The following is a 144,179-nucleotide window of genomic DNA, read 5'->3' on the forward strand; positions in this document are numbered from 1 at the left end:
ACTTCAGCTTCTATTTGCCCACAGAATAAGTACAAACACTGTAGGCTTACCCACACTGTCCTGCCAATACCTCCCACCTGAAGGGACAACTCTAAGCTATGCATTCCTTAATTTACTTGAAGAAGAACAGGAGTACTTGTGGCACCTTAGAGACTAACAAATTTATTAGGGCATAAGCTTTCATGGACTACAGCCCACTTCTTCGGATGCATATATGTAGTCCACGAAAGCTTATGCTCTAATAAATTTGTTAGTCTCTAAGGTGCCACAAGTACTCCTGTTCTTCTTTTTGCGGATACAGACTAACACGGCTGCTACTCTGAAACCCTTAATTTACTTGCTGAGACTGCTAACAGGATTGGCCCTGACTCAGCAGTCCATTCCTGTTGAGCAAAGCACTGAAGCACATGCTTGAGAGCTTTACTCAACAGGGATGGACGTAAACATGTGCTGGAGTATAAGCAGGAGATTTTCAAAGGCATAAATGAGGCAAAAGAGACTCCAGAAACCTGGATAAATGTAAATAGGGGAGCAAAGGTCCAATCAGCTCCCATCTCTCCTGGGCTGGCCAATAGAAGGCAGAGAACCTCTAGAGGAAGAGGGCCACTCCTTGCACCCCTGGGCATGTGCTCCCCTCCTATTCTGAGTCTGCCTTCCAATCAAGTTTCCCTGCTGTTGAAATGGACACTTCCCATTAGATGCCCCTTAGTGACTTTCTGTGAGCATCACTGAAGCTCTCCCCACCTGCAGTATTAGGTGCTGACATGGGATAATCTTAGATAGGGCCAGAAGGAACTAGACTGAATCCTCCATTCATTTTCTTTTACAGAAATGCTCTCCATCTAAATTCATTTTTGAGTCCCAGATAACTGATGCACCCAACAATAACTGCATTTGCTTTGAGCCACTTTCAGATTGCAGTCAGATTTATTTATTCCGACATTTTATTTTCTTTGGGAAAAATTGCAGAATACTCCCACTCTCTGTTTGCACTTCAGTAGTCCACAGATGGTCACCACTTTCCTTTTAGAAACGTCCCATGGGGACAAATTCACTCTCCCAAGTGCGAGGATAACCATCCAGCTCTGTAGTCACTGCAGTTTCATTAAGTTTTATATTTAACTTTCTCCAAACACCTGGGACCAGAAGAAGTAGATTAGCGTCACAGAACTGGAACACTACATTGAATTACCTTGTTGGTTTATCTGGTCCTAACAGCAAGAGAAATCCCGGTGCGATAGTTAAGGGTCTGTCAGCTTTTCCATTATAAACCCCTTATTCTCAAGTGCTTATAACTTAGATGTAAAAATTTGTTCCACTGCCCAAAACTCAGTTTATAACATAGCACAGAACTATATTTCATATTTTGATATTGAAAACAGAGAGGATTTGGTCATTTTAAACTATATAAATACAAAAGTTGTTAAAGATTTCCCAGCTGTAGACACTGAACCACCAGTTTTTGGTGTTTTTTAAACTCGTAGCTGGTAAGATCTCATTACTTTTGGCATTTAATAGGTACCATAGTGTGATTTGAAAATCCAACTCTGCCAGCACATATTTTCTAATATACATAAATATGACCGCTTCTAATGCAGCCTTGCAAATTGTTGTGAAAACGTATCAGGCCAGGCACAAAATCTGTTTGCCTGCCTTTTAATATGATTCTTGCTGATAACAAAAACAACTAAGGACATTTTACTCACCCATTCAAAACAAAAACCCCAGCTCTGCCCAGGTGAGTGTACAAGAAGCAATTTGCAAGGCTTTCATAATGGATTCCTCCTGTATGGTCCATTAGTCAAATACTAAAAGATAAATTAGCCTGGTCCCATGGGAGTATTGGAGGATCTGGTCTGTTGTGAATAGAGCAAGAAGGGTGAATGTGATGTGTATGGTAAGGAGGGAATATCACTAGGCAGAGCCACGTATTGAGCAACTCTCCACCTGCTAGTGATTATCAGGCAATGGTTAAAACTCAGTGTACCAGGCGTGTGCCTCTCAGGGACAAAGGGCACCTGAAGTGGAGCACCCATTGGGACACTACTCAAAGAATCACCCTTGTTATTCCAGACCTATACCTCCTGACAGAACTCCATCAGCGCATCTCAGTCCAGACCGGCACCTCTCATAGCAATCCCGCTCGGAGATTCCACACACAGCTTAGCTCTGCCAGGGCAGCACCCGTTGTCATTCCAGCCAAGGTCCAGGGAACCGGCAAAGATGGTCCAAGACATACTCAGGTTGGGGGAAGGAGACGATGACCGGAGCTGCTGACTGTTGACAGAGACCGAAGAAGGCAGGGCTGAGGAACTGGGAGAGAAGATGACAGTAGTCCAAGCAAGGGGGAATTCCTGGGGTTTGGCAAAGGGGACAGAGAGGAAGGGCCCATTTGAGAAATGCTTGGATGGGAGAAGCAACAAGATTTGGCAAGAGGCTGGATGAGGGGAAAGGTGGGAAAGGAACTGACACACCCTGGCACCCCCTTATTCACCACTGTCATATAATTAGGATATGTTTTGCACAAAGTATGCCTTGTGAGGTATCATTCTAAAAGTATTTCGTTGGATTGTATGTGCTATCATCATATGTATGTATTACTCGAACATGTTGTGAGGTTGAAAACACCCACAAGCAGCCTTTCAGGTACAACGGTAAAAAGGCCAATGTTAATGGCTTATTGAGGACAAGGATGACCCCAGAAACTGTGTACAATAGAAACCGCTCAGAGAGAGCACAACACAATGGGAACTGTTTGACCCAGGCCACAGCAAACGAGCTTTCCAGCCAGTGGGAAGAAGATATAAAAGAGGGAAATGACATCGTGATGGTACCTCACTCTCCCTACAACAGGACACCTGGAAACATCTGAGGAAGAAAGACTGAACTGGGGGAAGTGATGATCCCAGGTTAAAAGGATTTCTAGCCTGTGTATGAAAACCTGGGAAACCCAAGCTGCAACACAAAGGCAGCTTGTGCCTTAAGAATCTGTCAACCTGTTTATCACTCAGGGTTAGAATTTGCTAATTCATATCCTACCTATCTCGTATGTTACGCTCAGTTTGTGGTTTTGTTTATTTACTAGGTAATCTGCTTTGATCTGTTTGCTATCACTTATAATCATTTAAAATCTACCCTTTTGTCATTAATAAATTTATTTTAGGTTTTAATCCAAACCAGTGTGCATTTGACTGAGGTGTCTGGGAAAATCTCAGCTTGGTTTCTACAAGTGTGTACGGTCCTCTTCACATAGAGGGTATATTAAACCCATATACTGGCCAGATTTGACCAGGGCAGGACGGTACTGCTCTGGGGTCCCAGACTGGGAGTTAGGGAGCCTGCATATAACTGCAGCTGGGTGTGTCCTTATCTGTGTGAATGCTGATGAAAGTGCAGGCTCGGAGGGCTTTGTAGCTTGTCACAGCAGTACAGTGTGAGAGGGGGTCCAGGCTGGTGGTTCAGGAGGCTCAGTGGTACCCCAGTTCCAAGTGGCACCCCAGGGGGAACCCATCACAGGAACATTCAGAGAGAACCCCTCCCGCATTGAGAGTCTGAGTGGCAGGGAGGGTAGCAGCCATGAGGGAGAGGGGAGAAGTTCAGTGTTTCCTGTGTTTAGTTTATGGAAACAGAAGAAGAACTCATTGGTCAACCAGGCCCCAAGTCAGTTACCTGACAGGAAAGGGAAGGGGGTGAGAAATTATCCTGTTCCTCACAGCTCTTTGCACAAAGGGAAAGGAGCACCAGTTAGAACAAGCCTCCTTCAGAGACAGCATTACTGATTGAACCAGACACTCTCATGACCCTCCTTTTCTTATCAGGCTGCAAGACAGTGTGATGTGGACTTTGAAGAGCAGAAAGAGTGACAGCACCCACTGGAGCTAAATCTTTTAGTCCTTATTGGCACTATGCCTACTATTGGGTTGGTTTTTTTCTCCCACTGAACTCCTCTGTATTTCTTGGCATGAAAACAAAATATTGGGCCCAATCCCCTGCAGCTGCACATCACCATGGCAATGTTGTCTCCAGTGGATTTATAGCAATTTACACCAGCTGAGTGTCTGGCCCAATGACTTTGAGGCACTTAAAAATACAAAAAAGGGAAAAACAACAACAAAAAAGCAGCCTCTAAGCACGAAGCACCTGCAGCTCTTTTACACACAGCCTACGGGTGTGCTCCCTTAGGAAGGATTACTGCAGGACTTCATGAACTCCAAAAGGTATTTTTCTTGCAAACCCAGACTGGATGCAGGAGGTGAGTGCAGCCATGCTGAATGAGAGAGACCTTGTGTGAAGAGGAAGAGGCTGCGGAACTAATTAACCATGACCTTCAATGCCATGAGCTTTCTGAAGCTAAGTGCCGTCTCAAACAAAAAACTTTGTTTCCCTTGAAAACTCTGTTCTCTAAACAAATTGTTCCTTGTACATTCAGGGAAAGGCTTCTTCCAGCACCTGACTTCAAAGAACTTGCCGCCTGTTGGTTCACACTGCCTACTAGTCCCACAGCCCATCACTTCTTTCTTGTGCTGCAATGACATACTAGAGTAATGTTGAGAAATGCAAGTTCGTATTGCACAGGTAAGATACTCAAGGGCCTGCCCAGCTTCTGCAAGTCGGTCCACTGTTTGCTCCTCACCTTCCGGCTACCTTCATTCAGATCAGCCACGCCCTCTGGTTTCTCCCCATTCCTGTCCCGGCAATACTGCTGGACTTGGGCATGTGTTCACAGGAGACTGGATCGCTCTAGCCTTCAGCTGCTTGGCATCTATAGCTGTCTTCGCTTGAAATAGGATCCAATTGGATGTGGGACTTACTTTCTCAGAGGCTGCATAGCTTTTCTTGGGGGATGAGGTCACCTTGGCCAGCCAAACCTTTCGGAGGCATGATTTCATAGGTAACCAACCAATTCCCCCTGGTACTGTCAGACTTGGCTTCCCCTGACCCCGGTACTAATCCATCACCATGGTAGGACTCAATTCTCACTTTCCTTGTAATGATGCTGGCAAGAGAAAAAGCCCAAAGAGGTATGAAAGAGCCCATGGCCCAACTGCTAGAGTTTCATCTGTATTCCATACGCCCTCTTTTGGCAGGCTTCCCACCAACTGCTCAGGCCTACTCAGTGATGGCTGGAAGCAGGTGAGACAGCAACTTAAACATCAGATCTTGTCCAATCAGCTAATGCCTGCAAACCTGCCTGGTGCAGCAGTGATAGCTTGTTACCCACACACATCATAATAGCATTGATGCTTGGGCTCAGGAGAGAGGCCTTCTTAGGTCTGTAGTAGTTTAGCTTTGTTTGTTTTTTAATTCCTATTTTTGTCTTCGATGGTCAGAGTTTAATAGTCTTGCAGGCATTCATTCGATTCCATTCTTTCTATGAATTCACAGACAAGCAGTAACACGGATGCTGCATTTCTCAAATGCGAACATAATTTGCCAGAGTAAGGTGTGTAACAGGGGCTTTAACATGTAAGTTACACAAAAATAGTATGCTCTGAAGAAACCTTTTCAGGTACATGAAAGGATAGAGATAGGTTAAAGAGAATGTGGCTCCTTAAAAAAAGGGGGTGGAGAGTAGACCCTATGATGATGATGGATGCACATACACAATTCCAGCTAGTAATGGCCTTGATGATAATATTACATTCATAGGTTTTGTGATCAGTCACATTACACCTAGGTGTATATAGGTGTTGAATCAGTGCACATCATCAGAATGAAATAGTAACCACTGAGAATGCTGGTACATTTTCCTGAGGCTCCATTTCTATGGTTTTTAACGGCTTTTACATTTCAGTGAAACTTCACTGACGTAGTTACAATTTTCAGAATGCTGCAAACTGCAACTTGTAGGAGAGGCATGCATCTTGTGTGTGCTTATGAGGATCAGATTAGGGGTTCATTTCGTGGGAACTAATGTGCCAAGCACATTATAGGATCAGGTGTGTAGGGTAGTTGTTTTCTGAGAGATTCAAACCTCTCATGTGCACCGAGACATTTTACTGGCATATATCCGAAAGGACAAGAGAACAGCTCTCAGGACAATGAGATATATTGACAAAAATTGAGTCAGGATATGCACCTAAGTTCAAAAGATCAGAATAGGCCCTTCAATACCACATCTAGTTCCTTTACACATGCAATTATGAGCTCAGCTTAAAAAAAAAAATCAGTATCTAGAACAATGAAGCCTCCAGTGTAAAATAAGTAAGAATAAAAAGAGAACTAAGCTGCATTAGTGTCAAAATGGCAAAGATAGTTTTTGTCCACGGATAGAATTCCTAATCAAGGCAACAGTAGCTGCTGTTTATTTTTCACTTCTGTGCAGAACAGTTTTTGTTAATAAAATAATCCCCAAACAATTGCCATATTTGACAAATTCTCAAAATTAGTAAAGTTAACAACAAAAAAGTGTTTCATGTGATTGCACTAAAAACCCCAGAACACCTGGTCCAAAGCACTGGAGCCTTCAAAGTACTAAAATTATTGATTTTGTTCTGTTCAAATGGAAGAAATATTAAACATATCAGACAATCTGCATTGTGAGATGCAAGTGTTATTGCAAATGCACCACAATAAAAAAAACTGCTAAAACTGGCTCACAGATGGACAAAGTTGTTATTGTTTTCATGATCTTTTATAATGTGTTTGCAGGTTTCCACAGCCTTGTTTAAATTCAAGCAAGGACCTTTTTGCACCAAGTTTGCAGGATTTCATTTGTGAGTTGCACATTTAATCCTCCATGGCAGATGGTGATGAGTGGGAGTACCGCTGTATATTTGCAACAGATTCCTTATCATGCAAAATTAATTAAGTGCTTCTTGTGCTGCCTTCAAAATCAGAATTGTATTGTTTGTAAAAAGCTAATTCTTGCATATAGTTTTGTTAGAACCTATGCAATTTAAACAAAATATAAAGATGGTGACATGAGTACTACTTCAATGCAAATAGATAGTAGTAACTAAATTCAGTCCTTTCACACTATAAAGCGAATGATCCTGTACATTTAAAATTCACTTGAAAATTTTACAAAAAGTCATACTTTGGACTTCAGTGTTAGTTTCCCCAGATGCTGCTATGAACAAGGACAGTAAAGCAGTTAATCAGTGTCATTCAGACTTGTCGCTTTTTTCTTTAGCAGATTTCTTTTATCGAGAACTCATTTTTTTTTAAATTCACTTTTGTTTTGGGGTAGGAGAATTTTACCTTTGATTCTTACTAATTCACTCAGTCTTGTGCCCGTGTGAATGCTCCTGGAAATTCTCCCTACACACTAATGACCACTTACAACTGATATTTCTTCCACACACCCTGTACTTGTTTCACTGGAGAAGAACAAACTTGGAACAATTATGTGCACTTCGAACAAGTTGCAAATCTTTAAGCCACCTCCTCTAATTCCCAAGGTGGGGGGAAACATATTCTCTGTAGAAATGTTAACATGAAGGTCTCTTGGCATGACAACAGAACACGTACATTATGTGGTAAAGCGTTTACTGTGACAAATATCAATTGCACAGTATTTTGAAAAAATGACCAAACAAGCAAAATGACTATGTAGCTAGTCTTGTGCGAGCATAATGTTCTGTAAGCCAAATTTAAGTCAGTCAAGCACACTACGTGACCCAGCTGGAGACAGAGCACTTGAACTCTACAGGCAGAGATACGCACAGTGAAGTGGGTTATCCTCAATTTTCAGGAAGACTCATGATGATTTATCTAACCTGGCCCTCAAAAATATGATGACAGGCATCTTTTTAGTGAACTCCACACTATGCTATCTAGGTGCTAAATAGAAGAATTAAAAATCTGTGTTGTCGATCCAGGTACAAGCTATCTTCTGTGCTCCTCCTCCAATGAAGATGGTATTTCACTGGTTTTCATGGGAGTGGGGAGGAAAGGGGAAGGCAGGTGGCTGTTTGTTTACTGCTGCCTTTGTTGGGGAGGAAGCTTTTGCAAAGAGGTGTAACTTGCATTGTGTTCTGAAGGAGGCAAGATATGAAACCCATCCAATGGCAGAGAATTTCGGTTGATGGCCATATGTCAAGAACACCATATTCCCATCTCTGGAGAGATTTATAATAGCTATCATTGTCCTTGTTGACTTTGGTATGATGCACAGGCAGAGATGCCCCCTCAGGTAGTCAGGCCCAATTCACGAAAGGTCTTGAGGATGAGCACTAGCGCTTCACTGGGTATGGTATTGAACAGGATGTCAGGGCAATGCATGGAGAACCAAAAGGGGTATGTTGCATCTGCCTTTTCTGCTCAAGAGAGGGGACGCTGGGCTGATCAGGCAGTGAGTAAAGGGTAATCAGAAATGAAATTTTGGATGTTTGGGCCATCTCTTCCACATAACGCACTCAATACAAAGGGAGCGCTGCACTCAGTCTGCACCCAGTGTGAAGTGCTGAGAGGATTGTCCAGTTGTTAAAGCACAGGACTGGAGTCAAGGGTCCTAAATTCTATCCCTGTTTCTACCACTGATCACTGTGTGATCTTGGAGAAGTCTAACCTTTCTGTGCCTCATTGTTCTCATCTCCAATGTGAGATGAATACCTAGCTAGCTTCACAGAAATGTTAGGAAGCTTAGTCAGTCAGCGGTAAAATGCTTTGAGAGCCTCAGGTTAAAGGTACTACAGAGGGGTGCAAAGCATTATTTTTAAAACAGAAGGGTGGAGCTTTGTCCAATATGGCACATGAATCGAATTTTATTGGGGAGAGATAGTGCTAAGCACGGATTAATTTATTTTAAGCTAGTGCCACCCCTTAACTCTAAACTCAAAGTGCCTTGCTGTACACATTTGGGAAAACAAAAACAAAACACCTTTCGCTGCATTTCTCCGTGGGTAAATAGCAGATCAGTCAAGATGTGTAATAACACGCCAGTATTTTGAGATGAGAATGGGGTTCTTAGAATGAATGGTGAGTTTGGTTTTGCAAGTGATTCCCACCTTCTTTCTTTCCGGACAATATCTACCAGCATTCAATATGAGCAGTATTTCTTTTCTTTTCTTTTTTTTTTTTAAAGAAAGCTTTTAGTTGCTACCAAGAAGGAAGAGCTAATTCACAGTCTATAATATTTAAAGGGGGAAAATAGAGTGAAACTAAGACTAAGAGTGAAATCCTGGCCCCATTGAAGTCGATGGCAAAACTCCCATTGACTTTGACAGAGCTAGGATTTCATCTTAAAGCTGACGGTACAATATAAACACACAAAGCAGAGAGCACATAAGGTTTGGGGGCGGGGGGAGGAGAGGTCACGAAAAGCACTAGTTACGATGCTACAAAAGTACTTTATTACTAACACTATTACCTGTGCATTTTCTTAAACTGAAATTTCAATTTCAGTTCAAATGGAAAAGGTCTGTACCCCTGTAGTATTAAAAATTCTTCCTAACTTTTTAAGAACTTCAGTTTCAAAATAAAATGGCAGTATTACAAAATGCTGTAGGAATGTGTTACCCTGGATTATATATTAGGATACGTGACATCCTAGAGTATTTAAACTTTTTTGATGCTGTGAAACTGTTAGAGGTTTTTTAGCAACTAACCTTTAAACAGAGCAAAAGAATAACGTTTACATTCTACTATATAATGCTCAGGTTAATTTAAGGATGAATCATGCAGGCTGTGTATTTAAAAACAAACTCATTCCATGGCCTGAAATTAATTATTCTAACCAACATAGTAATTCAATCATAAAAACATGAGTTTATTAGTAGTGAAGCAGCTGAAGAACTGCATAGTCCATCCAACCGGTTGATACATTTTTTTCTATACTCGGTTATGAAATGCAGTGTTGCAATTTTACAAGGTACATATTTTCAATTAGCAAGAGAATGTTACAGAACACAAACATGGAGTGAATATTTGTATTTAATGGAATTTAAACCAATAAGTCAACTGAAAGAGAGATCACCTCTGGCTATAAAATGTGGTGAAAAAAAAAACAAATTTTGAATGAATGTGGCAATATATAAATTTTAGAGCCATACAGCAGATATGTATCCTTCATACTGTATGGCATTCATTGCATATTCATGTCAAAAAGAAAAGTCTAACTGATGGCTTAAAATTTGTATAATAATTAAAGCATTTAATATTTTTGCTTAATTTTGATATTGACCGAGTTAATACTTTCATTGTGTAAAAACATTGTGTACATTAAAAAAAAATCACAAACAAATTTAAAAAATATTTAAGTACAATTACTCTGCTGCAGTTAATGTTAGTGAAACCAACTCAATTTGGCTAAGCTAAGGTTTTGGAAGAAAAACATATGAACAATGAATATGCTTCAACTGTTTTGTTTAGTACCTTAGGATCTCCCTTAAAGAACTTTCTACTGCAATTAGACTATAATATCTCCCTGCTTTATTGTGTGGCTGTGGTTACTAAAACATCTGAACACATTTAAAAATCTGGAAAGTCCATAGCCATTCTACACACTTTCATTTATTGTCCGGACAATTAAAGTACAAATAATTCAAACACAACAAGGTTATTAAAAAAACATTTACAATACTTTCCCTCAGAAATGATCTAAACTAGCAAGGTTAACATGAAGTCATTCATTATAACTAAAGTATACAACTGCCTGGTCCTAAGAAAGTTTTTTCTTTAAATTATTATCCAGCTAGTAAAACACATCGTAGAGAAAAGATTCTGACATGCCTTCCCCACTAATGCTTAGCAAATGCATCAAAACTTTCCCAGTGAACTGCGCTCATTCATAGCAGATGATGTATAAAGGTTTCCCTGAACATTGAATGAGTGTTCTTTTGAACTAAAATATTTTAAAAGTAAAAAAACCTGATAAAATTATGATGCTTTAGTTTTATCTGTCTACTACAAAAGTTTGCCTCTTCAGTGTGGAAAAAAAACAATACTTAATCTACGTGCAGTTAGTGGGTATAGCATGGAAAAAAATGCACAAAATAAGCACAAGTTATAAATAACCATAACGTTTTATTACCATTAAGACTAAACTTGTATTGAAAAGATTTTATATAACAAGACAAGAAAAGCAATAGCAAATTTAACTATCAACTAGATTATGCATAGCGAGTAACTGTTTCTAGTACTCAGGGAAGAGCATGACCCTTTTTTGTTTTAAATATATAACCGTACAAAGCACAAACATACTAAAATGATCAGTGCACTGGACATGGGAGAGCACCCCCTCAGTCATTTTGTTCCCTTAGCTCTGTTTTCCCCAATCTGAATTACATTAAAATAAAGACCCAGTTGTTTTCTTTTCTACTGTGCAGTAAGAAAAAATATTCACAACAAACATGACAATATATCAAACAATATTTCTACACAAGTTACCTTGATACCTGTCACTTAAGTATCATAAGAAAACATTTTAAGACATATACAAACAAAACTAGCAAAGTGTTACAACTTATAATAAATTAACAAAAAGAAAAAATAACTTTATATATATATATTTATATTATATATACACATACACACACAACAAAATGACACAATAATATGCTTCTTCCCATAGTTTAAGTAAACAAATAAGTAGACTAGCCAAACTAGCTATATTTGATTTTGGCCATATGCATCACATCGGCAATTAAATAAATAAGTGTTTCAAGCAACATAAACAGTGTTCCAAATGTGCCAACACAGCCCAATTTATATCAGCATGGGCTATAAAGTGAATTTGAAAATTCTTAACAAATTTTAAGCAAATTATTTTTTCTAAACACATTACATTTAACTATGATACTAAGATATGTAAATAATTCTGTAGCACCTACTGCTCAAACCAAGGAAGTTTTTGATCAAAACAATTATTTTTTTTTAAACTTTTGTTCTGCTGATATCCCATACTGATGACTTAAAGAAAAACTGTCTTGCAACTCATCTCCTTGCTTTTGGGTTTTGACTGTGGGTAACTGTGTGCCTGGGAAGAACACTCTCCCGTACTGTATTTAATATTTTTATTACATGCTATGAAAAGATACGAAGATCATCTGTTTGTAGCCCATCCTTCAAAAAACAATCTACTAATCCAGTTTAAAACACACGTCTTGATCTCTAAAAAGTTACCAGTGCAGTATGAACATGACAAAGTTGTCAATTTCCCCTAAATTAGCCAGTCAAAATATTTTTTCTCAAATCCAGATTCTCTTGTAAAAATTCTTTATATTTTATAAAAATAGATTTTTCTTGAAACCCATTTTCAGCAAAGAGACCACCTCTTTGGCAACATTGTTAATGTTATTTAAATTGTTCTGTCATCAGGTATCCCCCTTTTACCCCATTCCCTAACAGAAGACTGTTTAGTTCACATGATATAAAAGAAAAAAGGAAAAATAAAAAAGGTTGCAAAAGTATGTGTTTTTTTGTTGTTGTTGTTTTTTTGCAATTTTTATTGTTCCTCTTTAATTTATATGGGGGGTTTACCAATCTGATTGGATAAACATTTGAAAAAAAAAAAAAAATATTTTTTCTTTCTTTTAATCCCATTAGTTTGTAAAAATTGTTTTTGTTTTTTATTTTTTTCAAATGAGTGAATGGTCATCTTAAAAAGAGCCACCTTCAAGGAAGGTAGTAAAACTAGCTGGCCGGGTAAAAATCCCTGCACATTGTTATCTATGTATATTATATTCAACAACGACAGCTATGAAAGAACATTCAATGCATCAAAGGTTTTTTTTGTTTTTGTTTTTTTTCTAAGCATTATAAAATCCTTTCCTGTTCATCACAGGATATCCAATGTTTTAATACTTAGGCAACACTGGCTTATAAAGTCCATGGTTGAATATAAGCCTTGCAGAGTTTTTGTTTGTTCGTATATATATTTATATATATATATATATATGTTTTAGTAAGTAAGGATATGAAATTCAGGATTTGTGGGTTTTGTTGGTTTTAAAGGAAACTTGCAATACTCTGTCTCCTAAACGGTATCCATTAAGGCTGGCAATTGCCATGGCAGCTTCGTCATAGTTGGTCATAGTGACGAAGCCAAATCCCTTGCACTTGTTGGTGTTGAAATCGCGGATCACCTTGACATTATTCACTGCTCCGAAGGGGCCAAAGAGCTGCCACAGCACACTTTCATCGGAGTCGGGAGACAAATTGTAGACAAAGATACACCATCCAGTCCCAGTGTGGCCAGGAATATTCATTCCAACAAGGCTCGTCATCCCATCAATTGTGATCGGGGAAAACCTACCAAATAAAAAGAGGGGGCTATTCTAGACATAGCGCTTAGCACAAATTACATGGAACTGAGACTTAAAATAAAGCTCATTAAGGTTTCATGATCCAGTCCTGGGGATGTAAACTATATGTCCATCTTTGCTCTCAGTTACACAGGTGCCACTAACACCTACTGAAATGAATGGTAGCTGGGAACAATGTAACAGACGAGAACTGGGCACAATGACATTTCCCTTCCACAATAAGTTCTAGTTTGCTGTGTCTGAGGTCTAAGAAAAGGAATTCTTAAGGAACATCTAAATAAGCATGGGCCAAAACCTGCAGTGCTAATTAGGAATTTCACTGAATGAATAAGAAATGCAGCATTTGGCCTGACATTTCTATCAATAAAACAACTCAGCTAAAGGACTGTGGATACCACTGCAAAGTTACGGACGATTTAACACGTTACATCCCCTACCAGACCCTCATGGAAAAATGGATCTCTTAGGGCTTGGTTTTAACATTGTCAAATTTCAGCAATATCTCTGTATTGAACCTTTTTATATATCCTAAAAGCATTTGAGAGATTTTGAGATGGAAAACAGGAAGTTTTGTCTGTTTCTAGTATACAGACTTTTATTCAAATATATTTTTAAAAATTAATTGTTGGTAACATTATCTTAAAAATGTCAATGAGCATATGTGTAGTAATTGTAAAGTAGGAAAACCAGTGCATGAAGACAACTTGCTTGGTTAGATCACCCCCATTAGCAGTTGATAAAACACCATCATTTTTGAGGCCATTATCAATGGGTTCCATTTAAAGTAACTGTTACATGTAAGAAAAGTCTTGCTAAAAATCGAATTTCCACACTGAATTTTAAAGCAGGCTTCCTCAATGAATTTTAATTCCTATACTGAATAATTCTTACCTTTGTTTTGCAATGCAGATGTGCAGACTGCAAGCTCTCTATTAGAAAACTTGTAATAATATTTATAATATTTTTAGTTACATTTAGTGAATAGAACTCCTTAACATTACTCTACTGCAAGTGGAAGTGAACAGACAATAAAAGGAATTTTAGTGTGTTGATTGCTTATCTTCTATGTGGAATTACACTTAAAGTCTTGACTGCCCTTTGACGTACATCCAGAACACTTCTGGATATTGCACCTAAATTGAGAAATATCACTCCATTTTTTCTACAGCCTGCAAACACTTATGCAAATCAGCAACTTTATTCACACACACAACAGCTTGGAGGACTGGGCCCTCTGACTCATATGCAGGCTTGCAAAAGTGTTCAGGGTTGCAGTAACTCTACTCTTATTGAAGTCACTGCAAACAATTCCTACTGAATTCCACTTTTGAAAAATCCCACCCAGAATATCTGTAATGCTTTTTTCCCCCATTTTTGTATACTTAAACTAATTATCATACTGGCACAGCACCATTTTGCTATTGTAGACTTCTTTGTGCATTTCCTCAGCTGGCGCAGACAGACAGCTAAAGCTGTGCGAATAACTGATTTTTAAGTTTGCTAATAGTTGATTCTGGATTGAACTAAACCTTCAGTTCAAACCAATACAAAATATTTAGTTTCTGATTTTTACATTTTTAATTTTTTTGTCTTCTAAAATTAAAATAAATTTCTAAATGAAAAGTTGTTTTGAATCAAAAAATCAAAATGTTTTGCTTCAAAAATGTCTAAATGAATCATTCTGATTTTTTGGGGAAACCTTTTAGGGCTTTTAAAAAAAAACAAAACGACACCACTGAAGCAATTCAGCAAAATCAATACACCTCTACCCTGATATAACGCTGTCCTCAGGCGCCAAAAAATCTTACCGCGTCATAGGGGAAACCGCGTTATATCGAACTTGCTTTGATCCGCCGGAGTGTGCAGCCCCGCCCCCCCCGGAGCGCTGCTTTACCGCGTTATATCCGAATTCATGTTATATTGGGTTGCGTTATATCGGGGTAGAGGTGTACAAATATGCCAAATGTTTCTGTCAAAACAAATCCACCGTTTTCAATAAAAAAAACATTTTGTCTGAAAAATGTTATCCAGCTCTAGACAAAGCCAGAGCTATGTCTTTTTATACCAGCTGAGAATCTGGCCCATTAGATAGTAAGTTCTCTTCTCTACAAGGAATACATTTAAACAAATTGAGGGTACAGCTAATTACTGAACAAATTCCTTTCAGCCAGCAGAACAGGCTTCTTTGAATACAATTCAGAAAATGGGGTCTTGAAGTTTGCAAACTTTAACAGCCTACATAAAGCAAATACTATTTATGCTTGCGTCTGAAGAAGTGGGCATTCACCCACGAAAGCTTATGCTCCAATACTTTTGTTAGTCTTAAATGTGCCACAGGACCCTCTGTTGCTTTTTACAGATTCAGACTAACACGGCTACCCCTCTGATACTTGACACTATTTATGCTGTTATACTTTATACGGAGTGTGTTTGTGTAAGAATATTTGGCTGTGTACTTCCATACAAATCATGTTAACAGACTGATTATATGGTGCACACCAAGTTGTGCAGTACAATAGTATGCTAGTTTTTTGGATCTAAGGTTGCCAAATGCACAAGAAATATGATTATATAATTCAAGACTTGCGATGCACATGCACCATGAGTCAAAGTTTCATATTCAACCTTAACATTATCATTTTTTCCAGATGTTTGAGAATTCAACTGTGCAAACTTAATCTTCCCTTAATATAATTTTTAATTGAATTTTCTATGTTTATTTTTAAACTAAAATAGAGCTATTTAGCTATACATCACCAGAATGCCTTCAAGCACTTTCAGAGGTTCACAAGAGAGAGCCTCTCTCCTCCAAACCTCAGGAGCTGTGCGGCTTTTACCTGCTCATGAAACCTTAACTACAGCAACTGCTTCATCTCGCACTATAATATAGGCTGATGTGGTATAAAAGTTTACTGACATGAGTTTGGGATGGCGTATTATTCACTAGTGGCAAAGCCGTGAATTATAGAAGTCAACCCCAATGAATCTTTCATTCCATGCCAAATCATCCTGTATTTTGTATAGGATACATATTTTATAGCAAAATTTATCTGGGGATGTTTTAGAGATGGTTTCAGAAGTTTTTATTTATACATCCAAATAACACAGAGTTTTCTAGTAGGGTAAGTACAATTCTTCAGGACTTGCAGGGAGAAGAAAATAACTAACAATTTTAAGAAACTTCAATAAACACTGAAAAAAAGCTGTTGTGATGTTTAATGCCTGATGTCTCATGATCTATCAGTGCCAGAAACAAAAGCCTTAGAACAGCGTAAAGAAGATACCTGGCTCTCTAACGATATTAGTCTGCTTTTCCTTGCCTTGATGAGTCACATGAAATCAGAAATTAAACCTTCCGCAGTCTAGGACAGAACATGGTTTGTCCTGTACCACAGGTCAGTGTAATTCTGGGTAGGAAATTAAACATTTGGGAGAAAAAAAAATTCTCAAACAGTTATTTGTAAGTGGCAGCTGTTTGAAGCTGCTCAGAGTTTTGGAATGTTACTAGCAGGACTGAAAGATGGATTAGTGGGCAGACTGCAGGTGAGGCAGTGAAAGGGGCATAATGAATTGCAAAACCATGCAGCAAATTTTGATTCACGGGCTGATCATGGGACACATGATTTGGGTTTTTTGGATAGATGTAAAACATGTAATTTGAAAATTGCTTTGGCGTACAAGTAATCTTATGGTGTACATGCCATTACGTTGCTCAATTGCCATTGCTATAGTAGTCGAGACTTACTCTACTGTCCACTTCTGAACAGTTTAAAGATATACTTACCGTGCCATGTTTGGGATGAGCTTTATAAAAGAGCACCTAGTTTTCATGAATGTGCAGGGCTGACCATTCCTGTAGACTAAGGTGCTTCCTCAGCTCATAGTGCAGGGCTATAGGGGCACAGCTCTGCATAATGTCAGGAATGAGACTATGCCCCTATAGTTCTGAAAGGTTCCCCTGTGTCGATGTGTGTCGTTAACAAAGAGGAAACACTAACATATATCGACTTCTTTTTTTCAGATTGAACATGGAACACACTCATTATGGAACGTGAATGTTTCAAAATCAACTGAGCTTTAATTCCAATCTGAACACACAAACCTGTGTAAATTAAAACAAACACACAAAGAAACAAACCACAAGCACTAAGAAATATTTGCAACAATTGTTAAACCTGTAACAAAAGAAACTTAGGGCTGATTAAGGTGCATACAGTTACACTTTTAAAGTTAACTTTGTGGTAGGACACAGCTAGAGGAAAGGATAAGACTATTTTCCTCTGACAATTTTCACAGTATCAGATCAGAGATTAGCAAAAACTTCAGTTTAATAGTTTTGATTCAGGAAAATATGCCATTTAGCAGCACTATTGGTGTTCGAATACTTATAGCTGTTGCACCTAAACCATCTGAGAAGCCCACCTGTAAATAAAAGGTGAAAAAAACCCACACACAACTTTTGAGTGTGGCCTTAAAGTAACAAAACCAACTGAAGTCCAAACTTAAAAAAAGAATTTGACATGCTGGTGGAAGAAAAGAAGGAATTAAAAAAAATAAAGTTAGTGATTTAAAAAATAAATTGTAGCACCAATCTGTGCCAACATGGACATCTGGCAATCTGTGGAATTCTAATTACCTCTTTACGCCATAGGCCATATTAAGCAAATTGTCCAGCCTGAAAAGAGAAGGAGGGTCTTTGGGTTAATGTCTCACAGATGGCAAGATCGCTCAATGGAACTATTATTAATAATGTTCCATTTTTAAAGAAGAAATGTTCAACAAGTTTCTCACACATCTAAGGAGTTTAGGAAACAGAAACTCTCTTGAGTTTCAAACTGCATTCAGATTTCAATCACAATATTTAATGACATTTTTAACATGCTTTGAGATTTCAGAAAGGTGATCTCTCACTAAATAGCTATATCTCAAGATTTGACTGGGTGTTAAAAACTCCCCTTTGATTTTTCATTTGTAGATTATATTAGTATGAAATCATAACAAGTACAATACTTCAACAGTTCACCTTTCATTGCAATAAAACTTGTGAATAAAATGTTACAATCCAAAATTAGAGGAATAGAAACATACTGGTTATAAGCAACTCTTGCTTCCCAGTTTCACAAAACTGTTTAGACTTTTTCTTTTGTTTAGAAACATATTTACAAATAACGATCTCCAAAAGCTGCCAATGTAAATTACCATTGAGTTTGGGAAATTAAATTTAATCTACTTTATATTTAATACACAATATGAAAAATCCTTTATCTACATAAGGAGTCAGTGGTAGCCTCAGTGGCTTTTATACCCTTACCAAAGATGTTTTAAATATACACTTGTTTTCATATAAACCAGGCAGGTGACTGACCTTTTCTGTGCTCTTCTTTAATTCATTTCAGATTTTAAAATTTGCAAATTTCATAGTAAAATAAATTTAAAAGCTAATATTTATCTTAACCACGCCAGTAAGTCCAAGCATTCCTATTTAATATTTTTTAAAGAAAGACCTTTTGCTAAAAATGCTAGGTTGCCTAAATATTATAGATCATCAAAATAACAGAGAGAGAACCCAGTACTGCTAATACTGTGTTACATATGAGATACAAGTAAAATGTAAATCATAAAACATCACACAGCATCTCAGCACTCATATCAAAGACTACACAAGGTCTCTTTATACCTTGAGCAGACACCTGAAGCTAATAATGTCATAAAACTACTGCTGAATAGAATAAACACTCAACTTTTTGTCAGCCACCAGCCCTACACTCAATGTTAAATTGAAAGTTGCATGAAAACCACAATAATACTGCAGAAAAAGTTGATAAAAAACAAAAATAAAAAAACAGAAAAAAGTCACTTTCCATTTCAGTATCAATATAACCTTTTATTCTATCATCCTTTACCTAAGGCCTCATAAGATCCGATTGTATAGTTGAGATGTTTTAGTCAATATGGAATGACTATGGCTGTGAGCAGATTTTCCTGTTCACTCACTTGGAAAGAATGTTTTATTTTACAAAGAAATTGAAGTCAATCTACAATTCCAAAATACATTTTTAACACAATCCCTACCCCAAGTCATCATAGCTGGTAGAGCTCCAGTTCTTTTGCAGATCGATAGTTACCTGAATCTCTGAGCCTGGTGGTGTAGTGGTCCAGGGTAGCGTCTGTTGGGAGACTGGTACAGCTGCGAAAGGAGTGCCTGGCTTGTCTTCTGGCTGGGGTTATTGGCAAACTTCACAGTAATTGGTTCTGTAGCACCACTAGGTTTCTGGCCATTTAGTCCCTTTATGGCTTCTTCTGCTTCTATTCTCTTATCGAAACGGATAAATCCCACACCTCGAGAGACACCTGGGAATAAAGAAAAGACTTTGTTAAATAAAGGTTAAAAAAAAGTAAGAACAGCTTCAGGAATCTTTCACGTATCTAAGGAAACAAAACAACATGTTCATTTTGATCTGAGTTCAGAACATATTACTTTGTGATATAAAAATTATTTTCCCCATCAAGGAAAAAAACCTTGCTCTCTTAAGATCATTTACTGAACCTTCCCTCCTACGTTATATATTGTGATAATTGTAGCAGATGACAGACATACAAGTAGTAAATTGCTTGATACATTCCCCTTAAATATGGATTACCAGTAATTTTTAAAAGATTCTGCATTTAAAAAACACCCAGTGCATTTACTTTCCCTTAAAGTTACATATATAAAGAACTGTGTATGTACTGTAACATCTATCTATATATGATTACATTTTACATCCAAAGTCATGGCTTCTTACTGTACATCTGTACAGTTTGCTGCTTCACTATAACCATTCTGTTTCAAAAGCATTTAAGTTTGCCATTTTCTGAAAATACTTAAAGTTTTAAAAAAGTTTTTTTAACCTGTGACTTGATCAACTAGAATTCGTGAAGTGATGATGCGCCCATATTGTGAAAATAACTGTTCTAGTTCTTTCTGGGTCATCGTTTTTGGAAGGCCGCTAACATACAAGTTAGCATCTCTGATTGATGCTGAACTTGGACGGGCGTATGACACCTAGAGGATTAAAAATAAAGAATTAATACACTTTCCATGAACGCATTTACCTCATACATTTAAATCAACAGATTATTTATTGTCTTTACAATCCATAGCATTGGTTTAAATAACCCTGCAATTCAGATTTTAGCTGTTCTTTTACAAGCAACAAGGACTAGGAAAATGTGAGGGAAAACAAAAGGAAAGCAGGAGATAACTTGAACAAATGTAAGGATAAGGCCTCTCTAAGTGAAAGCACAAAATAGCTACTGTACAGTGGTAGATTAACGCACAACTTCCCACGCACAGCTTTGTAAATTTACCCCATGGTCTGTGGGTGTACAGATAATTTACTGTATTCAACACATAATAATCTTTGAATATACCAAGCTTTCTGAGGTTTTGTTTCAAGCACATGTGTGTTTCAAGCACATGAAACAGATCAGGTTAGTTGCAAAGAGATCTTTTATGCTATAACCCTTTGTATTTTCATTCTAAGCTGGCAACATCTTCCCTTGCTGAATTATAATGTATTAGTGAATCAGGCTAAATCAACATCTACTTCAGGAACCATAAATACAGTGTATCCCTCATCTTCCTATCTGTCATTTTATTTCAAAAAGTCCCTTGCAATGTAAGCCTGAAACCAGACTGTGTAAAAATACTATGCCCAAATAAGCAAAAATCCAGTTGATGCATTACGTATGTATTGTGAAAAAATTATTACACCAGATTTCTGTTAAGGGCTTAATGTTTTTCTACCAAAACGCAAACACAACCCAAATAGAATTTCAAATGGTTTTACATCTGTACCACACTCATAAGCAAAACTTAACACTTATTGTATTCAGAATTCTTTTTTTATTAAAAAAAATCATACTCTTAAAAACTATCTACGTCTTAAATTAATAAAAGCACTCCCTGATAAAGGTGTAGCTTGCATGGCTGGTATGAAATAAAGATTGTGAAGAGATTTATTTTACAGCACATTTGAAACACTGTTCGCTCTAACTTTCTGAACAATTTGAATTTTATCTAATGCAATGTATTTAAATCTACACATCTATAAATTCCCACTGTCTACACATATGGTATACGCAGGTAGGCAGGGGAGGGAAGGTCCAGTCACGAATATGATGCATTAAGCAAGCCTGTCTCCCTCTCCCCAACACAATGATAGATGTCTTTATTGGCTCCACACCTAAAAATAGATGTTGACTCAACACAGAAAAGTACGTGAATGACTAATATTTGCTTCCACAGCCTTTTGCATGTAACAGGAGACAAACTCTCTACTGATTTTACATTGTAAAGTTTTCGGTGACTTTTTTTTTTTTAAAATAACTCACGTGTTTGTACGTAACTTTTGTTAAAACTCATGTTAAAGAATAAGATTATAGGGAAATGGATGAAAAGTAAGGAAAATGCTGAAAAAGAGTGTAGCTAAAACATTTACACCCAAGATGGCAGGCACAGACAATGCGATACCAAGGCACAAGTAACCAGTCTCACAGTTTTCAAATATCAATGGATGAGTATCAAAGCAGTAAAGAACATTGTAGGTGGGATTTCAGTAAGTGCCCCCATGACTTCAGAGCTTGAGTCCCATGGACTTTCAATGGGTCAAGTGCTCCTAAGTCACTTACAAGCCTCGCAAAACCCCACCCTCGGTGTTTAGTGTGGCGCTGAGAGTACAGTCCACGTAGCTCAGCGCTCGTTCGTGTAATTCCTACGTGATGCCTGGTGGTTTGGTGGAGAGGTCCTAGGGTTTCATAGACTGGCCTTTCATCTGTGGAGAACACAGTTAAAATCTTGTCTTAGATCATACATGAGTTTGGTGGTTTCTTATTCTCAGTTTATGTATAATCACAAAACCGCCACGTATTTTGGAGCAAGTTATGAGATAACTGGCAGGCACTGCTTAAGGCGGATCCAGAATTAAAATAGCAGGGGGGGGGGTCACATGCTAACTCTGGAGTACACTTGCAGGGCAACATCTGGGAGATATCACAGCACTTGTTCACACTACGCCAGGCTCCAGATGCTATGATTAACCTCTGTTTTCAAGAGAAATAAACTAAGTCTTGGCGTAAAATCCTGGCTCCACTGAAGTCAATGAGAGTTTTGCCACTGACTTCAATGGGGCCAGGATTTCACCTTGAATTTTCAGAAAGAATCTACTACCTCAAAATAATTTTCTATAAACAGCCTATCTTAATAAGGGGGAGCAGTCAAGGTTCACACCTCTAGAATTCAACCTACTTTAGGGGGAAAAAAACCACTTTAAACCTACCCTTTGGAAAAATCTATCTGCTCCTAAAAACTGAGAACTGCAAGACACACAAAATTCTTGGGCAAACTGCCAAATCCAGGTCCTGGTTTTCTTCACATTAGCACATTCAGCAAGCCAGTCCCTTATTGTACCAGAATAAGCAGAAAAGGTATATGGATAGAGGAAAATACCACTTTTTGGGGCACTGAAAGACTGGGATTCTTGTATATTTTAATACTCTGCTCTGTTCTGTTCTTGTGAGCCATGCAGACAGGCAAAGTGGGTGGAAAGAGAGAGAGATTGTGCAAAGTTCACTCTCTCACACAAACACATCCACCCACACTGCATGTAAACCACATCATTAACTGAGATCTAATTTTAGTTCCACCTGCCTTTAAACAGTTAGGTTGCAGGGGATTCTGGGCAAGGAGCTGCCAAAGGTTAGTCAGCTATCCTCAATCTCCAAGACATAGGGTTCAGAGTGTGAGATAGACACAAGGCTAGTGAAGGCTATTTCTTCTCCTCAGTCTTTTCCCGACTTCCCTCCTAGGTCAATCAAGTACAAATCCATTGGTTAGCCAGACCCATCCTCTTAAGTTATTGTTCAATTAGTAGTGTGCACCCACATGTTTTTATAAGGGGTTACAGGAAAAAATCCCAATACTTCACCATGGTGTGAAGGGGTTAGAACAGTTATTATGGAGATGTGCCAAAACAGGCTCCCGTTTTGTTACTGAAAATTGTAGAACACTCCGAAAATGTGTCGCACGAATTCTTTATGTTTACACTTATTTCCCATTAGGAACCTTAGTTTGCTTTTACCAGCATGAGGGATCTGAAATACAAAAGACTAGTTAAAAAAGAAAAAAAAATCCTTACAACTGCAAGTTCATATTAATGATTGCGAACAGGACAACTGCAAGAGAAATTGGCCCTGGCACTTTATAGCTTGGAAGTGGAGGGCTGTTTCACTCCATCAGATCATTTTCAAGCTGCGTGGGTCAAATTGCCAAGGGAGACAATGCGATATTGTTGGGTTTGTTTTATGGTTCACCAGTCTCCAATGTTAATGTGCATACATATACACAAAATAATTATGGAGAAAATATTTTTGCTAGACTACTACCAATCCTACAAGAAATAAAATGAAACTTGTTCAAAGGACTGTCTCTTCATTAGATAACCTTCCGTTCTTAAGAGACTGCCCTAAACACTCTCTAAGAATTATGGGACAGATGCTAGCTCCATCCCCTTTGTGCTGCTCAGTGCTTTGTGACTCTGTTTGTCAAATGACACCACTGTACTCGGTGCTGGATCAATATACTTCTCTACTCAAGCCACTCAGGAATGGAGTAATTTGCTGCAGCCTCCCTTTGGCAAGTGTGCAGTACAAACATCATGCCTCAGAGTTATGTGTGTTCCAGAATTTCATGTCCTCCATGGATGAAATTACATAATATTTTCAGTCCACTGGCACAGAAAAAGCTTCAAGTTCAACAGGAAGACTAATTCCTCCTATTTCCTCATAGCCCTCAAGACCCTTAAGAACATAAACTGATACAATCTAGTCTTCCTATTACACAGACCCTAACAAAAGCAGTAAAGGAGGTGTGAACTTGTCCCATTCCTCTCAACAAGGCCAGAACTCTGACTCTTAAGAGCAACAATTTAAATGCTGACAACCATTTCGCTGCTGATACGCTCAGCTGTGTTTATCCAGTTATTGGACATACTCAAAATATGATGGACTTATTTGTTCATCTGAAATAAGACTAGACAGTTTAAGTTAACAAAATTACAGAATAGCCTCAGACTTCTTTTCCCCATTTGGTCCTTTAGAGGAACTTGTTCCTCTTGCACTGCAATGATGTTCCTTGTCATAACACAGTGGTTTGGAGTACGTCAGCTCATCTCTATCTGGCTGCAAAAGCTGCTTTATGTGACATAAGGTGCTCACTTCTTGTCAAGAAATTGGTGCACTGACTCTTGCACTGCTCCCAGTCAATGTCAGCTTGGAGCTCGTGAGACCAGTGTTGAGCATTTAACCTGTGAATGTTGCATGCACAAATGCCCTAAGACCATGGGAACAGCTCTTATAGCACTGATTATTCAAATAGCTGAGACATAGCTACAACCTTTGTAAGTTAAGGTACAAGCAATGTTTGCTGTGCTGCCAGCTTCTATGACTCCCAGTGCAGCTCTGGGATTTTGTAGATTGTCTGTGAAATGTGGTCGAGTGACAAAGACAGTTCACTCTATAATGATCTTATTAACAATTCTGAAAGAGTCTACTTGTCCCTTAGATGGACCTAGGGAGGAAGGATGGGCTTCTGTTCAAATCATTAGACTGGGATTCCAAAAATCTCGGTTCAATTTTGGCTCTGCCACAGATTTTCTGTGTGGACTTGGGAAAGTCACCTAACTTTTTTTGTCCCTCCGCTCTCCAGCATTTACTTCCCCTTGCCCAACCACTGTCTTATGTATTAGATTGTAAGCATTCTGATCGTAATTGTCCTTTATTAGGCATATGTCCAGCACAACAGGGTCTGATTGAGGTCTCAACCTGCTATTGTAATACTACACCATGCCCACTCTCCCAAAAAATCCCGCTGATTTATATTCATTACTATCCACTTCCCCATATTTCCATTTGTTACAATATTTTTTTATAGCTGCCTTCACTTCTCCTCTAAATCACATTTTTTTTAACCATTATGGCCTTCTTGTTGATTATGGGATTTTGGGCATCTCCTAAGATGTTCTTAAATGATTGCCAATTATCATTCAATATAATTTTTTCATCCCAGCTGATTTGGCTCATAATTCTTTTACACTTTGTGAAATTGGCCCTATTAAAGTACCAACTATAAATATTATTGTTCTGGACTTTATCCCGGTTGAATATTATAAATGTGATGAAGTCAGGATCACTTGAACCTAAGCTAACATTAGTTTTAGTTCTGTGATCAGTTCCTCTTTATCTACCTTTAAAGAATTTCCCCATGTTGGCTGCAACACTTTTTGAGTTAGGAAATTGTCATATATAATGTTTAGAAATTCCAAGAAACAGAACCCTTGCCTCCACATTTCCAATTGCATGCTCTAACTCTTGCAAAAATCCAGATTTGTGAAATTACCCTGCAGAAAAAAACCCTACTGATATGGCCAAATTCCTTGCATATTTGCGTCATTCCTGTCCAAGAGCCAGAGCATCATCATCCCATAAGACTACTCTTTTTTTCCTTGGGGTCGTGAGTTGTTTTACACTTGGCATTTCAATGCAGCTTTATTGAGATTAATTATGATTATAGATAAGAAAGAAGGGTCTGTCCCATTACTTCAGGGAGGCTATCCATAGATAATGACCAGGCAGCACTCTGGGAAACATCAAGAGTAGTGCTAAGAGAAATAATTGCTCATGATGCGTCGAATGGAAAGGACTCCTTGGCAAAAGTGAAGCAGTTAGAAAGTAAAAGATCTCAATTAGAGCAGATGCACAAAACTGAGAGATAAAGACTCTCTGGTGCACGTTGAATGCAGCAAAGCCAAATTAGAATCTTCATGAACGTAAGCACTGAAAAGGTCCCCTTCGTTATAGCGACAGTGCTATTATGGGCAGAAGGGTGAAAGAGAATGTTAATGAGCATCACGAAGTCCAGAAGGTTAGACAGACAGAGCCTCCTCTTAAAGACTAAAAAACCAGTAAGCAAGTTAGTAAGTTTTCTGAGATCCGCGGTACCGTTAAAGCTTTTTGTCTGAGATTTTATCACTTTACAATCACAGCAGAATGTCTCTCTTTTATGACTAATACTCATCTGCTACACAATGGAAAAAAAATACACTTAATTTTAAAAGGAACAGGCGGGGAAAAGCTATCTGCCAAGTCTGCAACCCATAATCTGAATTTTCATAAAGAGAAAGCAACAAATGCCCATTTGTTCCCTTACCCCTCCCAATACTTATAAAGCTTTCCTGGGGCTGGGGAGGAAGAAGTAGGGTGCCTGAGTGCAGCTAAATGTACTTGACAGATTGGTTAAATGCACCTTAGGTGCTGTCACCCTATTTCAGAATGAAACACCATTATTCCAAGAGAGCATCAATTGGTATGTTCAGCCACCACTTTCCAAGGGAGCACCCTGCTGCAATTATTCATGCTTTTGTCACCTGGAGGTTAGATTACCGCCATGTGCTCTACATGGGGATTATATATTGAGACCATGTGGAAACTGGAGCTCGTGCAAAATGGAAGCACCCACTTATTTAGCAAAGCATCATGCAGAAGGCACACATCGTCAGCACTCTGTAATTAGCATCACCAAGCTGCCAATACATTTCTGGCTGGAGTTCGCTATGTTGGTTTTAACCCACCAAGCTCTAAATGGTTTGGGACCTGGTAACATACTGCTGCTGCTATGACCAGAAGCCCACCCTCAATCTGAAGGGGATTGGGTGCTGCTGGCAGAGCATTTGTGGCTTTGGAAATCCTTGGTCTGCCTGAGGCGTCATTTGTTAACATTTGGGCATGCTTCACAGCCAACTTTTTCTTTTCAGCATGACTGGGTGTGAGGGGGACTGGGGACTGCTATTATTTGCTTGCCTTGCAGTAAGGTACAGGCAGGTCTGAGTGTGCAAATGATTTTAAGATCTGGCATGGTGAAAAAAACTAAAACAAATACATTAACATTTTAAAGTAATGCTGCCACATTCTGCTGTAGAGAAACACAACAGTAAAGTAGCTAATCAATCTTTCTGGTCTTAGCCAACATTTTATCCGATGTGTTTTAAATTATCATCATCACCAACACCCCCAGTCCCGGGGACCTACACAAAACAGAGTTTAACAACAGCAAACATTTCTAACTAACACTAGAAAGTATTAAATATCAGCACTTATATATTGCATTATTAACTTCATTTTCAAAAAGCTTGACATTGTAGTAACTTGAGATGCACAGAAAGCCTTTGACCACACTGAATGGTCTTGGGTGAATCTGTCTCTAAGCACAGAAGTTTAAAACACTGCATTATACTAGCAGGAATCAGGAATTTAGGCCAGGTTGGTTCTTTATGCTAGCCCAAATTTTGCCTGATAAGATGGGACCTCCCCCTGCACCTCTTCTGTTTGTTCTCATGAGATAGCACACTGCTTACTTTTGCCAGGGAGGGAGGAAATCTATTTCTCTCAAGGTAGGGCAAGGGAACGTGACTAGGACTGTGCTTTCGGTAGACAATACTATCTTTTGATTTCAAACCTCCCTTCAAAGTTCTATATCCCCTCCTTGTTCTAACGCCCTTAAACACAATGCTCAGATCTTCTGAATCATTTGAGAACATTATGAAACACTTCCTCCATATCCTCTTAAATGTTATCCATTTTATTCAGTGCTCAGGAGCAGAGTTTAAGCAATCTGTAGGTTATGCAGAGTACATCTTGCTTCCTTTCTGATATTTCATTCAACTTCTAGCCAATCTTCAGCATTAGCAGTGACCTTTACAAGAAGGCTGCCATAGCACTTTCTTGGATGGACATAATTAATCTTTTTAAAATGGATACCATCTCCAGCAGATGGATTTGTTTCCAACAGGAGACATATCTTCATTCACCCAAAAGTGTTTTGTGGAACTACATAAAAGTTTTCACTGCAACTATAAATCGTGTCCCCTCCCTCACAAAAAGATGACAATAATATACAATAGCTTTGTTGAAATATGCAATATGACTAGCGGAATATGATTACTGCTCATATTCTCATCTACACCTAAATACATGAATATACACGCACATCCATTATCTGGACTCTTCCCCCGGAACAGATATTCTGCTAAACAAACAATCTCCTCTCAGCTCTGATTATAAAGGACATTGAACAAAACACTTAAATATGAATATTTTAGCTCTTATTGCTAAAAGGGATTACTTATTATAATACCAAGAGATTAAAGACAAAAATCGAATTCTTCAATTAATATATTCTGTACATTTGACAGCAGATTGTGCATAGTCAGTTTTGTTGATTCCCCTGCAGTCAAAAACTTCTCTTGTTTACATGGGTCTCTCATGAGTATCAGGTGAGAGAAGAACATTAAAAATAAACAGCCACAAAATTCTACTGTAAATCCATAAACATGAGAAGACTGGGATGTAGAGACAGGTGTAATACCTGAACTAATTTTAATTCTTTTTTTAAAAGGACTAAATTTCAATTTGTTAGTACTTTATTAAAACACAAGATTTAAAGCCAAAAATTTAAAAAACAAATTAGAAGAAAAACAACACCCTCATTCCCCATCCCAGAGCCTGAGGTCCACCTGGAATTCTGTGCAGATGGCTGAATCTGTAGCTTTTCTTGTGTGCACAATATTTTTGCACATGGACGTCTCCCTTTGCTTTTAAAAACGTGTCCCGGTTCAGGGTCAGACTGCTTCCCAGCCTTACGCAGCTATGCAGGGGCAAGAGAATGGGTGAAAACATTATTCAGCCACATACTCCTAGACAGCCTCCCCAGACCTTGGTTCTGGGTGTAGGAGCACAGGAGGCTGCCCAAGGACAAAATCCGTGTTCGGTAAAGAGGAAGAGAGAATAAAGGAAGCCTCTTCCCTGGGGACGTATCCAGGTACATACCACACCTTACATTGCCACTGACCAAATGACGTAATCCAAGAAAGTAATCCGTGCTTTTGTTTTAAATTTTATGCTACAATTTAATTGAATCAAATTCGTTTTCCAGTCTGCAAAGCAACTGCGTATTAAAAATGTAATTTTTAAGTACCGATTGCATTATTAAAGATCTGCAAATGGCACTGAGAGCATTAGGTAGGTGCGCTTATATTTTTGTGCATTAATCCAATACGTAAATAAAAAGAATGAATATAATAAAACCAAACCAAAGTGATCCTGTCTTAAGCGGTGGCGCAATGTGAGATGGGGAGTGGTTTGGGAGGGACAAAGTACAGTGGTCTAAAACTTTACTGAATAGGATTTGCTGCTGCTTTGCAAGAGTATTTGGAATCTAAGATGGAATTCAGAGGTAGTTTCCTCCAATATATTTAACTGGCATGGGAGTTGGAGAGGATACTAAAAATATATTCTTCACACCTCAACAACTTCAACTTTGTAAAGCCTCCAAACTGCGCTACACTTGGCAGAAAGGGCCTATTTTAAGAGAATTAATAAATACAGTAATAGGATAGGTTTACCGTGGCTTTAAAAGGGTTTGTGGGGATGGGGCAGGAAGTTTAATAAAAGGCCATTTTGCTACTTCAAACACTTTTTGGGTGCATTTTATTTGCAATAGATGCAATTCCAAGCTGTATTCAAACTGCCCAAAAAGTATGCATACCTTATTGTGTGTTATTGTTTATATGATGTTGTTACAGTCAACAAAGCCTGGAGATTCAAAAGTAAGGCTCCTTCAGATTAATTTGGGTGACTTTGTTAATACCTATTTAAAATGTGTATTTTGAAGACTGTGTATGTTCTACTACTCCTTGTAAAATGTATACAATTCCTATGCATATAAAACAGACTTGTTTCCTTGTTTACTATTAAATTTTAAATGCCTTCAAAATTCCAACAGAATTTCACTTGTGAAATCAAAGTAATCAATAATGTGTTTATAAGCATAAAATAAACCAGGGGTCAGCAACCTTTCAGAAGTGGTGTGCCGAGTCTTCATTTATTCACTCTAATTTAAGGTTTCATGTGCCAGTAATACATTTTAACATTTTTAGAAGGTCTCTTTCTATAAGTCTATAATACATAATGAAACTATTGAAGTATGTAAAGTGAATAAGGTTTTTAAAATGTTTAAGAAGCTTGATTTAAAATTAAATTAAAATGCAGAGTCCCTGGACTGTTGGCCAGGACCCGGGTAGTGTGAGTGCCACTGAAAATCAGCTCGCGTGCCGCCTTCGGCACGCGTGCATAGGTTGCCTACCCCTGAAATAAACCAAAAACCAGTAAACTGTTTCCATACAATTTTTAAAAACTTATATTAAAAAAACACTTCCAGAAATGTGCGGTGTACCAAGTTCCTCCCTAAAACAAAACTTTTACTGCAGAAGTTATAACTCCTTTAAAGGACACATGAATAAAATAATTGTGAATTTAAACTATTTAAGAAAAGTTGCAAAAGCATAATAAATTAAGTAGTTTCATGAAACATAGAAAGATTTAAAATGTTCTTTTGCAGTTGACATTCCCCAGCAGCACAGGAAACTCAAATACAATAGCACAGTTCTTCCTCAGGAGAACCAGAAAGTGAAAGCAATTAAAAATAGAAATGTAATTAAAAAAAAAAGAGTTTAGTCAGATTGGACAAAGTGTCTAATATGCAAGTAGTAAATGCACAGCATTAAAGGTAGGAAGTAAACTAGATGTTTATTTGAGTTTTAAATCTAAGGCATTTAGAAAACAGGTAAGAACCTGTTTTTTAAAACTATATTTATCTTGTCAGTGTCCCGTTAAGATAAATGTAGAGGGTAACCTGCAGCTCAACTTTATAAGTGGAATGAATAAATTGTTGAGTCTCAGCATTAAATTTCAATCTGCAGCAGTTGATAAGAATAGTTTATTGTATTGCTTTACTTTACACATTTGGATAAATTAAATAAATACAAACCTTAACTGCATAAAAACCTGTTGTGAGGATTTTGGTACATGGTATAAATACATGCATGTGTGACGGTCTTGCTCCTGCAAGATGAATTTTGGAAAGAATATTTTATATATAATCTCAATGATTAGTCTCTTGTTCTCTTAAAGCTCAACACTTTTGCTACTGATCGATTAACTGAGCAGATCCAGAGGCTATTTGTCTGAAATCAGAGATGCAGTAAGAAATTCTACAGTGCAAAAATTTGCTCGAACCACTGAGGAAACCAGGGAGAAACTAATGGCATGTTTGCATAACAAACTGGGTGGCTTCTACTTGATCTCTAGTCCCTTTGGGGGAAAGTGAATCAAACAAAAAACAGTGAAACTGGAAGAATAACCCTTGAAAGAGAGTACTGTGGTTTTTGAAAATGGCACCTAACTGGGAAGAAGTGTATCTTGATTAGAGGATGCCTTTTATGAACTGAATGTTTGATAATCACATGCCAAATTAATTGTAATTAACACATGTGTTGTGGTCATTTATGAATGATACAACTGTATATTTCACCTTTGTTCTATGGGTAATGTTCTCTCAATGGCTGTTTTATCCTAACTTCAAATCCCATTACAACGCTATAGAATACTCGACGAGGGTTCTCCCCCCCCCCAATAAATAAAAATAGTAGCAGTTTGAAAGAAAAAAAGATTCCATCTGCCATACACCCTTTGTTTTAAGGAACAGCTAGTTAGCTGTGCCCTTTACATTGTCAGATTAAAATACTGATGAGATTTCCAAAAACTGTCTTAACTACTTACTGCTCTTCCTAAATTTAGCAAAAGGCTCTTTGTATTCTCTTACCTTTATGGTTTTGGTCTGGAGTCTGAGTCCATTTAAAGTGTTAATGGCTTTCTCTGCATCCTTTGGATCAATATAGTTAACAAATCCATACCCTAAACTCTGCCCTGTTGAAACATAAGAAACAAAACAAAACAAAAAAGGACTCAGTATCTTTTCAGCACATGAATGACTTCCAAATGTGGAATCAAAATTCTCTTCTACTGTTTGTTTTCACCACACTTCCACCTAGACTCTCTACATACAGCAGGGTGTCAGTTTTTCACCATTCAACTCTGTGGAAGCTAACAGAAAAATTTTAATTAGCCACTATAATGTACATACCTAAAAGAAAAATAAAAAGCTAAAAAAAATGCTTTTCTACAAGTTATCTGAAAAGCATGTAACGTGTTGATATCAATGGAATTAGATAAACACAATTAATAGCTTTGTGTTGAGTTTGTAACAAACTAGAGGATCAGCTGTACAAGCAACATGGTTCCCATTTAAAATGAAATAAAAATAAATGCTCCTCATGCCATTGTTTATAGAGTCTGTCTGGTTTTCATAATGTGAAAGTTCAGAAGCCTCATATTTTACCAGACCCCTCCAAAACACATTGCTCAGTTGGTTGTAAAATCAACTTAAACTTTCTATATTGTCTTATTGACTTGTGAGTGGCAATGCAGAACTGAAAAGAAAGAACAGGCTATCCCATGCCAGGATAAGCTCTTACATTATGTTTTCTTTAGTATGTTGGTGATGCCGGCAAAGACAATACGGTACAACTGCTGCTGCATCCGGATGGCAGGAGCCCATTTTAGCAGCCAAATCATTTCAACAGCTTCTGTTTTACTGGTAATGTCTGTGTTTATCTTTGTAGTAGAAGGAGGAGACCTGGTTTAACAACTCAGTTTAGTAACATGGAGCTAGTGATGTGCTATTATTAACGCTATACATATACACACAAAGCAAGGACAACTAGGTGTCTGCAATGGAGTAGGATAAGGATAACATAACCAAAAGCTACACCAAAAAATATTAGAACTTTCTCCCAATGATTTTACAATATGAATGTTAACAGAACACGAAAGACAATAGCAACACAGGCAGATTTTGCACTCGGGCTTTCAAATTTCCTCTGTCTTATGTGCCATATTTAAATTATTTTGGATATTTGGAAAATGCAATCATTTGTTGTATTTTTTTTTTTTTTAAAACCTCAGACACTTACTGGGCACGCAGAAGTGAGTACAGATAACCAGGCTTAAAAAAAAAAAAAAATTCTCAGGAGGCAGGCACTTTCTTGAATCTCACCCATTGTTACACACTTTTTAAATGAATTTTGAAAATGCTAGGTCCAAATCCTACCTGCACATGGGGTCAATGTGCAGAGGAATCATCCTGATTCTGCTCAAGAGGGGTAAGAGGAATAAAGGTTGTGAAAAGCCCACACAGGGAGAGAGATAACAGGCTGTGAAAACTGTACTCCAAAGAGGCTCTAACTGCAATAATGCAGAAGTGACTACCAAGCTCCTTCTCACACTCCTGCATGGGGGAAGCAGAGGTCACAAAGCATCCTGTACACAAGGAGCTATGCCCTAGTCTGATGGAGGGATTCCATCTCTGCTACATAAAACCTTGTTACTTTGTCTTTGTGCAGAGAGAGAGAGAGAGAGAGAGAGAGAGAGTGTGTGTGTGTGTGTGTGAGTGTGCATTTGGCCTACTGAATTTGGGAAAAAACATCACCTAGAAATGTTGTGTTGCATAATCCATATATAATAGGAGTGTCTCACTCTTCTAAAAATCAGATCAAGGTGCTCAATTTTTAAGGTTTAAACGCATATTGCAGAACTCCTTTAAAAACCCACAGAAATGCTTTATTTCACTGCTACGACCACAGGCAGCGTTACAGACAGGAAATTGCTGTTTCAAATTACATACATCAAGGGAGCACTTCCATTCACTAGGTCTAGAAGTACAACCATAAAACACACCCATTCTTCCTGAATGGCTAAATTCATCTCAACAAATATATTCCAACACCAATTCGCTGGCATTAACAAAAAGTTAAACTGAGCAAAGAACCAGGAGCATAAATTGCGTAACAAATACTTCTGATGGCATCCCTCCCCACTCTTTTCTGTCTACCTAAGGCAGTGGTTCTCCAAAGTGGGTCATGGCCCCATTTTAATGGCTGAAGGGCTGAAGCCCAAGCTCTCCCTCTGCCCACCCCCAGGCCGCAGCTCCCTCTTCCCCCACCCAGGGCGACGGAGCTCAGGCTGCGGCCACTCATGTAGTAACTTTGTTGTCAGAAGAGGGTTGTGGTGCAATGAAGTTTGAGAATCCCTAACCTAAGGTATTTATATGGACCCCATTGCAGCTGTAGGTGGGCCCCTCCCAATCTTGAATATGTTTACCCTCAATACCTCTGGCAAGTGGGGTATGCACTGTGGGGCAGGGACAGTCTTTGCATTGTGTGTTTGTATAGTGCCTAGCACCATAGGGTCCTGTTCCAGCACTGGGGCTCATAAGTGCTATCACAATACAAATAAATACAATAATAATAAATAACTCACTCTTATACAGCACTTTTCATTAGTACAGCTCAATAAAACAATTAGTATTTCACACATGGGGAACTGTCTGATGCAGAGAGAGAATAAGGCCCAGATTTTCAAAGGTATTAAGGTGTTGCTCTGCTCAGCACTGTGAGGCCTAAGTGACTTAGATGGCTAAGTCCCATTCTGAAAAGAGACAAGCTGTTAGACCAAATTCTCAAAGGGTATTTAGGCACCTAAGTCTAATTGAAGTCAATGGGATATAGGCTCCTAGATGCCTAAGTCACTTTTGAAAATGGGACTTAGCTGTCTAAGTCACTTAAGTGTTGCAACATACCTCATATAACATATCTAGATATCTATAAATACCTTTAAGAATCTGGCCCTGACTGACTTGCCCAGAGTCACACAGGGCATAAGAATGGCCAGACCGAATCAGACCAAAGGTCCATCTGGCCCAGAATCTTGTTTTCTGACAGTGGCTAAAGCCAGGTGCTTCAGAGGGAATAAAGAGAACAGATCATCATAAAGTGGACCATCTCATTGCCCATTCCCAGCTTTTGGCAAATAGAGGCTAGGGACATTTCAGAGAATGGTTTTGTATCCCTGCCCATCCTGACTAATAGCCATTGATGGATCTATCCTCCATTAACTTACCTAATTCTTTTTTGAACCCTATTATTGTCTTGGCCTTCACAACATCCTCTGGCAAAGAGTTCCACAGGTTCACTGTGTGCGGTGTGAAAAAATACTTCCTTTTGTTTGTTTTAACTTCATTTGGTGACCCCTAGTTCTTGTATTATGAGAAAGAGCAAATAACTCTTCCTTATTTACTTTCTCCACACCAGTCATGATTTTATAGGTCTCGATCATAGCCCCCCTTAGTCATCTCTTTTCCAAGATGAAAAATCCCAGTCTTATTAATCTCTCCTCATATGGAAGCTGTTCTATACGCCTAATCATTTTTGTTGCCTTTTTCTGTACCTTTTCCAATTCCAAGATATCTTTTTAGAGTTGGGTCGACCAGCTCTGCATGCAGTATTCAAGATGTGGGCGTACCGTGGATTTATATAGAGGCAATATGATATTTTCTGCCTTATTTTCTATCCCTTTCCTGATGATTCCCAACCCGAAGAGTTCTGTGTGGCTCAAAAGCTCGTCTCTCTCACCAACAGAAGTTGGATCAATAAAAACATATTCGCTCACCCACCTTGTCTCTCTCATTTCTCAAGGACATTTGCATAAATACCTTTTTAAGGAAGAGAATATAGATAAAAGTAACCTAAAAGGAACTTTGGGGAGGGGAGAGAGTGACATGAGACAGCTGATACAAGAGGAGAACAACACTGACCTGGAGACAAAGCTTCTCATGTCCCCCCATTCCTTTCTCTGGAGTTCCTTAGTTACATCATTAAGGTTACTTTGCACTGGCCATCTGCCATCCTCCACACAAGAAGATATCTACATGGATGTTTCCTCTAAAGTGGAAGGAGGCAATTCACATGAGCAAAGTTACTCCTTTGCATGTTTGCATAATCTGGTTCAAAGAACAAAATTCCTCAAAAGAAGTGATTGATAATGCATGTATAAAAGCTATTCATAAACTTCTATTCCTAAGCTACTGATTGTGTTTTTATCACATGTATGCTAATTTCTACATCAGCGATGTTATATTGTATAAAATTTCTTGTGGAAAGAAAAATCTAAATTGACCTATTCAACATTCTAAACACTTAATTTCAGGGAGTCCAAAAAAGGAAAAATACTGCTTTACTATGAAATGAACCATTAAAGCTCAACCCACAACAATCTTGATGCAGTTGGTTCAATTACTAAATTTTTGTTGCTGCATTCTGTCATATGATTTAGCAGTCTATACTTTATATCAATGATGCTGAAGGAAAAAAAATTCTACCTCAGTCAACAGACTGCCGGCCAACAGAGCCAAAAGGAAAAATCCACAGAAAAATAATTTTGTGAAAACCTATGTTTGGTTAGCATATGAGATGGCTAGCAGACACTGTAAATTTTTAGTGTACTAAAACATTCACAGCCAAGAAACAAAAAAAATGGAACAAATCATGCTAAATATAAATTCTTTTCAAACTATTCTCAATAGCAATAAATCTCATGACAATAAAAACAGACTCTAGATTCATGTGCACTGCAAATGAATACTGGAGGAGGGGAAGAGGATTTGTTCTAAACCATGCCCAAGATATATAAGCTTTCATTTATTTGATCGTATCTTTTTATTGCATGTTCTGAAAAAGGAAACCATTTCTTAAGCCCTGATCTGGCAACATATAGCATGCAGTTGGGCATCTCAATGGGGTTCTGCATAAGCACAGCAGTCCATTCACACGTCACATCACAGTACCAGGTTAAATTGTGAGTCTCGTTTTCTGTACTTGGGAATCCACTAGTTCATTAGACACCACGATTAGGTGGGGCTAACATGTTATATTTCTAGATCTTCGCACTACTACTATTCCAGCTTGTTGTTCTCTCTCCCCAGCCCTACCTCCCCTCCCAGTTTCTAGGGCAGCCATTCCCCAAAGCAAAACAAAAAAAGACAACATCATCCTCTGAGCCAAGCTGGGCCTTTTCAGGTTGCCGTCCCGCACATTGGATGCTCTTCTGAAACCCACATGTGAAGAAATCAGACTCTCTTTGGTCTTGAGACCCATCAACGTGTGAGCAGCATTAAGCCAAAACCAAAAATTTAGCCCCCCCCCGCCTTTTTTTTTTTTTTTTTTTAAAATAAAGGGAATTTCATCACATTCACAAACAGTGCTAGGTTGTCTGCACTGGACACTGGAACCCTCTAGTTATTCACAAGACCAGGTATAATATAGATACCAGTAATGCCAGGTTCCCTACACCATATCTTCCCTGTACCTCACCCAATCTAGAGGTGAGATACTAACCGAAATCTTTGGCTGCTCTCCCGAAATCGTCAATGTGAATGCCAGCTGGTGTCCATTACTTCGATGCTCTTCTTGCAATGCAGTATCTCCCCTTCAGTAACTGGACCACAACTACTAACCCATTTTACATCAGTCATCAGATGGTAACCACATTCAGTCACATGTCACCTGGGGATTTAAAGAGACCCCTACGGATCAAATGCTGTACATCACACATTGCTCGGTTCCTTAAATCCAATCATTGCCCCCGCATCTGTACTTAATCTTGTGATATTTAGTGAAGGATTTCTTGCCAAACTGAAGTTCAACTTGCTTCCCTATTAGGCCAGCTGAGATGATGCCAATTAACCAGCCTCCACTGGTCACTATTACATTTTCAAACAAACACCTTCGTGCTTTCTCCCGAGCTACCCCTTATGCTTTGGAGGAACTCCCCATAAACATCTGCAAAGCTCATTAGCCTTCTTCAAACTCTCCTATGCCAGGATACCTACAACAAACTTGACAACAGTTAGGTTTCTGGTATTCTGATAAAACTGTGTCATGCTGACCAATGTGGTCTCATGGTTTCATTCTACTACCCTATCTGTCTCCATTTGTTGTCTTTTGCCTTATATTTAAAGTGCAAGCTCTTTGGGGTAAGGACCCATCTTTTTGTTTTGGGTTTGTACAGCACCCACCACAATGGGGTTCTGGTCCATGGCTAAGGCCCTTAGATATTATTGCAATTAGACAATCTGAACAAGAGCAATGGATCTTTCCATTTTACAAGCTTTCCAAACACAGGTGCAAATCATTAATACAGTCCACAGCAGTATCTTTCAAACTCAGGTCTGCTCTCCCAGTGGAAGCAGCAAACTCACCCAGGAAATGCAGAGGCAAGTTTAGGAAAAAGGAAAAAAAAAAAAAAGTATTTCTCTCCTCTGTACCATTTTTTATTAACAGTTTTCACTTACAAATCAGCAAAGGCATCGTCTACAGACTGTCCTGCTTTTTACCATATCCTAATGAAAGCCAGCAAGCAAACAAGAAAAATTATCAAATGGCCTTCTTGACATGCTTAAAAGAAGCTTGCAAAATGCCATATTTCTTTTTCTTAACAAAAATTAAGAGTAGCTGGGGGATTCTCCCCCTTTAAAACACTAGCAATACAAGAGACCTAATTATATTTAGGGTTCCCATCCTGGCTGTCCAGTGCTTGAGAAACCCCAACATATTTCTAGAGGATTTTAAACACATTCCTGTTTTTTCTAATTATTCTTTTAAAAAGATCAGCTTACTTTAGGGGGATGTGGAAAGAAGAGGGAGGCACCGGGAAAAATTAGGAATGGCAAAAAATTATCTTATCTCATTAGAAAACGTATTTTGAGGGAGATGACGCAGCATTCACAGAAGGTTACACGGATACTACAGAGATGGACACATTCAAAATGCACAGAGACAGATGTGCTGCCAAGTTCTTCATTTCAGTTGCCAGGATAGTTCCCCAATAGAGAAACTGACTGCAATCACCTAAAAAGGGGAGGGAAGCCGTGGAGAGGCGATTCAGATCAAGGGAAAGTAAGAACTAAGCATAGGTCTTAATTTAGGCAACCACCAAGAAGAAGCAAATATGAAGAGTAGAGGCCCTCCAAATGTAAGTTTTATGAATGGAACCTCTTTTAAGTTTCAACTAGTCAATAGTGGGGCTTCTAACAAGTTCTGGCCTAGGCCTCATCCCAGATTTTTCACAAGGAAATCCTGCATACCGAACTTTTTCACTCTAAAGTTTCATACATTCCCCCCGCCCCTCCCAAAAAGGCTGGGGGGGACGACAATCTACCCTGAGGAAGATAACAGTGAGTTCTGCAGGATTCTGGTCCTGAAGGTCAATTAAGTAGCATCAGCCTTTACTTTGGTATCAGCTGATGGAAGAACACCTCAGTAGACATTTCATCGCGTGCAAGATCTTACATTAAACCATCCCTCACCAAACTTTCGTACAAGTATTTACTTATGGTTCATTGATTAGATGGCCTCCATGAGTGGTTATACCTACAGAAAGAGGAGGAAGCCTACTGACTCTCTGATAATCTCAAGTGTCCCCTTCTTGCCAGACACAGTCTACAAAGAGCTGACCATATTCTTATTAGGAATAATCTTCGGAAGCAAGAACACTTCCTGTTCAGTCCACTTGTCCTCTATATTCTTGCTCTTAAAACGTGCCAATTTTCACATTAACTTGATACGTCATCTGTCTTTACATCCCTTTCACAGAAGGGCAGAGGAAGCTGCTGTCATCCAAGGAATCTGTACTGAAAGAAGGGTATGGTAACACAATGCTATCAAGATCAGAAAATTAAGGTAAGCCCCTCATTGCCATAAGCCAATATAATCGGAGTGTGAAGGTCACTACTTGTCTTGTACCAGGTGTAGCTTTCTAACACAGTGTCTAATTACCCTGCAGGCTATTTAAAATAGACGTGAACTGCTTCAGAGTAAACAGAACTTTGTTTAGGGAAGCTGCTGCTTGTTCAAGAATGGAGAGAAAGCCTGTTTCTACTACAGTCTAGCTGTCACATCTGCTAGAAATTTAGCAAGCGTTTTCAGGGTCATTCTCAAAAGGGGGAGAGAGATAAACTGTGAATGGTTTGGTCCTTGACAAAGAAACAAAGGTATTTTTGAGGGGCGCAGAATGGTATCTCCTGAAAGAATACAGGTCATAGGAAATAGTCCAGTACTACTGATGCAATAACTATGCTCCACTTTGAAAGTGACTTATAAGTGTTCACGTATCTCAGATGTTACAGAAGGCAGGTTGGGCCCAAGCAGAGTAAATCCCAATCAACCTTCTCTGAAATAGAAAACTCCTATGGTTTATAGAGAGACAATGCCAGAGCCACCTCTTAATATGCAGGTTCTTACAAGATGCAGTAGTGCTCTAAACCACGGGAACAGCAAGTTGTTGCTAAATAAGTTGCAAGGACCCTTCCAGTGTCCAAAGAAATGCTGAACCCTTTGTCCTGCAGGCTGTGGTACAGCTACAATTTGAGAGCGCTGCTTATTGCTGCTTAAAATGGAGATGCCAGTTACAAAAATCTTAAGCTAGAAATGGGGGTGTTATAGGTCAGGGATACCTGGGATTCTCAAGTAAAACAAGGATGCTGTTCCCCACTCTCTCCCCCTCCCCCCCCCAAAAGTCACTAATTGTCTGGGAACATAATAAAATCAGGAAAACCAAACTTAAGAGGAAGCTCATAAGTTTCATGAGCTAAGACTGCATCTAGCTGGAAGCTTCAGTAAGGCACCAATGTTTGAAACACAAACACACGGACATAAAATACAGCTCAGAAAGGATGGTATCCCTCAGAAAATTCTTCCCTAAAGGCATTGAAGTCCTGCAATCAGAATAGCAAAGGTTGCACTCTCCCATAGGAAATCTCACAGAAAGTGAATTTCTAGCACTACCTAAACTCTAGTAATGCCAGAGGGAATCCGATAAAAGCTCATCTGTGCAGGAGAAGCAGCTGGGTGGGGGAGACTGGTTCAAAACTGTGAATCGAACTCTCACAGGAACTAAGGACCATCACAAACCTCAAGACCTCGCCTTCCAAGTGCAAGGTACGCTCCTTCTCTAATATCATGCACAAATTGCTGTGTGTTTAAAAACAAAACCCTACCAAACAAAAGGCACTACACATCCCAACTGTCCCCCCACAGTACATATTTTAGTCCAATTGTTTAATGCACTGCTGAAAAGTGCTCAGATAGTATGATGATGAGGGAGGTACAAGAAGCTGTACAAAAATAGATAGAAAAAGAAAGACAGACCAGATAGTAAAAAGACTTGTTCAAAAACTCAAAAGATATCCTATAATCCTACATGAAACAAATGTTTAAGACTCACCAGGTCAAAACCACCTCATGAGTTTTAGAGCCTCTAGTCTGCAGGGAATAACTAGGCCTAGAATATGGTGGCCCTAGACGAAGAGCTAAAAGAAAAAGACCATCCATTCAGAGCTGCACTAGGCTATAAAACCCGGTTTTCACAAACTACAGCAGGGAGATTACAATAACATTTGCTTTGTCTGCCTTCATATTTTTGACACAATGTTTTAATGTATGATAATAGCTTTTAGCGGCTTGAATGGCAGAAATGTTGGGCCCTGGAAGCACCCAGTGAATTCAAATGGAAGTTGATTATGCTCCGTGCCTCTGAAACTCAGGCCATAGCTTTATACTGCACAAGGCTTTTCATCCTGAAGTATCAAAGAACACCTATGAAATGAAGTAAACTAACATACAAAATGGGCCTGACATTCAAAAACACTCACTGCTGACCAGTTTTGGAAATCTCACCCAGTACGTATAGGTAGAACACAACTGAAACAGGGGCACCGGAATGGGGGTGTGTGGAAAGTAGCAAGGGGAAGGGGCGGGGTCTCAGTGGGAAGACGTTGTGTGGGAGCAGGGCCTCAGGGAGAAGGGGCAGCGCTGGAGGCGGGGTCACAGTTCGGGCACCGGTGGCCCCCCAACTTTTAGGGACCTTCTGCAGCTCCTGAACTGAAATACAAACAACTTCGAGAATGAAGTGCACAGTGACCAAGATACAGCACAACCATGCAAAAGAGGAAATGAAGACCAGGAATGTCCAAATGGAAGTGCAAGCGAAGATTACTCCAGTTGGACTTTGACCAGGACACCAATTACAACATCCCTACTTTTGCAGAAAGCATCCCATGGTCTTTTAATGACCTCAGGTATTTGGGATTTCTATTTTACATCTCATCTGAAATAAGTATGGCGCTGTAAGAACGGAGGTGACTGTGTGTGATCACTGCACCAGTTAAGACTTGGAATATTCTTTTGAATGCAGAGCTCAAAGAAGAGACATGTCGGTTGGAAGCAGTTGCAGCCATGTTGGTTGGAGACTGAATCTATTTCTAGGGTACATATAGGCTCCCACTATCTTAGTGCCGCACAATTTTTGGTGCATTAATCCTTAGAAACACGCCTGTGAGATAGAGAAGTACTATAATCCCCATTTCACAGATGGAGAACTGAGCCCTGGTCTACACTGGGAGGTGGTGGTGGGGAATGGATCTAAGTTACACAACTTCAGATATGTGAATAACGTAGCTGAAGTCGACGTACTTAGATTGGACTTACCATGGTGTCTTCACCACGGTGGGTCGACTGCTGCTGCTCCCCCGTCAACTCTGCTTGCGCCTTTCACGGCGCTGGAGTACAGGAGTCGACAGGAGAGGGCTCGGGGGTTGATTTATCACGTCTAGACTAGACATGATAAATTGAGCCCCGCTGGATCGATCACTGCCCACTGATCCAGCGGGTAGTGTAGACATACCCCAAAGACAAAGAGATTCTGTGACTTGCCCAAAGTCTGGGAACCGAACTCACATCCTTCAAGTGTCAGGCCAACACCCAAACCATTGGGCCAACCCTCCTCTGCTTGAGAATGAAGTTGGGTTAATTCAATTAAGCTATTTTGATTTTCAGTTTTTCACTGACAAGTTGACGTTTTCAATGGGGGAAAAAATACCTTTTTCTGACCAGTTGTAATCTGAGGTCAGTGTGTTTGATTTACACTACTGCCTCCTTACATCTCACTGGCAGGTAAAAGGACTTTAAAAGTGGGTGTAAAATTTCCCTTTTACCCTGCCACAGCAGTATAAATGAGCATCTAGCCCAGTGTAGTTAAATTAAAAGACACAACTGACAGACTGAATTTTGGAAGTCTTAACCTTTAAATTCCTTCTCATAACAATGTCCCCAAATCTGGAGACAGAACTACTGTACTGTGAAAGAAATTAACACAAACAAAAACAGGATACACCCAATTTAAGATCTGTGCTCCCCACAGTGATTTAAAAAGTTTTATTTTGGTGATTTTTTTTCTTCTCTCTCTCTCTCCCCCCCTCCCCCACACACAGTGTGTTCCAATGATCTGAGTCAATAATTAAAATCTACGATACATTAGAAAACCCTCGTATGAGGTTTATGGGCTACATAAGGACTCTACTTATGAGAGAATTTGGAGTCCATTTCTTGAGCAAATAGATGGATCCCCCCCTCCCCGTCACTTTGTATTTAGTTCTCTTTACCTCCCCTCTCTTTCTTTTCCTCCCTATCTCCCTGTAAGAAGTATGGAGTCCTGTGGACTGGTGGATTTTGTGTTCTGGAAAGAACAGTTTTTCCAAGAACAGAATTGAGCTACAGCTGTCCACAAAAATCCAATGACCTGGAGTAATGCACAATTGGGACAGAAATCCCCATGAGTTATTACTTCTGTCCACAGCAGTGAATCCGACACAGAAGAAAAGCCAAAGAGTCACAAATTAGTAATGTAGGTAGAAATAAAATAAGATTCAGCACGGAAAGAGGAAAACTAATACATTGGGGAAAAATACTCATTCTCTCTCTCTCTCTCTCTCTCTCTCTCACACACACACACACACACACACACACACACACACACACAGAGATAAAATGGGAAGCAATGATGCTAAGAGACCTATAATGTGGGCAAAGCACAAATCAAATTACACGTGTTTGCAACATGAAGTAGCTGCCCTCCTACTCTCCACCTCAAAGAGGGCTGCATAAACAAATGCATCACATCCTAGAGGAAGGAGGTGACAGCTCCCTCTCTCTACAGCTTTGGCCCAGCTAGACTTAGAATAGTGCACTAATTTTGGGACATGAGAAAAATACTGACAAACTGGAGGCAGATTTCAGAAAACAGCAATGGATCTGACCGGGGACTTGAGAATGACTTATGAGGCAAGACAAAAAGCTAAATATTTAAGTATTAAAATACACTGTAGATGTGTTAAGCGATGACTAAAAGGAGGCATAACAGCCTGCAAATATTTGAAGTGTGTAAAACCAAGGAGGGAGAGGAATCATTAGTGAGATATCTGTAGCTGTAACTTCAGGAAACGGGATGAAATTAAGAAAGGCGAAAAAAATAATAGGCTAAATTTCAAGAGAGAAACTTCCAGACAGCAATAACTGTTAGGCTATGGAACAGTCTCCCAAGGGAAGTGGTGCAAGCTTCATCACGGGGGACACTGCTTCCTCCAGATACCTAAAACTCAACACTGAATGTGGAATTCATCAAACAACTTTAGCTTGTTAAGGTGAAACGCAACTGAATCCTCAGTTGTGAGCACATCACTGTACCAATCAAGATGGAATGAAAACTGGAGGCAGCACACAGAAGCAGATTTGATTCTGAACTTTCATCGGCCATATCTTGCTCAAGTAACTAATAAGATTAGTGTATATAATTTACAGATGCGTGGACTGCACTGTACATAGGGTAAATTTTTCCAAGTCTTCTACAACAAGAAGTGACTTGCAGCACTTGGGAGCCCAAATCCCATTTGCTAATGGGACTTAGGGCTTGTCTACATGGTGGGGTAATGCTTACTATGGGGGTGTGATTTCAAAAGAGCACTAACAGGTTCCTCATAAATTGGTCTGCATGGACTCTGCAGGTGCACACTGCATATTCCCTACTGCGCTTTTAATACAGTGCTATTGAAACAGTACTACATTAAAGCGCACTAGGGAACCTTTAGTGTGCATCAGCAGGGTCTACATGAGCCGATCAATGCACAACGTGTTTATGCTCTTCAGAAATCACTCCCCCCACAATGATAAGCATTACCACCATGTTAATAAGACTTTAGACTCCTACGTCACGTCAGGCTTTCTTGACAATTTTATCCAGAGTCAACGTTTACAAAAACCCAACTACTCTAGTGATTAAATTATGTGTGCACTATTTTATTCAAGAGAAAAGGCAGCATAGGGGTAACTAAACCAAGTGAGTGATACAAGTTCAGTCATTACAGATGTCCCTAATGACTGATCAAGGAATTGTATTGGCAGGGCTCAGCAGAAACACTGTCTTGATAAAACATTCTGCCTGGTCTACAGAAGAGGTATTTTTGCTGGAAGGCCAGGAATGCATTCTGTCACGCAAGGAGAACAGGTAAGTAGAAGAATCACCAGAAGAGAGGTAGCCACCTCAAAGCAGGAGGTATTTTATGTTGTTGTGGTGGCAGTGACACTTGCGTTCAGAAGCACATAAAAGTTTTGGAAAAAGAAGAAAATACTCTTTTACAAAGACAGGATTGCCACACAGTATACAACAAAATATTCTAGTAACCATGTCTAAAATCTGCTTGGCTGCTAATTAAAAAACCTAGTGCTTCTGTCATTAAATTATTGCATTCAGCTATATTTATGCAATGCTCCCTGTACCCAAACATCCTGCGTCAAACAACAACGGAAACAAGAAAAAGAAAAACAATCCAACACTGAGAAATTTCAGAGTAATTCTGAGCAATGACTCAGAATACCTATTCTGTTTCACAAACAGCCCACTAATTAAACTCTCTTATGAGCTCTATTAACGAGTTTTTCCAATGCACAGAGGAAAAATAATTTATTATAGACCGGAATACAAAATTTAATATTAACAACATGATCTGTATCTGCAGTATTTTAATCTGATCAACCTAAACATAAATACAAGCTGTAAACTGACATCTAAGAAGGTTCATCTGTAGTAGCTAGATTTATGTAGATTACTTTACACAGCATCTGGCAAGACACTGAAAGGTGATGCTGACTTTATCATATGTTCATATTCCAAAATAAGTTTATCTATAAAATCTCACCATCCATAAAAGGGTAGACTACAATGAGCCTTAATTTACAAATACAGTGTCCTGTCTAAGCTTTAAAAACAGCAGTACTTTTACAATCTTCATGAACTGTGAAAGAAAAGGGACTACTGTGGTGCTTCAGGTATTTACAATACTCTTTAATACACGGGTTCTCAGGACAAATTTTTTGGTGGCCTCAGAGTGTGGCCACCAACTCTTGCTGGTGGCTCCTCTCACACTTTTTCCTAAAAAACTTAATTCGCTTTAGGAAAAACAAATAAATACGCACATATGCCTGTTTAAATCATTGTAATTTATTTATCAGTAGCTGGTAAGTCTGTTGTGAAAAGTAATATTAATAAGCATACAAATATGCTTTTCACAGCAGACTTACTCAGCCCTGTCAAGCATGGGGACATATTAAGCTGTGGATGGGGGGAGGGGAGGGAAAGAGAGAGTCAGGGGAGGCAGTGGGGGCTAGGGGCAATGGAGTAGGAGAGGGGCTGGAGCCCAAAGCCCTGTGGCCAGAGCCTGCCGCCCTGCTGTCCTGTCACCTCAGGGCTGCTGAAGCCCAAAGCCTGAACTCCACCATCCCCGGGAAGATGGGGAACTCACCAGCTGCCTGGTCCTCCAACATTGTACCCGCCCCAGGTGTCTCCAAAGGGGGAGCAGGCTCAAACCACTGCTGGTGGCCCCAGCAACCAACACCAAGGCGGTGCATCCAGGAGTAACAGGAAGGGGCCGCTACTTTGCCAGCCCCCTCCCCCCGCCAATAACAGCCCGGGAGGCCGTGGCCGCAAGCAAAGCCCCTGGTGGCTCCATGTGGCCATGGTGGCCGCGTTTGAGAAACATTGCAACATACTGTGTAATGGAAGAAAAAGGAAACATGCTAAAGCAGGGAAACGTTGCCAGCTCATTGTCCACGTGTACTAAAACTAACTAGGGTCTATCACTGAAATTTATGGATAATTTCAGTGGAAAGTCAACCACTTCTCATTAATTCTACCTCTGTCTAACATGCAGGATTCAAAGTGATACTTTCAGCAAGTTTATTAAAAACCTCTTCAAAGAAGAAACTCTACTTAAGAACAGCAGCAACAACAAAATTCCCATCTCATTCTCCTTAGACTCGGAATGACAGATTTGTTACCTTCAACTGTGCTCATTTGCTACAGGTACCACATTTGGGTATTCAATTGAAGACATACCCGATGGCCAGCACTGTTCCCTTTCACAAGGTTAACTTAAAAAAGTTATCCTGTTTAATTTGTGTTTTATTTTCCTACTTTGGGCCCCAATTCAGCAAGGTACCTTCACAGCATTATGATTCCAATCGACCAGGAAGCAAAAAGGCAAACGATCTGTGAGTCAAGCCCTATATAGAAAGGTTCCAGTCTGCCCAATTCTTTTTAGAAAGAGAGGATGCAGGGATAGAAAGAAGTTTAAAAAGGTAGAAATATGGGGAAAAGTGACACAAGGATAAACAGAAGTGAGGAGGCAGGTGCATGCAGAATTGGAGAAGAAAGGGCTACGAATAAAAGAATTACCAGGGAATAATTTTCCCTTGGCGTATATCCCTCTTCTTCCATTGTGCCAATAGGGACAGTGAGGATAGCCAAAAGATGTAAAAAATAGTACCCTGAGGAGGAGGGCTTGCCTTGCTTACAACCCCAGGATATCGTCAGCTCCAGCTGATGGCACTTTATACATGTGTGGAGACAACACAGACACTTTCTATGCCTGGGAAGTAGGTGCATCAGCCCTCTCAACCTAGGAAACTGTGACCCCTCCAGTAGAGTGACAACTGACCAGCTGGGGTTCTGGCGCTTGGTTTGCTTGTAGGAGAGTAGAATGTAGCCCTTCAGCCATCCGTTTTCGTGGCAACCTCAAAACAGACAAACTGGCAAACTTTTCCAAACTCTTGTGACCACACACGTTTGAATGCCTGTAATAATGAGAGCACTCAATTCTATCCCCCCATCTGGTGGATGTTTCATGGCTGAAACCACCACCTGAGGAGACAGTAGTTTGAAAGGGACTTCCAGGGGGTCAAATGGGAGACCCAGGAGCATTAACAAAAAATAAATAAATCAGTGACTGATCCCAGTAAAGGTGAAGTCTTTTTCAGTACTTGTTCAAACCAGGATGCACTTGTGAAGGAGCAGGGATACCCATGTCTGACTAAGATGGTCTGAAACGTGAGTACGATAATGCGCTCTCTCTCTGATCCTGTGACGATAAAATCTCCTGGGCTGAAATGGATCCCAAGAGACTGGCATCTGTGGCTAGAGAAACCGGGAAATGGTGGGGAAGTAAAGAGACACCCACTGTGATGGGGCTAAGTGGGAGCCCTAGGTAATGGGGGGACAGGCTGTTGGTGAGAGAGAAAGATCCACACAGGTAACATATGCGGTGGTATCTGGGCAAAAGGGAGGCACATCGGGGCTTAAGGTTGAGAGAGGTTCAGAGAATCAGATCCACAATGGCTGCAAAGTAGCCTAAAAGATCAATCACCTCTGTCTGGCGCGAAGGAGGGAGTCAGGACTTGAGACAGAATCCAGTAGAGACTGAAGCCTGTTCTGAGAGGAGGGCCGTGGCCATTCGGGAATCCAAGCTTATTTAAAGGTGCAGAAGGGTCTAAGAGAGAAGCGGATTGGACTTGTCCTGAATGATTATGAAACCATGGGTGCCAGGTATCGCAGTACCCTGTTCCATGATCTTTCTATCACGGGAGCACAGAGCACCTGAATCAGGATGTCACTGAGATAGGGATGCTTGTGCTTCCATCAGAGCAACCAAGATCTTCTGGTGGTGATCAGAGAGGGTGAAGCAGAGAAAGTGCCAGTGGACTGGGTGGTTGGAATCATAGAAGGTAGGCATGACAAAATTCAAATGAGCAAAGGAAGTCACACTTCAAGAGAGTGAAGAAAATGGACCCAGGTGGTTAGAGATGTGCAGGTTTAGGAGATGGAGGTAAGAGACGGGGCAGAAGTTCCTCCTCTTCACAGGCTCGTACACAAGGAAATAACAGGATTAAAATCTAACCCTTCTTTATCTAGACAGAGAAAGAGGGCAAATACTTCCCTTGTCCAGAAAGTCCAGAGTTTCACAGCACGGGGCTTAGGTTTCTGACATTTCCCAGCACCAAAGGGTTGGAAGAAAGCATTTAGACCTGGGAAGATGTCAATGCAGTGACAGTGGAACTGTCTCTTGCATAGGCATCCTGAGAGGAACCTTGTCGAAGTGCTGAAGCCAGTCTCTCTTTGTAGGAGAAGATGGAAATTGGGCTGGCTTGATCTGGTCAGGCTCAAATAGAGTAATGCTGTCATTCTTGAAGAGAAGAAAATTTGAGGGATGGGGGCATCAGGGGGCCCATTCTGAAGAGACAGGCTATTTGCAGGCGCTTGGGCTGCCAAAAAATCTGTGGGACACAGAGAGGAGAACTGGGGATATATATACTACCACAGGCAACAGATCCCAGCTCCCTGATGGTCTCTCAAGCTGGTAACTCCCAGAGGCCCAGACAGAAGAAAGTCGGGTAGTGCTTCCCATGACTATAGAGAAAGCGTGTCAGCGCTTCAGGGAGATGTGTGGAGGAGAGACGGCTGTGGTGTTGGCAGGAAGGAAAATTGCGTGGGAAGTGGGAGCATTTCAGTATCAGCCATGCTGATTTTGCACCGCTGGTTGTGCAAGCTGCTTGAGATAAGCACCACGGACAGAGGCAGGGGTGCAGTTAAGCTGAGCCAGTTGCTGGGATGGATAGAGGATAGGAGGTCTCTAGCATGGCAGACAGTGCCCCCACTGCAGCAAGGGGAGGATGAATGCTGGGCAGTGTAGCCTTGGAGGCTCCAAAGGTGCCAGATTTCTTGGTGCGCTGTCTATTGCTGCCCCTCCCGCATGAACCCAAGTCTCATTTGGAAGCAGGGGACTCAAAAGAGAGACTGGAGCTCCACTGCTTTCCTGGGAATCTTTTCTGTCCCTTTCCCTCTCTCTGTCCTTATCTTTCTATCCTCAGCTCTGGGCCTAGAAGGGAAGAAAAGAAGAAGGGTTAGGGAGAGGAAAAAATTAGGCATGGAAGGCCATGCAAAGGAAAAAAAACCACAGGAAAGAAGATGGCAGACTGGGGTCATGATAGATTCTTTGCCTTCTTGTTTCCTGATAGGTGGCGCCACATAATTCCGCATGTCCTATTTGTAGGATGAAAAAGCGGGCCATAAGACGCAGATTTATTTCATTCAGTAGAAACACCGGAAAACCCCTTAAAAGTAACATTAGACCTGGGAAGCATGATTTCAGAGGCACAGGTCTGTACTTAAGTTGTTGACCTACACTATTATTGCCAATCTTTACTAATTAGAGATGATGGGCAGGTGGGGTTATTTACTCAAAACAAACAGTTATTACATAAAGAATAAGGTACACAAGCATTATAGGTATTTAACACACTTCAAAACAATCTCAGTTTGAACCTGGCAAAATTAATTAGGACGGTCTTTCACAGCACAAGTGTCAGGTTTTCCTATTTCCCCCCCACACTTGCCCCACATCTCTTTTCAAATTTAAAGCCATGGCTTTTTTCCTACAGTCAACAAATCAAAATTCTTTTGTTCGCCTGTGTAGAATATGCATAAGACTACTGCAGTGAGGCGATAAAGAAAATGATGGATGCAAATGTGACCGTTTTTCCTCTGCATTCAGAAGAGACATCAAGCCATACCAAATACGTTTTAGAAATTCAGCACTATGATGCTGATTACTATTTTCCCCCCTCAAAGCTAATGAATACACTTCAGATACTTAACACAAATGTTTATTTAGATAATCAATATTTGGAGATTTTCTTGGATATGCAGCAGTGAGACTAGGTTTATCTATGCTCAAGGACAGAATGCACTTGGGGAAATACAGATATAAAAGGGAAATAAATAGGGCACCAAATTAAGAACAACATATCTGAAAAATAAGGTTGCTAGTATCATTCAGTATCACATATTTAGAGGTTTAAAAAATAATGCTGTTTTTAGATATAATGGATAATCCAAATTGTATCTCCACTATTAATATGTTAAATATTTTTTGTAACATTTTAATATTTTGACATACTACTACAGCATTTCTGACTCAGGCATTACTCCCAGAACCAAGATGTTTTAGAACAAAAATCAGAGCATGTTCTGTACTCCATTTGATCCACTGTAATAATTTTCCTTGTTCAGTCCGAACAGATAATGTTTTATACTTCAAACCTAGCCTTTTGTCCATCTGGGCACATCTGAGTTTTAGCTGAAGTGTGCCTGCACTCTTTTTCATCATCATTTCATTCACTGCATTTCAACTGCTGACACAAAAACATAAAACTAACATTTAGAGAAATAGCCATAGCAACAAGACTAACCTACCAGTCACCTCATCAAAATTGAGCTAATTCACTTAATTCAGGATTTGTTTCCGGATAAACGGACTCTGGCAGAGAAGTCACTCTGCTGTCTGCAATAATGAAGTTCTTCTATTTCAAAAAATATTAATCAACCCAGAGTCCTGTGTTTTCAACAAAGCCACATACAGAAAAATTAAATGTTACATTTTTCAACAGAATTGTAATCTGGTCTATTTGGGAGGAACTAAATCTGACCTTTAAAAAACAAAAACAAAAAACCCAACCAAACCATCATTCTAGCATTGTTAGCTAATTATGTAATCTCTTCCCTGGTGGTGGCACAAAGTTTCTTCTCTTTTGAAAGACCACTAGGTTTTAGCGATACTGTAATCTATACAGAGGCGCACTGGAACATAGCCATTGCCATATTGAATCAGATTAGTGGTCTGTCCAATCCAGTATCCTGTCTCTAAATAGGGGCCAGAATTGGGCGGCTCCAGGCACCAGCGCAGCAAGCGCGTGCCTGGGGCAGCAAGCTGCAGGGGGCGGCAGTCAGGCAGCCTTTGGCAGCGTTTCTGCGGGAAGTCCGCCGGTCCCGCGGCTTCGGCGACAATTTGTCAGCGGGTATGCCGAAGGCGTGGGACCAGCGGACCTCCAGCAGGCATGCCACCGAATCCACATTACCGGTGGACCTCCTGCGGTGCGCTACCGAAAGCCGCCTGACTGCCGTGCTTGGGGCGGCAAAATACATAGAGCTGCCCCTAGCCAGAATCAGATGCTTCCGAAAAAGGTGGGGAAAAAACCAAACCCAAACCCATAGTGGATGAAGATGGAATAACCTTAATGGAGTTTCCTTCGTAAATCCTGTCAGTAGCTGGCTTATGCCATGAAGCACGAGAGTTTATATCCTTTCTAAACAATTTTTAAAATCTCATCTAATGTAATCCCTATGTAATATAATCCCGTTTACCTAATGTACTTAAAATAGGTCATATACTGCTGGAACTGGTAATCTCAAAAGGGAAGACTTTTTTTTAAATGTAACCACTGTTTTAGTAATACAAAGTCTGGAAAAAGAGTTTATATGCAAATTAGGGTTTCAGCTGTTTCAGATCAGATAAATATAACTGATTGTGAAGCACAGTACTGAATTATCTGCATTTAGCTCATGTATCTTTTTTTTTTCCAGGATTAAACATTTGAGACAGTCTTTTTTCCAAGTGTTCTAGAGAAAATTTAAATAAAGGGCCCAAGACTACAAGCTCTGTGCTTGCATAACTTTTAGTCAATGTTACTCCTGGGAGAATTCTGTGCCAAAAAATTAAAAATTCTGCATATTTTGTCAAAGTAACACAAAACATGCTGGTTTCAATTATTTTGGCAAGTTTTTTCAAAATACCTCTCAGCAAGTATGTCTAACAATGCAGGCAACAAAAGAGATTCCCCCAGGAGTAAAATTAAAGAAACCCTTATGATAACCCAGTTCCTTTTCTGTTATGCTTTTGTCAAGCACCTCAGTCTGGGTGTGTCACAAATGCCAGCTGGGCACATCTTTGGGGGAAAAGTCTGCCTCTCCGGTCTTTTAGTAAATTCTTGTGTTTTCACACCGCACCCCATAGGGTTACCATATTTCAAGTTCCCAAATAGAGGACACTGCTGGGGGAAGGGAAAGTATAAGTTTTTTTTTTGGGGGGGGGAAGGGGGTGTACTAGAGGGGTATGTTTGCACTGGAAAGAGGTATTTGGGGGATCTTGAGGGGGCTGCATGGGGCTTCCACGGCTCAAACACCTGCAACCCCTGCCCTGCAGAGCCCCGACGCAGGCTTTGCGCTGCGAAGCTTTGTTACTGTAACACCGGGCAGAGACCACCAGTATCTGCTGATAGTGTGTGTGTTGGGGGGGGAGGGGAGGAAAAGGGGTTTGGTGGTCACAATTTAAAGGTTCATCTGCCCCCAGAAAAGTTCATGTCATGTCCTCCACTGCCCCAAGTCTTCCCTCCCGGAAAGCAATGGCCCCTCCCTGCAGCTCACAGCTGTTGCTCCTGCCTCACCCCACAGGGCATAGCTCACCAGCTCCAGTAGCTGCTGCACACAGAGGAGATCTGGCCACACCATGTAACCGAGCAGGGCTGGCAAACCCGGGAACTGCAGGCGCACTTCGAGCTGGGGAGCCAGGCTCTGCAGCACCAATTTTGCAGGAAAAAAATGTAATTCTGCGCAGAACATTAATTCTACGTAAATTCTGTATTGTGCAGTAGCGCAGAATTCTTCCAGGAGTAAAGTATTCCACCTGCAGCTCCTGGAATCAGACCCCAAATAAACAGGGGCAGGAGGAAACACACCAGATTCAGATAATTGTACAATCTCTTTCCCCATGAATAAAGAGAAATATCTTTCTCCACGATAAAGAAGCATATTTTTACCATTCTATATAAATATGTCTAAATAACTTAACTGAGTGCTTTTGCCACAAAAAATCAAGGCTTCAGTATAAAAATACTAAATTTTCCAATAATAAAACAAAAAGTTCCCATTACCTCTTTCTAGCAATATTATTCTAAGTACAGGATTCACCATGGTATTGTTTTCTATCTGCATGCTCTCTATTACCTAAAAGATCTTTCCTGTCATAACTTTAAATACCATTTTTGGTACTGCTTTATAGGCTTTACATTTTGGGGTGTGATGTTTTGTTACCTTCTTCAGAAAGTTCCCTGTTCTCCAGATGCATATTGTGACCACTTGCCGACCTACTCTACCATTCAACAAACCCTCCAAGTAAGTTTGAACATCCCCAGCTGCAGGTGGGCAGGGTGAAACTGGAAGAAGAATGTTTACTAGGAAATGTCCTAGTGGAGTCTCCTTATTATCACCTGCTTATTATAGCTCAAACTTCTCCCCTGCAGAAGAATCACCATTATGTTACACTTCTATATCTAGTTTTCTTCCTTTCTACTTCCCAGACTCTCTGTTGCAATTTAACGCCAGCTAAAGGCTTCTGCTCGTGTGGCATCAGGACTCCTGATGAAGACCCCAGCTAGAGCTTTCAGAAGTGTTTAGTGATTCTGGGTGCTCAAACTGAAAAACTCTGAAGGGGCCCAAATTTCGGAAAGTGTCAAACAGCCCATCTATTAAAAAACAGGCTTTATTAAGACATCACCAGTTGAACACCAAAAAATTGAAGCATTCAAAACTACTAGTCAATAAATAAACCACACTTTAAATAAATAAACCGCCACTTCAACCACACACTACATTCCTCTTATGTTTGCTGGTGAGTCACTAGCAAAACAGATGGCCAGGAAAAAGAAATAGTCACACCTGCTTGTCTATGGAGGGATCACCTCAATAGCGCCAGCCTCCTCTTCCCCTTGCCTTAAAAGCTTTTTAATGCATGCTTATTTTCAGGTTACTCACTGTTTTGGTGTAGGGGTTCTCAAACTGGGGACCGGGACCCTTTAGGGGATTGCGAGGTTATTACATGGGGGGGTCATGAGCTGTCAGCCTCCACCCCAAACCCCACTTTGCATCCAGCATTTATAATGGTATTAAATATATTAAAACGTGTTTTTAATTTATAAGGGGGGGTCGCACTCAGAGGCTTGCACTGTGAAAGGGGTCACCAGTACAAAAAAAGTGTGAGAACTACCGTTTTAGCGCCTATGGGAAAAGACCTGGAAGGCAGCACCATTGCTTGCAACAAAGCTTAATCCTGCACCCTACAATGGTACAGTACACACAATGCACAATTGGAAATTGCTTACACACAATGCACAATGAAATTGCTTACACACAATGCACAATTGGAAATTGCTTCCAATTTCCTCATGTAGATAAACTTTGGGGCAATTTGATCAGAGCCTTTTGCTTCTTTCCTCCCCTCCGTGTCATGGAAGGAGAGACAAGGAGAGGGGAGATTTTAAGGCCCATAATTTCTAGCTAGGATAGTAGAAGATACACCCAATAAACAGACTAACCATATGCAGATTAGAGCCTACTTCAGTGCTTTCACTCAATGGCTGGCACATTCTTTCTTTTCACTTGAACCATCAAGAGGTTAGTGGTTGAGACTCTTCCTGAACTGAAATCTTACAGCAACACTAGACAGATCCTAGTCTCTACCTCTGGTGCATATTAATAATCTAACATCAAATGACATGGGGCAACCTTTATGCTTCATTCACAGAGTTGGGTACAAATTTAAAAAATTGGCAGTGGGGTGGGGTGGGGATGAACTTCCTGCACTGGAATATTCCTGATTGGACATCTGATTTCAAGATATAAACCAGGACTATTAACACTCTGTCATATGCTGCATCTTTTACACACAGCAATCCTGTGACACACGTTTACTCCGTAATATGTCTGGATCATTATGAGATTTTACCAAAACAAAACCTACACCTTGAAAATCACTTTTGATATTTCATTACAGATTAACAACAAATAAATCTATAAACACCAGAAATATAGTTTATCAAAAAAAGAAAAGAAAAAAAAACTGCCTTGGCCCAAAATTTAGCTTCAGATTTGGCATTGCAGGGGGAAGCCTATTGTACATGTATAGAAGATTCTAAACAGGTGTTTGGGTTTTTTCCCCCTCAAATAACAAGCATTATGTGAGTCACCAGTAATAATCAATTTGGGTTGCCTCAGATTTTTCTTAGGGATGCTACATGGTTTGAAGAAAGGTCCAATCTATGTTAGTATCTGGACCTAGACTGGTTAACACTGACCCTTCAAAATCCCCTTTCAAATTCAAGGCCTGCTCCTGTTCCATTTAAGTCAATGAGAGCTTTGCCACTGACTTCATTTGGAGACAGATCAAATAAAAATATGAACCTACAATTTGATGCAATTTAGCCTAATTTTTAAGCACTGAGTTCCAAAGTCATTTAAAGCAGTACCTTTCCCCTGAAAGGCCATCTCCTTTCATATACTTGTCTCTCTTTTTTCCCTTCTTTCTTTATCCTCCCACACCCTAAGGTGCATGCATATAGTATCCACGAGTTTCCACAGTTTATTTTGGTCTGATGCTCATTTGGTACAGGCTTCTGAGTGTCATGTTGATAGATTTAGCTTCTTTATCTATTGTGCTACATAACGTTTCTGTAGGTCACCCTCATTTTCTCTTTCCAGTTGGTGTTCATTTTCTCTTTCATGGAAGTCACATTGATGGCATCCTTCTACTGTGTCCTAAATATGTTTATCATTGTCTTTTTTCTGTGTTTGATGGTTTAAACTGGTGTGCTCCACTTAGTTTTTCTGATGTTGCAATAAACTGTTTCCAATAGACTAAAAATCTTCTGCTGACATTCACTGTGGAATGAGTTGATTTTATCAATTGCTGTTGTGTATTTCCATGAGTCTGCTCTACAAAGCAGGACAGTCACGATGCCTGCGTTAAATGTTCGTACTTTTGAATCAGTGCAGATCATGCTATTTTTTCAAGTTTATGAAAGTTGTTTGCTGCTTTTGATATTTGTTGCTTACCATCTAGTATGGTGTCACTATCATAGCACATCTTGGTCCCTAGATGAGTACAATGACTTACTTCTTCCAGTGTTTCTCCATTTACCCCGATGGTTGCTTTTGGAACGTTGATAGCCATATAGTTCGTCCTTCCCCTCTTGATGAACAAACTAATTTGTTTTGCTATGTCTATCAAAAGCTGGGTCTTTTCTTCCATTAAGCAATGTGTTGAACTGAGCAGAACAATGTCATCAGCAAAAACCAAGTAATCCAATTTCCCGTTATCATATGTCCATAAAATTCCTTTGTTGCCTTCAGTGGTTATTTTCCTCATGATGCAGTCAATGGCCAGTGCAAACAACAGTGGAGACATAATACACCCTTGCTTTACCCCAGTTGTCACTGCAAATCATTGGCTGATGTTATCTCTGACCGCACATTCAGCATCACAGAAGTCTTTGAGGATTCTAGTTATTTTTGTTGGTATTCCATAATATACCCTTATTTTCCATAGACTGTCACTAGCCTTCTGGAAAGCTATACAATTTATTAAAAGAGTTGTTTGCCACTCTGCACACTGTTCTATTTATAACAGCAACAGTATTGGCTACACAATCTGAATGGTCTAAAATCTGCTTGTGTTCCCCTCTAAGTTGGCAATCTATTTCATATATTGCTGTTCCAAAACGTTTGTGCTATTTAGTTTCCTCACTTAAGTCCCTTCTTTTTCATTTTTGGAGAGCAGCTGATTAAACCTGAACAACTGGATTGTTGGACGAAATATGCTGTAGCTATGAAATGGTTCAGCAGGGACCAGTTTCACTGTTAATTTAAAATGCTAGAATTAATTAGGTAGTGCAAATGAAGAATTTAATAAGCACACTTTATAACCACAAGTTCTGCTTTTATTAAAACTCCCTGCCAAATGATGGCAAATATCTTTGGTCTTTCTGTTTTTCCTTGTCTCGTTTCCTTACATTCTCTGCAACTAAAATACATTTTTCAGCTGAACTTCTCCCCCATAATTAAAATGTATGCCTGAGTTTTATCTCCACTTTCAAATCATTAGCATCTTTTTAAAAAGCTACTGTATATCCTGCCTGTTCAGAAAAGCTACCAAACAAAACTGAAGTTCACAATTTTGGTTTTGAATACCAAATTAAAGGCTGTCTTGGAACCTGTCATTCCTGTTCAATTGAGTTCAGCATACTACCAAATTAGCATTTTTTTCAGTAATAAAGGCGTATGCTTGTTTAAACATGTGTCTTTCCTAAGCAAGTGGTAACATCATGAATTAGTTTTCTTAAAAATCTTACGACTGATCCAGAAGACCTTTATGAAGACTGAACAGATTATGATTATTATTGTTGTTCATATACAGTAACTTTAATCCCTATTAAAATAATGGCGTAACAGTCTTGAATATAAATTCTCAAGGGGATCTTGTATGTTTAACAGACATTGTTTAGCTCTGAACTCCTTGTAAAAATATTTTGGGAGTCTAAATATTATCTTATTAAAGTCTGTGCATTTCCTTAACAAGGTGGGGGATCACTAGATCTTTTGTCCAATTAAATGGTCAGCCTCCTATTTGAGATTTTTCTAATATGATTTTGCCAGTCTAACAATTTTAGATCACATTTGAAATATGCCCTTTTATTTTTCTGAATGCACTTGTTTAAAAATCCCTTAACCGCAACTTTAATTCAAATTTTGCTTTTATTTTATAATCGACGTTTTATTTTACCAGCAAGGAGAAAGAGATTTATTGTACGGTATATGAAAGAGGTCCATATTCTTCACAGAAATTGTGCCAGTTTTTGTTAAAATGACTCACTTATCAGTCCCTACTTTCTATAGTACACCTTGTATATATTTTTATGTTATTCATTCGCTGACAAAACAAAGAACTATTTACCACAAAAGATGGATTTTCTGAACAAAAATATGCAAAAATCCACAAGCAGATTGAACATAAACTGTTTCAGAGCTTTGGTTAAGTCCACAAGCATGTCAAGAGAATTTACTGTGCACTGTAGTTAATTTTATTCTGCAGTACATCTTCAAAAATTATGCTGCCTGATGTTAATAATAAAATAAAACAGATAATCATTGAAAAGGCAGACATTCTGACAAGCTCTCACTCCTACAAAGAACACTCACAGAACAAACTTGAAAGATATTTCAGCCTTGATTTTTATTCACTAGCATTTCACTACTCAATACATGGGCCAAGGGTTGATCAAACTTGTTAACTGGGTCTGTAGTATGAGTCTGATCTTGTCTTTTTATTTGTTTATGCTCATCTTGATGAAAATGACAACAGTGTGTGTTGGTGAGCCTCTTGGGGGGGGAGGGGGGAGCACACTTCTTATCTAGCACTGTGTACCATGACCAGAGGCCAACACCCGTAGTTTAAACATAGTTTGAGGAGTCTTATTTTTGAATTTATTTAACATTCTAATCCCTGGTACTCCCCAGGCTTCAAGGTTAAGGGGCCTGGAAAAAATGTGACTGAAGTAGGTGGAGGGAAAGAGTGGACTGGTCTTTCAGTCTTCTCGCTGGACACAGGGAGAGAAAACCAGTAGCTAAAACTGCATGTCAGGTCCCCCACCATTCTATTTGCTCCGAGGACTTTCTGATGTAGGGGAACCAGGTTTAGATGTGGTGGCAGTTGTTTCCATTGCATGGTGAATTCAAGATGAAGGGAAAATAAAAACTCAGAAGAAACCATCATGGCTTTCTATCAGCATAATCAAAGTGAACAAGGTAATTCTGAAAATAATTGAGTCTCAAAGAACCAAGTCCATTCCCCAAACTTCAAATCACTGGGACTCTGGAATGGAGAGAAATTATCTGGTATAAAGATTTGAAAGGTGCCTAAGTTATCTGAGATCCTAAGTTCCATTTTCACATTTAGAAGCCAACTGAATTCCATGAGGCTTTGGCACCTAAGTGCATAAATCAGTCTGGAGAATGGGACGGAGGCAGTAAATCACTTAGGCGCTTTTGAAAATTTTACTCCAATCTAATTTTTGGAAAACTGGTTGTCCACAAATCCTTTCACAAAGAATGATCCAATTTATATTGAAAGAAAATTTCTAGGGGGACAACTACCCAGAAACATATCCAAAGCTAGTACACGCACGCTCTTACAGCATCTACTATTGAGACAGAATCCTTGAGGCAGCATGAAACCAAGAGGAAACAGTACACACAGGAAAGAAAGTAAAGACTAAGACAACATCCAGGGTTCTCATCCCACCAAAGAAATAACAGATGGCATTTTTCTATCCATCTAAACTCAGGATTACATTTAGGGAAAAACATCACTAATTTTGAGATGTGTAGAAAGCTAAAAATATGCTGGTAGCTACTGAAAAATAGGATTTTTCATGATCAAAATCCAGACTGGAAGCACGAGTCTCTAGTGGCACTTGATTTAAAAGTTGCACTTGTTTGTCTACTCACATCTAACACACTTTAAGTTACTTGTAATTTTAGTTCCTTAGATTAGAAAGAAAAAACACAACAGTTCTGTAACTAATTGACAGCTGTGCTAGCAAATATCCAGGGAAATATATTCTAGTAGTGTTAGGTTGCTGTACCTTGCACGCAGCTCTGCTCTTAAGAAAAACACTTGGAATATTCCACAATCTAAATAAAGCCCAAGCAAAGGCAACTCACTGCCCTTTTTTTAATCCTCTTCCTCGCACTCATGAAGCTGTCTCCCAATCAGGACGTACTGAGGTAGATACATAACGACCAATGTGCAAGAGAGAGCTCTGATTAACTATATTTTTGAGAATGCGATTTGCTCCAGGGCTACTGCCATTTATTATGTGCCTCAGTGTTAAATTTGAGCTTTGTTATACAGCAAAAAGGAAATAAAAGGAATCATTTCACATTTAAAAGCACTAAGGATCGTACTAACACTGTCGGGGCAAAGGCTATGTGAGTGCTAGAGCAAAACTATTTGTCTATATCCTCATTCTCAAGATAATTCTCTCGTCTCAAAATGAATACTCTGGTTTTACATCCCACTTTCTACCCACAGACCTCTATGTGTATGTTCTATGGGGGGAAAACCCATCTCTTTTGGGAACCCTTCCTTTTCCAAGACTGTCAAACCCTTTGCTATAGTTAAGGAAATGTGGTAAGAGCATCTGTAGTTTCTTAGGGGCAGATCCTGCGCTGGTTTACTTAGAACATGTATAGGTGTGGAGCTAGCTCATGCCTGGCTGCAGTACGCAACACAGCAGAAACGGAGTTCAGAAACTTGCAAATGGCTGAATATCACTCACAGATCCTTGCATAACCAATACCCTGCTATGAGTAGGGCATGAGGGAACACGATGTTCCATATAGTACAGAGTCTGGCAGTGACTGCAATTTTCACATATGTATGCTACATCATGAACTATGATACTGGTGATGCACCAAACAGCAGCAGAAACATCAGCCACTCCCCCTTTAGAGTGGGAGTAATAAGTCCACATAGCCTTCACAAGCAGCCATAAAAGCTGATGGTTCATCCCACTGCTTTTTTTAATATAGGATGTGTTCCAGTGTATGACTATGGCTGCAATTCTGCAGCAAAGATGGAGAGCAGAGCAGGTATTTCCTTACCTGTTCATGCCTCCCCTATGGGTGGACATGCGCATTTCTTTTCTCTTTGATACAGATCTAGACTATAATGAGGGGTTTATTTCTGAAACTTCTGCAGATAATCCTATCAACAGATTTTACTCCATGAGAAAAAGGGCTATGACAGGGGAAGAGTATCGGAGAACAAAGCTATAAACAAGGCCCAATAATCCAAAAACACAGCACAAGATTTGGACTACCCTTTTTAAAATTAGGGAAAAATAAATAAAGATGAAGGAGGACTGGGGAAGTAAATGGCATCAAATGAGCTGTGAACCTGTACAAAAGGCGCCTACCAATTATGTTTTATAAATACATTATGAATTTTTCAGAAATCCTAGTTATTCTTTTTCTAGCTCTTTATGTGGCTTGGAACACAATTGGCTTCTCCTGCAATTTGTATATATACAGTAGACACCACTGAAGATTGAAGGTTTACCACCTGCAGGAAGTTTACTGGGGTATTGGCAATATTTCCCATTCTGGGAATATGCAGTAAAGGTAATTATTGTGGCGTCCACTGTATGCACTTAGGCACAACTCAACAGATCTATGACTGTTTTAAAGACACCAAAGTTGTGTTGCCCAAAGGATTACGTAAAGTAGAAGAGTGTATCTAAGCCAACATCAAAAATATTTAAGAGCATACCTGTAATTTTGTCTCTCACAAGTTTGCAGGATTCTATTTCACCAATGCTCCCAAAGAGACTCCTGAATTCCTCCTGTGTCATATTCTGGGGTAAATAGTTGACTATGAGGTTCGTTTTGCTGTCATCTGTGGCAGCCCCTGTCTGCATGGGGGAAGGACAGTTTCTACTGTTGCTGGAGGGTCCATTGGTCGTATTCGATGTAGGGCCATTCGACACCTGAGGCTCCATGGTGCTAATTATCTAAATAAAAATAAATAAAAAAAAAACTGCCTGAAGTTTCACATACAATTGCTATTTTTAAAGATACTTACACATCAATGAGTAGGCAGCTTTCATGGCCAATTCAGACACTTTAACAAAAACAACAACAACAACAACAACAAGACATGGGCTTGATTCCTCTGTTATTGTTGTAAAGTAGGTCATGCTAGTCTTTGGCTGTGAGCATATACTAAGAAGCAGTGGAAAAAACCTCCCTTTTTTGGTTAATGCAAAGCTAATTTCTGTTTTCATCACACAACCATTTTCATAAATGTATATTTAAGCATGAATTTAATTATAATTTAAGGTAATAATCATGATTAAAATTACAGTTCAATTAAAGCAGAAGAGGTAAATATAGAGGTCTATATTGAAAAAGTAAAATATATTGCCTATTTAATAACTGTATCACAAAGTGCAATGACACCAAATTAAGTGGGAGCATTTAATCTGCAAATAGTTGTTGTTTGGATCACCTTCGAGTAATAACCCTGTGATCACATAAAACACACTTTTTATTGGCTCCAATGATTACTTGTATTCTCCGGTAATATTTTTCCCTAGTGGACTAACTCCTCTTTACAGCATCAGGCCCTGAACCTGCAAACTTCATGGATGTGACTACTCTAGTGTTTGCTGTAATGGCAAAGGGCCTTTTGGATTCTACCACAGCCATTACTTTCAAATGGCTCACAGGGTAGGAATACAGATAAAAATCAAAACACCTCTCCATCTTGAAATTTAAGGCCACAAAAACAGATTCAAATGGTCTTTTTTTAGTTACAAAGTAAGGAGTCCAGTCTTGCAAACACTGATGCATCTGAGCTGCCAGCGGGACTAAACACACAACTGAAGTGTATGTATGCATTTGCAGGATCAAGGTCTAATAATGCAAGAGCTTTTCATCTGGAAGCTCCATTAACATCAGTATAATTGTACCAGTGCAATCCCGGGTATTGATGAGGAAAGCCAGGATTTGCACTGGTGGACACTACCTTAATCGGGATAAAATCTACCAGTGTAAACTGTGCCTTTCTCTGTGTACTCAAGGGGTTGCACTGGTGCAGCTAAACAGATGGCTGTAATCGTGGAAAATCTCCAGTGTAGACAAGGTCTCTGTTTCTGAAAGACAGCGTCAGATATTCAGTGATATAAAGTACTATCAAGCAGGAGAGACTCCCACTAACACAGGGCAAGGAAATGTAAAGATAAAGGAAAAATCCAAGAGAGACTTAGAGTAATGAGATATCATACAGTTTGAACCCTGTGTCGATCTGATCCTATAATTACAATAATTACCCAAGACTTAATTTTGGTTTCTTTCTTTAAAGTCAGTAAAGTACATATTGTGACAAGATAGATTTAATAATTCCCTACAAAACTTTGGAGGGGGAAAAAAAAGTATTCTAAACTAGACTGATACCAGGCGAATTAATGTTTTCTACTTGATTTAAATTAAGGAAGCACTAGAAATAGCCAAACCAAAATGATTGTGAATTTATGTGTTTCAGTATTGCTTCTGATATCTCACCTATGAAATATCCCCTTTGTTTATAATTGGACATAAACAGTTTTGAATGGCTATTTTTAAAGTATCTGGCACAACAAGTAACAGCAACTTTGTTTAACAGTTTTCAACGAATGAAGACCTTTCACTATGGCTAACAAAAAAGCATGGCAAATATATGAAATAGAACTATTTGGAAAGTAAAATCAGAGCACATAGGTAGGTGATGGCTTCATAACAATGGCAACTTCTTAAAAACATCAACAGATTCCAGTCAGAACAGCCACTGCCAAATCAAGTGACCGGAAACTGCCTAAATCTTTAGCTAACCACACTGAACATTCCCCCATCCCTTGTTCTGGACATTTACAAACAATCAAGTATGTTCCCTTCTTTAATCTAGATGATATCTATTTCAGATGCATATTCACCTATACATGCCATTAAAGGATTTAGAGTAAAGAGAATATGTGGTACTCCGTTCCATTTCTGTACCTCTCTAACCTTAAATCCAATACTTATTCCAGTCCCAGTAAGCTTTGCTGGTAGTCTACTGTAGAGGTGGTTATCTCTCGCTCTGGTGAACAAATGTATTCTGGGAGTTACAGCTCAATTGAGCATAATTCTTTCATCTATGTTGTATGAACATAACTGCATCAAATTGATTTAAAAAACACAATCTCGGTTCATACTTTCTACTGAGGTCCTGAGCTCTGCAGCATCAGGTCCAATGTTAGCATTTTAACTCAGTTTTAAACATCCACAAATATTAGTGAAGTAGTCATCCTCTTCTGATAAAATATGTCTATTTTACATACCCGTTTTAGTGAACGTCTATCATTTCTGCATTTTCACTGGTTAATTTCTACACTGTGCATTCTAATAGGGGTTATAATAGATCTGTGCTGTTACAAAAGTTTATACCAACCACAAAATTCAAAACCCAATATTTTACCCAATGAATAATTGAAAATTAATAAGATAAATTTAGAGACTGGAAATTCTGAGTAGGTATGGTTAACGAAAGCACTTTATGGATATATAAACCACTGTAATAGATTTAATTTAAAAAAATAGGCTGAAATGTCAGATAAATTGTTTTAAGGCTTGATCCTGCACTACTGAAGTTAAAGGGAATCCTACCATTGATCTGAATGAGAACAGGATCATGCTCTCAGAGCAATGCATTGAGAAGTAAAGGCTGACATTCTTTTATTAGTAACAGAAGCAGGAGGCATGCTAGTTACCCTTGTTAAACATGTACCCCTTGATCTTTGATTTTAAAATCCATAAAGGATGATAAAATTCAATACTAGCTATTCTAGTGGTTACAAGTGATGCAAAAAGTGTTATAGTCTTTAAAATTTTATCTTCAACACCAAGCAAAATGTATGGCTCACCTTTAAGATTTTTAAAATTACAATATACGATGTTTTCCTCACTGCTAGTATCTCAGCATTCATTACTGTGGCATCTTAGGGCCAGATTCTCTTCTCACTTACTCTGGTTCAACTCCATTAACCTTCAAAGAAATGTCTCCTCATTTTCACCAATGTAAAGGAAAATCAGGCCCAAGATTTGCTTTCTACTGAATTACTGTGTGAGTTTCTAAAAGTAACTTTGTCTTCTTATTCTCTACATGAGAGAACAAGAAGGAAAAAAAAAAACCTGATGGGAACTCAAAATATATTACCAGAAACATTCATAACAAACATCTGAGGCACTGATTTTTCATTAAATAATTTAAGACTTTCCTTCGTGTAGAAGAGATTTCTGAGGATTTATGTATAAAAGCAGTTATGTATCAGAGAAAGCACTCCAAGTTCTTATCAGCATGAAGGGATAATGTTTACTTAGGCTATATTCTCTGACAATCCACTTTTAAAAATTTAAATTATTTATGACAACAAAAATAACAGTCCTAATACTCCTTTTCAGACATACCCCCACTTAGCACTTCTAAACTCAGACGTTCTGTAGGTTAGTTCTGTGTGTCACAAGCTAGCTGTAGTAGAGCTTACTATCTCTTCAATATCAAAATGTTGTTGGAACCTATTGTATATTACTTAATAAATACATTATTTAAAAAAATGCTCAACATCAACCCACTTATTTCCTCTCCCTACACTAACTTATTATTCACCACATCATCAACATTCTAGAGAAGGATCTCCTGTTATTTCCTGGTCACACACTTTGCTTTCTCAGTGTTTGAATTACTATAAAGGTCCTTGCATTGCATTATTATTATTTTTACCAAAGTCATCTCTTATTAGAGAAGAATCACTATGGAGATGTAGCTCATTTCCACAGATGTCTTGCAGAGAGAAGAACCATACGTTTATCTTCTCATATCTAAAGGTCTATTCAAATATTGACAAAATTGATGCAAAAATACAACAGAGAGTCACTTAGTCTCAAAGTCCCCCCTCCCCACACACACTTTCCCTGAAACAATGTTTTACATAGTTATGTTTAAAACTTAAGCCACTGATGTCTAATTCAACATTTCCGTTGTTTTTGTAGAATAATTTATTTAATGCAATTTAGGCAGATATTGCTGGTCTTGCAGTGTAACATTTTAAGAGCAATTTCCCATATGTACATGCACACAAATACAGGTATTATAAAAAGTTTTTTTTGTTTTTTTTTTGGTAAGGAATTGGCAGTCTGGGCCATCTCTAACAATATTATTCTCCATACACAGCTTAACAAATATGTTCCCCTCCCTCCCCTTCCCCCCCAAAAAATAACTGTCTCTACAAAGGTGCCTTTTAAAAAAAGCTGTGGTTACAGTCCAAGATGAAGTGCCCTTCAAAGTAGATGAATCCTGGTTGGGTTTTTGTTTTGTTTTTTTTCAACTGTGAAATGACCCTATATCCTTTGTCTCTAAATTATTCAACAAGGACACTTTGTGTTGTAGTCTTCTGGTATAGAAACAATACTAGAGATATAAAATTATAATAATTCAATATGTGCATAATATCCTAGAAAAAAAGGAGTTATATTATAGATACTGTATACATTTATAATTTAGAAACCAACATTAATTTGATTATCTATGTAAGCACAAGCAAAAGTTAATTTGATTTATACTAATCTTCCATGGGACCAAAACAGAATTTCAAGTTTGATTATTATTTTATGCCTATCAATCTATTTCAAATAAAGGCAAGTCTTGTCCTCAATTCAGGAGGTGTTTCATCAGACCCCCAGTTTCTAAAATTATTTCTTGGTGTACTACTTTTCTCAGTATGGTGATATATCAGCAAACTACAGGGTATTTTAATTTGACAGCTTGCACAAAGAAATACTTTGTTGCTTGGGAAGACTGCATAAGCTTTGCCAGTGTTTTGCAAAGCACAGCTAATCACAAAGCGCGGTATAAAAATCCCAAAGAACGTCAACAACAAAAATATCCACTAGAGAAGCTCCTACATTCTAAATAATATTTAAGAAATATTCTTATGAATCTTCATATAAATATTTCTAATGAATACAGTGGATTTAATCTTCCTGCTAAAATATTAGTTTCACCAATAATGCAAAGAATACCTGCATGTAGAATGTAAATAAAACTATTATAATGCTTAAACAAGCTACTGGTAACTGACATTAATCTTTAGTTGTTAGTACAGTAAATATGTTACATCCATCTACCATTACAAAGAACAGTTAATGAATCATTTAGAAAACTACCCACAAACCAATTAAGACAGCCTTATCTTCCTATTGCATGCATAAACAATAGCCAATGGCTCAATAAATGTAAATATACATTTTACATTTACAAAATTTGTTCTCTGTAGTCTCAAGAAGAGTCCATGTGTTGAACTGAGAAGAGTGTTGAAAACACTGAAAACTCTTTATAATAACAAATCATTTCCTTAAAAAAATCACTCTTATCTGAATTATGTGTGTGTACACACTTTTTATAGGTAATAACCTGGGAATCTGCTATACACAGAAAATGATACAATAATAATTAGAGTTTCCAAAATTAATATTGGTTTATAAAAGCCAAAGGGTAGTGTTTTGCAAAGATTCCACAAACAGACTTTTCCTAAGAAAGCAAAATCTGAGAAAAATTCTAAGAACTATGGAAATTATAGAGTTCATATGGACAGATTATTTCTAGCACTCAGAAGTCAAAAATATTATAAATTGTTCACAGCACCTAAATGCCAGGAAAAATGATCATGGTAAATTATACCTCATGAAGAATTCATGAGGTCTAATTTTATATTATTTCTAAGTGTTCATTAATGAACAAACTCAGAACACTCACCCATAAAAGAGAATTTAGATAAATAATGCAAAACTCTTAGATAAAATAAGAGAGCGCTTTAATTAGCATTGCAAGTTGTTTGCTTTACATGTGAAAACAAATGGTGCTATGGTGGAGGTCCCATAGCCATATTTAAATAAAATGTTAGTAGACGTTTACAAGGAAAACAGTTTGACACGGGATTACATCAATGTGAGCTAAGCACCTTTTTGTTCACTCCAGTGGGTCTATATGGGGCAATTAGAGTGCAACACTCTACAGCACTCTGCAATTCACAACCCCATAGTCCAGACTGCGGTGCCATGTACACAAGTCCTTAGTGAAAAACAATTTTTTTAAATAATTCTCAGTATACCAACAGTGTTGACAGCAAGGATTTTTGCACTGTACAAACCATGATCTTTCAAGAAGCTTGGTGAAAGGGACCCAACGGGGTTTGGCTGATTTCAGGACTGGAATCTTATGCCCCAAACCAACAAAAACATACATGCTTAACTTTACACATGAGTATTCCCACTGAAGCCAAACGGACTACTCACAAGTGTAAAGTTAAGCATACATAATAAGTATGTGCAGGATCGGGGCCAAAGGCACTTACACACATGCTTAACTACACTGCTGTAAGTAGCTCCATGGATTTCAATGGGACTATTCATGGTAGTAAAAGCAAGCAGGTATATTAAGTGTTTGCAGGAATGAGTCCTTAGATTATAAACTCTTCTGGGCCAGGACTGTGTCTGCCGATATCTTTATACAGCACATGGCACAAAATCCTTTGGGCACAACCACGATAATAAACAGTAATTAAAACTATTTGTTTTTTCTAAAGAACAGACTGGCAAAAGTCAGAATTAAGGGCCAAATGCTACCCCTTGGATGTACATGCACACTTCCCTCACAGCGAATGTTAAAAGAAGCAAGGAAAACGTCTTTGTGGATCTTGAACACACACATTTTCCTCTCCGTAACACAACTGTCAGATTTCACCGTCAATTACCTTTTTACTAAAGCTTATATACTACACAGCTAGACTTGTTATTATTTACTTAATAAATACATCATGAACATGAAATAAAAGAGGAAAACTAAGCTATAGAGCAATTCTGCCTCAAGGGATCTCCAGTATCCCAGAAATGAATAATTATCTAATCTTCTGTATTTTGCCATACCCCACCCCCCACACACAATTTTTACATGCTTTATCTTCCCCCTCTTCCTGTAAAAGATATATTTAATATTTACACACTCATGTATAGGAAAGGATTAGCCAGGAAAATAAAATGCATTAAATTGGAAGTTCTTGTTACCGCCATTTTATTTCACATGACAAAACTTTAGTTTCATTATAAAATTTTGTTTTCACAGTACAGTGCAGTAGTTTTAAAACAGTGTTTGAATATTTTCAGCGAGTTCACAATTACTGGGTGCCATAATTTTACTGCGCACGAAAAGCACGCTAACTGACAAAAAGTCAAATTCATTAATTTTAAAAGGAAAAGCTTCATTTTAATAAAATAGTTTTCTTCTTTCTAGATGGCTAAACTTGTTTAGGACAAAAATGTTTGTAACACTAAAATGATACACAGAGGTGTCGAGGGGTTTTTTGTTTATTTTTACATTCCCATCATCTGTGATGCACCTACCAGTGCAAAGAACATAAAAATTATTAGTAATACTATTTATATTACAGTAGTACCTGAGGATCTGAGATCAGAGTGTTCTCATACCAGGCACTGTACAAACAGAGAGACACTATCCTGCCCTAAACATACTATTAGTAGTGTGGGAGTGAAATAAAAAGTATACTGTCTCCCCCACCCCCCATTTTGCAGAAGGGGAAACCAAAGCAGAAAGGAATTATTAAATGACCTGTCCAAGGTCATAGAGAGGGTCTGTGTCAGAGGTAGGATTTGAATCCAGATCTCCCTAGTTCCAGTCCAGCGTCTTAATCACAAGAGCATCTTTCCTCCAAGCTCTTTTCCAACACTGGAACCAATGGGCCAAAAAAAAAAAAAAAAACCACAATGGGCCAAATCTGGCTCTTTATCTTCAACATTTGTTCCTACTATACATTTCATTGTGTCTCGTTCCCAAAGGATACTGGCCTCTACAGATACTCTGTCTGTTTGAATAGGATGGAAAATCTAAGACTCTCATAACTACCTTGTCATTAGTCAACATATTGCACAACAGATTAACTAGTCAAAGAAGCCATTCTCAAAGGATAGGATACATGTCCTTCCACTATGTAGAGGAGACTAAATAGGTACATCACACATTCCATATGGCTTCTACCTCTCTCCACAGAGATTTTGGGGATGGCCAAGAAGTACAAGACCCTGCACCTGCTATACAATTCCACACAAGTCAGAACCCCAAGTGCTATCAGCAGCCCAACTGCCAGAGATGGGGTAAAACCACTAGCCTAGCTTTCCAACCACGTGCTACATGTGCTCTGTCATGTCTGCAGCGATTTCTGAAGACATGCAGGAACCTACTGTTAAATTACAGCCTTGCCTAGGTCTGAGAATAAAGCCTTTGTTTTCTTCCAAAGCAGGATGTGACTTCTGCTGTTGTGTGCCATTTAAACCTCGCAGAATCTCTTTTCTTGTCCTTACGCGCCTCCATTATGCAGGATATTAATACCCATTTGCAACTTCTTCACTTCTTGATGAGGCCACAAAGAGTGTCTCCATTTTTCTAAAGTCCCAATTCTATGTGGTTCTATTTTTAGTACTTTGCAAATGTCAAGTTTGGACTCAAGCATGAAACAACTTTCTGAGATTTTGTACATTATGCAGGAAGGAATGGCTGAGAAGTTATAATGGGTGACCTACCTGCATCTGAACCAAAGTTAGTCACTCTTTTCACCGAGGCAATCTACTTCGTTGGTGGAAAGCAGAGTCTGAATTACCTTTTCTATTTGGACTGGTTTCACTGAAATTTGCCTTCCATCTTTTATGCCACTAAAGTCAGAGATGGAGAATACAGCCCTGAATTTACTGGAATTGAGGTTTAGAAGAGATGCCACAGCTAAGTACACAGCACGGCAAAAAAAGGAGCCACCCAGACTGCGGTAACGGTGACACAATAACTGAGGTTAAAATCCTCTACTCTGATCATAACAAAATGCCACAGACCATAACAAAGCTGACCTGGTTCTGTATCAGGACACTTATAACATTGGCTACTCTGCCCTAGAATCTAACCACTTAGTTCTCCCAGAAGGTCATGGGGCTACACACACGAAAAGTTCCCTACATTCTATCAATTAGAACAAAGGAATCCAAGGTCGGGCTCCACTGCCCCTAAAACAAACCTCATTCTTCTTCAATTACCCTTTCTTTCATTTTGCTAAGCTTGCATGCTGAAGTCAGGTTATGCTCTACCTAAGAGTTTTATCAGCTTTTTGATCATACCATATTGCACCTCATTTCCGTCCGTTTTTTTTTTGTGTTTAATATACTACTTGTTCTTTCAAGTTGCATCTGAAGGACAAGAGAGCTCTGAAGAAAAAAAAAAAAAAAGTCTCATAACCAGCAAGCCAATTTTTCTTTGATCAGGTGCTCCAAGCCACACTGTAACCTGGGATTTTCCCCCCTCTTCCCCAAAAGATTATACCTATGTTAGGCAGTGAATGCTACAAAGGGAAAAGAGGTCTCCTATTGACTATACTATTCCTTTTGATCTATACATGAACTCTTAAAAGGCTACATTAACCAGCAGTGTATTTCCACTCTGTGCTTGTTAGCAAGATGGTAACCTCAGCCCTCGCAGCTCCCATTGGCCGGCGACTGCAGCCAAGGGGAGTGCAGGGACAGCGCCTGCGGACAGGGCAGCGTGCAGAGCTGGAGGAGGGACATGCTGCTGCTCCCGGGAGCTCCTTGAGGTAAGCGCCCCCGGAGCCTGCACCCCGACCCCCTCCCACATTCCTGCCCCATCCGGCATCCTGAATTCCTTATTTCTGGCCCCACTCCACAGCCCTCACCCCTAGACGGAGCCTTCACCCACTCCCACACCCCAACCCCCAATTTCATGAGCATTCACGGCCCAACATACAGTTTCCATACCCAGATGTGGCCCTTGGGCCAAAAAGTTTGCCCATCCCTGTGCTAGAGACAGAGACATAAGACAGGTCTCTACCCTGAAATGCTTACAAATTAAATATATACAAAAGCACAGGCAAAGAAACAGGACTATTTCATCCTTTTTTGTTTTCTTTTAATTTTTTGATACTAAGCAGTTATGCATTTGATTCTTAATCTCTACCCATTAGTTCAGTTTCCTGTTAGTTTTTAATTAAGTTACCAACTTTTCATGTTTGTTTTGTGTGTGCGTGCATGTTGCACAAGTATAATAGGCCAAGTCCCCAGCTGGAAAAGACTGACATAGCACCACTGTGGCCCCAAGTTTTTAATATCTTTTTTCCTTTTAAGAATCGTCTACTCTAAACTCTTTCCCAACCCACAGGTTTAAACAGAGAACCCCATATTATATAGCTATATAGTTTGGGTTTTAAAAGTTTGGAGAGAGACATAGTAGCTGAAGGCCAATAAAGAACACAGGGCTCAGAAGAGAATCGTAGGACTGGAAGGAACCTCGAGAGGTCATCTACTTCAGTCCCCTGCACTCACAGCAGGACTAAGTATTAAAAAGGCCAGGCAGAAACTGCTACCTAAGCACCAGTGAGATTTGAATGTGATTTTGAGCTGTGGAAACAGGTCCCAGGAACCTGCTAGGTCCATGAACATCATCTTATTAAGAACCCCTGCTGCTGGAATTAATACCAAGGTGTACAAACAAAAGGTGAAATTTTCAATGGCTCTTTTGTGATTTAGGAGCCTAATTCTATTTCAGTGGGACATGGGCTTCTAAGTCACATAGGCATTTTTGAAAATGTTACCTTTATGTATTTCGTTTACACGAAGGCCTACGTTATGCAGAAATTGATGGCGTATCCACACATGCACTGCACCAGTTCTGTCCAACATAGTCTAAACTTTACTTTCAACAGAGCCTTAATGAAAACACAGCAGTAACTACATCTAGAGAACCTTAGTAGATGTGTGAAGTTTTTTCCCTCTTGCAACAACAACTACTGCTTTCAGGTCTAAGAGGTGCAGACCGGGGCAAAATAAGACATGATCTGATGCAATGCAAGTCACATCTCTTCCATCAAGAAAGTTAGCATGTTCTGAATTGGCAGTACTCTTATTTGTTCAATATTAAGGAATCTAAACCTATTGGATTAGTTCTAGAGTAGGAATATACTTGCTTTTAACTTCCATTTATAACTCATCCATATTGCAAGGATCTCGTGTCATGCTGATGTTGCTTGTGAAACTGATGATATTTTTATGGAGAATGATTCCTGCTTCTGTAGCGCACACAGGGTGCCCAAATTTTTAAATTTTGAATACTGTAAATAAATAAATATTGAAGCTACTGCAAAGCAAAGGGTCACATACTGATAATCAAAAGCTGAATATCTGAAGACTATCTGGTGGCAAAAAAAGCTAGAAATACCCTACCATTACATATATCCCCTACATCTAAGTTCATTCTCACAATCAATATTATAGAATAAATATTTATAGTATACACTAAATGAGAAGAATTTCAAGCCACCGGACTGTGAAACACTTCAAGGAGAAGAATATTTTATTTATTTATATTTAAAAATCATACACACAAAAGAAATCCTATGCTGGGCTGTAAGCAACCTTAGCATCAGTTAAAGATATATTACACTATCATTAAGAGACAACACAATGGCATATACCTCCCTACCCCCTACAGTTCAGGCTAAATAATCATAATGATTCCTTCTGGCCTTAAAAATCTATGATTCTACATACAGCCACCAGACAGCGAAACATGACACAAGCCATATCAAAACCTCCCCTCCCCCAAATTTCCAAAGAAAATTCCACCCCCATCACCCTCTGCTTTCTCCAAATATCTCCTCAAAAAGGTGGGCTTGCAGTACACCGTGAAGTCAAAAAAGTCAAACTATTTCAAACTATGGGGAAGAGTAAAATTTCAAAGTTGAGCAAGCCTCAGGGAAACAAAAAAACAAAACCCCAAAACCTGCAGGGGGAGGCGTCTTTTCTTCTACACTAAAAGGCCTCCCCCAACACTTCTGTTGATTTCAACTGTGAGAAAGAGGCATAGCCTTAGAGAGACTGGGGTCCCAAGGCATTTAGTGATTCATAGGTCAAAGGCAACATGCAAGATCTTATGTGAAAACCAACAGGCAACCAGTGCAGTTCATAGGACACCAGCCTCGTGTTCATGGTGGGATACTCTTTTGCAACATGTTGCTGTCCCCGAGCTAACTGCAGCTTCCAAATGGATTTATGGTTTAGCTGTATGTGAAGCACAAGTCAGAAGTCCAATCTAGAGGTGACAAAAGCATTAATCAAAGTGGCAAAGTCCACATCCAAGAGAAAGGGTGCAGCCAGATGCATATTGAAAAGAGCAGACTTTCACTGCTGCCACCTGATCATCTAGAAGCAATGGGGAATCTAATCAAATACATCCTATGTTCTGCCCACCTGCCTATCCACTCCCAACCAAAAGAAACCTTTGTGCCCCATAAATGCCTATAAATAAATTAATATTTTGTTGCCATTAGGTGGTATCATAACAGCCTAGGATATCACATCAGGAAGCAACCTACTGAACATCACAATGCCATTTATCTCCAGCAGATGGAGATGGAAAATATTTTTTTTAACAGCGACATATTTTTAACTTGATGTCATAGAAGGCTCCAAACCACAAAGCCAGGTTCCTTTCCTTTGGTTAACCATGTCAGTAACAGTCAGCAAGACTCAAATGACCCTTTGGTCTCAGCCAGATGGACTATTTGAAGTTGTTTACAAAGCTTGGGCAATCAGGGTGTTTCACCCATGTGGGAAAAGGAAAACAAGTTAGGGCCATGTAGGTGGCATGGCATCACTTAAAAATATTTTCCATCTCTGCCTGCTGAGGGTAAACAGCATCATGCCAGCATCTAAGCTGGTGCAAAAACATTGTAGAAAAATGTTGGTTCCTGCATGACTAAAATGGTTGTGCATTAATGCTCCAAATGATGTTTCAAATGTTGATAATCAAACAAATAAACCATTATAAATTTGAATACAGCAAAGATGGGTTGATGGCAATTAACCCAAGTTTTTCCCCCTTTTCTTTTTTTAAGTAAATGTCTTAACATATATATGAATATTTCCTTCAGTAGCTAGGTCATAACAAGTACTGACAATAAAAGATTCTAAAAATATACTTTTTTCTTGGATTAGTGTGTTTACAGTTAAATATAAACTGTGCTCTATAAATTATCAAACACAATGTCAAATTCTGAAGTGCACTCAGGAAATCTCTCACTGAGTATAAGAAACTGCAGAAAATATTAAGTTTGTCCTGCCCCAGTTATTCTAAAAAAGAATAAGTTACTCTGCAGATTAAAGAGTTAGTTTCCATCACTGGTCATATTAAGAACTGCTGCAACCACTACAGTAACTCTGTATTGAATTTTCCAGGACTTTCCATATCAAGCAAAGAGATCATTTCCTGGAACAGCTGTTCTTACAGTAAGGAAATTAACAGCAATATTGCCACAGCATAGCTGGCACACGCACATTAGGAAGAGTTTCTAGCATTCATGAATTCTGCTAAAATGTATCTTCCCTACACACGTACTGCCAGGATCTTCATTTGGAACAAAGATCTCTAAGAACAGTATTAAAACTGCATTTATTTATGAAGTCTTTGTGTCTATACATTATTATTTCTACAGTGCCATAAGCGTGCATGATGCTTTACAAGACAGTTGCCCAAAGGTGCTTGCAGTCTATGTTGGACAAAGAAGAGCAAGGAAGTTACTGATTAGCAGTAGAAAGTCAAGGATTATCAATAGCAAAAGATGAATACAAAGACAGTAATAAAAAATTTCCCACTTACGAACAATTAATTCGGGTATCTGAAAACTGGAAATGATTTCCTATTCTGAGTGCATAATACTGTGTTAGCAATTCAGCACAATATAGGAACTTGGTAAACATGGACTTCTTAAACTGTGACCATTGTGAACGTTTTAGGACCTGATCCTGAATCGCAGATGTCAATGGGAGTTTTGACATTAACGTAACAGAAACAGGAGTAGGCCGCTAGTTAGTATACAACTAAGTACTGCATTTCATTAGTATTTTGACTGTGCAATTTTTTGTTTTAAATCAGAATGACTAATCAGGTTGATTTCCAGCCTTATGAACATAAATTAGATATGAAGGTTTAAAAATCAAACTGCCCACTGAACAAAAATGCCCATAAACAAGAATGGCTAAAGTTTAGTGATTCTTACATGAACCTAATGTACATATACTAAATAGAAGAAGAGTCACTTTTCACACACGAAAAAAAAATACAAGGGAAATCAACTGTTGAAAAAGATTACTATAAAGACAATAATTCTGACAGTCACAAATTTCACTTTTGTTTTGGCATTACTGGAAAAATGGGGCCTTCTGGGATTTGTACTGTCTGTATTATAATGCGGCGACACAGATAATTAATATTAAAGGCTACAATTCCCAGAACTTTATATTCTGGTTGGGTGCATTACAACATGATATTACAGAATGAGTCAGTTATAGTTAAAATTATAAATTGTGGGAATTGTAGTCTTTTGCTGCTTAAAAGTACTGTAATAAAGAAAGATTCGATAGGAAAAAAAGAACAAACTTCCTTCATCCACCATCCAGCTTCAGAAGCTTTTAAATATCACTTGTTGCTGTAATTTACCATTATAGCTCTATTTCCTACTGCTGTCTTCAGAAAAAGACATCTTAAAAAGTTCAAGTCAGTCTGTTGTTTTTCATGTGCATCCTAGAAAAACACTTAGGGTCTTTGATTGGCTGCTTAGAAAAACAGACTGTTCTAAATGAGTATCAACATACTATAGGCCAACATGCAAAGCCCATGGCTGTTAAACAGTATGATTCAATTACCTGCTCTGCTAGCAAATTTCTAGGTCTCTACACAATGGGTGAGACAGGTCAACATTCTGATCAGCTGTTTCTGAGAGAGCTAACACTAGGGGAAGGTGTTTGAGTCTCCTTCCATCATTCTACAAACTCACCCACGATGCTGTGAAACGACTGGAATTATAGGACTTTTGCTATTGGAACGCCTCCAGAAGCATCACTGCCCACGTTCGGTATCACTTAGGTGAACAGGAAAGCTTTTTGCATAGAACTTTCTTGCACAGAACTTCAACATTCATTTGCAGCTGTTCCAAAGCAAACATATGACATAGCACTTCCTTTATTATCAAGATTTATAGGTGCTGAAATGCCACTACACTGCTACCAAGTCTTTCATGATACAGTACCAGTACATGTCCCCAGACAGTGAAAAGTGCCAGCAGCATCCTATGAAATTTTTACTAGCAATATAAACCACTTAAAATAAAATTTAAAAAACTAAAAAAAAAAAAAAAAGTATTTCTCAGGCCAAGGACATATTTTTTTCCCCAATCACAGCAGAATGTCTGACACAACTGTGTGCGCCTTAGCAACAAAAGAGTACTACAGCATTTGATACATCACCACTCCAAATATTGTCAAAGCCAGCCTTGCATTTTACTGTGTAGCTGCACAGAGTTTCCAGAAAGCGCACACCCCCATTTAGCTGACCTTATTTCTTCAACATTCTCACTCTCTTTTCATCCAATTTAATTAAGGATTCCTTACTGGTTCTCAGCATTTCCTGGCTCTTATAGATTACCTTCTTCATTGGGGAGAAAGTCTTCGTGCAAGACACAATCAAGGGCAGAACAATGGGTAAGAATGCCTCTCCGCTTCTTCCTTGTTTTATGGGGCCCCAAAGAAAAGATATGCATAAAAGCTCTAAAATGACTAGGGCAAACACAGATTGTCATTACAAAAAAATAAAAATAAACCTAACAGCAGTACCACAGAGCTAATTCTTAATGAACATATGCAAATATTGTAAATGTTACAGTGAGACAGTATCAAGTGGTTATGAAAATTAAAAAGCGTATTCTTATTATAATCCCAATTGAAACTACTTGATTTCTAACACTGATGTTCCAAAGCTATTGTGAACACTGTCTGAATACTTAATTACGTAAACAACAAACAAAAGGTCTCATCTCTGGTGCTCTAAGCTATCATCCAAAACTGGTTATAATTAAAGGTGTGAACAACAAAGTAAGTAACAAACCTGCAAAGTCAAGGTTCTGAGAAATTAATGGGCATCACCGCACTGCACTAGTTCAGATTCATCACTCATGATGTCTCAGACTAGCACTGTGCAGTTTCACATGTTTGTGCCTCATTCTCTTTCCTTCAAGCCTTTCCTTCCTTTTCTAGATGGCTAATTTTAGACAATTACTGTCTGTGACACACAGACTCTTCCTCCCCCCTTTTTCCCCCTCCTTCTTCTAGTTGTAAAGCTAGTGACCTATAAAAGCCCCGTGTACCTAAAATACTCCAGAATTTTAGAAAGTAAAGATGGATCATTTGAAAGAAGGGAACAAAAGAAAGCAAGAAGTATCTGAATACCCCTTTTCCCCACCACCTTCCCGTTGCATCATTTCAACGGTTAAAAACACTCAGATACAAAGGCTGGGTACACATACACAGTAAATACTATTTGTACTAGGACTATACATACTGTACTTGTTGAATAGAAACAATGTTCTGATTTTGGGTTAATATTTTAGCAAGATAAAATATGCACCTCAGTAAAGCCTTTCAGGTAGTTTAGAAGTCAGAGGCTTATGTTAACTATGGACCTTTGCACCATAGGAACGAAATGAACGACATTTGGAGAATGCCCTTTCCGTTCTCATAAAAACCCTGGTATTTTTTTTACACTATGTTGTAAAAACGAGGTGTGACAATATACACACGCAAACACGCATGTATAAATACATGCACACTCATCTCTCTTTCCATCTATCTTGGAAAGAGAGGGAGTAATAGGGGAGGGGTGACTTTCCTTTCTTACATGGATTAGCAAATTTCATGAAGTATGGCCTATCACCATCAAAGGTGCCAGGCTTTTTAATGTTGACCTGCTTACAGTAAGATTCCTTGCGCCCCTTCTCCCCAAAAACCCCAATGACATTGAAAAAAATACTGCATTGCAGTATTTGCCAGTGCATCGGAGTGTATCCAGTCAGCTGTCCCACAGACAAACAAATGTACATTTTAACACGTCCAGGCATGTAAATTAGTTGTCTGGTGGCCACAGATTGCTGAAACAGACAAGTGGATTTGTCAAGATCTGTGCACCTCCACATACATATATATAATATTCTCTTATCACTGTCCATTTCTTGCCTGGGGTGTTTGCTGAAATTTTCTGAAAGTGCAAATTACCAAGGAACACGACAAACCCCCCTATCAGAATATGGGAAGTACTAATAACTTATTTCATACACAATCTGGAACTACTGTCCACCACAAGATAATGTTCAAGTGGTAGGACTATTATGTGCAGAAAATAATGTTCATTTCCAGCAGCGTACTAACTAAGGAAGACTTGAGAATGTAATGTAACCTAGAGGACATTCCTTTAAAAAAATCCTAAGTAAAGACAAAAAATATGCAAGATTTCTGCAACAACTAGATTTTCTCCAATAGGAATCAAATATTTAACAGGACCAAGTCTAGATGGTCAAGACTATTTCATACCCATTCAAATGGGATTTTCAAACGAACACTTTGCAGTTCATTTTTAACCTTCCTTTGTCAATAACAACTGGGGTTTTCTTCATCTGAGAAAGCTCAGAACGGTAAAATTAATAAAGATAAGGAAAGCAAAGGAGGTTATCAAGCCAGTCAACTGTGGAGGAGCATATCTGTATCTAACATGGAAACCTGATTAGTAAGGTGCATAGTAATAGAAAGAATTGTAAACTGGTAGCTGGTGTTTCTCTTCCATCAATATCTGAATGTAAAATCCCCTTTTTTTAGCAAGACTACAATTTCACAAAAATGCCCATGTTTAAAAGATAGCTATATATTCTCCAATTTTTGTTTAAAAATAAAAGGTTTTATGTTCTATGGTTTTACTATTATATATCTGGCAATCTTGCATGAAATTTCACTATTTAATAGCTATTTTCCTACTTCAGGGTCTACTATGTGATCTTTCATGTGAAAGAAGAGAAGACTGACACTATCTACATGCAGGCTGCGTTCATCAATATAATCTTAAGACAAAGAAAAGAGAAAGAACAGTGGCAGAAACACGTGCCAGGAAACGTACATAAAAATACCAAATTGAACAAAAATGTAACTGTATTAACTGTTGCTGACACTCAAAAAAATGCAGCTATGTATGATCAAAGCCATTCTAATTTATTCTCATAACCAAATTCAGCAGCTTTAGAATGTATCATCAATGTTTTGGGTACAGAATTAAAATTTTAATCTCTCTCATACATATATTCTTGTATATACTATATTTATATGCATGCATTCACACACACAACACACACTTTATATATGTTACACACACTTATGATTTTTCTTCCCCTACAGCGAAAAGCTGTGCAGTTTTCAGAGGGTCATTCAATTACTTCTCTACAGAACAGACTGCAGCAGAAGCATTACTGAAGAGAGCAAATTAAAAGGGTGATTTAATTTCTCATATATTCTTTTTAAACTTCCTAATATGAATATTCTCATTTGAATCAAATATTCTAAGTAATCACGCATGGAAGAAAGGACTAAACTAAAAATCTGAAATTTTTAAAGACAGAAGGGTGTGTTCTTTGCCCGTGGTACGCATCTCTTGTGCCTCCTGATGTGTGACAGACGAACGCTTTCTGGGCAACCACATTTTTTTATACCTTTTACGCTACCTTCTATCACTTAGAAGTCTACTATGCTTTTTAAACACTTCCGGCACCCACAACCTTGTTTAAAGATGTACTTCTGCTATTCCACATTACTGTGTGCCCTATATCATGAGAGAACATAACTAGCAAAATATATAGGTTTTCTTTAAAACCTAAAGCCAACACACACAGCTTGAAATTGAAAGTGGATATTGTTATAGCAGGCAGAGGTGAGGCTAGTGAAGAAGAGGAGTACAGCTTCATTATTTCAGGAAATTTCTGCTTAGCGCATAAACTGCAGGATATGATGAACTCCCTTGAACTGATTATTCTGCCATAGAACCATCTGACTACGTAAAAATACCAATATCACTTAACACAAAATCACTGCTTAAGGTAAATTCATTCTACCTACTGTTCTCATAGGGACATTTGCTGGAAAATTCTAAGAAATGATTTGCAGAAGCAATCAGCTGTGGGAGTTCACTATTATACCTCTGTCAACTTCATTCAATATAATTTACATTTTTCTAAAATACTGCCTCACAGGATTCCTCACTATTTTTTGCACGTACAATTTCACAGCAGGAAGAAAAAAAAAAGATAACCCTCTTTTAGAAAGAAGAAAGAACAGATGCTTAAAAATAGATTTCTAGAAATCACTGTAAGCCGGAGCCAGAAATGTAATTAACGCCTATTTATAAAGAATAATTAAAGTTGTGACTGCCACAAAGAACAGCAAAGATAATCGAGGTAGCCCCTGCCTTTTTTTTTCATTTTTTTTTTTTTTTTAAAAACACTGTTTGCAGTATTCCCACATGATTGCCACCTGCTCCCCCACTCAGCTTCCCCTATGCTCGTTTCCCCGGCAACCTTTCATTGGCTTTTCCTCCCAGCTATCGCTTTCAGTTCGGCTGCTCAGTCTAATCTTATTTGTTTTACACCCATCAAAACAAGCAGCTAGACAAAAGACAATCCTATAAGAATGTGAAAAGACCGTAGCTTTGTATCCCAGTTATAATAAATATCCAAAGTGAAAGTCTGCAGAATGTTTAATTGAAACAAAACTAGCAAGAGTGATTTGAATTTTGAAGATTTTTCTCCCAATGAATAGCAGTGCTCTGTAAAATTCAAAGTCTGTAATAGTTGTATTTGATCATGCCATTTTGCACAATCTGTAAGGAAAACATAAAGGAGGAATGAGTCGACTATTTCTGATTCCTGCCAAAAGAATACTCTAAAAATAGAAATACTATTTTTACATAAATGGATTGCTTTGACTTCCTTCAATATTTAAAAAAAAAACCCTCCAAAACACCATTCTGTTTCACAATAGTATTAGCTTGTAACAAACAAAATACCTAATTTTTACATGCAGTTATTAGATCTGGATTTAATTTAACACTCATGTAACCCAAATGACGATGAAAAGGCATGAGCTGCTGCCTGATCTGATGGTCATACAGTACAATGACACCGTGACTGTCAGCCGAGACCATCCTTGCTTGACTGAAATATAATATTCAATGGAATCAGCGTGCAGTGCCATCACACTTCGATACATTAAAGATAGATAGATCCTAAAAAATAAACAACGACCTGTAATTTTATTTATGACTCACAATCTGCTATCCTGAACAAAAGAAATTCATGAGGCACATATAAGCAGTATGAAACCTATAAACAGTCTCTCAGCATTCACTTACCATTTTCAAGCCATTCCACTCCATCTGTGATCACAAAGATGGACCCTTGCAGCCCCTCACAGTGTCAAAAGCAAAAAGAACGTTATGTAAAAGCTGACATTCCTTCTTACAGTACTGCTGCCCAACGATGCAACAAAATCGACATATACTAGGCGCTGCAACACATACAAGCCTCCTCCTCTTTTTATGAGGTCATGACAGGAAACTCTTTGAAATACAATATGCAGCATTTACTGAAGCTCATATAAATCACTCTAAAAAATTACCATACCTGCTGCGCAGTCCACCAAAACAAAATTACCAGTCTTGAGGCTTTTTTCCAAGGATTCTGCTCTGCATTTGTATTTCCAACATGTGAATGTGGAAATTAATTACCTCCCCACCCAAAACAACCCCCTCTTTTTCAGCATTTCAGTTAGCCACACACAGCCTCACGTTAGAAATCAGCTCTTTCTTTATTCTGAGAGAAATCACAATGACCTTAAAAATGACAACGTACATCCTTTATTAAAGGATATGCAGGCATTAAATAGGAGAGAGAGAAAGAAAAGGGGAGAGAGAGACGGAGATACATAATGTAGAAACAAACCAGTCATAGCAACTAAACTCATGTGAAAACAGACTGATAAAGATGCAGATTTGGGAAAATCTGTTATATATCTATCTATTTATATATAACTACTATAAACAGATTTTAAATCTACTAATACCTACCATAACCATTCTTAATGGCAAATATTGGGTCTTGAAAAGCTTCAACTCTTCTAAAGATTTGCTATGGTTTCAGGGACTTAATTTTTTTTTGGTTAAAAAAAAAAAAATCCACAAAGCACAGTGCAGACGTTTTGTGCAGCAAAAGAATAATAAAAAAAAAAAAAGCACAGTGTGTTGAAGCCCCCGATTCTAGGATGTAGATAAGAACAACTGAACAGAGCCTTACTGAAATTGGCTTGCAGCTTCTCCTTTTTACATCCATTTATGGGACCATCTGTCAGCTGAAGCCAGGATCTGATTGGCTAGGGAAACTAAAGGAGGCGTTGCAACATCAGGTGCTATTGAAATTAGCTACTGCCAGATTGACAATGTTAATGATTTCGTGACCTCTACAACAACAGAGACCAGATTTCTGAACTGCTGCTTGTGTCTAGTAATTAAGGCCCAGTTGAAAAAGCAACACATATACGTGTATTTTATCTCTCCCTACCCCAGAAGTATAGTAACAGTTACAGGCCATATCTACAGTTTATATACCTCCATCATGGAGGTGCCATACCTCAGCCATGCTTCAATGACTGCAACCTCTTACCTCTTGCATGCGTGGCTTTGAGGTCTGGAGTATTTTAACCACCTTATCTTTCTCGACAGTTGCTTTCCGGAAAAATGCATATTTAATGATGTGCCTCTAGGCTTAAAGATATGACAAAAGCACTTTAATGTGCATTTTAACTGCATTTATTCTCAGGTACTATTGATTTTCATAATAAAGCATTTTTTTCCCTTTTGCAGTAAGAGACTTTCAAATGTATATATAGTTTTAAAGGCAGGTTTGATATTACTTGCACTTGAATATATGTCTAAAACAAAATATTTACTTACCAGCACATTTTACCAGAATAAAAGTAGTATTTTATAATTATCCAGGTATCTCACTTCATTACTTGCTTGCTTTACAAGGAAGTGCTAAATAAACCTGGGCATGGAAATGAAATTATTTTTCAACTGTAATAAGCAACATGGTTTAACTTTGTAAGAAACACACTCACTTATCCTTTGCTGGCTTCCACAGACAAAGCACCAAACCACCAATTATAAACAGCAATATTTCACAAACTCTCCACTATGGCAACTTTTTTGAAAATTCTCTTAATTAGGAAACATTTATATTCCCCCTCTTCTTCAAAAGGGAAATATTTTAGGGGTTTGTTGATTTTATACATGTTAGCCAAGATAACAAGGCATGGCATCCTGTTTTTACATCTAACCTGAGATTAACGTTTATCTAATCTAAAACTACCAATTTTGAATCTATGTAATATTGATATTTAAAATCAGTTAGTTTTATCTTTGATGTGTACAGTAAAAATAAAATATTTTTTAAAAATGTCCAATATAATTATTAATATTTCTATTTCGGAACAGATAGAAAGGTAAAAGCTGCGGAGAACGCTACTATGGGCCATGATATATGCTCATTTAGCTCTTCACTGCAGAAAATAAGAAATGGTTTTATGAAACACCACAAACCTACCCCACGCCAATATATAATTAACATTTTGGGGAAAGTTTTTTTAAAGTACAAATATTAACTCAGAACTGTTAATCTCGTAAAGGGTACTCAATACGTTTTAAAATTTCTTTAAAACATCCACATGCACAAAAAAACCCAGTCAAGCCTAAACAAATAGTATAATGTAGGAAATATATTAATCTTTTAAATAATGTAGATACAAATGGATCATAGAAGCAGAAAACACACATTAGAAAAAACATTTAAAATAAATGAACCCTTCCTACCCACGGAGTGAACACCGAATTCAATTAACATCTATTATGGATAGTTTAAATGGCTGCAGAGGATTTCTCTTATCACACAATAGTTTTAAAAACATTTGTAGCTTAGCAAAAACTAGCAAAGATTACACTGGGTTATAGGATAGGTTTCCTAAATCAATCTATGCAACTCAAACTAAAATGCTAGAGTGAATTCACTAGCATCAAAATACTGTATAACTAGTACATCATCATATGTTCTGGTCCCAAAATACACTGAATAAGAAAGTTTCATTTGTAATGAAGATTTTTACTTAAGGTCTCTTCAGGGGTTAACAAAATTGAACAAGGGATGGAGAAATCTTTTTTTCAGCCTTTTCAACCTCAGCACACTTTGTTAGCTATAAATTAATGTTATGCATATCAAAAGATTCAGCCATTTTTCTGAAACAACAATCTCACATTGCAGTCCTAAACAATTAGCTGTTTTGCAAAACTAAAATTTCATGTACTTTGTACACTGATCACTTTTCAAAAAAACAAAAACCAAAACAAAAAACCAAAACAAACCCACACACCAAATCTTTCAGAGGAATACTAAAACAAACGCACAAATGTCCTCAGAGGCCTCTCTCTAAAGACAAAGGCAGAATCCTATTGTTGAAAAAGTCAACCTTATTATCGTGTTTCCAATAGTACCATTCATCTTTCAGGGTAAGTGGCTGACCACTGCATCAGAGTTGTGACACATTTGTAAAGCATCAAATTCTCAATATAGTCTCTCAGAATCAGCCAGTAAACCTCTGAGAAAAGCCTTATTTTTATGCCAGCCTCCATCCCCACAAAAAGAAACTTGTCTTAAACACCTAATCCAATATCAAAATGAAATCACAGGGCTGTTTGTCCTCCCCCCCCCGTCTCCTTACCATAAATGAGCAGTTTCTTGACTCATTAATGACAGTTTCCCTTAAAAGAAGTGATCTCATATCACTGAGCCCCTCTACACCATGCATACATCCCAAAGGTTGCGGGTATCTTAGCATCAGTAGCCGCCAGCAAGCTCTCTCATACAGAGCCCAGATGGACTATACCAGAAGCCAATTCAGCGTTAATAACTACCTACTCTGTGCAGTTTAGAAGCCTTACGTGGCATAATGTCCTAGGCAACAGCAGCCGACTGAAACCGCAAATAAAGACAACCCAATTGTCCAAAAGCATTGAAAGGAAAAAAAAAAATAAGTGAAGAATGATTTTTTAATCTCTTACTTTCATAAGAATAAACTGAATCCTTCATAAACATATTCAAAAAGGTGGAAAAAAAACCAGATGCTGCCCAGAAAAGTGACAAAATATTACCTCATTATTTAACAAAGCAGCATTAAGCGTCCTGCTGATTTCAAACATCTTGCCACAGATTTTGGTTTAAGAGAAACAGAAAGAATCCTTTGCAAGCCCTCTGTCTGCAAAGGGTTCTTCAATTTTCTTGCGCACAACAGTATAGTCAATATGTTATTTCCCTAGAGTTCGCACGTTAAAACATCTAGTCAGTGAGCTGAATTTTCCCCTTATCTCACACACAGCACACTCCTGTTATATGCACTGCTCTCTTTGCAAGATTAGCCTGCCCCAAACATGGCTGTTGTTTAAACTATTCTGTGAAGTAACAGTTCACTCTACAACCACCAGGTGGGCAGTGTGCACAGATTCAAATAACCATCTTAAAGATTTTTCTTGGAACAGTCTTTAGCTGTGGTATAGAACCCAAAAAGTGCCCATATTTTGCATTCTTTTGTCAATCATCTGTTCCCCATAAGACAAAGAACAAGTCAATGAACTGTCATTAGCAAATCATTTAAAAGAAAAAATCTTAAAAAGGAACCTAAACACAATTACACACAAACCTTTCATTTGGCAAAAATGAACTTAATGAAAAATCAGCAGGGGAACACCACCAGTGGAAATGGTCTCTTGACAGAAGACAGCAAAAACATTGAGCATAGGATGACAAACTGGTTCAAGTAAACACGAACACAACATTCATTTATAGTAAACATGGGGCATGAGGGAAGTTGGAGAATAGACAGACTACAACTTCCCCAGGTAAAATACCAGATTACTTAACATAATATTGTGATAGTAAACAAAACTAAACCAAAAGTCAGAAAACGCATGATAAACTATCAGAGCACAAGTCCAGACAAAAATACTAGACTGATCATCGTTTTCAACAGCAATTTAAGAAGACTTAGAAATGCTTACTAAATTTTCCTCATCGCTATATTTCTATAAACATAAGAATTTTCTTTTGTTTTACTTTAGATCTGTTACAACAAGGAATGCTTCTACTATCATACAAAGTTATGAATTCACTCAATACTCTACAGCAGTGCCCAAAGACCTCAATCAGATGTGGGGCCCACTGTGTTAGATACTGCATAAACACGTAATAGAATCATTGGACTAGAAGGGAATTCAAAGAGGTCTTCTAGTCCAGTTCCCTGTATTGAAGGGAGAACTAAGTATGTCCAGACCATCCCTGACAGGCGTTTGTCTAACCTGCTCTTAAAAATCTGCAATGACAGAGATTCCACAATGCCCCTAGGTAATTTATTCCAGTGCTTTAACAACACTGACATTTAGGAAGTTTTTCCTAAATGTCCAACCTAAACCGCCCTTGCTGCTACTAAAGCCCATTGCTCTCCTCCTGAGAAGTTAAAAAGAACAATTTACCTTCCTCCCCCTTGTAACAAAATGTTATGTACTTGAAAACTGTTATGTCCCATCTCCCCCCGTCTTCTCTTCTCCAGACTAAACAAATCCAATTTTTCGATCTTCCCTCATAGGTCATGTTTTCTAGACCTTCAATCATTTTTGTTGATCTTCTCTGGACTTTCTACAAATTCTCCACATCTTCCCCAAAATGTGGCACCTAGAAATGGACACAATACTCCAGTTGAGGCCTAATTGGTGCTTAGTACAGTGGAAGTATTACTTTGTGTGTCTTGCTTACAATACTCCTGATAATACATCCCAGAATGAGGTTCGCTTTTTTGAAACAGTGTCACACTGTTGACTCATATTTAGCTTGTGATCCACTATGACCCCCAGATCCCTTTCCGCAGTACTCCTTCCTACGCAGTCATTTCCCATTTTGAATGTGTACAACTGACTGTTCCTTCCTAAGTGGAATACTTCACAGTTGTCCTTACTGAATGTCATCCTATTTACTTCAGACCATTTCTCTAGTTTGACCAGATCATTTTGAATTTTAATCCTATCCTCCAAAGCACTTGCAACCCCTCCCAGCTTTGTATTGTCCGCATACTCTGTATGCCATTATCTAAATCATTGATGAAGATATTAAAGAGAACTGGGCCTAGAACTGATCCCTGAGGGACCCCACTCGATATGCCCTTCCAGCTTGAGTGTGAACCACTAATAACTACTCCCTGGGAATGGTTTTCCAACCAGTTATGAACCTACCTTATCGTAGCAAAGACAGCCCCTGTCCTGAAGAGCTTACAATTCACATTTTTAAAGTTTAAAGCACAAATTGGTGGTGTGGGGGAAGAATGAAAAACAAAAAGAAATCACACAAGAGTGTTATTTATTATGGGCCAGAACTGAATCCCACTGAAATCCCATTGCAACTGGCTTCAGTGGGAGCAGAACCTAATAAGGTTATTTACTGAAAGTAAAGGTCATGTTATTTTCCAAACGTTCTATTTTATTAAAATGTGACAAACCATATGAATATGTGATTTTGACTTGTCAAATACATAGTATTACCTACACTACTATATTCTTTCATACACGGATGTCTCTATGAATACTTTGCACTGGGTTAAGATATATATATATATATATATATATATATATATACACACACACACATACACACACACAACTGATATTCTGTTTTGTCTGTTAAATAATATTAAGTGATGCAGTTACGATTTAACCTTCTTGAATATATTAATTTTCCACACACTTTCTATATGGGGAAGAAAGGTTATTTCCATCCATTTCTGGATGTATGAAATGAGCTTATTTTCTCACTCACCGTATGTCTTGAATATTAATTAAAAATGTCACTTCTTTTCTAACACTGAAACGTAATTATTTAGTAAATAAAATATTCTTGGCTTGCTGATCTTGGAGATAAATATATTTAAGGGTTTCAGGACTGTTATTTTACTTGCAGATAACTTCAGTATTTTGATTACCAGCCATTCCTCTGATTTAAACAGAAATATTTTATAAATGTATTAAAAAAAAAAAAGAAAAGAAAAAAAAACAAACAAAAAAAGGGACCTGAAGCACATTTTTAAGGACCTTTCCTCCTACTACCCTGAGGCAATTTCAACCAATCAATAAGAAACCATTGACATGCCACCATCTGCCAAGCTGCAGAGAAATGTGGCTAGAACAGACCTCTTATAGAGCAGCAGTAGTCTCATTTTCACTCTATTAGGAAAGCACCAGAGCTTTCATGTGCAAGGACACAAAACTCCAACCCAGACTCTTTTCACACCAGTTTCCGAGTACATTGCTGCAGAACTCTAGCATTTATGCTGGGTGAGTTTTGAAGCTATCATCAAAGCAAGAAGGGGGAGGGGGGAAAACAGTAACAGTCTATTCTAGTGCAGTGTAAAAATAAAGAATTCGGTGAATTCTATCCTAATATGATTATAGCAAGCCACTTAAATACTGCTATCTGTGAACTACAACCTGGCATTTTCAATGGACTCTTCCTTTTCCACTCTTCTACAGAGGACTAGGTAGGCAAGCTTAGAAGTATATGAATTGTTTTCTAGGATATTTCTATAATAACCATATAAAATCCAAGATTTATTTGAGATCTAAGGATATTAATTTGTTTCTTGGGGGTGGAGTAGAGAGAGAAGGTTGAACCACAATGTGATTCAACACCAAACAATGGACTTGGAAAAGGAGATACACAATGCAAGCACTAAGGTTTGCCCTATGTTGTCATTGGAGAATCTGTGTGGAAATGCAGTATCTATGGGAAAGATCTCATGTGTCAGCACTACTTCCCCCCCAGCCCACTCCAAGAATTTAACTTGAAGAAAAAAGTGTTCAAGGGCCTGATCCTGGAAAGATTCTGAGCATTCGCAACTCTGAAGATTGTGAGGTACTCAGCAGTGCTCAGTGTCAGGCCCAAGATGAGCCAGAGACAACTCAAATGGATACATGCACTGACTCATGAAGAACACATCATCACAGATGACAAAATTTTAACAAAATCTGCACTACAGGATCAGAACAGGTACCCCATTCTCTTCCAAATATAAAAATACAAAATAAATATGTTCAAAGGGGATGGAAACTTCTTATATATACACATGCCTGCCTATTTTAAAAGTCATCTGCAAAGTTTTAAGAAAGCTTGAAAAAAACTGAGCATGCAAACGACAAACGGTGAAAGCCATCACATTGAGTATAAAACCAAGAGCCTAAATGTCAATGGTATCTAACCCAAAATTTGATTCCAAAAAAAGTCAGTCTACATTAAGAACACAACACTGGAGAGCTTGTGGGGAAGGGGGAAATGTCTAAAAAAAATCCATGTCTAAAAAGGACACTTACATATGTAACAGAACCATGAATAGCTAGAGGTTTAGCGCAACATCCAAAAGCTTTCAAAAAATTGTGAATTTGGTGAGAGAAATGAATAGTCAGGGAACAATTATAAAAATAACAAATAGGCTGAGTGAGATTTTTAAAAATTATGGTTAATTAAACCATTAATGTACAGTATAGAACTATAATAAGATAGGATAATTTAACTACTTTGAATGATTTAAATAAATAACTGATTGCCCTCTGGAAACTAAGTAGAGACCTAGGTGATCATAGACAATGCACTAGACTAGGCAATGCTAAAATGGTTTTCAAGTAAATTGTTTTATAAGGTTAGGGAATTCACATGTATTTAAGGTAAACTGAGGAATTCACATGTATTTAAGGAGGCTGAGAAATTTAGGACTGGTCTATGTATAACTACACCATGTATTAAAAAGAGGAGGTTTTGGAATCATCTAAAATAGGGTACATTGTAGGATTCTTGGCTTAAAGCAGAAGAAGCAGTAAGCAAAAGAGTAAGATTGTATTGGGAGTTTTGTTTATCCGCACACTCTGCTATGTAAGAAGCCATTATTGGCTCTCATTCTACCCCTAACTGTGGACCCTACAAAACAGCTGTGCAAGCTCTTATAGTGATGGAACGTTACATCAGGTGCACTGTGATTTCTCTTAGCGAGAGAGAGCGCGCGCGTGAGAAAAATATCCTAGGACTCCCGCTGGAAATCCAGTTGCTTTTTAGCTGTGGATACAGAGCTACCTGATTCAGAAAGTTCTGAATGTAAGGATATTCAACCAAAAAAACCACCCCAATCCTATATAAATACAACACTAAGTTAAGCATTTAGACACACAAAACCGAAGAGATTCACTTACAGTTCCCAGAGAAAACACAACTCAGCTTCTTTGCACATATGTAGCATTTAGTGTTACTGTACTGGGTGTTCATTTTATTCAAGAGATGTGTGTAATTCGAACCCTTTACAGTTTGCTTCAGGTATGAGGATGCAGGTATTTGAATATCTGAGTATGTGCAAGTCCCCCAGTGGGTAGTTATGTTTTAGTGCTAGTGGAAGATTGGAGCACATGAGATTTTCAGAGGAGACTGATGGGCACATCCAGACCATGTTCATGACAAAATGGAGATAATGCAAACAGGTGGGACGGGGGAGTGGTCTCAGGGATAAGTGTCAAAAGTCAACTTTCAGAAATGCAAGATGAGCATCCAGACTTAGATGCACACATGCTTGTAGTGACTCAGGCATGCATCATCGAGAGACACCGGTAGAATTACCGGTAGAAGACACAGAAGACACCGGTAAAAGTACTACCCAAATCACCCCTTCTTTGGATGCTGTGTATGCTGCTTGATTGCAAGAAGCAGCAGCACAACCCTGCCCACCCCTCAGCTCCCTAAACACATACATCTGAACAAGAGACAGTGAGAGAAGGAAATATTCAGGAGGAATGATGTTGCAGGAAAGAGACAGGCATGGATTTAGGGGCCAGAGAAGGGAACAAGCCAGAGGAGATGCTGGGGAGGATGCAGCAAACAGGAATCAGGGAGAGGAAGGTGAGGAATAAGCAATGATGCTGAGCTCATATATTAGGAGAAGACTAAGGAAGTGCAAGTGGCAGAAGAGGACACCCCCTTACCCTTCACATAAGGTCTATCAGCCATACAAGAGCTTCCTGCAAATATCAGAGGTGCAAGCATTGCAGAGGTACAGGCTGAACAAGGTGATGGTCCACCAACTCTGCACTGAACTATAAGATGGTTGGAGAGCATGACCAAGCCCTGCTATTTCCTCCCAGTGCCAATTAAGATCAGCATGGTCCTTGGTACCCCATCTATAGGCTCATACACCTCTACCTCGATAGAACGCTGTCCTCGGGAGCCAAAAAAAAAAATCTTACCGCGTTATAGGTGAAACCGCATTATATCGAACTTGCCCCCCCCAGAGCACTGCTTTACCACGTTATATCCGAATTTGTGTTATATCAGGTCGCATTATATCAGGATAGAGGTGTATAAGCAAACTATTTGGGACACCACTGGTATCAGCTATTCTGCAGCAAACTTACATCTGCAGTATTTCCTTGCAATACTGCTCAGCAAGATCAGTAACCAATCAGCGTCCCCACGGACAAGCAAATACGGAAACAGGCCATGAAGAGCTATGCTGTTGTGGCCCCAGCGGATAGCATCGACATTCATGAGGCTGCCCAGTTGGCATCGTGCCACCTACAGAAAAAAAAAGGAAAATCAACATACTCCAAGACCATTGTCACCAAGGTCCATTTCACTACTCTCCCAGACCCGGTCAACTCTCATATTCCTTGGTACAAATGACTGTCTCAGTACTTTGAGGGATCAGATCCAGTGAGGCTGGCTACTTGGCAAACCTCTCCCTCTCACACAACCTATTCAATGTCCTAATAAAGCACTAGGTTTAAACCCTTAACAGGGGCTTCCCCTCTGCTCCCATTACTTTTATAGTCCAACCCTAGATGAGAACTACCATGCTGTCTTAAAAAAAGCCACTCTAACTTTCATAGATGGAACTTTGCCCATGCCGTATTCTCAGCTAATTTTCAACCAATCTAGAAACTCAAACAATATTTTGAAATCTCTGTTTTCCTGCGGGTGCACAGAAAACTAAGGACATCTTCTGCCAATTTAGATGCCTACATTTATCCATCTAAATATGTTGTCTTATTTTTAGAGGTGAAGATAACGGAAGCTGTACATATTCAACAAGGGCTGCATGTGATAAACATCTCTGGGGGAAAAAAAAAAATCACACCGCTTATTTGGGTATCTAACCCAAGGCTTTTGAAAGTGCTGATCCAAACAGGAAAGATTTATGGATATTCTAAACTTCCTCTGTGACTTTTGGCACACCACTTAATCTACCCTGTGCTCAGTTCACCATCTGTAAAAAGTGGGTGCATTCATTTAATGTATTAATGATTGCAATGGGCTCAGATACTATGGTGATGTGGGCAAAGTGCCTATCTGTACAGACTGCCTATATGCAGCAGAGTATGTCAGAAAAGGGGTCTTTGAAAACATGGGTCCATACCCATAATCCTGATCAGTGTTTACTAAATAACAATGCTAACTCAGGCCATGTCTACACTATGTTGACCTAAGTTACTTCAGCACACAGCCACTGCAGTTTTTAAATTGTGTATCTGTGCACACTTGGCTCCCGGTATCGGCAGTGCGCATCCTTACCAGGAGCGCTTGTATCAATGCAGAATGCAGTGCACTGTGAGTACGTATCCAACTGTGCACTCGCCACCTTCCAGTGCAGGGTCTTCTGGGAAGTTCTCGAAATGCCTGATGGGGTTGAAATGAGTTATGCAGGAGTGACTGGGAGCATGAGGTCAACTTCCCCTAATACCGTGTTCTCCATCACATAATTTAATCCGGAGCCCATAATATTTCATGCCTTCTTTTTGAAGTCCCACAAACCCGTGCATCCCTCCGCGCTATCTGCCAGATGACAGAAGCATGGAGCCTGCACAGCTCTTCACTATTGTCATGAGTGCTGCGAGAAACAGGTGCCTGATCCTGCAGTATTTGTAGAGCTGCAAGAGGAGCAGTGGGGAACATGATGATTTTTTGGAGGCTGAACTGCTGTGGGACACAGAAAGAAACAATTCAAGGTTGTTGGCAGAGTCCACAGAACACCTGGAAATGTGGCGCACCAGTTCTGGGCCCAAGAAACAAGCACTGACTTGTAGGAGTGCATTGCAGTGCAGGTTTGGGATGACTAGCAGTGACTGCAGAACTTATTGATGCACAAGGCTCACCACAGTCCCTGTCCGCGTAGGGACACCAAATTGAGAGCTCCACTGACAGCTGAGAAGCGAATGGTGATTACACTGAGGAAACTTGCACTGCAAGATTGCTACTGATCTGTCAGGAATCATTATGGAGTCAGGAAATCCACCTCAAGGGACGTTGTTTACAAGCACTGGTGGATCACCAGGGATGCTTTACCAACATCAGTGTGGGCTGGTCAGGGAAGGTGCATGACACATGCATCTTTAAGAACGTAAGATTGCTCAAGAACATGCAAGGAAGGACTTTCTTTCCTGACCAGCAGATTACCATTGGGAATATTGAACTGCCAACAGTGATCCTAGAAAACTCAGCCTACGCCCTCCCATGGCTCATGAAGCCATACACCGGTCAACTTGACAGCACAAAGGAGCACTTCAACTATAGACTCAGCAGGTGCAGAATGTGCCTTTGGTCATTTGATCACTGAACATAAGAATGGCCATACTGGGTCAGACCAAGATCCATCTTGCTCAGTAACCTGTCTTCTGACAGTGGGCAATGCCAGGTGCCCCAAAGGGAATGAACAGAACAGGGAATCATCAAGTGATCCATCTCATCGCCCATTCCCAGCTTCTGGCAAACAGAGGCTAGGGACACAATCCTTGCGCATCCTTGGTAATAGACATTGATGGACCTATCCTCCATGAACTTATCTATTTCTTCCTTGAACTCTGTAATAGTCTTGGCCTTCACAACATCCTCTGGCAAAGAATTCTACAGGTTGAATGTGCACTGTGTGAACAAAAAAAACTTTCTTGTGTTTGTTTTAGATCTGCTATTAATTTCATTTGGTGACCCCTGGTTCTTGTGTTATGAGAAGGAGTAAATAACACTGGCATTGTTTATTTACAAGATTGGATCACAGTGAGCAAAATAGCTCAAAGGTTATAGCTGCCTGCTATGTCCTGCATGGTATCTGTGAAGCAAAGGGGGAAAAGTTTCCCCCAGCTGCAGAGGTAGAGCAACTGTCTGCTGAATTTGAACATCCAGATAGAAGGGCTATTGGAAGAGCTCAACATAGAACTGTATGGCTCAGGGAGGCTTTGAAAGGAGGGATAGCTCAGTGGTTTGAGCATTGGCCTGCTAAACCCAGGGTTGTGAGTTCAATCCTTGAGGGGGCCATTTAGGGATCTGGGGCAAAAAATTGGTCCTGCTACTGAAGGCAGGGGACTGGACTTGATGACCTTTCAAGGTTTCTTCCAGTTCTAGGAGATGGGATATCACCATTTTAAAAATATATATACATTGAGCCAGAGCAGTGTGTGTTGCTGTAATAGGCTCTACATGGCCTCTCTCTCTTTTGTGGCCTGGAATGAATCTTGTAGTGATTGCTGTGTATGTAGGAATCCAACATCATCAATGCACCTATTAATATTGTTTGCGAATGGTGTTATGGGTTCTGTGACACAGTGCAGTAACAGGAAATTGATTGCTGTCAGACCAGTTCATCACCAGCCAGCATAAGTTGTGAACTAATAAAGATAAATTATGTTCCAAAAAATAGAATTTTATTCCATAACATGAAGCAGGCAAATAAAAAAATTTAGAACTTGATAAAACTTAATAAATTAACCGAACAGAACTTATGAAGGGGAAAGAACAGTCATTTCCATTTCAGGTACACATACACCAACCGTGTCTTTCACAGATCAGAGTATGTGAAGCTGTTATTTTCAGTAATGTCCCCTCGGAGGAGCGATAAGGGTAGTGCACTGACCGTGATGCCATGTTGAATGTTGTCGGGGGGCTGGTGGGGCGGGGAATGTATAGGGAGATCCTGTTATCGAGCTTTCTATATTCTGCAGAGGGAGGCGAGCACAGGAGTGTTGAACCTACAGGTCCACCAGAGTCTGCAGCATCTGTTTGCTGTCTGAGAAGCACAAGCATCTCCTGATGCAAGCCCCTCTCCTTTTCTTTTCTCCTCTCTGCTCTAACCTTGTCCATGTTGTCTGTTAGAGTGATTCTCCAAGCTCCAATGGCTTGCAGGATCTCCTGGGACATGTCATCCCAAGCTGCCTTCTTTCTTCTCCTTATCTGGCTCAGGCATTCCATGGGGTATGGAGGGGGAAGATTCTGAAGGCTGCAATGTAGCAGCTGCAGCTACAGCACACAGAGCTACCACTGCCAGTGTATTCACGATGGAAATCAAAACTTAAGAGACTGAACTCACTCCCCGTGCTCTCCAGAAGTTGTAAGCACTACAGTCTCTCTTTAGCACTGTGCATTATCAGTCCCAAGCAGGTCATAGCACCAGCCATGGTGAGTATAGCCCTCGGGGGCAGGGTGGTAGGGCGGGTTGGGGAAATGAGAGAACAGCTCACGGGCATCATTGTAGGTGTATATGCCAATGGAACAGATTAGGACACCATTTTCCACATAGGCAGTAGTGATTTTAGCTGCTCTCTCACTCCTGAGGGTAACAGTGGCAGAGAACACACAGCTGCTGCTGGCATCCCGACATCACCCAGACCCGTATGCTGCTAGCCAGTGTGCTGCAGTGGTGCCTGCTGAAGTAATCGCTAAGTGGCATGGGAAAGGTCCTACTGTGGCAGAAGAAATAAGGCAACCCTCCCCAGAAACCTTCGGCAGAGGATTGCAGACTACCTCCATGGAAGTTTCATCAAGATCTCTACGGAAGATTCATGGGACATCTTGGTGCACATAAACAAACTGCTCCATGTAGACTCCACTACCTAACACTAGGGGGTGAATGAAAAGCAGATAGCAACTCTACCTCTCGTTTGTTTCACTATCTCTTCTAGCATAATTAAAAATGAGCAAATCAAAAGATGTGTCCTGCTACTTTGGGTGTACATTCCCTGTAATTTCAAAGTAAACAACACACTTACCAGAAGTTCTTTTTCCATGCATATGGCTCACCCGTGATCAATTGTCAGGACTGGCTGAACTGCAGCAGAGTCAAAAACAGGTCCTGGCTTGCTGCACAGCTGGATTCCCCCAGTTGCCTGTCCCCCATTCTCCTCCTCCTCCTCATCTACCTCTTCCTCCCCATTGTTCATGGCAGAGGCCTGTGACTCAGGCTCCTCAGAAGTATCCATAGTGCTCTCTCAGAGGAGAGGGTGAGGTCTCCGCCCAAGATGGCACGTAGCTCTTTGTAAAAGTGGCAGGCCTGCGGCTCTGCATCACATCAATTGTTGGCCTCCCTGGCCTTCTAGTATGCCTGACGCAGTTCCTTGGCTTTCACGTGACACTGCGGCTAGTCCCTGCTGTAGCCCTTCTCCTGTATCCCCTGAGCAATCTGCTCATAGATGTCCGGCCATAGAAACGTGGGATCAGAGACGTACCTCACAGCCTCTTTTCCCCACAAACCCAGGAGAGCCAATATCTCCTGTCTACTCCAGGCAGGAGCGTGTCTGGAGTGCATAGCTGGCATGGTCAGCTGGGAAGCTACATTTAACAATGGAGAGCTATCATATGCGCTCGTCAAGCCAGGCAACCAGGAAAAGGAATTTCAAAAATTGGCAGGGCTTTAAAGCAGAGGGGCAGCTTCCTGGCTACCTGACCCACCTTGCGTCGACCTGTGTCGTGTAACCAGGCCTCAGTCATATTGCTTGTCCTATATGTCTGGTATGCATTTAATACATTGTATTAAAGCATGCATTCAAAAGGAAACAGGAAAACAAGATGTAACTGATATACCTAGTCAAGTTTAATATTGCAATGAGACCTATAAATTCTTCCACTTCCTAACCTTTTAACCTTAGTATTACAAGTAATATACATTTTTATACATTCATTTGCATGTTTTTTTTTTAAATCTAGAGCTATTGAAGCTTGGATTCACCAGCAGACACTGTAAATGCCACAGTTTGCCCTTCCTGGATTTATAAGCAGAATGAACTTTGCCAGTAGAGAAAGCCAAAAACTTTCTATATAGATGTTAATATACTGTAGCAAGCACTGCTGCTTCTACTGTTGGCAAAGTACCTACAGTGCACAAAATGAAAAAGTGTTCACAGGTTTATCACTGAATTGGTTTAATGTATCTGCTTGTAAATAACTAAATGAACTAGTTATCAAAGAAATCTACACTACCAGAAAGATTCACATGCAAAGTTCAGTCCTTTTTAATCTGTTCATGTCTGAGCAAAAATCATTTTCTTGAACTGTGAAAAGTCCCTCCGCCCCAAACTTACCAAACTCAAGAACAGCTTAAGAGATTTGGCCTACACTTTCCCAAAAAATTCATCTTTGGGCTCAGAACAAGAATGGAAATGTCAGGTGACCTAAAGTGATAAATTAGTACTATATAATACCTAAACCAAGAAATCTTAGTAATGAGGACAGAGCTGAAGACTGAAAATGGGGACTAATGTCCTGTTGTTTACAAGATGTAACACAGTGATAAAGAAAAGATTCCAATGGAAAATACTGGAGGGAAAGAAACAGGATGTCCAGCAGCAGGATACCAGAATACATCAGAAAAGAGGGACACAATAGAAATCAGAAGAGATTGTCATGCAGTGTGCAAATGGCTAGCAAGGCCACATCTTCAGTACAGGAAGGATACTAGAAAAGATACAGAACAGAATAATAAGGATGATAATATGCCTCGGGAACTATGTGCCTACGAGTATCCTGGAAAATTAATAATACTTAGTACTTACATAGCATGTTTTATTTATATTCATATATATTATATCTACTGTCATGAAATCCTACAATTATATATTAAAAAACAGCTCAGAATCACATCTGGGTCAGCCTCATCATTGACCCAATAAAAATCACTGTGTACCCTAAAAACTAATGCAAGTCATTTTACAGTAGTAAAAAAATAAAGTTTTTAAATGGCCTAATTGAACAAGCAAGCCTTACACTATGTCTCAATGTGCACCAATCTTATTGGCAAAGCACTCTTCAAGCATCAATTAAATAATCTGCCCAACACCTTTATTATGTACAATTTACAGATGGGCAAATAATGGTAGAGATTAAGAGAGTTGTCCCAGGGTGCAGAAGATCAGTGTCACAGGCTAGATTAGAACTCAGGAGTCCAATACTCCCACTCCTGTGAACTCACCATGCCCCCCCACCCCTCAGTTTTTCACAGATCAGATTATGAGAAATGAGGCAGCATGACTGAGATTTTCACAGGAAACAAAACAGAGATGGAAAACTATGGCAAATCCCAGGTACTTCTGAACTTTCACGATCCATACGTGAAGGGTATGAGTCTTCCAGGTCTACCAACGTAAGACATTCCACCAGCTCTATGACTACTCAGGTCGATTGGAGGGCCTCCATCTTGAACTGGATGAGCTGATTTAAGCACTTGAAGTTAAGCCCTGATATTGTGCTTTCCCCCCACTTTTGTGATCTTTTTGGAAACCTTGAAACAGAGATGGTAAATTCCTCTTTCCTCCTTAAGTGGGTAAGCAAGTGCTCCAAGTTGAGAGAAGGTATTGCCTTTTCAGAGGACAGGAAGGACCAGATTATGTACAGTAGTCTTGGCTTATGATAGACAGCATAATAGAAGATTAGGGTTGGAAGAGACCTCAGGAGGTCATCTAGTGCAACCCCCTGCTCAAACCAGGACCAACACCAACTAAATCATCCCAGCCAGAGTTTTGTCAAGCCTGGCCTTAAAAACCTCTAAGGATGGAGAGATTCCACCACCTCCCTAGGTAATCCATTCCAGTGCTTCACCACCCTCTAGTAAAATAGTGTTTCCTAATATCCAACCTAGACCTTTCCCACTGCAACTTGAGACCATTGCTCCTTGTTCTGTCATCTGCCACCACTGAGAACAGCTGAGCTCCATCCTCTTCGGAACCGCCCCTTCAGGTAGTTGAAGGCTGCTATCAACCCCCCCTCACCCCTCTTCTGCAAACTAAACAAGTCCAGTTCCCTCAGCCTCTCCTCATAAATCATGTGCCCCAGCCCCCTGATCATTTTCGTTGCCCTCAGCTGGACTCTCTCCAATTTGTCCACATCCCTTCTGTAGTGGGGGGCCCAAAACTGGACCCAATACTCCAGATGTGGCCTCACCAGTGCCGAATAGAGGGGAATAATCACTTCACTCGATCTGCTGGCAATACTCCTACTAATGCACCCAATATGTCGTTAGCCTTCTTGTCAACAAAGGCACATTGCTGACTCATATCCAGCTTCTCATTCACTGTAATCCCTAGGTCTTTTTCTGCAGAACTGGTGCTTAGCCAGTCGGTCCCTAGACTGTAGCGGTGCATGGGATTCTTCCATCCTAAGTGCAGGACTCTGCACTTGTCCTTGTTGAATCTCATCAGATTTCTTTTGGCCCAATCCTCCAATTTGTCTAGACCCTATCCCTGCCCTCCAGCGTATATACCTCTGCCCACATCTTAGTGTCATCTGTGAATTTGCTGAGGGTGCAGTCCATCCCATCATCCAGATCATTAGTAAAGATGTTGAACAAAACTGGCCCCAGGACCAACCCCCGGGGCACTCCGCTTGATACCAGCTGCCAACTAGACATCAAGCCATTGGATCACTACCTATTGAGACCGACAATCTACCCAGCTTTCTATTCAACTTATAGTTCATTCATCTAATCCATACTTTTTTAACTTGCTGGCAAGAATACTGCGGGATACCATATCAAAAGCTTTACTAAAGTCAAGATATATCACGTCCACTGCTTTCTCCATATCCAGAGCCAGTTATCTCATCATAGAAGGCAATCAGGTTGGTCAGGCATGACTTGCCCTTGGTGAATCCAAGTTGACTGTTCCTGATCACCTTCCTCTCCTCCAAGTGCATCAAAATGGTTTCCTTGAGGACCTGCTCCATGATTTTTCCAGGGGTGAGGCTGACTGGTCTGTAGTTCCCCAGGTTCTCCTTCTTCCCTTTTTTAAAGATGGGCACTATATTTGCCTTTTTCCAATCGTCCGGGATTCCCCCGATCACCACAAGTTTTCAAAGATAACGGCCAATGGCTCTGCAATCACATCAACTTCCCATTCTCCTTACTGGCACCCCTCTTCATCTATTAAATCTGCAACAGGGATCACGTGAGGCATGAGCCCCCACATTAGCTCTGCAGCACTGGAGGATGACCCTTATGCTGGGCTGGTTTTTGTGGGCAGATTAGTGGGCAAAGTAGATATGCTCGGGAAGGAGGCTTCTTATCTTGAACAGTCCCAACCTTTCCATAAAAGCAATCTCTTCTTTCGTTGTATTTGAGGATGCAAAGGGGTTCTGAGGTTTTGTCAAGGGCTTTAACAGCTAAATATATTAAGAGCTGATGGTGTTTTTAAAGATTATTCTGTCAGGGTAATGTGAACTTCTCGGGCAGAAGGAAGAGGCACCCACTTTGGAAACTTTCACACTTGCACTTTCAGTACATAGGTCCATATTTAAAAAAAAAAAAAAAAAGCTTGAATTTAGGATCCTAAATAAGTGGCCTGATTTTCAAAGTGTTGAATCGTCTGTAGTCCCCAGCAAGGTCAGTGAAAATTATTGGTTAATATTTTCATTGCATTTTACATGTATATGATGCCTTTAATCCAAAAGGTCCCAAACCACTTCACAAATTGAAATTGCCATGTTAGCTACTAAAGCAGACTGTTGAATAGTGCACAATCATACTGCTTGACACTATAGGACAGAAGGTAAAAGATAACCTATGCAGTTTCAATTTCAGGGAAGAACTGAGGGGCAAGAGAATAAGTACGTTCATTGGAATTTTGCTGGGGCACCAACATTGAAAGTTTTTCTCTGTGAAAAGTGCTGTAGGATAATTACAGATTTCTCTCGTTAAGCCAGCCCTATGCTTATGGAAATTTTAAAAACAGACTAACATCTCCTCTTAATATTAAAGGTTTTTTAAAATATAAATTTTCTTTACTTGGTAGGCCAACAGCTGTTATTGGCTCTCCCATGAAACACATTTTAAAAAGCGTATTTTCACCTGATGCACTGTAATATTTTTAGGCTCCATTGCACATCTTTGGAACAATGTTAAAAATAGAGCCCTTCTAGTTTGTTAGGTGAGTTTTAAAGATCCCTTATTAGCAATGTCAGAAGAACAATTAAGTTTTATCTGAACAGATCAGAGTACGTCTAGGCACAAGTTACAACGCATTCAGTGATACTATTAAAAGAAAGATTGCTTGTTGTTGCATTGGGGAATCCCTATAAAACTTCAGGAAAACTGCCAGAAAGAATATAAATGCATTCCAGCAATGGAATGAGATATGTTTAACCTAACCAGCCACAAGCCACTGCCTTCCAGTTTTTCAGTGTAGCTATTTTGATATGATTGTTGCTTTGGACAGTCATAAGTTACAGTGGAACTCATTTATATTTGGGGCTCCTGCTGTTTTGCAGCTGTAGAATTTGCTGAGAATTGTGTTCCAGAATCCAAGCTGCTCATTTTAAAACAAAATTATGTTTCTAACCATCATGATTGTGAAGGAAGCTTTGCTAACAAGCCACTCAGCCTTGTCTTTGAAAAGGTGGGAAAGCAGCTTGCATCCTTCAGGACTAACCAAGCTATTACAAGAGCTACTCCATCGAGATCAACCTAAACTACTTAGATTTTACTTTGAGGATGCAATACAAGGCCGCACTGAAGGGCCTTAGCTTTGCCTTCAATTATTTCTTCCTTCTACTAGGTGTCACTTCTATGGATCCAAGATCTTGAAAGGAAAGTAAACTAATAGCTGAGAGAGATGAGGAAAATATTAGACCTTGTTCTCTTGGTAATCCACTTTCTTTTTGTTGCTGTTATGGAGGCTGTTGATGTATAGAATATCATTAAGACAGGCAAGGCTTGCCATTTCCTGCTGCTTGCCTCCCTGGTCTGGAGATTTTTGGCTCCGAACTTCATTTAAAGATTCACTTTCTTCAAGGAGATGCCCCTCAATGTGACCTAGATCACACACTTCACGTGGTAAATACCAGGGCGTCAGTCCCATTTGAGGGCCAGAGAAGCTTGGAATATTCATGAGCAAGAGCTCCTAGTGCATGCTTTCCTTGGTAGGTCGCCAGGCAAATTCCATCCTAAACTCTTCAGATTTAATAAATTTTAATAAATTTGTTAGTCTCTAAGGTGCCACAAGTACTCCTGTTCTTCTTCAGATTTTGTTACCTCAAGATATGTTTACATTCCATCAAATACTGTAAGTGCTCCACCAGATCTAGGACAGCTTCAGAAAGAGAGGCCTTTTTCTCTCTGGAGAAAAGGCCCCTTACTCCTGAATGAGTAAGAGGAGGTCTCCTCTGCTTGGTGGATGTGATTATTCCCCTCTATTAGGCACTGGAGAGGCCACATCTGGAGTATTGGGTCCAGTTTTGGGCCCCCCACTACAGAAAGGATGTGGACAAATTGGGAGAGTCTCCAGCGAAGGTCAACGAAAATGATCGGGGGTTGGGGCACATGGCTTATGAGGAGAGGCTGAGGGAACTGGGTATATTTAGTCTGCAGAAGAGAAGAGTGAGGGAGGATTTGAAAGCAGCCTTCAACTATCTGAAAGGGGGGTTCCAAAGAGGATGGAGCTCCGCTGTTCTCAGTAGTAGCAGATGACAGAACAAGAAGCAATGGTCTCAAGTTGCAGTGGGGGAGGTCTAGGTCGGATATTAGGAAACACTATTTCACTAGGAGGGTGGTGAAGCACTGGAATGGGTTACCTAGGGAGATGGTGGAATCTTCATCCTTAGAGGTTTTTAAGGCCCAGCTTGACAAAGCCCTGACTGGGATGATTTAGTTGGTGTTGGTCCTGGTTTGAGCAGGGGGTTTGACTAGATGATCTCCTGAGGTCTCCTCTAACCCTAATCTTCTATGACATCCCAAATGGCACACTCATCCTAAACTGCATTTTTGGCTCTCTGTCCATTTCAACCCAGCATAAGAGAGAGCAGGCTTCAGTGGGAAGAGGCTGCAGAAGAAACAACCTGCACACAGCAGCATGAGAATCAGGGGAGTGTAAATTAGTGTGAAAGCCACCTTTGCACATCACCTGGACTTTCACTATGAAATTCTGACTGAGGATTGGGCCCAATATTTCAAGTTCCTTCCTAACATCTAGCTTGTACCTCAATTTATCCTCATCAGAAGAACAGATTCTAACACACATTGAGGAAAAAACATTTCCTCTCTTAAATGAGCATCTGAAATTTCAACAGGAAAGAAACCAGAGTCTGCAGGCAGGATTACTCTGTCCCTGTGAAAAGCTTTACAGGAAAGGGTTTCAAACTTCCCTTCATCTTGCTGGATGATGGGCTTGTAAATAAGGATATATCAACAGAATGGATAGGGAGGAGGGAATCAAATAAAACCATCAAGAGAAGCTTAATAAGTCAAAGGCATAACTGTGCAGACAGGAAAAAGAGCCTTTCACCGTGGACAGGAGGTGAAGAAACTTGATTTTAGAGAACATGGATGGTAGGACGACAATAATCTGTACACCCTTAATCTCTGAAAGCACTTAGTGGATGATTAAAATTCATTTTTTTAATCTATCCTATCTTGAAACACCCCCCAGCCCCAACACTTGGGGGAAAGGGGGACACCATATAAAAGTCTCGATAGAAAACATTTTTTTTTAAAAAAAAGACCCGTAAATCATCCTACATCCAGCTCCTGCATTTACTTTTTGATCTGATTTTTAAAATATAGCTGTGGATGTTATGTTAATCACCCTGATTCACATCTCTACTTCCTTCAGAAATTTACTCATTAACTAGACCATCTGTGTAAGGGGAGTGGAGGGCGTGTTCTATACTGTCACAGCATACAGGGTCAGAGCATAAGGGGGGGGGCGGGGGGGAGGCTAGAGGGGAGAAGCCTGGCTATTAGCTTCCTCCCCTTCTGCTACCAGAGAAAGATATCTGGGCCAGGCAGTGAGTTTCTCACTCCTACAGTCACCCTGCCAGCTGTGGGAAATGTGGACAGACAGCAAGTTCTCACCCTTTAAGGTCCTGCTGATGAAGTGGGAAACCTGGCTGGCCTGAAAGTTAAGGTGCATCTACACCGTATGCTTCTTTCGGCAGTATGTAGCGTACATACTTGTGTAGCCCACCAGCAGTGCAGACAGTGAGGCACAGCTTAGGAGTGTAAAGGTTGTGGGCTACACAGCTCTCTTTTTGCCTCTCAATCAACACTGCTATTTTTAGCAGCGTAGCGTCCTGCTGCAGGAGCCTTTCTCGGTCGCAGGAAGACTCCAGCAGAGAAAGGTGCTGGCAGGTGGGAGGCAATGGGGAAAGGCTCTGCCAGCTCCCTGCTGCTGGAGCTCTCTCTCTGCTGCAGAGAAACTCTGGCAGAATAGAAAGGCTCCAACTGGTGAGAGGCTGAAGCCTTTCCCTGCTGTCTCCCCTCTGCCAGAGCCTTTCACTGACACACACAGCTACACACCACAATGTAGACACAGTGGGCGTTTCACTGTGGCGTGTAACGACACATAGCCTTACTGTTGAGTCAGCATACGATGGTGCAAAATTGGACAGATCGGAGAGAGAAGAGATGTCGAGTCATTTAAAAGACTAAAAGCAGACTTCACAGGCAATGGAAATTATCTGATGGACTGCAGCTCCCTAGCACGGCATGAAGTCTCACTCTACATTGGCAGGATTTATTGCTGCTGAACATCTCACTCACCCTTTGGCAGTGTTATACAAGACACTGACAGAAATACTATTTCACCTCTACATAAACCCATGTTTTAAAGGTTACCTGCATATAATATTGCAAAATCCAGCAGCTTTAGAATAATGCTCCAAACCCAGATGACCTGTGTAAGAGGAGCATTCAGAACATTACTAACCTGAAAAATACTCTTTTTTTTTTAAAATCTCTGAAGCTGCAAGGTCATTCGCTGATCTCATATGAATAAAGAGGCACCACCAATCAAATTACTCCCAAGGTTTTGGCACTCTCTCTTCCAAATTCAGTAGCCTTGAGCTTCCTCACTACAGAGCAAATTGGAAAAGTATGGCATTGACTCTCCTTGTACCAAGATTTAGGCCTCTCCTGACCAACCAGCAAAGGACACTAAGGCCTGGTCTACACTAGGCGTTTATGTCGAAGTTAGCGCCGTTACATCGAATTAACCCTGCACCCGTCCACACCGCGAAGGTATTTAGTTCGACATAGAGGTCTCTTTAATTCGACTTCTGTACTCCTCCCCGACGAGGGGAGTAGCGCTAAATTCGACATGGCCATGTCGAATTAGGCTAGGGGTGGATGGAAATCGACGTTAATAGCTCCGGGAGCTATCCCACAGTGCACCACTCTGTTGACGCTCTGGACAGCAGTACGAGCTCGGATGCTCTGACCAGCCACACAGGAAAAGCCCCGGGAAAATTTGAATTTGAATTCCTTTTCCTGTCTGGCCAGTTTGAATCTCATTTCCTGTCTGGACATCGTGGCGAGCTCAGCAGCACTGGCAACGATGCAGAGCTCTCCAGCACTGATGGCAGTGCAAGCTCAGAATAGAAAGAGGGCCCCAGCATGGACTGATCGGGAAGTCTTGGATCTCATCGCTGTGTGGGGCGATGAGTCCGTGCTTTCCGAGCTGCGATCCAAAAGACGGAATGCAAAGATCTATGAGAAGATCTCTAAAGACATGGCAGAGAGAGGATACAGCCGGGATGTAACGCAGTGCCGCGTGAAAATCAAGGAGCTGAGGCAAGGCTACCAGAAGACCAAAGAGGCAAACGGACGCTCCGGATCCCATCCCCAGACATCCCGTTTCTACGAGGCACTGCATTCCATCCTCGGTGCGGCCGCCACCACTACCCCACCACTGACTGTGGACTCTGAGGATGGGATAGTGTCCACGGCCGGATCCTCGGACATGTTAGCGGACGGGGAAGATGAGGAAGGAGATGAGGAGGACGAGGCAGTCGACAGCGCTCACAACGCTGATTTCCCCGACAGCCAGGATCTCTTCATCACCCTTACAGAGATCCCCTACCAACCCTCCCCAGCCGTTACCCCGGACACAGAATCTGGTGAAGGATCATCCAGTAAGTGTTGTAAACATCTAAACATTTATTTGTAACAGAACATGATTATTAACAATGTAAAAAATGGGTTTCTCATGATTACTTTGAATAACTTAACGGTTCAGTCATGGGCAGTGCAAGTATTTCAAAAAAATCTAGCAATGTCCGGTTTTGCATGATTGTCCTGCCCAAGCCGCTCTACTGTGTAGTCCCTGCTACTGCAGCTACAGTAAGATGCGGTCTATATGTCCGGGGATGGAGCAGAAATCCTCCTGGGACATCTCAAGGAAGCTCTCCTGCAGGTAATTTGAAATCCGCTGCATTAGGTTCTTGGGGAGAGCGGCCTTATTGGGTCCTCCGTAGTAGGACACGTTGCCGCGCCACGAGACTAGCAAGTACTCCGGAATCATTGCTTGGCACAGCATGGCGGCATACGGCCCTGGTCTTTGGAGGCTTTCCCGGAGCATTCTCTGTCTGTCGCTCTCAGAGATCCTCATGAGGGTGATGTCGCTCATGAAGACCTGCTTTGAATGAGGTAGGGGAATGTTATTAGTGTTGGCTGGTTTGCAGCCACGCGGTGGAGGCGGGAAAGGGTCAGCCGAAAGGGATCGTTCCCGGGGACAGCCGCGAGGGTGTGGGACAGGAGCAAACTTCCTGCTTGCCGGATTGCTGGCAGCAGGGACCGACATTGATTTCAATGTGAAATGAGGCCATTGCTAATATTAAAGTTTTAAGCTGCCACGAATCTACGGCTTACCATGTCTGCCTGCAACAGAAATTCCGTTGTCCTGACAGGGTTCTCAAAAGTGCTCTGCAAAACCACAGACAGTGAATGCGAAGGCCGAGAATTCGACCTTGTGCTGAGTGCGCATGTGATAGGTGCTGTGCATGGTCCTGTTCACAGAGAAAGACTATGTTCTTTGTTCACAACTACATTTATCTTTCTGAGGAATTCACTCCCTTTTTCCCATTCCCACAGCCCCATCTGCGACTGTCTCACAACCTAGCCTGTCATCACACTCCCAGAGGCTAGGGAGGATTAGGCATAAGAAGAAGAGGACACGGGAGGACATGTTCTCCGAGCTTATAGCCTGCTCCAGAGCACAGACAGCACAGCAGACCCAGTGGCGGGAGAACTTGTCCCAAATGCACCAAGCCAACATGGATCGGGAGGAGAGGTGGCGTCAGGAAGACCAGCAGGCGACTCAAACCCTGCTTGGACTACTGAGGGAGCAAACGGACACGCTCCGGCGCCTTGTGGATGTTCTGCAGGAACGGAGGCAGGAGGACAGAGCCCCGCTGCAGTCCATCTCTAACCGCCCTCCCCCGCCACCAAGTCCCATACTCCCTTCACCCAAAGTGCACAGAAGGAGAGGCGGCAGAGTCCCTGCTAACTCTCACTGCACCCCTGCAGAGAGCTCGAGCAGCAGAAGGCTCTCAGTCCCCAAAGTTTGACAAGTTCTTTCCTTCCCGCCTGACACAAGCCCCCGTCCAAGTTTCACTTCCCAGTCCCCTGTGTAGTTGTTAATAAAAAATATGTTTCTGTTAACTACTGTTTCCATCATGTTCTTTTGGAGGAGGGGGGGAAAGGGGGTTGGTAATTGGACAGGACAGTCACCTTTGGCAGGGTACATAGTCGGGGGCAGGCACAGCAGCAGGGCACATACATAGTGCAGTGATGCAGTGACTACTTACCCTGGTTAGTCTGGGAGGTTCTTTTCATGTTATGTGGTGGGAGGTGGGTTGCTCTGTGACTTTGTGGCACGGGAGGGCAGTTAGAGATCTGAAGCGGCGGTCCTTAGGCAGGATCACAGAGCCACACAGCAGGGGATCTGTAAGCGTCCCCCCCCGCCACAAAGTCACATAGTACCCCCATACACACAGTCCCTATCAGGAGGGGTGACAGGCTCCGTTGAAAGAACCATCCCACCGCACCGGAGCCTGTCAGTCCTTCAGTTTAGAAGCTGCATTCGCGCGACTACACTACACCCGCTCCGCACCACAGTCTGCGTCCCAGTTTTAAAAAATTCCCGCGAAAACAGTATTACAGAAAACGGTGTGCTTTAACAAAGTAGAACTATTTTTATTTTGAAACGTGTGTTGGAAGTGGGGTGAAGGCTTCTCTGTACACAAAATTAGAAAGTCACAGGTTACCCTGCTCACTCAGGAACTTTGCTTTCAAAGCCTCCCGGATGCACAGCGCTTCCCGCTGGTCTCTTCTAATCGCCCGGCTGTCTGGCTGTGAGTAATCAGCAGCCAGGCTAATTTCCTCAACCTCCCACCCCGCCATAAAGGTCTCCCCCTTGCTCTCACAGAGATTGTGGAGCACACAGCAAGCTGCTATAACAATGGGGATATTGGTTTCGCTGAGATCACAGCGAGTCATCAAGCTTCTCCATCTCCCCTTGAGACGTCCAAAAGCACACTCCACCACCATTCTGCACTTGCTCAGCCGGTAGTTGAAGAGTTCTTTTTCAGTGTCCAGGGCACCTGTATAGGGCTTCATGAGCCAGGGCATTAGCGGGTAGGCTGGGTCCCCGAGGATGACTATAGGCATCTGCACATCCCCAACAGTTATTTTGTGGTCCGGGAAGTAAATACCTTGCTGCAGCCGTCTAAACAGACCAGAGTTCCTGAAAACACGAGCGTCATGAACCTTGCCCGGCCATCCCACGTAGATGTTGGTAAAACGTCCCCTGTGGTCCACCAGTGCTTGCAGCACCATGGAAAAGTAGCCCTTTCTGTTAATGTACTGGCTGGCCTGGTGGTCCGGTGCCAGGATAGGGATGTGAGTTCCATCTATGGCCCCACCGCAGTTTGGGAATCCCATCGCTGCGAAGCCATCTATGATCGCCTCCACGTTTCCCAGGGTCACTACCTTTGGCAGCAGTACATCAACGATTGCCTTGGCTACTTGCATCACAACAACCCCCACGGTAGATTTGCCCACCCCAAACTGGCTCGCGACTGACCGGTAGCTGTCAGGCGTTGCAAGCTTCCAGAGGGCTATGGCCACTCGCTTATGGACAGTCAGGGCTGGTCGCATCCGGGTGTCATTGCGCTTCAGGGCAGGGGACAGCAACTCACAAAGTTCAAGGAAAGTTCCCTTCCGCATGCGGAAGTTTCGCAGCCACTGTGATTCATCCCAGACCTGCAGCACTATGCGGTCCCACCACTCAGTGCTTGTTTCCCGTGCCCAGAATCGCCGTTCCACGGCATCAACATGACCCATTGCCACCGTGATGTCCTCGGCGCTGGGTCCCCTGCTTTCTGAGAGGTCTGTGCTACTCTCACACTTCAGGCCATCACCGCGTTGACGTAGCCTCCTCGCCTGACTTTTCTGCATCTGCCTCAGGGCAACCTGTATGATAAGCTGCGAGGCGTTGAGAGCGGCCACAACTGCAGCGATGGTTGCAGCAGGCTCCATGCTCACAGTGCTGTGGCGTCCGCGCTGTCAATGACTTGAAAAGTGCGCGAAATGATTTCCCGCCGGCGCTTTCAGGGAGGGAGGGAGGGCGGGAGTGAGTGATGGATGGATGACGACAGTTACCCAAAAGCACCCTCGACACATTTTTTTACCCAGAAGGCATTGGTGGCTCGACCCAGAATTCCAATGGGCAGCGGGGACTGCGGGAACTGTGGGATAGCTGCCCACAGTGCACCGCTTCCAATGTCGACGCTTTCCCCGTTAGTGTGGACTCACAAAGTCGAATTACTGTCCTTAGTGTGGACACACACGTTCGACTTTGCAATATCGATTCCAAATATTCGATTTAAGTAAAATCGAACTACTCTCGTAGTGTAGACAAGGCCTTACTCTCAACAAGGTCTTTGAGAACCTGTGAAGGGCCACAAACTTGAATTTATTTCTGTCTGTGTATATCCAGAGGGTGCTTTTTGCTACCATTAGGATAACTGTATTATGGAAAAAATGAAGAGGGGTCTTGGAGCATGTCATAATATCATCACTTTTCAGTTACCTAGGCCCTTTCAGCCAATGTTCTCAAACACTCCACAAACAAGAGTTCTACATCTTATAAACAACTCAACTGGGACGCAGAGGGACAGAAAATCACACAAGCCTAAAGGCTAGTCTACTCTGGCAATGACAAAGCCATGGCAGTGCTTTAACGTGGCTTGTGTAGTCACAGCGCTGGGAGAGCGCTCTAAAAGAACCCCACCTCAACGTGTGTGTGTGTGTGTGTGTCCGTTCACACCCCTGAGTGGGAAAGTTGCCGCGCTGTAAATGGCCAGTGTAGACAAGCCCTAAGTACCTGATGGAACCCTCAAATCAGATACATAAGTACTAAGAGATGTTCAGTGGAGCATAAGAGGGTTAATGGGAATTGGTGGTCTAATCCCCTTAGGCTCCTTTGAAAATCCCACCCTAAAATCCCATCCGTTGAATCAAGCTTTACAAACATCAGGCCCCTTTAAGGCTTTATCAGCACAGAGTGTTTTCCTGGTTTAGTCGTCAGTTTAGCTATAACAACAAACCCCTTGTGTGGATGCAGTTAAAAGCACTCATACCAATAGAGTTTATACCAGTATAACTGCAAGCTTGTCTACACTTCTATTTTATAGCGCTCTAATTTGCTGGCTCAGGGGGGTGAAAAATCACCCCCCCTGAGCACAGCAAGTCTGAGCGCTTTAAAGCGCTAATGTGGACAGGCTCCAAGCACTGAGAGCTGTGCTCCCAGCACTCGGAGCTAATCCCCTTGTGGAGGTGGATTACCAGGAGCGCTGGGAGAGCTCTCTCCCAGTGCTCACGCGTGACGACACTCGCACTTCAAAGTGCTGCTGCGGGAGCGTTCCCGCGGCAGCGCTTTGAAGTTTCCAGTGTAGACATACCCTAAATCGACACATGGGCTTCCATCGGCATAGCTATGTTGGTTAAAAAAAGAAAAAAAATATATCATTCCCCTAATTTACATAGTGATGCCGGTAAAACTTAAGAGTAGAACAGGCTTAAGTGACTTGTTCAAGCTCCCAAAGAGAGTCTGGGAAAAAGCCAGGAATAGAACCCAAGAATCCTGTTAGTCCTATGGTCTAATCTCTATTTTCTCCCTTTTAACTTGGCAAATATCAATTTTTTTCACCCTTTTAACTGAACCCACAATTTATATGGCTTTTTTGCTCCTTTCTAGTATACTGGCAATAATGTCAGCAAAGCTCTGAGAATAATACTGTTAATTAACTACTGTTGCTACATAATCAGCAGAGAGAAAACAAGAGTGCAAAATATAGTTTTTGTTTATTTTGCCTTTTCCCCCCAGTGTCAAAGTAGTGTACTAAAACAAAACATCTGAAAATGAACTTTCACAACCCCCAAATCACCAGCTTATACCAAATTTAAAATCACATCAGGGTACTGAATTGCTCACATCATTATTTTTTCTAATTCTAAAGAAGTACTTATGTGTTCTTTTAAAAATAAATTTATTCTTTCAACAAGACTACAGATGCTTTTGGACAGTTTTGGACTTTCACAAACCTGCATCAATTATGTGAATAAGCAATTGTAATACTTTGTAACTGTCACCTTTTGATAATGGGGCACCAAACCTGACTCAAAGTCATGCTGTTTATACTACATAATATACACTGACTTTCAGCACGATATTCCTTCTTTCAAGAGATTAAAAAATGTTCTATTTGATTTCATGTTACATCAGCAACAAACAGGTATTGGGGAAAAAATACAGACAAAAAATAGGTTACAAACAACAAATATATCCGTTTAGATCCTCCACTGTAGCCCTCTTTCCCCATCAAAGAAAAATAAAACCCAAAACCAAACCATTGAGGAAACCCGAGAAACTCACTAGCATTTTGGTCTGGTTTTAAGCACTCAACATTTTAAAGTCAATCTATGACTAGCTGTAGTAGGTCACTGTAGAACATTAAACGTCTGTTTGTTGAGCTATCATTTCCAAAGAGTCTCTTTTACTGGCACCTGGAAACAGAACAAGTATAAGGCTGATCATCATTTCCTTTAAACCCTAAGGAAAACTACCATGCAAGACCTCGGAGAAAGATCAGTGCTGTATTAAGGCAGCATTTATAAACAGAGCAAAGCCTAAACAGGTAGACCATAATTATCAAATACATTCTCTAATTAAAAGTTGAGATGTAAGAGAAATTAGCTAAAGCTATTTTTAAAAATCCATCAGCGTACATACAGTACTTTCTAAGAAAAATAATTCTGGATCAGTTCTATAAAGCACACCGGCTAATTGTAAACAATCAGGAAGTTCTTTGGTCACTATTAATTTTTAATCATCATTTTCTAGCTTGCTGGTTAAATCCTCAGGTTTGTTTGTTTTGCGTTAAACATGGTTTCTTCCATTGCAAAATCATTTAAAGATATGGCAGAACCAAAGAGAATTGCATGCAAGTTTAACTTTATGTGATAACATGACAAATGATGCCTTCTTGTGACTAGTTCTCCTTTTATACAGCCATCCTTCTGTGCTGAACAGGAAAACTCTATTATAATGTATATAATTATACCCTTAACACATACTGAATGGGTCCATATTTACTACTGATAGATGCTGATATCTTTACATCTCATCAATGATACTGAATTCTGCAATATGTTTTATCATTATCCAGGTAGCTAGGACAGCTTAGAAAGCAGACAAAGTTTCACACGGGTTTACTGTTGGGAATGTACTTCCCCTAAGATTGAAAGGCAGGCACAACTAACAGGACTTCAACTGGGAACATTAGAGTTTTACTTCTCCACCCACATCTCCACATGGATACATTCACATTCGAAATATCTTTGCTGCTCTTCAAAACTGTTGTCATGCCAATTGTTTGTACAGTATAACAATTAATACTGATGGAAACGCAAACAGAAAAAAATAAATAGCAGAAACAATCTACAATTATTTAGAAAAATACGCTATGGACTTTATTCTACGTGGGGGGACATGAAGAGCTATTTCCTCTCCTTTGACTGCCAGATGTAATAGCCCCAGAAGTCAGAGTTGGAGACAAGGGAAAGCTCCACACACAATATCTGGATGCTACTGCCAAAATGATCAGCAGTGAAATAGTTAACTTAAATGTCAACATTTTATCTTCAGATTTCAGCATCAGCACCCCATTGAGCAAAATGAGGAAAGCTGATATGTCTCTCACATCTATTGTTTCTTTCTAGATGAAGATTTAGTACTAGTCTTCATTTGGAAAGTCATCTCTGCAACCACAAGGGCCAGACACTTAACTTTAAAAACTACAATAGTAAATTAGTAGACGCTGATGGATTCCCCAGAAAAGTTTTGGTTCAGTATGCTGCCACATACCAGCACAACCTGACCCCTGAGCTAGCAAGAGCAACAGTGACTATGTCACAGGTTTCACGAGGTTGCAGAGTTCACGCTCAGGCCCTTCCTGCGAAGAGTGGGAGAATCAGGCTTTGAAGCCGGTTACCCTTCACAAAGGTCATACAAAATAGGAGTGGAGCTGCCATTTTGTTGTTTTGGAATTATTTCACCTCCACAGTCCTTTTGCATTTATTTCTCATGAGGGATACACAAGTGAGTTATCTCCCCCAAAACAAAGAAATGACACACACAGATCAAGAGTGCTATCAACTCCATCTGATCAGGTCTCCCAGAACAGACGGGAGACAATCAGCCATAGCTTTTCCATCTCCAAGCTTGAATTCCTTATCAGCCCCAAACAATGGTTGTTCTCTGTGTACTTCCTCCCCCGCCCCAAAGTAAAAGAGGTCCGAAGGCCAGTAGCAGCATTTTTGGTTCCTTTGCAAAGACATCAAATTGGTGACACCCCTCCGCCCCCCAGGTTTACAAACCAGTTAGGCAGATTGTTTGGAACAGACATACCTTACCTTCTTCCTCCCCACCCAGGCTCCCATGAAGCTCATACTGTTTAAACCAGCCCTGTAGCCATAGGTTTTACTTGAAATTCTACTTACTTGGGTTCTAGCGTCTAAATCTGAGATATTGCTCTTCCAGCACTTAGGAAATGTTATATGTTTATTACTTTCTAGCATTTGGTTAAAAAAATGTTAACTGAACCCCAAAGAACTCTTGAAATGTAAATAAAAATGTATGTACGTAAGCTCAGTCCCTTGCTACCAACACCAAATCTGGGGCTGGTGACTAGTGTAAAACACCCACACCACCACCATCCAGAGAAGCATTCATACCCCCCTCATGAATGGAAAGATCTCCCCACCACCAAAGCCAGATATTCATTTTGCATTTAGGCAATCTTTTTCTGCACAGCACATGGAGTAAATGCTTGTTTCTGTGCAAAGGGCTTTTCCTCTGCACAGCAAATAAGCTTCACAATATAACGGATTTTTTTTTAAGTGTCACAAATTATTTTGGTATGATTTATCTTTCCTTATCTGTTCCTAAAACACCTCAGAGTATTATCAATGAAATAAATGTGATAACTTTCTAACATCATCAAGCATTACTTAATTTAAAAATCTAATTTACTTTTCACCATTTAGGCTTACTTCATTGTTCTGCATTTCACTCAGCGTGTACAGTAAAAGCAGACTGTCGATTGAAAAAAAAAAAACCTCATTTTTGCTTTGAGTCTGTTGCACGTTCTGCTTCTCATTTACTAGCACAGTGCTCTTGTACTTAAGATTCTAACAATGCAAGGAAACCAACCATAAATATTAAAAAATGGAAGGAAACAGTTTTTAATTTTAAAAAATAACATCTTAATCTGCTCTCCCTGGCCTCCTTTCAAACAAAAAGGCTACATTTTGGCCCAAAATTGAATAGCCAGTATGGAATAAATCAGTGGTTCTCAAATTTCATTGCGCCATGACCCCTTCTGAGGGACGGCAAAGCTGAAGCCCAAGTGCTTCTGCCCTGGGTGGGGGACATGTAACCTTCGCCCTGGGCAGTGGGGCTCAGGCTTCAGCCCCTGGCCCCAGCAAGACTAACACTAGCCTTGGCAGCCCCATTAAAATGGGGTTGCGACCCACTGGGGGTCCTGACCCACAGTTTGAGAACCCCTCTCTGAAATATTATGTGGTCTTCCATATAATATAGAAAAATAAAGCAGAAACCTCAATAAAACCTCAGAGTGAAACATATAAAAGAACTGAACTCCCAATGAAATCTGTAGGAGCTGTGCTTAAGGACTAACCAACTTAATGAACAAACACTGGAATAAGGAACGTGTGCTCCCTGGTAAGATATCAGACATGAATTCTGCTATCATGTGCAGCTCTACTCAAAGTTTCCATAGTCAGTAAGTAACTAGTGGTGTGCCCAGATCCTGGCTGGGGTGGAACCCAAACCTGGAGAAAACCTCTGTGAAACTCAAAAGTTTGTCTCGTTCATCAACAGAAGTTGGTCCAATAAAAAGTATTACCTTATTCACCTTGTCCCTCTTAAACTTAAACCCAAAGTTAAAAGAAAAATCTTCTAATTGAAAATGATCTTTAAGACTTAACAACAAAAGAGAGGACTGGAGACAAGTCCAAATCCTCCAAACAAGCATGAATAGGCTTAACTTGAAGAACTTGAGCACACAGGAATTATTCCTGTGTAAGAGTTTATAAGATCGGAGTCTAAATTAACAAACAGGTTGAACTGATATTCCGGAGTGATGAAAAAAGGGTAATGGATGGGTCTGGTGGCTGAGATCACCATCCTGTCTGCAAAATTCTCTTCCACATACATTCTTGGAAAAAAGTGGGCTACTACAAAACATGGTGGGGCAAGAAAAAAGAAGTAACATGGAGGCCCCATCAATTAAATTAAATGTTCCCTTAACTTTTTTTTAAGCTCATCTGTGATCTGGCAACCAAGCCTTTGCAGGCATGAGAGGAGAGCACCTGTTGTAGCCGTTCTCCTCCCTGCTGCACCCCTCCCTCTGTGCTGCCTCTTCCAGAAAGGGGCACGAACGCCAGGAGAGCTGGGGAGAAAGTTTTATGAAGAAACTATTTTTTAAAGTCACAAAAGGGATTCCTGCAGAGGTGGGAGGCCAGCTGTAAGGTGGGGGGTGGAGAAGGGGGACTGGGGGCAGGGGAGATTCAATCTGCACAGGCTTTCAAACCACATACTCTCTCCCCAAATACATTTTTTTTAAATCCTCCCACCCCAGTATCTGCGTGGGAGGGCGTTAGTCGATCAATACAGATGCCCCCTTTCTCCCCACCCAGAGGGGACTGGGTTGGGGGTACTCGCGGCACGGGCCGCCCGTAGAGCCAGTTGGGGGGCGGGGGAGGAGCGTTACCTGGGTTTTAAGACGCATTTTGGGGAGGTGGCCGTGAGCAGGAGGGAGGATCGGGGATTGCTCTCGAAGGCGACAGAGCGGCCCAAGGGCGCACGTGGCTCGGCGGCCGACAGCGACGCGAGGTTCCAAAGCAGCCGGGCGTCACGGGGGGAGGCGCGAGGGAGGGAACGTGGAACGCCACAGAACGTTCGCAGAGAGCACGTGGGCCCGGGGAGGGCGGGGGGCGAATGAGCGCGCCCAAACGCAGCGCGAGGGTCCAGCGCTTGCCGGCCTGGGGAGGGGCAGAGCGAGTCCAGTCTCTGGGTGTCACCGGGGGGCGAGGGGGTGTATCCCGGGAAATCCCCCCTCTCCGCACCCCCATCATCTCTGTTAACAGGGCGTCCCTCCCAAGGGCAACGGAGTCCCCTTCCCCATCCCACCTCTCCCGCATGGGGTTTGAATGATGCAGCCAGTTTCCTAGCCGCTCCTGGCGGTTTGCATGAGTGTGTGTGTGCGTGAGGGAATCGCCTCCAACCCAGCAGTCAGTTGAGGGAAGAAGAGAAAACAAAACCCTGGAGTCAGGGGTGGGCCCTCCTGAAAGGGGGGGGGGGAATGCTGAGAAAATGTTTACAAGGAAGACTCCCTGGGGATGATTTCTCAGAGTTGTGGCAGTGATGATAAAACCATCATGATTTTTTTTTTTATTTCATATGAACAAGGTGGCCAGTTAACAGGGAAGGCGGCGTCAGTGGGCAGAACAGAGGCTGAAGAGAATTTCCCCCCATGGACATCAATGTTGAGTAACTGCCCTTGATTCAGGAGAGTCATGAGCACTGAAAACTGGTAGATGTACACATGCAGACATTGCTCAGGGCCCACTGAGTTTGTAGCATGTGCACAAGCGCCTGGCTGGCCTCCTCTCCCTAGCACAGGAAGAGCTGACACCACACTTGAAAGTCCATTCAAAACTTGTCTTCAGGGCACAATTTTATTCTTCTAACACAATGCTATTTTACTAACCTAACCAAAGCAGGCTGCAGGGGACCCAGAGGCCTTTCCCCTGGCTCTAGGGTTTGCCACAGGAGGCTGCTTCCCACCATCCCCTCCAGCTGAGTTCGCTCAGCCTTTTATAGGAATCACCTGATCCTATTCCCAACTAAATCTGGTAATCAAACAGGACTGGCTAGTCCCAGGCCCATTGGCTCTTGAGAGGGCAGATCACCGTGTTACAATTCTCCACAGAGTATGTCTATTTGTATTTTTATTCTGTGCTAAGTGCCTTAAAATTTCTAAACAGAAACCAACAAAACCATACCTTGCATAGGATCATATTTTCTCTCTCTGACCTATATTTGAAGAGACTTCCCTTATTTAGTGCCTAATGTGCTGTAAGGATCTACTAAGAAGCATTTGAGTAGGTTAAAAAGCCGGTTTTCAAGCAATGCTCAAGGAAAGGATGAGACACTGTGACACAAATGTATGATCTTATGCCACAAATAGTACATTGTGGGAAGCTTTCCCTTAAATGTAAGGTTTGCCTTATATTTTTCATGCAGTCATTTTTATCCTTACCATCTGAGTCAATTCAGCACATATTTAAGAGGATACACCGCCACTGAAAACAGTTCTTATAACAAGGCTGAATTTGGCTTGCAAGGCAGAAATGACATTATACATGGCATACACAGAACACAAATGAAGTAAGTGCAGTAAGATGTACATGTTTAGCAACTTGTTCATAAGGAGCCTGATTACAGAACAACAAAACCCCTTCCAGTCTTCATATTAAAACAGAATGTCTCCATAAATTTAAAATTTTATGATGTGGCGTACATAGTATGCTTTCCACCACAAAGTGTGGAGCGTTTAATGCCCTAGCTTCTCAACCTTTTTGAAGATCTACACATGTAACCTGCAAATAGTAGTTTGATCTCTTCATGTGATAAGGGTGGTGGAATATACACTTGATTACACTCTTTGATTTTCACAGTTCTTTGTGTATTAAAGTAGTTGTGGGAGGGGTTATCAGAGCCAGATTGTTCCCTATATACTATGCATACATGCAGGCTCAAACACATGCACGATTCCATATCACGTTGGCACTGAATTACACTCACTACTGAAGATTGGATCAAGATCCATCTATTTCAGATATTAGCATAGAAACAGTTTTTGTTTGGCTAAATCTGTCTATTAGTTCGGTCAAAATCCTCCCTGTTTTAGAGATTTGACATCACAAACATAGAGAAATTGTGATACACTTTATGTAGAAAATGGAAGAATAGTTCAGGGTGGCATCCCCTGTAATGCATAAATTATTCTAACCTGTGGATATATGAAGTGTGATTATCAGGGCAGAATTTAGCCCAAGTTAAGGCATATTTTTGTTTTGTGGCAGTGAGTCTGACCTTTTCAATATACTTTAATATTTTATTATATTATAACTACCTTATACAACTATACACAGAATAAATACTAAAATATTTCTTTCTGATCTGAAGTTGTTTGGCCATACTTGTGGATGCATTGATTTTTTTTTCTGTGCATTTTGGCAGCCAGAATTATGGAAATCCTTCCCAACCTTTAGCCTCTATAACTTTCTTTTGAAGGGGGATTGATATTTTTAAAAATTGAGAAATCTAACCTCAAATAACAGCCACAAGAAGGACATCAATCTATTACATGATTAGGCATCACCCCATTAGACAACAGCTTTTCTAAAACCAGTTTACATTCAAGTCCTCTCACGTTTAGCGTTTTTATTGATAGTATATTGAGTTTGCATTGTTCAACATTTCATTGTTTTCCCTGGATTTGTAAGGTCTCTTGAAAATCATTAAAAAACTCCACATAATACCCCAAAACTATGTTTAGTCCTTTACAATTCTTACTGATTCTGTTTGCAGCAAACTATTTCTGTCAATAATTTACAAAAGGTCGAGAGTGTCATACAACCAAGGAGCATTCTACAGAGAAATGCATTCAGTTGATCATATCATTTTAAATCTGTATGGTATTACATACTAAATTTATTACATATCATACTGAAAATCTTAGAAGATTATTCTTTACTATCTAAAACAAGTACTTCTCAAAATTATGTTAACATTATAGAAAAGAAAATACTAATGTAAATGCTGTTCAATTACAGAAATGCAAATTTTAACTAATATATTTCTTCTGACAAATACTATTAGTGACAGTTTGGAAATTCACTATTTAAGATTTATTTACTCTCATAATCTTATAATGTGACTTAGTATCTTATTTATATAACAAAAAACAGCAACAACAATGAGAAACAGAGTGAAAACTTACATTCCTCCTTCAGAAAACAAGTCCTCTATTGAATGGTAATGAAAATCCTATGAAGTCCAAATTCAGTAGCAAAGGATTTGGGTGATCATTGTGCACCTGAATTCGAAAGGCACCTGTGTTTCTTTGTCTATATACGTTCGTCTCTACCTGAGCATTTAATTTGCGTTACTCCTCCCACAGTCCGCCCCATTTCTTTGTCTAAGCTGAGCAATCGAACAATAACATCTATATGATATCAGAAATCTGGACTGAATGAAAACGGTGTGATTTACTACCAATAACTGGCTTACCTGTCTCACAGTTGAAACCTTATAGTAAAGTATGAAATTTTGCTGATACCATCATCTGATACAGCAGGAAGACTAGATAGTGAGTTTGAAATTTCATGGTGCTATTAGAGCACAATGAACAAATTATATATTAAAAATATACCCCAAATCATTATGTCATTTATGCATACCACACAATTTTAGAGTGAATAGGAAATGCAATCTAAAAAAACTATTTGGGTGTGTTTTAAGCAAAAAAGAGAGAATACTCTACAAGTTTAAGGCAAGCTTGGAAGCTCATTACAATTCTTGTCTTTGCAACTGTGAGCTATAAACTATACACACATCAAATATTTTGAGGACTTCAGTAGTGAACTTTAATTCTTAGTACAGTCAAAACTCCCACAGAAGGCAATGGACAAAGAGAGGAACTATGAGTGTGAAACTCAAGTGGTCTATTATACTAGTGGAACTCAGAATTATGTGTAGTTTCACTCACAGAGGTTTTCTTTTATTGCATTTTACCTATTTGTTGGGTCATGCAAGATTTGAAAAAAAGCATGAAATCTAAAGGAACCCATTTCATTTTAAGGTAAGATTGGTTTTAGACTTGTTGTTACTGAAGAAAAATCTTCTAAATGTTATCTACATGTAACATTTGATTTCATGACAGCAGCTCATTTTTTAGTTGGTGGACTTGTATCATGATTAGGGCTGGTCCAAATTTTTCAATGTGCCATGAACATTTTTGTCTAAAATTCTAATTTCAAATTTCAACAAAAAAGGGGGCAAAATGTCACAATTTTCCTTCCCACATTTTTTGTCCAACTCTGACCCTGAGAATGGTTGACTATCATATGTGTTTTTATTTTTGTAAAGCACCATGCAAATATTTAATAATAATTTAGCTAACTATCAGATGTCAGCAAGAGCAAGGAAATGTAAACTGAGTGGATTCCATTGAGTGATTTGTTCCTAAGGGGTCCTGCTGGTTTACTCGGGTTCAGAATAGTAGGAGTGATAAGGAGGTAAATAAAACACTTACTTCACAAAGTAGATAGTTTTCTCATAGTTTTGTCTTAAATCTAGAGGACCCAGCATTTAGCAGTCCTTCGGCATTCCGAAGCAAATATTCAATATTTATATCATATACAAGAAAAGTAGCATTTAGAAATTCGTCCAATTAGGAACAGCACATCCAAGACCCATTGAACATTGGGAAAGTCTGGATCAAGCTCCTGGGTGCTGACTGGCCTGATTTTTAGTAGTAATATTGTATCTGTTTTTCATATAACTATTTTCCCCTATATTTTTAAAATGCTGCACAGATATTTTACTGAGTCAGTAGGAGTCATTCAGTTGTTTTTTCACACAGTTTATTGGATATTTAAGGTAAAATCCTAATCTCATTTTTGGATTTATTAATGTTTATCTTGGATTAGGCATTTATCTGCTAAGGATTTTGACCTATATTCTACACTTCTGGTGAGCTATAGATGTGCATGAGCCTATACTGGCATATTAGAATGGGTTGGCCATGTTCATATTTACACATAGACTTCATATATGGTCTCTTTTCAATCAATATTCATATATATAAGTTAAATAAGTACTTAATGTGCAGTATGTACGGAGGACAAGCTGAAAATTCTCTTAGCATACTGCTGAAACCAAACAGTACTTAATTAGGGACAGTTTAAAAGATCAGACCTCACAGCCACACAAAAAAATTGAAATGATTTTGAGCCAGTCTGTCCCCAGTTACATTGTTACACTACTTGAGTTCTATTCATTCCCTTTGGAGCACCTGGCACTGGCCACTGTTGGAAGACAGGATACTGGGCTAGATGGACTTTTGGTCTGACCCAGTGTGGCCATTGTTATGTTCTTATGAAACTCAGTGCTTGATTATTTTCCCCATTCTGGGTACTCTGGGGATCTGTTCTTGCTTGCACTTTTCAAACCATAACATTGGTCCCTGAATGTAATGGCGATCCTTCCGTTTTTCACAGGAATTTTATAGTGCCCTTCTATATAAAGAGGATCATCTTTGGTGTCCAGATTGAAAGTCACCACCACTCATAGCCAAGTTGGTTGCTTCAATCTTTTATGAGTTCCTCTAAAATTTTTTTGCAAGTTCTGTTCAGTGTATCTTGTGCTTATTCCAGACACATTCACTCCATCCATGCATCCATATTATCTATCCTCTCGTCAGGGCCATCCTTAGGATTTATGGGGCCCTACGCAGTATTATTAAACTGGTGCCCCTATACTCCACTGAAGGCGGTCCCCAGCCAGCGCTGCTGACCCTAGTGCGTCAAGGGGGCACAGCCACCACCCCCACCTGCGGATTCCCAGAATCCCCCTCATTGCTGACACACACCGAGCTTTGTACGCAGCAGATACTGCGGCAGTGGCTCAAGGCAGGCTTTGCGCTGTCACATGGGGGCTGCATCTTGCCAGAGCCCACAGCTCTCCTGCAGCCCCTCGCTACTCCTGGCTCACCACGAGCATTTTGACAGGAAGTACCAAGCAGTAATAACAACAATAATAATACAAGTGTGTATGTGTGTGCACGATTGAGTGTGTGTGTGTGTATGTGTGTGTGAGAGAGCCAGTGCATGTGAAAGAGCCAGTGTGTGTGTGTGTGTGTGTGTGTGTGACTGTGTGTTGGGGGACTGTGACTCATGAGAAGTAGAGTCTCTAAGGTGCCACAAGTACTCCTGTTCTTTTTGAGAAGTAGAGTGTATGTGGCTGTGAGAGCCAGTCTATGAGTGAGAGAGACAGTGGGTGAGAGAGACAGTGTGTGTGTGTGTGTGTTAGGGAAGTGTGAGAGACAGTGAGTGCATTGGCACTTTAAGTCCTCCCTCCCTCTCTCGTTCGGCCTGCCCCTGCCCCCCGCTGACTCACATGGAAGTTTTGCTTCTCCTGTACTGGCCCCAGCCCAGCCCCTGCCAGAAACCGAGTGGTGCGGGCAGGCAAGGTCCAGGGAGGGACTCTGCTCTGGGCAGCAGTGGGACAGGCCGCCGCACTGCCAGTGACCAGCCGCGCCACTCTGGACTCTCCGGGACTGGGGCAACAGAGCCAGAGGGTGGAGCCCTCAGCCTGCCGGCTAAGGAGCGAGTGAGGGAGGGGACAGGGAAGAGAGGATTCCAGCCGCAGCCAGCGAGTGGAATGGTGCCCCAAATTTTCCGGTGTCCTACGCAGCCGCATATGCTGCGTATGCCTAAGGATGGCCCTGTCTCTAGTTCAATGCTCCCCGTTTTTATTTCACCCTAGTCAAGGTGGTCTTTGTAATTCACCATACAATGTGGTGTTCTATCCCGCACTGGTTATGGCTGGGCCACTGGTAGAGGCTGATGAGCCTCCTACAGCTTTGGCGAACAGGAACAGATCTTTTAGCGAAGGCAATTGGTGCTCATATTTTAAGCCCAGAAGTCGCAGGTTCAATCCCCACCCAGGAGCACAAAGTTACCTCTTCCTTTAAGCAATTCTGACATTAAGAGATCCTAGTAAGTCTCTTAAACGCAGCTTATTCTCTTTGGTACATGCAGTGGGTTTATGTTGCAATTAGAGGTTACAGCAGAGGGGAGCTCCCCAATCCCTCCCTCATCTGGATGAACAGCATTTTTTCACAGCTCCCACTCTTCCTGGGCTGGTGCAATGAGAGCTCCTCCTTCCTCCTGGTTTAATCTACTTTAACCATTAGTTGCAACCAACATGGCAGGTGCTTCTGAGCATGAGATGCTGAGAGAGGTGGATCGTGACAGGTCACTATATTTTTTTCTTCAGGTTCAAGTGTATTCAGGTAGTTTGTTTGCAGCAATTCTTCTGAAACAGTCTACTGATGCTATTTCTCAAACTGGAGCTCATGTGTGACCATCTCCCCCCGTGATACAGGTTTTTCCTTCATTATGCATCATACCTTGGTTAGTATTATTTAGCTAGATTATTTAGATTAGTGCATTAATGAAAAATTATTTCAACTTTGTTTACAGCTTGTTTCTGATTGGCAGTTAATGATGTAATATCTATATCTCTAGTGAGCAGAAAATGCACAGATTCAAATTGTTTTCCCTATTGACACACCAGGTTATGTTAGTGCACTTCGGGAAGATCATTGCATTTCTCAGGTGCTCAAAGTCACTTGGCCTTTGGCCTTACCTTGTTAACACCACCAAGACATACTATAGTTGCCCAGAAATGCACTCCTAGTTATGGTTAGATACTTAATTATGTTATATATTTTGAATAGTTACAAAATCCTATTTTGACATAACATTAAGGTGGAAATTTTAATTGCATAAAAGTTAGAGAATTTAAAGTCAGGTTTCCCACTACAATCTTAATTTTGTCTGTGTGTGTGCATTACAACAGGGTCTTCTATCATATGATCAAATCACTTGAATAATGCTAAATTCTACATGCCAGCATTTCAATATTACTGAAAAAGAGTAATAAACATAAAACAGTGCACAGTCCAACATATTTACACAGTATTACTGAAGGAATAATGCTGAGAAAGTGTGGTTCCATTCCAACATATTCATAGGGGAGCAGAGTTAAGGTTGCAATGGAAACCAGCTTCAAAATTCCTAATTTTTGTCCCATTAAAATCCTGTTTTTACTGAGGTGGCTGCAAAGACTTCTAAATTCATATTTCTTCACAATGTTCTATGACAGAACATACTACTGTTTCTGATTTTTCATCACAGCAAATTATCCAGGAAATATGCTGGAACTGGTGGGCTACAATTGACAAAGGAGCATGTATGAACTTGTAGGCCAGATTTCAATTATGGAGGAAAAGAGAGATGCAGTTGATGAATAACTAGATGAAACAAAGAACTGACAAATGGCTGAGTGCAGAAGACAATTGATCTACCACAGCTAAAACACTGATGATTTAACTACAACATGAAAGAAAAAAGATAGAATTCCTCTTTGATAAGGTGCCTGATCTGGAAAATTTCTAAGGGGAAAATGTCTAGAATCTCAGAAGAGAAAGGTGGCAGAATATAATGAAGATCTTGTAAACTTTGATACTGTAGACTTTTGGTTAAGAGTTAACAGGACCTGTGTTTGAGATTAAATTAGCACTTTTGATACCTCTGTGACAGTTTCGGCATTAGTGATTGGCATCTAGGCTGGTGTAGCCCATCATAATTAGGGCCCTGTGTATTCTGCAGCTGCAGAATGTGTTGCAGAATTCACCCTTTGCCACTCCAGAATCTCAGGTTTAATTTTTTTTAATTTAAATTTTTTTTCTCTCTCGTGACTGTGGAGAGAATTTTAAAAATGCAAATTGAGCAGAGATGCTTGTCTGAGTCTGCAGAGAGCCTGAAACAATAGTCTTCAAAGGCGTTCACTGCCCCATTCATTGCATTCAAGGCCCCATAGACTCCATGATTCTGCAGCTGTGGAACTCCACATTTTTTGAAGAAGCTACGGAATTCAGCTTTTTTTCCTGACCTCAGGCACCTGACATTTGCTTTCTGTCTCCTGGCCCTACCAGGAGCTGCCTGCATCTTCTTTTTTAGCTTTCCCCACAAAGGATAGTTAATTGGAATACAGTGCAAGTTCCCTATGTTGTTCCATGAAGCCAGGCAGCGGGTGGTCAGGAAGCCAGAACTGGAGTTTAGTCTGCAACCAGGCAGTGGGAGTGGGAGGAATCCAGAAACATAGACTAGCAAGATGGGATGCATAGAAACTAGCGCAGCAGCCAAGGCCTGGGTTGCTGGAGAGATGAGCTTCTGAAGCTTGATACAAGCTTCCCCATCTCCTTCTTGGAATGCGTGGGGAGAAGGAGGTTCTGAGCTGGGCTGCTTAGACAGCATTGCAGGAGCCAAGAGCCAGAGAGTGGGCCCAGTTATCTGAAGACCATAGTGGGAAAACAAAAATCCTTGAATATAATCATTGATGAAAAATTCATCAATGAGTATTTTCAACTATGAACCATAAATGTGTGTTTTTGTGTGAGGGTGGCAAAGCTGGGAATTAAGGGTGTTTCATGGCAATAGAGTACTTTTAAAGTAGCTGAGGAATGTAGGGATTGCCATGAAATATAGGGTGTTTTGCTGCAGAATACAATCCCAATGTGCTGTGGAGTGTGCAGGGCATTGATCATAATGTTGCTTCTGAGATACAAGGGTTTGGTAGTCATGTTATTTTATTTTTCTCAGCATCAGTCCACACCTTCCGATGCATTATGACACGTAGAGGGATAGGCTGGCAAAGTCTACAATATAAAAGGTTGTCTGTACTTTTCTTCAGCACTCTAGATTGTGAGTAGAGTCCAAGAGGAAGACACTCAACTTTTTTTTTTTTTTTTTGTGGTTAGTGATTTGACCCTGTCACTACTGGAATCGTCTCCTTATAGATTTTTCAATCCTGGTTCATAAAGGATGCTATTGCTCTCTGCCTGGAACTGGGGAAGTTCACTAACACCAGAGACTACTTGAGGACCACTGGCCTTTTACAATTACAGATCACAGTTTTACCTTTGTGGCATTTATAGTACTGAACTATTGTGATGAGCACTATGGAAATGTCTATAAATAAGCAAAATGTGTTTAACATCTTTTGTTTTTGCAATGATGAGGATGGAAGTTTCTAGTACAATACAGTATAATGGTTCCGTTTAATAAAAATATATATCCGTTAACGTGCAGTTAGGATAATAAACGTGCTTATTTATGTGGAAATGGCACCTACTTTCTTAATTGTATCTTTCTAGGTGTCTTTGATTCATATCTGATTACATTAATGACTAAATTTTTTGCTCCATGGAACAGCACATGCTGCTATAGAAGAGTAAAGTGGATTTTAGTTCCCCAATGCCCCATCAACACAGTCAGTTAAGTTCTGACTTTAGAATCATTATTTACAGAGGAGGATGTAAGAATTTTGGTTTTAACTAACAGTCCTGTGGAGGGAGTTTCAAAGGAGCCAACTGGGATCCAATTTCCATTGAATTTCAATAGGAGTACGGTGCCTAACACCAAAGGACAAGTCTATGCTAGGGAAAAAGGTATGTTTTTAGGGGTGTGCAAGGGATATTTGGAATAGATATGGCTTGAATGATTAATAACTAATAGTTCCTTCTGGTCCACAAAACAAACAAACAAAAATAGAAAAGCTATCCACCTCTCTTTATCCCAAAATAGGCTCCACCTATAAAGACAATAAGAAAATGGTTCACATCATGTGAGACACTTTGTCTATGGACCCACAAATCAGCCAAGGTTGGGCATTCCCCTCCCCATGAACAGAAACTAAAATGTTAATCACCTAGGCAAGAATCTCTCATTGTTTACATATGTATAAATCTCTCCCTCCAAACCCAGCTAAAAAGAACTCTAAGAAATCTGAGCCACATAGTTTTACCCCAAATTATAAACTATATATTGTTTGCTTGTAAATCATATACACTGGAATAAACTCTTTCACCCCAAATTAGAATCTGCACATTTGTTTGTCTTATGAGTCAGATCTACAACCTTATGTACCCTAAAAATGACTCTGGTTTTAGTAGAGAGATGAGATGGATGAGGTAACTTCCAGTGAAAGGTATTACCTCACCCACCTTGTCTCTCTCATGTGCTGGGACCAACGCAGCTACAAGAACATTGCAAACAACAATGGGTGGGAGTGGTGACATAGATGACTGGGAAAAAATGAGTTTATGAACAGAAAATAAAATTATAAAGAAAATTAACAAATTATCGAAAGATATGCAGTCTGATTTATTGGGCAGATGTTTGTATATGAAAAAACATAGGCAATGTAAAAAGATATTAGGATTTACTTGTAAGATTAGTTAGCTAATACAAAAGCTATAGAGTACAAAACACTGTTAAAGCTAGACCAGGAAAGAAATATTAAGGTTAGGGAACAATGGGCTGATTCATACCAAGAACTCTAGACACCAACTCCTATTGTTCAGTATACTACGCGGGATTTATTTTACTCCTCCCGAAACAGCTTCACATCATCTGTAAGCCACTATTCTAGGTATGAGGAACATCAGGGCATCTTTATAATAAGTGCTTTCAGCTAGCCCCACTTAGTTTTATTCTAGGGAAAAGTTGTTGATTAATTATCTAGAATTAACAATCCTGAGACTAGTCTAAAGGTTTAATTTAATTTTTTTAAAAACACATATGTGATATTTCAATGAATTTCTTGCCGGTGGCCAAGAACTGTGTTGCAATATGCCGGAAATCCAAACATCCTCCCACACCTAAAGTCTTGCTGACAGATTTACAATGACTTCTTATAAAATCAGAGGGAAAACCAGAGAATTCTGCTTAATCTGGGAATCTCATTTAATTTGCAACACACTAGAAATTTACATTCCTGTCTGAAAATTACGTAATTACAGGTAAGATTTAAGCTTGCTATAAATGAAAGACTAGAGAGAAAATAAACTATTTTTGTAAACGTACACTTGTCTGCCCTTCGTGTATAGTCAGTTTCACTGTTCTCCTATACATTTATGCCTGGCTCCACAAAGGCACTTAGGAACTCTTAGGTGCCTAGAAAATCACTGGAACAACAATGGGATCACAAAGTCTGAGTTAGGTGCCTAGACTGCCTATACACTGAATGGGGAGAGATAGACACCAAAGAATAGGAACCACAAAAGCCAGCGTAGTAGGCAAGACGCTACCTCATCATGCAAAGGGGGGAATTAAACAGGGGTCTCCTATATCTCAATTGAATACACCTCTATCCTGATATAACGCGGCCCGATATAACACGAATTCGGATATAACGCGGTAAAGCAGCGCTTCGGCGGATCAAAGCAAGTTCGATGTAACGCGGTTTCACCTATAACGCGGTAAGATTTTTTGGCTCCCGAGGACAGCGTTATATCGGGGTAGAGGTGTATCTTAGCCACTGGGCCAAAGATTATAAGGGAGAGCATTCTCCTTTGAGCATTCATACTAGATTAGGCCCTATGGGGAAGACTGGCATCAATCCCTCTGCCTTTCTTCTCCTGGTTTGAAGATCAGGCTGGGGCATAGGGATGAGATAGGTGTCCAGATGCTTAGAGTGAGGGAGCAGTATGTACTCTCAGAGGCAGAAATATAGGCTTTCAGAGAACTTTTACAGTGAAAATTTAGGTGCCAAGTGAGTTTAGGTGCTTTCAGGATTAGGCAGCAACCAAATGGGCATTTTGTGGATCACTGTGGGTACATCTACACAAGGATAAAAGCCCTGCGGCATGGCCACAGCTGGCCCGGGTCAGCTGACTCAAGCTTCGGGGGGGGTGGGGGAGGAATAAAAATTGCTGTGTAGATGTTCAGGCTTGGGCTGCAGCCTAGCTCTGGGATCCTCCATCCTTGCAGGGTCCCACAGCTCAGCTCCAGCCTGAGCCCGAACCTCTACACAGCAATTTTTCAGCCCTGGAGCTGAAGCCCTATGAGCCTGAGTCAGCTGACTCGGGACAGTTGTGTTTTTTTAATCTCCATGTAGGCATACACAGTGGTACCTAAAACTGGGACTCGGGCACCTATGTCCCTTTGTGGATCTGGCTCTTAGGCCCAGAAAATTATTGACACTCTGCAAAGGTGTAGGGGTCTGCACTACTGGAACCTGATGCAGGTTTTTTAAAAAACTCAGATCAGGCTTTGTAAGAGGTGATCTATTAGAAACTAGATTTTTTTTAAAAAAACATCAGATTGACAGGGTCCTTTAGTTAGTAGACATTGATTTATTTCATCTCTTTTATGTCACAGTGAATCATATTAAGATCAATAATGTTTCTCTCTAAAGATGTGAAAAAAATTCTACTATAATTTGTTTGCCTAACAGATTGCCCATCACCAATAGTGCTTCTGTTGAATATGCTGTATTTTATTCACATGTTTAATTAGCTAATAGCTGATCTCACTGTAAGGTCTTGATCCTCCGTGCATTTGTTCTTTCATCCTGTATAGTCTTTTGGTTGTATCATGCTTTTGACGTTGTCTTTTTCTTTGAAATTGTTCTTGTAACTTTTGAATCTAAAATCAATAAATGAAATTATTAAAAAGTTAAAAATTATTGCAAAATGTTTAAGATTTGAGTACATTTATATACCTAGTGCTCGGTATGACATTTTGTTAAAGGATGCAGCTTTAAAAAAATTCTTTTGAAGCTAGATTTTCCACCTGGATTGTTGCAGACATTTGTTCTTTGAGAAAATTGTGTGTACTTTTAAAAAATTAGAATTTGAGTATATTTATATACCATTGCTCAGTATACACCCAACTCACAGAGCGGAAGTCGCTTGAGGGCCTGTGATGGGGTGTCCATGGCACACTTGCCCTGAAGGGGTTAATGGAGGCCTGATGGGTCAATTAACCTATTATGCTACAAGCTGGGAGAAATAATGCTGAGAGGAAAGCCCTAATTAGGGGAAGCTCACCTGTGCAGGAACAGACAGGGCTTCTATAAAGCCAGGGAGCTGAAAGTAAAAAGGGGCTGTAGGGAAGTTGTCTGTAGCTAGGAAAAGGGAGGTATGTTTGGAGCTATAGTAGCAGTTAGTCTACAGTTACTCCCAGGGAGGAGAGAGTTGTGAGGCTGACAAACCCAGAGAAGGGGAGAGACCCAGAAGGTATGGAAGAGGCTCAGGGAGAGGCAGCAAAGTCTAAGAGGGAACAGACCTTGGCTGTTGAGTAGAGGGTCTGTGAGCTGAAGCCCAGAGTAGAGTGGGGGCCCAGGTTCCCCTACCAGCCACTAGGGGGAAGTCAAGCCATGAAGAGGGAACACCCTGAGTTGCAGCGACTGTGGGAGAGAGAGCAGCAGGATCAGCAGTGAGCAGTACAAGGGGTGTTGTCCCTCGAAAGAGCTGATTCCCAAGAGCAGCCAGAAGGAAGAGGCCCTAGCAGTGAATGAACCCTGTGATAGGGCCAATGTTGGGGATTACAGCAAATGTACTTTAGGTTCTGCACTAAAACCATTTTACAAAACAAATGTAGGTCTCAGTATGGTTCACATTAAAATCAGAAGAGCGTTCATGGGCTTCAGCTGGAGTAGGACACTTCAAGAGAGAAATTTGTGTATCCTAAAGATCAGGCTGGAGGGTCCTTCATGGACAGAGATCTTCCTCTCCAAACAGAAAGGTGGGAGTATCAGCCACCTCTGTAAGCCTATTTTTCTGGTCCCCTATATCCCACAGAAAAAATATTAATGTGCTCAGGAATCCATGGGGTGTGTGTGTGTGTATTGTGAGCAGGTAGGTGTGGATTGGAGTGAAGGAATAGGCAGGGCTATGGTGGAGATGGCACCCATTACCCCATCACTCAAGGGACAAGCAAGAGAAAAGTTAAAATAGCAGAGGCTCCTTTGCTCTGGGGAGTTGCCAACTGGAATGACCCTGGCAACATGGTTCCAGTGCAAATGTGCTGCCAGGGACTGAGGGTAGAGTCACAGTGTCCCATAGCTGATGCAGAGGCTCAGGGTCTCTACAGAGATGGCTCTTTACCCCTGTGATCTCTGGGGGTTTTGTGATGGACCCCCTCAGCTCTATTCTGTTGGAATAATTCTGAGGAAACTTGACAAGGTGAACTTGTCAGGGTTTCTGGATGCCTGTATGGATATTTCTGCATAGAGGTTTGATTTGTCCTCTAATTTGTTTGTTTCATAAACCACATCAAAATATACTATATATTTCTTTTAAATCAGGTTTACTTGTCTTAAAGGGATCTTGTCAACTAATTCAAGGTAAAACAAAATATGACCTCCCAGGCTCAGATTTCTCAAGATTCTGTGCTCACAGAAGTCAATGGGTGTGAGGGTGCTGAGAACTTCAGAAGAATGGACTCATAATTTAATAAGAAATGAGCTCCAGTCTGGTGCTGTATGCTGGGGTGTAATCTTCTCTTTTCTGGCTGGTTCTGCTGCTGTCAGTTGCTTAATCAACACTGAATGGCTGTCAAGCTTCACGCTCTAAAGAAAAGTGGTTAGATTGTTTTAAACAATGCCACTTTGACCTCTGGAACATGTTATTACTTAAAGAATGGCATAATTGACTTTTTTGAATTGACAAAATATTTGTTCTTGTGGCTTTTGTCCTATAATGGAATGGATTATAAACCTTATATCCCAGTCATGCAGGCAAAACTCTATATTGCCTTAGACCTGCTGTTTAATTAGCTTGTAGAATTGGACACTGTTTATACCCCCCAATAAATGTTGCTGGAGTAAAGATTTCCCCTCAACAAAATCACCAGAGTACAGTAAATGTTTTTTGTGAAGGCCTTAATTAATGGGCATATGTTCTTGTTTTAAATCCTACCCACTTTGTAAAACTGAAGTGCACTCCTTCACTCACTAGGTCACTGGTTGGCTGTGTGCGCTTATTTTAAAAGGCTGTAAATATGGAAAGAAAAGATGGTACAGATGTTAGGAACTAGACTGTGACATTGATACTCTGGGTTCAATTCCTGGCTCTGCCACGGGCTGCCTGTGTGATCCTGGGCAAGTTACTTAAATGAGTCTCTGTACCTCAGGTTTTCCATTTGTAAAACAGGGAGGGATGCTAATACTACTTTGCCTCACAAAGATATTGTGAGGATAAACCCATGAAAGATGGAGAGGTGCTTAAATACTACAGTAATACCAATACTGTATTTATAAGTACCTAAAATATATACTATAGAATGTTATTTTCAAGTGAGACCACTGATGTTCTCAGGAAGGGTTGTTCAGAGTATGATATTGTAACTTACAGAAAGGGATATGATACTAGACAGTACTGGTATTATGGGGCAAGTCCCAGTTGTGACTCTATAGATAAAGTTTCAGGAGTTTTTACTTCTAAGATCCTTATTCTGGATCTGCTGCTTTTGTGGAACCATCTACAGGGACGCTTTTAAAGCCCTATTTTGGACCCCCTTCAAATAGATTAGATCCAAGTCAGCTTCCTTTGTCTGGTATAGTGACGTTCATTGTGCACCCGCCGCACAAGCTAAGTTAATTAATCATCTCAAAAGTGATAGTGCAACATTTTGCAAAAAATGCGAGGAAAGGGATGTGAAACGACAAACAGAAATATTCCCTCATGCCAATCATAGTGGGTTTGTTGATTAAGCCAAAACATTAGTCCATCTGTTTTACACCATATATCTTCATTTAGAAGTCATGCTTAATTAGTAAATACATTTTTACTGTGTTGTTTTACTATCCAATCTGTAGGGGAGAGTACTTTTACTTCTATAGAGGTGTCCTTATTTTAAAGTTATTCTTGATTTCAAGCTGTATCGGGAAGTAATTAAATTTAATATATCATATGGCTTCTAATCAAATATATATGGTAGTTGCCTTAAGGGCCAAATTTAAGGATTTTCCACAGCTATTAACCTATTGCAAGGGAAGGGGTGGGGGTGGGGAGTGTTTGTGTAATGCTTGCTGGTTGTGAAGCTCTAGAATGTAAAAAGATGTATTGGATGCAAACTTTTAATAAGATACATGATCAGTCACTTTTACCAGAGACTCTGCCCTCAGGAGGAGGGGAGTTAGGGTGGGAGTATGCCATACTGAATACACATTTGTCAGCAATGCCAGTTGAAAAAGGGAGAATAACTTCGGTAATCACAATGATTTAAATTTAAAATATAAATTATAAGTATGACATTAGCTAGACAAAATATTGATATTAAAGAGGCATGAAATGCACTTTATGTAGTGAAACATTCAAACTGATTTAAAAAATAAATGTCAAGTATCAGGGGGTGGCTGTGTTAGTCTGTATCTACAAAAACAACAAGGAGACTGGTGGCACCTTGAAGACTAACAGATTTATTTGGGCATAAGCTTTCGTGAGTAAAAAATAAATGTGAACTTTGCTCTTGATACAATGACTTTCTAATCATATTAGAAGTACCAAGTACCCCAGTGATTTTTAAAAATTGGATCACATTCAGTACATGTAGTTTACATTGATGTAAAGTTATTTCATTCAACAATATGCACTCTTTCCCCACTTGTCTTCAGTGGGGAAAAAAGAGTTTACCATGTGCAAGCGAACATGTGGCAACTAAAACAAGGTACAATACTAGAGAAGATAGGCCCTTGTAATTTTAACATGTTAGCAATTCAAGGTAAACCCTAGGTTCCCCTCTAGTATTTTTTACAAGTTAGCAGGTCGAAAAAACTACAAACTGTTTTGTCTTCACTAGGATTTTTGCATGTGTTAGTTAACACCTGCTAAGAAGACATCTTTCTGCTGAGTGTGGATGCACCCTTAGAGTCCATTGCTGTTTTAAAGTAAACTCCTGCTATAATTTTAGTGAGTGTCTAATGGTGATTTACTCCACCTTTTATGGTACCACTGGAATGCAAAGAAACTGTAATTACAAATAAAAACATAATTTTGTTTGTATTAGAAATTATACATAGGCCTTAAACCTATTATGAGTTGCTTTTTTCCCTGAACAACTCCTTTTCAGTTATAGGGCCAGTAATCAGTTTTTCAGGACAACAATCAATGGTTAAAGCAGCACTAGGTCCTGGTCACCTTCTTAAAATGTTCACTGAGCTGCATCTTTAAGGACTTTTACTCAATAGATGAAAGGCTAGAAAGGAGTTAGGGGGAAAATTTAGGCTTCGTGCAATCTGAAAATACAGTGCATGAAAACAAATACATAAGACACAGTCTTGAAACTTATAGTAACAATATATAAAGATTCTAGGATGCTGAAAAGATAACGTAAAGGAAATCAATGTAAAGAGCACACAAGATATATTTTTACTTCATTTTCTTATTAAGAATGGTCATGGTAGTCACTGCTTCCATGAGAGGCTTGAGATCATATGGGGCTCTTGAAACATCTGAACAATGACTTTTTTTCCCCCAAAGTTGCACAATTAGTAATTACCTGTAGGCCCTTTTACCAGCAAGGGGCCCTGGGTACTGGGGATTCCCTGAAGTCTCAGAATCTACTGGTACCCAGGCTGGCCCTGAATGGTATAAAACATTTTTTCTAGGTTAGCGTACATTTCATGTTTGAAATTCCTAAACTGTCTTGACCCACATGTTCAAATCCCAGCAGAGCTGACTCAGCCCTTCATCTTTCCCAGATAGATAAAGTGCAGTTTTATTGTGCGAAGGGATAGTTCTCCGAGAATTTAAAAAACAAGGTTCTTTATGTCCTGCAAAGATATAAAACATTCTTGTTTGTAAAGTAGAGGTTTACTTCAGTGTCTTTAGGGAAAATTTCCTCTGTCCACAGTGCTGACTTCACCCCAGAGATTCTTCTTTTTCTGTACAGTATGGATGAGATTCAGAGACTATTTTTGTAAGCCCACGCTGTGGTTTACCTTGTGAAAGCTTTGCACTGCTCCCACAGAAACCCCTGTCTCAGGAGCAGGCTGGAGGAGTGTGACCAGGGTGGTCCTGTGCTCTGTCAATCTACTGCTTCAAATTTCATAGGGGCTATGGCAGTGGGAAGCACAAGTTAGCCTGACCCAGGGACCAAACCAGCCCCCTCAGCTCTGTAGTCACAAGCTGCTTCAACACTACACCAGTGCTGTGAGTAATTTGCCCCTATGTCTGTAATTTCTCAGCTGGGTAGCTTGAGGCTGATATTTACTCTATATAATTATACAAAATTTACCCCCACAGGACCATATTTATGAAGAACAAATATTTAAAAAATGCTCTTAATGTGGAATTAAAAAATATTTTCAGGAATAAAATGAGTTGGCTTGTTGCATGTTTGGGTACAACTTGATCCAAGTTTTGCAGGCACCCTGTCTCAGATTTCATATCAGTTGCCTTAGCACAGCTTTTGATTTATTCTAAAGCTACGTATATTGTGAGGGCAGACATAGTTTGACCTTCCCAGACTTGCTACGTTTTGATTTTTCCCATGACTAATAATAACAGAATAAATCCATGACGGTGTGCTAGATGCATTATAGAGCACACAGCAAATACTGTCCCAACACAATCTAGTTTTAAACATTATTAAACCAATGAGAGTAATAAATAGTAGTGAAAGAGAAAAAGGAAGGATGAGGGTTACAATAGTAAGATTCTGAGGTTATTTAGGTACATTGTCTGTATGTCTTAATGGCACAACTGCTTAATTTTTCTACATTACACCCCTCTTTGAATTTTTCCACTGGCTCCCTCTTCTTTTCTGCATTAAGTTCACATTGCTTGTTGTCACCTTTAAGGACGTAACTTTATGCCCGCCTACCAACCTAGTCTCTTATCACCTTGCATGACACCCCCTCTGCTCCATCCTTGATGTCCCATTTATCTGCTTGTCTTTGAAGCATCTTTATGACTTTTTCCTCACCACACCCTATCCAGGCTCCGCAAAACTGATCCACTAAGCTGCTACTTGTTCAAATCCAACCTTAAAGGTCAGCTGCAAATGATTTTTAAAAAAGATCCTCAATATTATGTGTCTCATGGGCAGTCACACCTTAAGTGAATGGGTAGCGGTTGAATCTGTAACACAAAGTACCCTCTCTCTGAAATGTTCTTAGTCATTTGAGTTACACAGGTATTAATAAAAACAAAACCCAAAGCATTTTAAGCAGCCTGATCAAAAATCCCTTCCCCCTCTCAGCTTTTCAGTCTCTTCAAATTTCTGATGTTTTTTCTTTTTTGTCTGTCACCACATGGCCTTGTGAGATGGACAAAAATGGAAAATGTAATGTTTAAAATACAAGGAGGGCCTCCTGTTACCAGTACTAAAACATCCTTGGAATTTCTAAATATTATAGATGACAACTTTCTATCTCAAAAAGTGTTGCATCCAACATGGGGAATTCTACATTAGACCTGGTCTTGACAGATAAAGAGGAACTGATCATGGACCTAAAAATTAGTGGTAGCTTAGGTATAAGTGATCATGATTCGATCACGTTTGTTATGTGCAAACACAATAAAGTTTAACCATTAATATATCTACTTAGTGCTTTAAAAGTGCCATTTTCACAAAACTGAAAACAATTATGAGCCAAATCAGTTGGCAGAAAAATGTGAATGATACTATAATTGTTAATTTTTATAAACATTTTACTAGATGCCCCAAAAAACCACATTTGAGAAAAAAGGCCACACTGCTTTAAAAAATTAGCTTGGCTTAGAGTGGAAATAAGGGTAGCTATAACAATAACAACAACAACAAAACCCAAACAAATGGAAGCAATAATACGTTTGTAATAATGAATATAAATCAGAAGCTAGGAATTGCAGATAATCAATAAGGGAAGCAAGAGGACATAAGGAGAAATCTATGGCCAACAGAGTTAAGGACAATAAGAAGGAGGTGCTTTTAAAGTACATTAGGAACAAAAAGAATCCCAAGAATGGTACTGATCCATTAATAGATGGAAATGGTGGAATTATTGATTATGTAGAAAAAGTAGTGTTCAGTAAATATTGCTTATGTATTTGGGGGGGGGGAACAGATGATGATGATAATGAAACACTTTACATTCCAATAGCAGTTGAGGAGAAGGATAAACAGCAGCGACTAAAGTTAGGCATTTTAAAATCAGCAGGTCTGGATAACTTGCAGCCAAGAGTTTTAAAAGAGCTGGCCAAAGAGCTCACTAGATAGTTAATGCTGACTTTCAAGAATTCTTGAACACTGGGGAAAGTTCCAGAAAACTGTAAAGAAGGTAATGTTGTGCCAATAGTTAGAGAGGGTAAACAGGATGACCCAGTCAATTATTGGCCTGTCAGCCTAACATTGATCCCAGCAAAATAATGGAATGGCTTATATATGACCCAATTAATAAAGAATTAAAAGACAGGAATATAATTAATGCTAATCAACCTGGGTTTACGTGAATAGGATCTTGTCAAAGTAATCTGATACACATTTTGATGAAATTTCAAGTTTATTTGATAAAGGTAATAGTATTGATGTAATATACTTAGACTTCTGTAAGTCATTTAACTTGGTACCTCACAACATCTTGATTAAGAAACTAGAACAATTCAAAATCAATATGGCACACATTAAATGGATTAAAAACTGTCTAATAGGTCTCAGAAGGTAATTGCAAATAGAGAATCAAGTAGGTATGTTTCTAGTGGGATTGGTTTTTGGCCCTGTTCTATTTTAAATCTTTTTTTTTTTGTAGTCAATGACTTTGAAGAAAATATAAAATAATCACTGATAAAGTTTTCAGATGACATGAAGTTTGAGGCGATGGTAATGAGGAGATCAAGTCAGCGATACACAATGATCCGGATGACTCGGTAAACTGGGCGCAAGCAAACAATGTACTTTTACGGGGGCCAAGTGTAAAGTTATATAACTAGGACTAAAGAATGTAGACCGCACTTACAGGATGGTGGCCTCTCTCCTAGGAGGCAGTGACCCTAAAAAGATTTGAGGGTCTTGGTGGATAATCACCTGAACATAAATTCCCAGTGTAATGCTGCGGCCACAAAGGCTAATGCAATCCCTGGATGTATTTTTAAACAGGGGAATCTTAAGTAGGAATAGATTCATTATTTATTTATTATTTTACCTCTGTGTTTGGCACTGGGAAATTGCTACTAGAATATCGTGTCAACATTTCAGAAAGGATGTTGATAAATTGGAGAGGGTCAAGGGGAGAATGATTCAAGGACTGGAAAACATGCTTTATAGTGATAGACTTGAGAAGCTTAATCTGTTTAGTTTAACAAAGTCCGTAAGCACCTACATGGGGAACAAAAATTTGATGATGTGCTCTTTAATATAGCAGACAAAGGTAGAACAAGATCCAATGGCTGGAAGTTGAAGCTAGACACATTCAGACTGGAAACAATATGTAAATTTTTAACATTGAGGGTAATTAACCATTGGAACAATTTACCAAGGGATGTGGTGGATTCTCCCTCACTAGATATTTTTAAATCAAGACTGATATTTTTCTAAAAGACATGTGCTAATTCAAATAGGCATTAATTCAGGGAAGTCCTATGGTGTGCTTTATGCAGTAGGTCAGACTAGATGATCAGTGGTCCTGTCTGGCCTCAGAATCTATGAAAAACAACTTTTGAAACATACTCTTCGGGTCTTTTTAGTACATTACAAAGGAGCACGAAAAATGTAATGAGCCCATATTTTTCCTTTGCAAATGACCTTTAAAATACAGAGAGACAAGGTGGGTGAGGGAATATCTTTTATTGGACCAATTTCTATTGGTGAAAGAGAGAAGCTTTTGAGTTACAGAGAGCTTCTTCACGTATGGGAAAGGTAAGGGACACCACTGTAACAGTGGTTGTGTAGCTGCATTATACCAATGGGAGACAGCTCTCCTGTCGACATAATAAAACAGTTTTGTGAAAACTGTTTGTCCACAGGTGACGTGTTGTTGGTTTTTTTAAATCATTTTCTGTTTGAGTTCATTTGAGAGCATAAGGATTGTCTTGTTTCACCACATAGTTGTTATTGGGGCATTTAGTGCACTGGATACGGTACCACACTGTGATAGGCATATGTAGGACCCATGGATCTTGAAAGGTGTATTGTGGAGGATATTTATCATCGTAGTAGTGGAGATATGTCTGCAAGTTTTGCATCTGTTGTTCTTGCATGATTAAGACACACATGGTCAGTCTCCACTTGATGTACCATATGGGAACACAGACATAACAAGTGCCTCCTCAGTGAGGGCTTCATCATTGTAATTGTCACAGGGTGAATTTCACCTGCTGGGGTTGAGAGGGCACATGCGCATACAGGCCCTCCTGTCCTGAGGGGACATCACTGTGATTGCCAGATGATCAGTTTTATCTGCTGGGTTTGGGGCACACACATGAAACAACTACCTCCCCTCTGCTCAGAAAGTGCCTCACTGTGGAATGAATGCTCCATAAGTCAGGCTCTCTTAGGTCAGAGTGGAGATCTGGAAGGTGGGGGTACACACACACAATAAGCTCCTCTTTCCCTAGGGCTGCACCACTGTAATTGCTACACAGTGAAAATCACATGGTGAGTGGCAAGGGGGAAACACACATATAATCAGCCTGTCTTCTCCTGAGGCTGCCTCCCTGTAATTGCCACATAGACTCACCTGCTGGTGTGTGTGGGGGAAACACACTACTAAGCCTTTCCTTCCCTGGGGCTGCATAATTATAATTATGTGTAATCTGTCATCTGTTGGGAGAAGGAAGGTGTGTGTGTGGGGGACACATAGCCCTGGCCTCTTCCCCAAGATGCTGTATCATTGTAATTAACTTATGCTCAGACAGGGGCATAGGGAAGGCGGAAGGGAGCACCCACGCATCCACAAACACGATCCCTTCCTGTCCTAGAGCTACATCACCGTCATTGCTGCATGGCCAGTTTTTCACCTGCTGCATCGGGGTACAGGTAGGTGCCACGGCAAACACCCATCATGTGCTTCCCGACGCCTGGGGCTGCAGCATTGTAAAGGTCAGACTCACCTGCTGGGGGCGCATGGGAGCACCGACAATCACATTAAATGAACCCCCTCCCCCCGCTCTCCTGGGGCTGCATCACTGTCATTGTCAGACCCACCTGTGCGGGGGGGGGGGGGGAAGCACACCCAAACACAGACAATGAGCGCCCCCGCGGCTGCATCGCTGTGACTGCTGCATAGTGAGACTCGGCAACACCGGCCCAGCCCCCCCGCGCGCAGCGCCTCTGCCGTTAGCAGCCGGCCGCGCGCCTGCAGGGGGCCGAGCGGCTGCGCGAGCACCCGCCGTTGCCTCCTGCTCAGACTCCTCCGCCGGGACGTTGCTGACCCCGTGGCAAGGGAGGGGGGGAGGAGTGAGGGACTCCCCTGGCTGTGACGTGTGTTGCCATGGTGACGCCCGGGCAGCGTCTCACTCAGTGTGGAGAGGCTGGGGGACGACAACAAACATGGCGGAGAGGAGCAAGACGGCAGAGCCGGGTCAGTGCCAGCCGCAGTCTCAGGGGGGAAGGAGAGAGAGGCAGAGACTCCTTACCTGGGGCTAAGGGAGCGGGGCCCTTGCGTGGGGGGAGAGGGGAGACGTCCCTTCAGGTAGGGGTTAGGGGAGGATGCCCGTCACTCGGGGTGCGGGAAAAACCCCGCTTGACTTCGGGAGGGGGGACCCTTTGCCCGGGGGGGGGGGCAGAGGCCCCTTCAGAGGGGGGAACACCTGTGCACAGGGAATACAGGGGGGAGACCCCTTTACACAGGGGGTTCTGGGGAAAGGCCCCTCACACAGGGAATATAGGGGGAGAGGCCCCTTCACACAGGGGTTTTGGGGGAGAGGACCTTACACAGGAAATGTAGGGGTGGAGACCCCTTCACACAGGAGTTTGGGGGGAGAGGCTCCTTCACACAAGGAATGTAGGAGGCAGACCCCTTAACACAGGAAATGCAGGGGGAGACCCCTTCACGCAGAGGGTTTGTGGGAGAAGCTCCTTCACACATGGGGGTGGAGGGAAAAGCCCCTTCACACAGGGAATGTGGGGGGAGACCCCGTCACATAGGGGAAAGCGGGATGGGGGAGACCCCCTTCACTCAAGAGGGGGGACTAAAAGTCCCCTTCCCATAGGTGATGAGGGTAGATGGAGCATCTTTCTTTCACAGGTGACAAGGTGGTAGTGAGGAGAGTCCCCTCCCGTTCACACAGCATCGATGTGCATATGTGTGGGAGGAGGATTCTCCTTTATGGAGGTGGTGGTGGGGAGAGCCTCACTCAGAGAGCAAATGAGATAAGAGGGAGCATCCCCTTCCACCAGGGAACAAGGCAGTGGTAGAATAGTGTGCTTTCTATAGAAGGTGGGGGGAGCATCCCCTTCACACACGGGACAATGACCTACTTGATCCAACATTTGTTGGTTTCTTAATAAATTATATTTTTAATGGGGACATGGGACTGGGATTTAAAACCATATCACATGCTGGAGGTTTGGGGGTTGTTCAGCAGTTGTCCCTTTTCCCAATGCCATTAAGACCAAAGTGCATTGAGTTTGCTGAGTTACAGCATACTGAATACTTTATACTGAGGTAACACAGGTTACCTTTTGGACAAGATCCTAAACAACTGGATTCTGTTCACTCTGCATGGATGCTAATGATTCCACCATTATGCTTCTTGAATGAACAGAGATCTGTGGATGAAACTGAAGTCCTGTCTTTCTTCATGGACATTAAAGGTCCCATGCAGCTTTTGTTTCAAGGTGTAGGCATCTTTCAAGTGTTCTGAGATAGGACTGCTGCCCTTTCCACCATGTGTGAAAATAAACACATCCGAGACACTTCTTGGAGAGTAAGGGCATTAACCTTGTTGAAGATAAAACCAGGGTAATATCACTCTTTGCAGATATTAAACATCCTATGGCACTTCTCATAAATTTCCCTGATGCCTTTGGCCAAAATTTCCCTTATCCCACAGCACTGTGTTGCATATTGTGCATCTGCTATCCATTTCCACCTAGAAGTGGCTTCATTTTTAGCAGAGCTGCATATAGGTAGGGATGTGATTTTGGTCCCTTTGTTATGAAAAATGGAATATGTGTAAAATGTTGTTTTGCTCTGAAAGCCAGTGTTATGTAGTGCCTCATTTATGCTTTTCTTTGCCCTTACAGCATATTGCTTTTCTTCCTAGCATCTGAAAGCACAAATTGAGCCTT

The 144,179-nt window shown here is 40.3% G+C and overlaps 2 protein-coding genes across 8 annotated transcripts in view; one reads left to right on the forward strand and one right to left on the reverse strand.

Annotated features, from left to right (window-relative positions):
• Window positions 1-12,684: 12,684 nt before the first annotated feature.
• Window positions 12,685-118,153, reverse strand: ELAVL4 (ELAV like RNA binding protein 4). Of its 7 annotated transcripts, none has more exons than XM_034779363.1 (7): window positions 118,034-118,153; window positions 62,251-62,491; window positions 31,963-32,066; window positions 20,100-20,253; window positions 19,334-19,559; window positions 17,845-17,883; window positions 12,685-13,194 (listed from the first exon to the last, which is right to left on the reverse strand). In XM_034779363.1, the coding sequence occupies exons 1-7, from the start codon at window positions 118,049-118,051 to the stop codon at window positions 12,867-12,869; spliced, it is 1,110 nt and encodes a 369-aa protein (XP_034635254.1). In that variant the 5' UTR covers window positions 118,052-118,153; the 3' UTR covers window positions 12,685-12,866. The 7 variants fall into 7 exon arrangements, with proteins under 7 accessions (XP_034635254.1, XP_034635252.1, XP_034635249.1 ...); XM_034779361.1 differs by lacking the exon at window positions 118,034-118,153 and adding an exon at window positions 86,737-86,987; XM_034779358.1 differs by lacking the exon at window positions 118,034-118,153 and adding an exon at window positions 86,307-86,444.
• A 24,181-nt stretch (window positions 118,154-142,334) lies between these two features.
• Window positions 142,335-144,179, forward strand: part of AGBL4 (ATP/GTP binding protein like 4) — a 1,407,981-nt gene continuing 1,406,136 nt past the window's right edge. The window contains exon 1 of the mRNA XM_034778118.1: window positions 142,335-142,467. Coding sequence (XP_034634009.1) covers window positions 142,437-142,467 — 31 coding nt within the window. The 5' untranslated portion in view covers window positions 142,335-142,436. The remainder of the gene's footprint in view (window positions 142,468-144,179) is intronic.

The sequence above is a fragment of the Trachemys scripta genome, chromosome 8 (assembly GCF_013100865.1).
Source record: "Trachemys scripta elegans isolate TJP31775 chromosome 8, CAS_Tse_1.0, whole genome shotgun sequence".
NCBI classification, from domain to species: domain Eukaryota; kingdom Metazoa; phylum Chordata; order Testudines; family Emydidae; genus Trachemys; species Trachemys scripta.

Excerpts from the sequence above, each read along its gene's own strand:
- ELAVL4 (XM_034779358.1), bottom strand. The coding sequence starts at position 86,423 with ATGCTAAGATACCCGCAACCTTTGGGATGTATGCATGGTGTAGAGGGG. Across the intron at positions 62,492-86,306 it reads CAAGAAACTGCTCATTTATG|ATAATTAGCACCATGGAGCC; the intron begins GTAAGGAGACGG and ends ATTTTTATTTAG. Across the intron at positions 20,254-31,962 it reads TCCAGACCAAAACCATAAAG|GTGTCATACGCCCGTCCAAG; the intron begins GTAAGAGAATAC and ends TTAATCCTCTAG.